This window comes from Wyeomyia smithii, chromosome 3 (genome assembly GCF_029784165.1).
Source record: "Wyeomyia smithii strain HCP4-BCI-WySm-NY-G18 chromosome 3, ASM2978416v1, whole genome shotgun sequence".
In the NCBI taxonomy this organism is placed as follows: Eukaryota; Metazoa; Arthropoda; class Insecta; order Diptera; family Culicidae; genus Wyeomyia; species Wyeomyia smithii.
In genome coordinates, this window is record NC_073696.1 from 133,049,532 (window position 1) to 133,158,664 (window position 109,133).

The window sequence follows — 109,133 nt, forward strand, 5'->3', positions numbered from 1 at the left end:
GAAACTGAATTGGTCTGCACAACTGGATCATGCCGCTAAGAAAGCGATCTCGGCGATCTGGCCCTGCAGAACTCTGTTCGGTAAGACCTGGGGACTGAAACCAGACTTGGCACTCTGGTCTTACAAGACCATTGCCCGACCAAGAATCACCTATGCTGCCCTTGTGTGGTGGCCCAAGGTGAACGAAAAGACTGCGCAAGCCAAACTCAAAAAAGTTCAAAGACTTGCATGTCTTTCGGTTACCAGCGCTATGCAAACAACTCAAACTGCAGCCATGGAAGCAATGCTCTGCCTACTGTCTCTACATCTTCATGTGAAAAAGGAAGCAGAGCTTGGCGCTCTAAGGTTGCAAAGGAGGATGACTAAACTCGAAGGGGACCAAATCACCCACCTTCGCATACTTAGGGAGTTCAAACTAACTCCGCTATTAACTACAGTCTCCGACTGGATGGACGTTAGGACCAACATGGATATTCCGTATAGAGTGATGGAAAAAAACCGCTCTATGTGGAACAATGGAGGGCCTAATCTTCCATCTGGCATCGTCAGTTTTTATACGGATGGCTCGAAAATGGGATCCCTAACGGGATCCGGTATATACGGACCCGGTATCAGGGAAACATTTCCCCTGGGCAAATTGCCCACCGTTTTTCAAGCAGAGGCATATATATATATATATATATATATATATATATATATATATATATATATATATTTATATATATATATATATATATATATATATATATATATATATATATATATATATATATATATATATATATATATATATATATATATATATATATATACCTCTGCTTGAAAAACGGTGGGCAATTTTCCCAGGGGAAATGTTTCCCTGATACCGGATCCCGTTAGGGATCCCATTTTCGAGCCATCCGTATAAAAACTGACGATGCCAGATGGAAGATTAGGCCCTCCATTGTTCCACATAGAGCGATTTTTTTCCATCACTCTATACGGAATATCCATGTTGGTCCTAACGTCCATCCAGTCGGAGACTATATATATATATATATATATATATATATATATATATATATATATATATATATATATATATATATATATATATATATATATATATATATATATATATATATATATATATATATATATATATATATATATATATATATATATATATATATATATATATATGTATATATATATATATATATATATATATATATATATATATATATATATATATATATATATATATATATATATATATATATATATATATATATATATATATATATATATATATATATATACCTCTACTTGAAAAACGGTGGGCAATTTTCCCAGGGGAAATGTTTCCCTGATACCAGATCCGTATATACCGGATCCCGTTAGGGATCCCATTTTCGAGCCATCCGTATAAAAACTGACGATGCCAGATGGAAGATTAGGCCCTCCATCGTTCCACATAGAGCGGTTTTTTTCCATCACTCTATACGGAATATCCATGTTGGTCCTAACGTCCATCCAGTCGGAGACTGTAGTTAATAGCGGAGTTAGTTTGAACTCCCTGAGTATGCGAAGGTGGGTGATTTGGTCCCCTTCAAGTTTAGTCATCGTCCTTTGCAACCTTAGAGCGCCAAGCTCTGCTTCCTTTTTCACATGAAGATGTAGAGACAGTAGGCAGAGCATTGCTTCCATGGCTGCAGTTTGAGTTGTTTGCATAGCGCTGGTAACCGAAAGACATGCAAGTCTTTGAACTTTTTTGAGTTTGGCTTGCGCAGTCTTTTCGTTCACCTTGGGCCACCACACAAGGGCAGCATAGGTGATTCTTGGTCGGGCAATGGTCTTGTAAGACCAGAGTGCCAAGTCTGGTTTCAGTCCCCAGGTCTTACCGAACAGAGTTCTGCAGGGCCAGATCGCCGAGATCGCTTTCTTAGCGGCATGATCCAGTTGTGCAGACCAATTCAGTTTCTTATCCAGAATGATTCCGAGGTATTTTACTTCATTGCTGAAGCTCAGTCTGCCTCCTTTCAGTTTTGGAGGAGTGATGGAGATCTTCCTTCATCTACTGAATGGGATTAGGACTGTTTTTAAGGGGTTTATGTTTAGATCCTCCTGTAGACACCATAACGTGGTGGCATCCAAACCGCTTGCATTCGGCTCGACAGAGTTGCGTCATCTTTACCTCTGACGATGAGGGCGAGGTCATCAGCGTATCCAATGACCTCGTATCCAAGCTGTGAAAACTTATTGAGAAGTGCGTCGACAACTAGTGACCATAACAATGGCGAGAGAACTCCTTGCGTGATCACTCTGCTAGAGAGCATTGCGTGTATCCAGCTCCTTGAAGTGTGGTCGATTCCCTTATTGGAGAGAGCCGTATTAATTAATGCGTGTTCAATATTTGTTTAAAGAATTCGATGAAGTTTTGTTTTGTTTTAAGCAGTGCTCTGCCCATAATTCAAAAACTGGCTAATATGCCATAGGCATCGAATCGAGAAAAACGCATTTTAAGTTTTTTGTCGGTTCAACATATTTTGACTGTTCATGACAACTTTTTTTTTATTGAGTATATCACCCTTCATATATGCTGGAACCTTGCTGTTGAGTTGAAACAGAGAAATCTGCAGGAAAATTCCATCTGTTACGTATTTTCAACGTAGTAGCCATTTTTTCAATTATAAACGAAAGGTCAGTTGACAAATCGGTGTGCAATTTTTCCATACGATGTGAATTATATTGTGCGCGTTGGTGATAAAAATGTCTTAAAATTCGATAAAACAATACAGAAGAACAAGTAAGGACGAGAAGGACGACGAGACAATTGTTACGTGCAACAATATAACAATATAACGAAAATATTATTATTCATAGTAATTTCACAATGAAAATGAAATCTGAATCTTCTCTTTATTAATATTACTTCTAATCAAAGAGCTAAATAGCATTTTTTTAAATGTAAAGATTTATGACAGAAGGAAACATTCTTGTTGCATCAAACATTCTTCGTAAAAAAGTCAAATTTGATGCAAGGGCCTTACGATCGCTCACCTGTCGCCAGTAACCACCAGGCTACAACCATAGACTAAAGAAACATAGATACCCAAGTTGGAATTCGCTGCATATAATCTCAAGGCAACACTATGAACTTGCCATCTGTAGGCCGTTGGGTGAACTAAAGCATATCCACACGGAAAAATATCATGGTACTTCTTATCATGTCAGTGGTGAGCTTGACCAGATTCGCACACCCAGAAAAATATATGTTACTTTCAATCGAATTTGTACGGCGGTTTTCAGTCGACTATCGTATATGGTCTAGATGATATGGTCTGGATGATTTGCAATTTCAGTCACAATACTAAAAAAAATATAGTTGGCTCCGTAATTCGTATTGTGTCGTGTCAAATAAATGTTGTGTGAACAAAACAAAAAACAACTAAAAAGTAAATCTTGCGTAATTTTTTAAATTTGTGTGAGTTACAATATGTAAACATCTCATAGATACTCTAATCAAATTGACGAAGGTGACGAAGAGGAAAAATAGCTTCACATTCTTTTTATTTACTGAACTATAAAAAAGTGCAGAAAATATTTAAGTTTACAGAAGAGGTCAGTAATGTTTTTTGCTGAGCTCGTCTAGTGAATGTAATTAAACTGTATTTCGGCAGAAAAGTAAACCAACGTCAGCATTCTTTCATGAAATTACAGAATGGCCAGTTAAATTTCAAATTTATCGAAAGTGACCGTAATGAAAATTACCGAACAATCAAAACGAAAATAAGTGTGACTAGTCATCTTTGGTTATGCTTAAAACATATTGTTAAAACGACTATAAACGACTAGTCATACTATTATCGGAACAAATATTTCATATCATGGTCATCTCATACATTGACAATTTTATCATTTACTCTTTTAGTCCTGTTGTAATAAATTGTTATTATTATCTAGACCATATAGATTAGTATGTCAAAAACACCGCACAAATCTGACCAAGCCTAAAAAAATAGCAACTACCTTAATATTTTTCTGTGTGTGCGCATGAAATGTAGTTCACCCAACCGCCATCATACTCGGAGTGGCGCCACATTTTTGTTGCCCGTATTGTTGGTTGAGTTGGATATCTATGTTTCAATAATCTAAGCTACAACACACTTTCGAAAATTAGACGAAACACAGTACAGTAATAATACACTGTTCGTGAACATGCCACAGGTAGAAACATATTGGATATTAGCCAACTTCTCAATTATTTTGGATATTAGCCAAAATTGTTTCACATTTGCTGCTATCCGAATGCATCTTTTGACAATCGGCTTCCGTAGGGACCTTGTTCAGGGTGTATACCATCACGAGAAACTGTTTTTTCAAATTTGGTAAAAATGGCATATTGGTCAATTTTTGAATTATGGGCAGTGCTGTATGTGTACATAAACCACACAGACTTTATGCCTTGTTCAGACTACGCCGGATATCACCGGATATCGCCAGATGATATCGGATATCACCTCGAGCGTTTACATTAGAGTGAGCTGATATGATTTGACATTTGCTTTGGTAATTGAAAAGAGAAGAAAACCAAAACTGGTCAAAGCTTAAACAATACAACAAGTGCAATGGGATTAGGATAGAGATGTCAGCGAGTTGGCTCGCACCAATGCGAACTCTCATATGCAATTAGTCAACATGTGCGGGATAAATTTTTTCTCGCATGCAACGCGAATTCGAAATTTATAGGGTTGCGTCAAATGTCTGTTGGCCGTGTTGCCAACTGCTTGAATTGTGGTTGTTGGTTTTCGAACATGATATCCGCGTCAGCATGTAGTCGAGGTGATATCCGTTGACAGCTCGATTGTATGGGATATCAGGTAATATGGATGGTTATATGGCCTCGATAGCACGTATCGCCTGATATCAGGTGATATGCTGTGTAATGTGAACGGGGTATTACCTGCCCTATCTTCATGGACATACATAAAATTTTTTGAAATTCAATTAGAGCGTCGATTCTGGTCTAAAAGCCTTTTTAACTATCAATGTTTACGGACACTTTATCTCATAAATTTACCTACTGGACAATAACAAAAATCTGCAATCTCTTCGTTTGGCAGTGCGATTAACTCTATTACTGAGCGACAGGAAATCGCACAATCTGAGCCTAAAACAGAATTAACCAAATAGGGACAGCAAATTATTCAGCTATCGAAACGAATAGCATCTTTTCCTACGAACTTTGGATCTGGAGACCTCAGTAAGCCACTTATTGGTGTTACCAAAGTGGTAAGTAATGGTAATATTTCGACTGAGATCCTGACCGTTCCGGAGCCCGCTGAGCTGTTTTGGTTGTATCTGTCACGCATTCACCCTAGTGGCCCTAGTGTCAAAGCGGCATCAATTGAAAACTGATTAAAAAAGTGTAAAATGTAATGGCCCGGTTGAAGTTGTACCACTGGTGAAAACCTAAATTAATCCACCTAGCGGTCAGACCCAGCCTTTCTCATTCAAACTTATTGTATGTTAGAATAGATTTACACAATTTAAGAGAAAAAATACTCCTTGAAAATTTCTGCTGATTTCAGCACAACTATACCATTATTAAATACTATACCATTATTAAATTAAAATTAAAAACCTAACATTCACACACATATGAGCATACATTAAAACATACATATGCAAATATAATGAAATAAATATGTTTCGAATACATCACGCAAAAATCCAGAAGACTACTTCTGGTTACCGGAGTACATCCTAAAATGGCTAAATTTTGCCTAATCCGGGTATTTCGATGGCGAAGATGCCGACTTCATCCATTATGAGTATTGCGGAAGCGGTACACCTAAAGGCCAGAAATCAACTTAGGACGCCATTTTAAATTTCTAGATACATAGTAGCTTCCGATTTCTGGAAAACAACCTTAAAGGGACAAACATTACCAATGTTTTTCAGGAACATTATCCCGGGCTCGAAAGCCGGGAGTAATTCCATATTTCACTTTGAAACCCGATTTTGCAGCTTCTGGAAAACATCCACACACGTACACACCCACACACACACACATATACACCAATACATGCACACATGCAGAAGATGCTCGTTTCGTCGAACTGAGTCGAGTAGTATATGACATTCGACCATTTGGATCACTTTTCTACTTTTTAATTAGCCAATGATCGTTAGGAGAAAGTCAATATGTTTACTTTCATTATGTGATTCCACATTTTTATGAATAACGGACAAAGTTACAATCCGAATACAATGAAATTCAATAGCAACCTATGGGGCAACTTGACCTTTCATTTGACACTAATTTTGTTAAAATCGGTTCAGCCATCTCTAAGAAAAATGAGTGAGTTTAAACAACCTCAGGATAACTTTTCTTTACATTACTTTTGAACCATATGTTCAATCATAATTTAAAAGTTAAGGGTTTTGGAGACAACCCGATCATTTGAAACCAGTTTTATTGAAATCGGTTATGTGGTTTCTGAGATATTGATGTTTCGTGATTTTTACATTTTGATACATAACCTCTAAACTAAAAATCCGATTACAATGAAATTCAATAGCAACCTATGGCACAACTAGACCTTTCATTTGCAATTGATTTTATGAAAATCGGTCCAGCCATCTCTGAGAAAAGTGAGTGAGAAAAAAAAGTTGCACATACACACACACACATACATACATACATACAGAAAATGCTCAGTTCGTCGAAAGGGATCGAGTGGTATATGACATTCGGCCATTGGGACCATTTTTATACCTTTGGTTTTTCCAGTGATTGCTATACCTTTCTAGGAGAAAGGCAAAAAGGTGTAGATATCAGGCCCTCTGTTCCCACAGGCAGGTATGCAATTTTTAGCAACACTCCCGTACCTGATAAGCTTCCGTGTTCCAGGTACCTTACGACCATTCATCTGACGCCGCCTCTGAAGCTCCCTCCCCCCCCCCCCGCCGTAGCTGAGCCTTTCCTGCCTGCGTTCACCAGTCGTGCGGCAGCGGGGAACGAGGCTACCAAAATATTTTGTAGGGCAAGTGTAATAGCGTTCCATCACTACCGCTCCGCACTACTTTCCCAGTCCTCGGCAGCCTGACGTTCCGTTGCAAGTATTTACAGATTACTAGTATTCACAGGATTTACTATCAAAATGTTCGTGGACTTCGGACCAAAATTGACGATCTTTTCTTGACGGCTACCGAATGTGACTACGACATTATTGTGTTAACCGAAACCTGGCTCGACGAATATATTGAATCCACCCAACTTTTTGGTAATCTATTCGCTGTCTATCTATACGATCGCAACCATCGTAACAGCCGCGAGGCGCGTGGTGGTGATGTCCTAATAGAACAATTTTGGGTTAAAATCCCGTTATCTCTTGCTTAAACCACGATGACCTCTCGTTACTGTTTGAAGATTATAATCAGCTGGGGGTAGTTTGGAAACGTGGAAGCGATAGTGTACCTTCAATTGATCCGCTTCTACCACGTATATCTGTTGCTTGTTCCGCTCTACTTGACGAGTTTAACTCGCACAACTTGACTCGAGTGTACCACGTTACACACGAACACGATCAACTACTAGACCTAGTACTTGTGAACGATGCCACCTCATGCGAATTTGCAGAAGTGAGTGAGTCCCTACTAGCGCTGGACATTAATCATCCATCATTAGACATAACTTTGATTGAAACTCCACCCACGCATTTCGAAAATATAGGTAAGGTTCCAAGTTCAGAATTTTCGCAGAGCTGACTTTGAGTCCTTAAGCATTGCCTTCTCCAATCCTCTCCACCCGTGAATGGTGCTATAGGTACTTTAACTGTGCTATCAATTCAGCCATCGATCGTATTGTTCCTTCTCGGAGACTTATGAGATAACCCCCTTGGTCTAATCCTCGCCTTCGGAATTCCATCGTGTGTGGGATCATTCATATAATACATAACGCGCTCAGGGGTGGGGGGTATTCACCGAAGCGTTACTTTGCGTGTGTAAAACATGTAAATTGCGTTACGTGGAGGTGGGTGGGTATTGAAAATTGCCAAATTCCGCGTTATGTAGTATTTGAACGGTTCCTGTTCTGAAACTATTTGCCGCTGTTCTAATTGATCCATTATGCTTGCTGTTCAATTTATCTCTTCAGCAACGTGCTTCCTTCCAGTGGGAAGTTTTCCATCATGTTTCCCGTGCCCGAGAAAGGCGATAAACGTGATGTTCAAAACTACAGAGACAACACATCTGTCTGTGCATGCTCCAAGGTAATGGAAATTATCATTAACGACGCTCTTTTCGCCATCTGCAGCAATACATCTCATCGGATCAACATGGTTTCTATCCAAAACGATTAATAACTACTAACTTTGTCGAATTTTCATCGTATTGCCTGCCTAACAATAGTATCGGTGCCCAAATAGATGCAGTATACACTAATCTGAAAACGGCATTTTATCGAGTAGACCATAGAATACTTTTAGCAAAACTCGAAAATTGGGAGTGTCATCTTGCCTCGTGCGATGGTTTGCATCTTATTTGATGAATCGAACACTATGTGTGAAGATAGGGACTCAGTTTTCAGCAGAGTTTAGTAATGTCTCTGGAGTACCGCAAGGTAGTAATCTTGGACCGCTACTCTGTATGGTATTCATCAACGATGTTTCTGCGGATGGTTGCCGTAAATTATACGCTGATGAGTAAAGTGACACCCTTATTACTTTAATTGATTTCCGCATGGGCAATTGCTTTGCATACGCTGCATTGCCCATGGCACACTTCTTGTCTACATGTTGTTGACTATTTGGTAAACAGCGCGTTGGTCGTTTGAGCTTGGGTCCAGATCAGCGGTTCTCAACCTGGGGTACGCGTGCCGCTGGGTACGCGCAAGCCTTTATGGGGTACGCGAAAAAAAATCAGTAATGGCGGGCAAAGCAATTTTTCTTTATAATACTTCATTTGTTGTTTAAACTTGCTCTTAAAACATGATTGTAGCAATCATCTATGAAACCGAATGTTTGTTGATTTTATCTATGAAACCGATAGGCATGGGCGATCTTCGATATAAAATCGATCTTCAGGATCGATTCAGCTTAACGCTTCGAGGATACGAGGTCCATCCTTAGAATCGGAGCTGCAGGATCGATCTTCGCTGAATCGATCTTCCAAAGCATTTTTGCGGCACTGTGAAATTCACCGAACCAAGCGCCTTTTTTTTAATTGAGTTAGGCATGAACACTAGTATACGTGAGAATGACTATTCTATCATTCATGAAGAATCGAAATCATTTAAATAGTTCATAATGATATTACGGTGCCTATTACAGAAGACGAGGCGAGCAACTCGCCTCGCCTCCAGTCAATGACGAGACGAGCAAAATGTAGCATTAGAGAATGTGAGTGAAACTTGGCTGGTGACAGCTTGTCCAAAATCCAGCCGACTCACCATCTACAAGATCAAAATTGGTCAGGCGACCAACTCGTCGCTCGCCTCGTTTTTTGTAATAAGCCCTATAACAATAAATCCCTTAAACATTGAACGCCGATTACTCGAAATCAGGGCTCTACATTTTCGAAACAAAACAATGAAACTGATATACTCGTGCTGTCATTTCGATTCGAACAGATTCATTTTCACTTGATTCCTTTCGGCTACTATCAACGAATCAATTCTTTCTCTCTTTCCCTGTTTCTTCTTTCGGATCATTTCAAATGAAACTAATGACTATTTCAATCGACGGAGAGAGTGACGGAGGGAGAGACTCTTTCCTTCAGTGTCGCAATTGAAATTAGCACCGCATCGCGTCGTTTGAGTAGTTTTCTAATACCGCAAGCCGTAGTTAGAACGGCAATGGCATCCAATAAATACGTTACGCAAGTTCCAATCCGTCAGCGCTCATTGCCATTTTCAATTGAGAATCGTCATGTGAGAGTGATGGTGATTATCTCCGCTTTCAATTGAAAAGCGTTTGTATCAATTGGGTCCTAAAGTTTGAAACGGTTTTCTGATTTTTATATATCAGCTGAAAGAGTGCAATTTTCTGAGCAAAACGTGATTTTAAAAAAATGTTTATCGTTTTCCTTCGATTTTTAAATGAAATATAAAAAACTGCTCGAAATGTCTTAAATGACAGTTCTCTCATATACCGTACATGGGCCAAACGTCAACTTAGACCTTTCGAGCAATTATTTTACTCTTCATTTAAAAATCGAAGGACAACGATAAACATTTTTTTAAAAATCACGTTTTGCTCAGAAAACGCGGCTTTTTCAAATGATATATAAAAACTGGTATAGCTTTAGGACCCACACGGTAAGAGTCGAAAACCCATTAATGGGTATTGTTGTACCCATTTTTTTCTATCATATGCGGCTGTCAAAAAAATGGGTAAATTTAAAAATGTGAAATGGGTAAAATTGTACGCATTAGAAAGACATGTTCTTAGAAAAAAAATGGGTCATTTGTTTACCCATTAACGGGTGAAAAAATACTTCGATACTACTGTCGATTTGTTCGCACGCGTTACTTCTACGATCTATTTTGTTTATTACTTGTCAACAATTGCCATGGAAGGACTTTAAAAGAGATTTGATACTGCGTCGTTTAAGAAGTTGCAAGGTAAAGAGTATGTTATATCAAGTATTAAATTTTACAATGTGAGATTTTTTTATATTAGGTCAAGAATGTTCACTATCCGTACGGTATTGGCTTTGTTGCAGAGAATAGCGATTCTGACAATTGATGATAGCAGGTGAAATACTCCTGTATTCATTAATAAGATTCATTTTTGCAAATAATTAAAAATAATTGATTTCACTTTCACTTCTTTTTATTTTTTTGACAAAAATTTCATAAAATTTCCGTTTGTTTAATAATGGGTAAAATTTCACCCATTTCCTTGAGAAAATTCATTTCTCAAAATGAGTGAAATTGTACCCAGTTTTTGACGTTTAATCGGTATACCCGTTAATGGGTAAATCGAGTTTACCCACTAAATGGGTTGGCTCACTTTTTGGCGAAATGGTTGAAAAAGTACCCATTAATGGGTTTTCGACTCTTACCGTGCAATTCCAAGCCCTTCAGTTGTCAGACTCACAGCAAGAGCTTTCGACTGTGTGTCATGTGACTCACGAAGTGCTCGAAAATGAAACAAAAGCTTTTCAATTGAAAGCGACGGGTCAAAGCGTCACTATAACCTGATAATTGTCAATTGAAAATGACTTTGTCAGGCCCTGCTCGAAATACCATTTTTGGAGCTTGGTTCGATTTGGTTGCACTCTGATCATATCATATCTACTAGTGCAGCGGTTTTTGTCCGCGTACTCCTCGGCGATATTTTCCAAATCAATTGTACCCCCTGGGTTTGATATGTTCTCGCAGAGTGCGAGAGAGTAATGGTAGATCATGTTGTGGTAGTCTAGTTTAGGTTTCGAATTGAAATATGGTTTGTTTGATTGCTACAGCCATGTTTTAAGAGTAAGTTTGAACAACAAATGAAGTATTATAAAGAAAAAATGCTTTGTCCGCTGATTGGAAAATGTCCGCGTGCCTCAGTTCGATGGATCGAATTATCCGCAGTGGAAGTACCGGATGTCGGGGCTTCTGGAGGAACACGAGCTTCAGTGCTGCATCGAGCAGGAAGTGGTGGAAGAATCGGAATTATTGGTGAAAGACGATGATCCAGCCGCGAAAAATAAGTTGGCTGAGAAGCGAATAAAAAAGGATAGGCGTTGCAAGTCGCTGCTGATTTCTCGGATTGGCGACAATATGTTGGAGTATATTCAGGATCAGCAGTCCCCGAGGGCCATTTGGATGGCTCTGGAGAGCGTGTTCCAGCGAAAAAGTATCGCCAGGCGCCTCCATCTGCAGAAGAAACTTCTCACACTTCGACACGAAGGGGAAAGGTTACAAGACCACTTCCTAACCTTCGAACGAATCATTCGGAACTATATGTCGACCGGAGCGAACCTGGAAGAAATCGACATCGTATGCTATTTGCTACTAACGCTGGGGCAAGGCTACGCCACCGTTGTTACCGCATTGGAAACAATGCCGGAAGACAAACTGTCCTTGGAGTTCTGCAAGTGCAGATTGCTTGACGAGGAAATCAAGCGCGGCGGTGAAGGTAAAGGGTGATTTTTTTGCTATTTGGTTTTTCGTGTATTCAGATTTAACAGTTCACGCAGGAATTCTGACAGCTGTCAAAGTCTAATGTACTCAGTTTGGTTTGTCATTTCACCATAAACAGACTTACGCCTGAACAACGCTTACAAATAATCGAATTTTATTACCAAAATTCGTCCTCTGTGAAAAATGTTTTTCGCGCATTACGACCATTTTATGGTCGTCCTAATCGACCTACTGAGCAAGCTATTCAAGCTATTGTGACGAAATTTTAAACCAGTTTTACTCTGTTGGACATAAACCCACCAACACGTATACAAAGAGTGCGTACAGAAGAAAATATTGCTGCCGTATCAGCCAGTGTAGTGGAAGACCGTGAAATGTCAATTCGACGCCGTTCTCAGAAATTGGGGTTGTGTTATTCGACTACATGGAAGATTTTACGAAAGGATCTTGGTGTAAAGCCTTACAAAATACAGCTCGTACAAGAATTGAAGCCGAACGACTTGCCGCAGCGTCGAGTTTTTCTTGAATGGGCCTTTGAACAACTTGCCGAAAATCCACTTTTTTACCGAAAATTGTGTTCAGTGAAGAAGCTCATTTCTGGTTAAATGGGCACTCGCTGTCGCGCGACGATTTCTTATTTTTTTTGCCGGAAATGGAAGAGCTGGGTCTTGTTTACATGTGGTTTCAGCAAGACGGAGCAACGTGCCACACATCGCGCGAATCAATGGACATATTGCGGAATGAGTTCGGTGAGCAATTCATCTCACGAAATGGACCGGTGAATTGGCCGCCTAGATCATGCGATTTAACACCGCTAGATTATTTCTTGTGGGACTACGTTAAGTCTCTCGTTTATGCGAATAAGCCAACAACAATTCCAGCCTTGGACGACAACATTACACGCGTTATTCGCGAGATACCAACCAAAATGCTCGAAAAAGTGACCCAAAATTGGTCTTTTCGTATGGACCATTTAAAACGTAGCCGTGGCCAACATTTGATGAAATTATCTTTAAAAAGTAAATGGCATAAACCAATTTATCGGCTCAAATAAAGATTTCATACAGTTTTGTAAATTGTCTGCGTTATTTTTTTAAAGAAAAACCCGAATTCTTAAAAAATCACCATTTAAAAGCAGGTCGAGTAGCTCCAAAGTGGAAGCTGCTGCATTCAGCGGATGAAGTGAAGCAGCAGAAGAATAAGAAGAAGTATTTCAAGTGGAAGTGTATCGGATGTCAACGGGAAGGGCACAAGATTGCCGATTGTCGAGAAGAAAAGAAGAAAAAGGAATCTGCAAAAACCGGTACACATCTGGGAAAAACCGACAAAGGTGTTTGCTTTCTCAGCGGTGAGCATGATGGACAACCGTGAACGAGCTGGATCATTGTCTCTGGTTCATAGGAGCATCTGACCAACGATCGGAAGCTGTTCGAGAAGCTATTGCCGATGAAGGAACCGATGCGCATCTCGGTGGCGAAAGAAGGGCAGTCCATCGTCATCAAACAGTACGGTGAGATCCATGCGCTTGCCGTAGCGAGTGGTAAACCGATTCGAATTACTCTTAAAGATGTGTTATACATCCCGGAAGCGCGAATGAGCTTATTGTCCGTTCGTAAAATGGAAATGGCTGAACTGAAAGTTGTGTTCGCTGACGGTGTAGTAAATATTAAACGAAACTCGGAGGTGATCGCAATTGCAGTACGCCGCGGGAAGCTCTACGAGATGGATTTCCATCGGAAAGAGCCATCCAAATCAGTGTTATAGTCGTGCGGTCGGGTGCCCAAGGAGCTTGAACTCTGGCATTGTCGGTACGGGCATCTCAGTGCGAACAACTTGAAAGTGTTGATAGCAAACGAAATGGTCGAAGGACTGAGTGGTAAATTGAAGCCATCCGGTGACGAGTTCGTTTGTGAACCGTCTCTCGTAGGCAAGCTATCGCGTAAGCCCTTTTCCGCGCGCGAGGGACGACAGTCGAAGCGAGTGCTTGAACTCATTCATTCGGTGTGTGGCCCGGTGAGCATAGAAGGCAAAAAGTATTTTGTGACATTCGTCGACGACTGGAGCCGGTTCATGGTGGTATGGCTGATGTACTCGAGAGACGAAGTGTTAAATAAGTTCAAAGAGTACGAAGCGTTAGTGAGTTCGGAGCTCGGAACGCGTATTTCACGGTTTCGCTGCGACAACGGTAGGGAATACGTCGGTCACGAGTTTAAGAAATTTTGCAAGCAGCAGGGAATCCAAATTGAATGGACCATCCCCTATACACCCGAGCAAAACGGCATGAGCGAGCAAATGAACCGGACACTTGTGCAGAAGGTTCGGTCTATGCTCGAAGACAGCGGCGTCGGAAAAATGTTCTGGGGTCCTGCTATCCAAACGGCGGCATACTTGGCCAATCGCAATCCTACCAGTGCGATCGATTAGCGGAAAACTCCGTACGAGGTTTGGGAAGGACGGAAGCCAAATATCCGGAGCCTGAGGGCGTTTGGAGCAGTCGTCTTCGTTCACATCCCCAAGGCGAAGAGAAAGATGCTGGACGCGAAATCATGGAGAGGAACTTTTGTGGGCTACTCCGCTGCGGTTATAGAGTATGGGACCCTAAGCGCAAGGAGATCGTTGTAGCTCGAGATGGAAAAGAGTCAAAAGCCTGGCAGCATCTCCGATGTGTTTCCGGTTCGTGCAGTTCGAGACGAATCCGATAGCGGATCCGACAATGATAGCCATGCTGAAGATACCTCCGATGAATATGGTAAAGCACCGGAAGGACCGGGCGATGAACAGGAAAGAACGGACGATGAATCGGACGAGCAAGGTGCAGGTTCGATCCACGAAGATGCGTATGAAACCTTCGGAAGCTGTGCTGAAAAAACAATCCAAGAAGACGTCGCAGAAGAAACGTAAGATGCCTGGGAAACAGTGATAGATCGTTAATCGAGACGAAACCGCAAGCCTCCGGGTTGGCATACGGAGTACGATATGAATGGTTTCGCCATGAACGCAACGAGTTTCGTGGAAAACCTTTTTATGACAAAGCCGGAGGGTTTCGAGCAAGGCAAGGAACTGGTATGCCTCCTCAAACGTTCACTGTACGGGCTTGAGCAGGCATCAAGGGCCTGGAATGCGAGGTTCCATGCATTCATGGAACGACTCGGGTTCACCAGAAGTTTGAGCGAAGGGAGCCGGAAGTAACCAAGTTATCCTTGTGCTGTACGTGGACGATTTACTTGTGGTCGGTCGTCAGTTAAGGGCGATTGAAGCATGAAGCAGTGCCTGGCAAGTGAATTTGAAATGATGAACATTGGGGAGGTGCGAACGTTTTTCGGCATGAAGATTGACCGGGACGTGGAGGCGAGGATTACTCAAATTACCCAGAGAGAATTTCTCAAAAATTTACTTCGTCGTTTCAACATGCTCGAGTGCAACCCAGCATCAACGCCGATTGAGTGTCGCCTGCGCCTGACGAAGGGAGGGGAAGCCGAGCGTACAGAGAAACCATACCGAGAGTTGATCGGGTGTCTCACGTACGTGACACTGACGTCAAGACCGGACCTGTGTGCTGCGGTCTGCTACCTGAGTCAGTTTCAAAGCTGTCCTACGGAAGTGCACTGGATGCACGCCAAGAGGGTGCTGCGGTATATTAGAGGGACGTTGGACTTAGGTCTGGTGTTCCAAGTGAAGAATTCAACACCGACTATGGAAGCATTCGCCGATGCAGATTGGGCGAACGATCCGGTGGACAGGCTTCGCTTAGTGGATACGTCTTCCGAGTGTGTGGCGGTACCGTAAGCTGGATGACTAGGAAGCAGTCTACAATTTCGCTCTCTTCTACGGAAGCTGAGCTCGTGGCCTTGAGCACCGCTGTGTGTCACGGCATCAGGTCGAAGGAGCCGGAGAGCCCAGTGGTCTACTACGAAGACAACCAATCTACGATCAAGGTGGTCGAGGAAGAGCGGGACACTGGCCGCATAAAGCACGTTGATGTTAAGCATCGATTCGTCCGTGAAGAGATTCAGCGGAAGCATATAGCTGTACGATACATCCCAACCGGCGAGCAAGTTGCAGACGTAATAATCAAGGGCCTGCAAGTAGGTTTGTTCCAGAAACATCGAGTCAACCTGGGACTGATCCGTTCCGGATATTGAGCGGGGGTGTTAGGATTGTCAATACCCTGCACCAGATATTTGTTGTTTCGATCTACGGAACCGAATCCCCACAGTAATCGAACTGTCAAAAGCGATCGCATGGTGGTGCGATTTTTCTAACCTTTCTTTCTTTCTATTTGCAAACGCTGCAGATCCTTAATGTTCCAAGTGTTCCAATTTTCCGTATCACTGCACAAAGATCCTATCATTTGGGAGAGTACCTTGTAGGCGGCGTTCAGCAGAGTGATTATAGATTTATATAGATTTTTTTATAGATGGGGCACACAATACCCTCCATCCACTACTCCGGTTCCCAAACCTTGACAATGACCCAGTACACGGCTCTAGCCAGTGCTTCTCCACCGTATTTCAATAGCTTGCTGGGAAGTTGGTCCACTCCAGCAGCTTTAGTGTTTTTCAACCGGCCAATCTCCTCCTCCACTCCCAGGAGATCGGGAGCTGGAATCCTGATGTCTTCTGCTCGTGCACCAAGGCCAGTTGCCATGCCGTCCTCGCGCTCTACTGCATCGCCGTTAAGATGCTCGTCGAAGTGCTGCTTCCACCTTTCGATCACCTCTTACTCGTCTGTAAGGAGTAGAATGTTCAAAAAAACGAGGCGAGCGACGAGTTGGTCGCCTGACCAATTTTGATCTTGCAGATGGTGAGTCGGCTGGATTTTGGACAAGTAGCTCGTCTGTGAAACTTTTCGACTCAGTTGTCACCAGCCAAGTTTCACTCACATTCTCTAATACTACATTTTGCTCGTCTCGTCATTGACTGGAGGCGAGGCGAGTTGCTCGCCTCGTCTTTTGTAATAGGCACCGTAATATCATTATGAACTATTTAAATGATTTCGATTCTTCATGAATGATAGATTAATCATTCTCACGTATACTAGTGTTAATGCCTAACTCAATTTAAAAAAAGGCGCTTGGTTCGGTGAATTTCACAGTGCCGCAGTAAGTGCTTGGAAAGATCGATTCAACAAAGATCGATCCTGCAGCTCCAATTTTTCAAACGGATCAATCCTAAATAGACCTTCCTATCTGCGCTAGTATTAGTGGTTGATTTCACTAATACAAGTTTGATTTTGGTTGCAAATAATCAACACGCTGGTAGTAACAAAAAATTTCCTTCTGCTCCGAGCTTTTATTCAAGTTGTAAGCCGATTTTTAGTTTTATTTCATCTGGTTTTCCACTAAAACAAAGTTTGTTAAAACAGGTAACACTAATGAACTAGGATTCATAAGTGCAATATTTTTCGAAATTGAATATCAGCTGATTTTTTGGTTGAAAACAAATCGATTTTATTAGGATACAGACTGTTGGAGACGACTGTAGCTGTCGGAGTGCCCCCCATTTGTGAGTGCACTCCCCACGACGCTGAGCTCTCGAAAGACATTTTCTGTCACTACGACGATGCTGGTAGGCGCGTATATGAGGAGAAGAACAATGGTCATTGTTAGTTGTTGGCTTCCGTTTTAAGCAGTCGTCGAGTCACGATATTTTAGTAATAAATGTTGATTTTAATTTGTTAAATCCGCGTTTGACATACCGTATTGTGAAGGCCCCAACGGAGGACTCCAAAGTGGCGACGATCGTGTCGGTTTTGTTAACGGTTTTCGCGAGATAACTTGGTTTCTTGAAAGATAACCAACAATTCCGTCACCCACGCGTAAAAGACGGAGAGTGGAGAGTATGGAAGACGACCAACCGCATTACCGCGATGCGGACCACCAACGGACCCAGCAGCAGCAGAGCGGTCCTGCGGGACATTTTATTCAGTCGGCTTCCCATCAACAGCAAGCACCACTTTCGTCAGATAACCTCCTCGCACAGATGATGCACATGATGCAGCAGCAACAGTTGCAGTACCAGCAGCAGTTGAATCAGCTTCTTCTCCGACAACAGCAGAATGAACAGCGGTCAGAAGAACGATTCCTTCAGAGCGAAGAACGACAACAAGCATTATTCCATAATATAGCGTCATCAATCAACGTGCAAGTTCCACCTAACCCCGAACAAATTTTGGATTCTCTTGCGGGAATTATTAAAGAGTTCCACTATGAGGCAGAAAGTAATTTAACATTCGCAGGTTGGTATTCGCGGTATGACGACCTATTTGAAAAGGATGCTTCTCTTTTAGATGACGAGGCCAAGGTACGTCTACTTTTACGGAAAATGGGTGCCATGGAACACGAGAGGTATGTCAGCTTCATACTTCCGAAGCTACCAAAAGATTTTAGTTTAAGCCAAACGGTAGAAAAACTAAAGGGACTTTTTGGCGCCAAAGAATCTGTTATCAGCCGACGGTATAGATGTCTCCAAGTTTCCAAAAACCCAACGGAGGACCACATTGCCTTCGCTTGCCGGGTGAATAAATCCTGTGTCCAATTCGAACTAGGAAAGCTCACCGAAGAAGAGTTTAAGTGCCTGATATATGTGTGTGGGCTTAAATCTGAAAGTGATGCCGAATTACGAATCAGACTTCTTTCCAAAATCGAAGAACGAGACAACGTTACTCTCGAGCAGTTATCGGAGGAAAGTCAAAGATTGGTCAACTTGCGACATGATAATGCAATGATTGAGTGTACTTCTAATTTCGGTCATGTGAATGCAGTGAAGCAATTCAATGGGCGACGTTTTAGGAAATCAGGATATGTAGCAGCCAAAACCGATGCAAGTGAAAACAAAAACAAGCCAAAATCGCAGTGTTGGTTTTGTGGTTCGTTACATTATGCTCGAGATTGTACCTTCAGAAGCCATAAGTGTTCCGATTGTGGTCAAATGGGACACCGAGAGGGGTATTGTTCTAGTGCCAAGAAGTCGCGAGGAGCAGCAAGAAAGCGAGGGAAATATTCGGTGACCAGCAAAGTGGTTACAGTAAATTTATGCAGTGTGGAAAGTCGAAGAAGATTTGTTTCTGTTTCATTCCCTGGAGGTGAAATACAATTGCAGCTTGATACAGCGTCCGACATAACAGTGATCAGCCAGAAGATTTGGCAGAAGATTGGAAGTCCAGTGTTGGTTCCAGCTACAGTGAAAGCAAAGACAGCTCGGAAAGTGTTTTGACACTCATAGGTGAATTTTGTTGTGACATTAGCATTGCGAAGAAAACAAAACAAGCAGTGATTCGAGTAACTGATAAACAATTACAACTCCTCGGATCTGATTTAGTAGACAGTTTTGATTTATGGTCCATACCGATGGACACATTTTGCAGTCAGGTATCTCGTGTGTCCGTGTCTACTGACTCCCTCAAGAAAACATTCCCGGAGGTGTTCAGTGATGAACTTGGCTTGTGTAATAAAACTAAAATAAAATTGGAACTAAAAGACCAGTGCAAACCAGTTTTCTGCCCAAAACGCCCAGTGGCGTATGCGATGCAAGATGCCGTAAATCAGGAACTCGATCGTTTAGAGCGACTGAAAATTATTACGCCGGTGGATTATTCAGAATGGGCCGCACCGATAGTTGTAGTACGTAAAGCGAACGGATCGATTAGAATTGGCGGAGATTATTCGACGGGTTTAAATTGCTCCTTGCAGCCTCATCAGTACCCACTTCCTCTCCCGGAGGATATTTTTGCCAAACTTGCTAACTGTACAGTATTCAGTCAGATTGATCTCTCCGATGCGTTTCTGCAAGTGGAGGTTGATGAAGCAAGCCGTGGGTTATTAACTGCGAATACCCACCGTGGATTGTACCACTACAATCGTCTTCCGCCGGGGGTAAAAATCGCTCCAGGAGCTTCCCAGCAACTCATCGACACAATGCTCGCCGGACTCAAGGGAACATCCGGTTACATGGACGATGTCGTAGTTGGTGGTGCAACCGAACAAGAGCACGACCGTAACCTGGAAGCGGTTTTACGGCGCATCGAAGATTTTGGTTTTACATTAAGAGCGGAAAAATGTTCATTACGCCAACGTCAGATTTCGTATTTGGGCCATGTCATCGACCATCAAGGGTTGCGCCCAGATCCAGCGAAGATCGAAGCGATCGCAAAGCTTTCGCCTCCCACTGACGTCACAGGAGTTCGCGCTTTCCTTGGCGCCATCAATTATTATGGCAAGTTTGTACCGAGAATGCGCATGTTGCGCTTTCCGCTTGATAATCTGCTCAAGTCAAAATCAAAGTTTGAGTGGAACAAAGAGTGTCAGCAAGCATTTGACAGTTTTAAGTGTATACTCTCATCAGACTTGCTGCTTACCCACTACAATCCGAAGTTAGACATCATTGTAGCAGCTGACGCTTCCTCAATTGGTCTCGGAGCAACCATCAGTCATCGATTTCCGGATGGCTCAATAAAAGTGGTCCAGCATGCATCAAGAGCACTCACCAAAGCTGAACAAAACTACAGTCAGCCGGATCGTGAGGGTCTGGCCATAATCTTTGCTGTCACCAAATTTCACAAAATGCTGTTCGGTCGGCGCTTTCGTCTACAAACTGACCACGCTCCACTGCTTCGAATCTTTGGCTCTAAAAAAGGAATTCCCGTTTACACCGCTAACCGACTGCAACGATTCGCTCTGACCCTACTACTGTATGAGTTCGACATTGAGTACGTGGCGACCGTAAAGTTCGGCAATGCTGATATCTTGTCGCGTCTCATCAATCACCATGTAAAACCAGAGGAAGATTATGTGATAGCCAGCATCTGTCTCGAGGACGATATTAGGTTTGTAGCTTCATGTTCAGTTAACGTTCTCCCTCTCAGTTTCAGAGTCGTCGCGCAGGGTACGCAATCCGATCCACTTCTTCGCAAGGTTTTTCGGTATGTTAGAGATGGTTGGCCACAAACGCAACCCATCGAGCCGGAACTCAAGCGATTCCAAGCTAGACAAGACTCGCTCACTTTAGTGGATGGTTGTATCCTGTTCGGAGAACGACTCGTAATCCCAATGCAATACCGGAAACGATGTTTGAAACAGTTACATTATGGTCACCCTGGAATTCAAAGGATGAAAGCACTCTCCAGAAGCTATGTGTACTGGCATTCGCTCGACGAAGAAGTAAGCGCCTTCGTCAAGACTTGTCAGCATTGTGCGTCAGTCGCACGGTCTCCTCCTCACGCAGAACCGGTTCCTTGGCCTAAAGCAACTGGACCATGGCGACGTGTGCATGTTGATTTTGCTGGTCCAGTCGATGGTGAATACTATCTTATCACCGCGACAGTTTCTCTAAATGGCCTGAGGTGGTACAAACTCGGCGTATCACTTCTCACGCAACAATTAGTATTCTGCGAGGAATATTTGCTCGCTTGGGAATGTCCGAAATCTTAGTGTCAGATAACGGAACTCAGTTCTCCAGCGCTGAATTTGCTAACTTTTGCATGGCAAACGGAATCAAACACATAACAACAGCCCCATTTCATCCACAGTCAAATGGGCAAGCTGAGCGTTTTGTGGATACGTTCAAACGCACCGTCAAAAAAATTCAAGAGGGAAGAGGAACCATCGAAGAAGCCTTGGACATTTTCTTGCTTACGTACCGAAGTACGCCTAGCCGCTCCTTGCCAGAAAATAAATCCCCGTCTGAGGTTATGTTTGGTCGGCAAATCAGAACGTGTCTCGAGTTACTCCGTCCGCCAGCTATCCATGAGCCAGATTCAGTTGCAGAGCCGGGCAAACAAACAAGGTTTTTTAGCAAAGACGATCTAGTTTATGCCAAAGTATACACACGAAACAGTTGGAAATGGGCTCCTGGTATTGTATTACAACGCCTGGGTGATGTTATGTACAATGTGTGGGTGGAAGACCGTCGAATGCTGCGTTCACACATTAATCAGTTGCGAAGTCGAACCGCAGCTGATTCAGTCTCAAATCAGTCGGCTAATAATTTGAACAAGAAACTACCGTTGGAGATATTGCTTGAAGCCTGGACTTTGCCTAAACCTAGTCCAACTCCCCAAGGTTCGCTTCCAACTCCGGCAATTCCATCACCATCTGAAACATTGCCATCGTCATCTGAAACATTGCAAGCCTCTACACCAAAACAGTCATCATCCACTCCACGGCGTGAAGAGCCGCACAGTCATGTATTAACACCATTGTCACCTGTTCAGTCCCCAACAATGTCAACGTCTACATCATCCGCTTCAACCGAATTCGAATCAGCAGTTGAGGCAGATCCAGTGGTACCAATTCCTCGGCGATCTTCTAGGGATCGAAGGCCGCCGAAATGGTTTGATCCGTACCACCTTTATTAAGAGGGGAGATGTTGGAGACGACTGTAGCTGTCGGAGTGCCCCCCATTTGTGAGTGCACTCCCCACAACGCTGAGCTCTCGAAAGACAGTTTCTGTCACTACGACGATGCTGGTAGGCGCGTATATGAGGAGAAGAACAATGGTCATTGTTAGTTGTTACCTTCCGTTTTAAGCAGTCGTCGAGTCACGATATTTTAGTAATAAATGTTGATTTTAATTTGTTAAATCCGCGTTTGACATACCGTATTGTGAAGGCCCCAACGGAGGACTCCAAACAGACTAAGCCTGTATTGGTGAGATCTGGCGTAGAAAGCTCTATGCGTTCCCAAGTATGATGACAGTTCTACAAGGTATGCTACATTTTTGTCTATCCACGCACACAAACAAATCTCGTTATGAAAAATTTCGCGTTTTGTATGGAATTCAGAACATTTTTGGAAATTTCTCGTTTCATGTTGTTTTATATCTGATTTTTTTGGTTGGAGAGTGAATCTCCAGTTGAAACACACTAGAAATTGATATTAATTTAGATTTAGTGTGAAAAATTGCGACAATATGTCGAAATAAAATATATAAAAATGCTATATTTCTAATAGTTGGAGCATAACCTTAGTCATTGTCATAGCTCATGACTTTTGTTACTGTATGAAACATAAGCGACTCAATTTAGAAGCGCTATTAGAGTACAAGAAAAAAACGAAAAGTGCAAAAAGGTTACCGGCAAATTGATGAAAAACAGCATACTTTACCGCAGCATGTTTATGTATTCCCCACAAATAAAACATGTTTCAACATCATTTCTATAACTTTTCAGGAAAGCATGTTTTATAAGTTTAGTTTAAAATGCAAAATCATTTCAAATTTCATACAAAATTGGAAAAAGTTCATAACGATCACTAATACTAATGCTTCGACGTGAATAGCATACCTTGTAGAACTGTCATCATACTTGGCTATGCGTTCAGCTGAATCGATCCTGAAGATCGATTTTTCCCTGAAGATCGCCCAATCCTAGTGAGGAGGTTGCCGTCCAAGCTTCTGCACATATCGGCTTGCGGCACGAAGCCTTTGCGGGAGCTGTTCTGCTTCTCGTAGAACTTCCGAGTGTCGTTAGCTTGGTACAGCTCTTCCATCGCTACGCGATCTCGGTCCTCTAGCTGGCGCTTCCTTCTGAGGAAGTTTTGGCTGTTCCGAGCCTGTCGCTTTCGTTCCACGTTCGCTCTCGTACGGTGTTGCAGCATTCTCGCCCGTGCTGCATTCTTAGCAATCAAACAAACCATAGTTCAATTTGAAACCTGAATTAGACTACAACAACATGATCTACCACTACTCTCTCCCACTCAGCGAGAACATTCCAAGCCAGGAGGTACAATTGATTTTGAAAATATCGCCAAGGGGTACGCGGACAAATAAAGGTTGAGAACCGCTGGTCTAGATCGCAAGGTTAGGTAGTAAGCTATTTGTTAAAGAAATATAATTCATTATGTTACCGACCATACCGTGGAGTAGTTCACTCCAAAAACGATCCGAATCACCTCCTGAGTTCGAACGAAACGAATGCAGCGACTAAATGTGCAATTGTGTTCCAGAAACCTTCTTTCTGTAAGCATTCAGAAATATAGTGCCATCTCCTGTCAGACATAAAAGGCCAATCTTATTTGACTATACTATGTCGGGTCTCGAGTTGCACAAATTCGAGATCTTAGAGTTATTCTGGATACTACGCTCTCATTCAAACTGCACTACAACGAAATCATATCTAAACTGCCGTTCTACACATAGTTGTCCCATGTTACTTTTGGTCGATTTTCGTTTTTTATCACCAATGAGTCTATTTTCATGTATATTTTTGAAAAAGTTTTAAAAATAACATTGTTTGTTCCGAAAATCTTGAAAAACCATACCAAGTCTGTTTGTCCCATCGATGATTTTCTACATATATTTGTCCCATTAGACTTTTTCTATTCTAATTCATCCCACTAACCACTAATTCCCATGTTTACAACTTGAGAAGTGCTACAGGGCACTAAAGACTTTCTAACAACGTTTGGTTACATTACGGGTTTCAGAGAGTCGGTACCGAAAATCACTTTGCTTGATTATTCAAATGCGATACGTTCATATCTTTGTTAGGGATACCTAAACCTTGTTTGCTGGTTTGTAATTTGAATGCTTTTCCTTTTAGAGCATATGAGAGGATAAATGGTTGAGATTCATACTAATTGGAAGTTGGAAGAACTGTCTTTTGTGGGCAGCCAAAATGGTAAAAGGCCAATAACTTTCAAATATGATAGGAATGGGCAATCTTAAAAAAAAACAATTTCTTTTTGTAATGGTAAGTCATCTGATACTTATTCAATCAACTAAATTTTCATCTCGAGTATCATCACTTGCGTATAAAGACAAGATTAGCGTGATCATTTTCGTGAAAGATTAAACAGCCTTGTATCTCCAGTACGAAATTTGTATTGAGAAACATCGAATGCACGTGGAAATTACCTATTAGAAGGCATATTTCTCGGCATTTTTGTCCCAGTGGGTATTTTTATGGAAAAGAATGTTAAATCGAAAAACCTTCCACTAGATTTATTGAAAACAGTCTATTGCAAGGTAAAACTGGTTAGAAACCCATAATTGCATTTGTCACATTGCCGCAATGCGTAAAAGTATTGTAAAACTTTAACAACGTTTTTCTCATTTGTATGATTTGGAACATGGGACAAATATGCGTAGAACGGCAGTAAAGCTAGTCGACAATTCGTTCAAGATAGCCAACGAGTTCCGCAATCCGTTTTGCCTTAGATCACTATACTATTCTTTTGTGCGATCGATCGATCCATCAATTTTGCTCTGTTGTATGGTGTCATTCTCCATCTCCTGGATAACTAGAATTGAATCTGTGCAGCGGAAATTTGTACAATACGCTCTGAGATTCATTCCCTGGCGCGACCCCACACATCTACCAGCCTACGCTGAACGCTGTCGGCTTTTAGGAATGCAAACCCTAGAAAAAAGAGGTTTTGAGGCTCAAGCTTTATTCATAGGTAAAGTGCTTCTAGGTGAAATCGATGTCCCGGAAATTCTCGATCACCTGGACATGTATGCCCCCGAAAGATCTCTTAGACCCAGATCTCTGCTGAGCCTGCCCCAACGCAATGTGCAATATGGTCAGTTTGACCCAATACGCTTTATGTTGGCCAGCTTCAATACGGTTACAGATTCGTTTGACTTCAATGTTACTGAAACAGCTTTCAAAAACAGACTTCGTGTACGTAGATACATTTTGTGATCGTTTATTGACTTTATGTTAGTATTAAGTTATTCAATAAGACAAGGTATGTCAGATGAAATCTTAATAAATTATACAAATTATACATTTCAAGCATTTTGAAAATCAGATATTTTCTTCTACTATCTTGATACTTGGTAAGTTCACGCTATTTCCTTAAAATTTAATGTATTTAAAGCAAAGTTATAGCGATGCTACATTACGATTCGGTATTCAACCTTCTGTTTATTATTTACAACTTCGCGGTCAATTATTTATGTCGTTTTCGTTTTTGCGGTGTAGCTACCCCGCGGACTACACTTTGTCCTATTCGCGTGTCAAACATCAGGTTGAATTTTATTTATTTTATTTTGTTATTTTGTCATTTTTCATTAAATTGGCAAATTTTTCGTACAGATAGCACAAATGCGATAAAAGAAAATGGCGATAATGACCAAAACAAAAGTGACAACTACCTCTGGTATTACGCACAGCATTGCAACTGCTCGGAAAGTGTTTTTTCCAGCTGCAAAGCGTAGTCGGATAGTCCTGCCGTAAAAACGAATTCGACATTAGTGTGCATGACACTTGCGGGGCTAGCGCTACAATCCCACTGTAACTTCACAACCGTCGGCAATGAAAACCCTGTAATTAAAACAAAGTTTTGTGTAAAAGTGCGCTGTGTAGTGTCGCTAGTCGAGAAATACGGGTTTCAACTGGGGCGACAATAGCGCGGTAAATCTCCATGCTTACTGCGCTAATTATTTACTGTTAGGAGAAGGCTTTTTTCACGGCTTACAAAACCCGGCTAGTTCTTTAGAGTGTAAACACAAGCAGCGATGACGTCATCCGAATCGTCAAAGAAAACAGTGTAGTAGGCTCATGTGTATGCAACTGACAACACATTATAGATTTCAATTGTGCCGCAGGATAATAAAACTTGACGGTTGAGATTGTATATTTTAGATAACATTTTGTTTAACGGTTCTCTGAAAAGCGTAAGAAATATTATTTTGTTTCATTGATCCTTTCAGGCCATTCCAATTGCACCCAGCAAATGAGTAACTGCAGCAATACAGAAAAAGGAAACGAGCAGATGAATGATTCCCTACTAATTACTACCATGCTGCTACAAGTTGTGAATACACAGACTTCAGAGCGTGTTGAAGAAATAAGTTTCGCATTAGATGGCGGTTCAAAAATTTCGTATTCTCGAACAATGTTCTCATACAAAAGTTCAGCTCAATTGGACTCCGAAAAGTTATGCCTCAAAGCGGTCCAAGTTTCCCTATTTTGACTGATGAAGTTCATGAAATGTTCATTTCAACATCGAACTGAAACAGGGACGGTTGACGGTAACAAATTTTTTAATGTCAAATGTTTTGAAGAGCATAAAAAGTCAAGATCTGGTGTTTTCTAAAAAATTCGAAAAACTCGAATTTCTGGTTATTTTAGGAAATTTTTAGGCTGGAGAACTCATTCATTTGTGCTAGTAGTATTTTTTGCACCACGATTTATTTTTGAATAAAGTTCATGTAAAAATGGTATTGATTATCAATATTGTTAGAGTCAGGACAATTCACTGGTGCATCTGTGCAAAGTTCCAGTTAGATAAAAAATAGTCGATTTAAATGGTTATTTTCATGGAATTGCATAGGTGGTCTTATGAAACCCAGTCAAGAATTCAAGAAGCAACCACTTGTTAGAGCTAAAGCTATAGATAAATGCTTTAAAATGTCCCAAGATACAGATATTGCGGTCAAAGTTGAACAGCTTATTTTATATAGCAAAAACGAATCACTTAACAAAACCAAAGCTGAACAATGAAAAAAGAATAGAAGCAAACTAAATAAAACAATAACAAATTCCATTATTTAGATTTTTAATATATAAAGTACAAATAAAAAACATGAAAACCAATAAAACCAGAATTTTCCCACCGATGAGATCTGATTATATAGATTATGATGACACTAGGTTGTCCAGTTCTATATTTTTCAGCTCCTAATACTTAGAGGTATCGCTTAATGAATTTTGGTTGAATCCTGAAATTGGTAATTTCCTGGACTAAAACTGGAACATGACCGGATGTAGCCAATGTGGTTCTGAAAACTTGGTTTGATTTCCATTGAATTAGGATATTCCCATGAGGCCTTTTATTGAAACAGTGGTACATAGTTAAATTGTTGATTAACGAAATGAACATTCATTCATTACTCAGAAAGTACAATGAACGTTACAGTTTGTAACACTTCAATCATCTGTCAAATATCGCTTAACGATACATAATATGCATAGCATTGAATGTGATCATCATTCAAGCCACGTGGTAATGGCTTTGTACACAAGTCATTTTCACCGCAGTAGCTGATTTGTTTATTTCAACAATTCAGATGACGTCACTAAAAAATAACAGTGCGGGAGTAGCTAGCCTTGTTTTTGTAAGCCGTGGTTTTTCTTCACGTTCAGTATCATAATGACACATCGATAAATTAATTTTGGGAATAGGTCGAAATCTAGTAGCAAATTTCTGAAATTTCTTCCTGTCAAGTGTCAACCTTGTTTTGACTCGGAGCTAACCTAACTGCTATCAAAACGTTTCTTTATTTATTCTTCAGTTTAGCATAGGTTTAAATCCTAGTTATCGGGCATCCAAGTATGATGACAGTTCTACAAGGTATGCTATTCACGTCGATGCATTAGTATTAGTGATCGTTATGAACTTTTTCCAATTTTGTATGAAATTTGAAATGATTTTGCATTTTAAACTAAACTTATAAAACATGCTTTCCTGAAAAGTTATAGAAATGATGTTAAAACATGTTTTATTTGTGGGGAATACATAAACTTGCTGCGGTTTAGGTAAAATATGCTATTTTTCATCAATTTGCCGGTAACCTTTTTGCACTTTTCGTTTTTTTATTGTAGTCTAATAGCGCTTCTAAATTGAGTCGCTTATGTTTCATACAGTGACAAAAGTCATGAGCTATGACAATGACTAAGATTATGCTCCAGCTATTAGAAATATAGCATTTTTATATATTTTATTTCGACATATTGTCGCAATTTTTCACACTAAATCTAAATTAATATCAATTTCTAGTGTGTTTCAACTGGAGATTCACTCTCCAATTAAAAAAATCAAATATAAAACAACATAAAACGAGAAATTTCCGAAAATGTTCCGAATTCCATACAAAAAACGAAAATTTTCATAACGAGATTTGTTTGTGTGCGTGGATAGATAAAAATGTGGCATACCTTGTAGAACTGTCATCATACTTGGATCGAGCATATCTAATAGCGAATTCCTTTATTCCACTGCGTCAGTGCAAATCTACCCAATTACAAAGAACAGACATTGCGATTTACAACGCATGTAAGAAAGAGATGCCAGATAGCTGTTTTCGAAGTCTAAGGGATGGGCTAAAATTGTTAAGACTGACCAATTTTATAGAGCCACTGGGAGGTGCTGCCTGGTTTTAAGAGTAGTTAGGTTTGCTCCAGGTCAAAACTAGCTGAGCTGGGGATATGAAGAAACTCCCTATTACCTGCATCGCAAATCATCGTTTCTTTTATTCAGCGGTAGGTTGCCTTTGACCAAGTGGATAGGGAAATTCGTTTAAATAACACACTCGATTTTCTGCTCCAATTGATAACACCTTGTAAGCAAATTCTCTGAACTGACGAAAAACTCATTACCATCCGCTTTTCAAAACAGACTGCAAACTTGCTGCTACGTAGCTCTCTTCCTTCAAGTTGAAGTACTCCTGATGACTTTGAATTAAAACTGACCACATATGTAAGAGTGTCCTCTTTAGGGAATTGTAATTATAGAGCGATATTGAAAGGAGGAAGAGGTTTCGATAACTCTTTCCTCTTGCGAGAAAGCTCTTATAACAAAACTGACAGAAGGAATTTTGATCCTCTCCAGGGAATTGCTGAGTTTGGCTAAAAAAAACGGGGTTCCTTAATGACATGACAAAAAAATCATCCTTCTTATAATAAAACTGGTCAGAGGAACGTTTGTAAGTCTGCATGGAATTGGTGTAATTGGTGATAATGGCAGCAGGGCAACGTTCCCTCGGCAAGAACTTTTTTTAAATAAGCCAAATATGACCACATGGTTGATTGGTTGCAATATACTACAGCCGCTGGCTGAACCGTCACGTTTTTTTTTTTTGTCGAGTCTTTTGTAATGTGACAAGTCAAAGGAAATCGAATTTTCAATAATTTTGGTTTAAGCCGAATGTATGCAAGAACGTTGAGAAGCAGGAGAGACAGGATTGAGAAACTTCGGAAGTGGAATAACCATCGGTGATGTATTTATTTCCATGACACTCCAGATAGCTAACACACAGGACAAAACTCATCTTATCTCTTTTTTTTATAAATATGCGCCTCGTGTTAAGTGGAGCCATAAACGTTTTTTTGAAGTACACTGCGCAAAAGACCGCACCAGAATTCATAATATTTAAACGGGTCTACTACGAAAGGCTGAAACTCAAAAGGCTGAAACACGGAAGGCTGAAATCCGAAAGGCTATAATCACGAAAGGCTAAAAGCTACATAAGGCTGAAAACACGAAAGGCTGAATCACGAAAAGCTGAAAAATCATAAGGCTGAAATTCACAAAGTTCATTTCTAAAAAAACACTCGCGGCCTACGGCCGACTCGGTTGTCCGAGATGTATGCTGTCCTTACTCGCTATCGCTCGTTCGGACTAAACTAGGGGATCACCCCTATGAGTCAGTAGACCTAGGAAAACGAACGAACCTATACAGAGGTGATTTCTGCGGGGGGGCTGCCCCCCCGCAGTGGCCGGCGCTTCCGACGGCGGGTCGCCGGCGCACACTCGCGGCCTTCGGCCGTCTCGCCCTGAATCATCTAGGAAACGTGTACAAGAGTCAAGTGTGTATAGATTCAAATGTTGCCGAAAATTGATTTTCCATTGCACAAACCAATTGATACTCAAACATTGAACTCTGCCACCTTATAAAGGTTTGTTATCCATGTGTCCGAATTTTTCAACGATTATGATTCAAGTTACAAAAGTTTCAGCCTTCCATGTTTCAGCCTTTCGTTCATTCAGCCTTTTGTGGTTTCAACCTTTTGTGCATTCAGCCTTTCGTTATGAAACATACTTTTCAGCCTTTCGAGTTTCAGCCTTTTGAGTTTCAGCCTTTCGTTACTAACCCTATTTAAACAGCGGTTTACGTAAGTGATTATCACTGGTATAGAAAAGTTAGTAATTGAAATGTACCTAAAGTTGTGAAAATACGAGTCTTTACTTCAATGTTGCATTTAACTTTTCTACCTGACATTTTAACTTATAGATAATAATAGTATAGACATCTAATTCTATTATAATTCATAAGCAGCATTCATATAGGTATCTGGAAACGATAAAAGTGGATTAAATCGTTTGCAAACATCGTGAGAAATCAGAAGAATTCACAGACACGTTTCGCTAATATCCTACGTGGAAGAAGCAAGAGCGCGCATAGACAGGATGTGATAAGAAAGGTACTATTCATTTTATGGGGAGTCTGTATTGTTTCATCTAAAATATTACACCCCGCGAATCTAATGCGGTAGGCACTGCTACCAGCGTTGCGGAATTATCACCTTTACCGACAGTCACTTTTTGTTTACTGTTTTTAATTTGCTGACTAGTTTTCGTAACAGAAGAACCAGTATCATCAAACTGCGAAGCGACAGCTTGCTTGTTTATCTCTAATCCTTCCAAATTACACTTGGTCATACAATCAGTGCCTGGATTACTTTCCTCACTGTCTCCGATGAAACCATCACATAGCCCCTCTTCTTCCTCAGCGTGGCTGTTTTCACTGTCTCCGTCGGTTTGATTCTCCATATCGCTCATTTTATCATCCACTTCGTTGTCTTCGTCTTCGAAGTCATCAAAAGTCTCCCGCGAGTCTTGAGCTTCCTGTTCTAACTGATTAGGATCCATTTTAAAATCAAGATTGGGTTTATATGACTCTTCCAATGTTTCTTTTTTTTCCTCTTGATATTGCTTAATTGCTTTTCGCTTCGCAATCTCTGAACATTTAGCACAATGATAAACAATTTTACTATCTCCAAATTTTTCTTCAATGCTTGTATACCATCCGGATAGACTTAACGCGTTGACCTTACTCTTATCATTCCAACAAAGAATCTGTGTCTTCAGAATCTGCTCATCAAGCTCAGTGATGCATGGATCGTCTTTAATTTTTTTAATTACTTCATCAACGTTGCTCATAGATCTTCTCTTCAATCCACTGTTAGCTGCTGACTCAACACACCCAAAGGATTGTAATGACAATTTGCCATCTTTGTCGGCTCCCATACTTTTGAAGAGTCTTTGTCGTTCGTTTTCCATCGGTAATAATTTTGCCCGATTCGCAATATTTTGTAAAGTATGGAAAAAATTATAATTTTCGTTACGTTCTAACGACTCAATTGCATGAAGCCATTCTTTTGATTTTTGTAGAGCATCACGCAGTTGACTATGTGATGGCAGAAAATCTTCAATCAAATGCGCTCTTTCTAGTAAATTTTCAATTTCACTTATTTTGTGCCGGGTTTCTGTTTTGAAACACTGGCTGGCTGATTGCTCCCAATCCACTATCTGCAACAAAAAAACCAGTTAACTTCGTGTCTGTAAGAAATAAACAAACATAACATAATTTCATACTATACCTGCAGCATAATTCCATGAAGCTCAGCTAGCTCTTTTTCCAAAACAGTATGTGGAAGAATTTTCATTCCCTCGTCCAGCATTCGCTTGATTTCTTCTAATGGCATTCGATCAATGGTGTTCTCTCGTAGTAGACGGACTTGCCTATACCACTTGTATTGTGTTAGTCGATCCTTCAATTGTGTAATCTGCGGCAATTCAATGCACAGTGAGTTACCTTCATCAATCAAATGTGTTAACTGCTGAATATTTGTATCTTTGAAACGAGTCTTTAATGCACTTTCAACTTGTTTAACCCATTCCTTGCCAATTTTTTGAAGTTCACGAACGCTATCACCTTCGCGAATAATACAACGCAGGTTATTTATCTCGTTTACAAACATGTCCAGTTCTTCTAGGGTAAGTTTATACTTGGCACATTCAGCCGTATTTCGTGTTCTAGTACGAATTTTGTTTATGTCAAGCTGCTGTATAACAGTTATGCACTTCTGCGCCTCTAGAATGGAAAAATTCAAACGTTCTAGGATTACACTGTTTGGAAATTTTTGTGTTTCTGCTTCTTGAGCTATTTCCTGAAGTTCATCAAGAGTGATGTTAGTATCTATTGCAGGATCCAGTACATCACGCACTTTGAAAAGCCATTTTTCAAACGATTCAGCCTTAACTTTCAATTTTTGAACCATTAACGGTAATTCGTCGAGTGTGTAACGGTACTTAAGAGTGTGGTTCTCCGAAGGGCATTCACATAATTCTGCAAAGTGTCGAAGACAAGCTAGATTTGTAGTACATTTACAGGTGACCGCAGAAAGAAAACATGTCGTTTTACATATTTCACATTGTCTCGCATCATCCGAGAGAAGTTCAAAAGCCTCACGTTCCGCATTTGTAACACCCTGTCGAGTAAAAATATGTTTCAATTGTCATTTCAGAATAATCAATTTTTAAGACGTAGTAATGGTGGCATGCATTAGTTTCTGGAAAAAAATCTTTGATTTTTGGGACACCGGCACAAAATATCAACATCAATAACAGATAAAGAGATAAGGTAATGTTTCTTGCATAAAAATAACAATGGACCATAAGTTTCATAAAGTCTTTGTTTTTCTTGAGCAAAAACAATTCCAAAATATTTCATATAATCTTTGGATTTTTTTGCGGATCAAATTTCAATAGAGCATTGAATTATTTATTTATTATTATTTTTTATCTTGAAGGAGAATTGTACACATTAAAATTTGCAATAATTTATTACTAGATATTCTTGCATAATGCTAAATTACCTTACAAGCACATAGGCGTAACCAAGACTAGCCAGGATTTAACTGGGGGCGGGGATAGGGCCTTTCAAATTTTTAAATTTTAATTTTCAAAGGTTAATTTAAATTGTTATTTAAAACAACGAGAAATAAAAAATAACGGATAATTTTGCATTAATGTAAGGAAAATGATAGGTCATTGAATCCAATCACCAACATTCTTAATGTCAAGAGCCAGGGGTGCATCGCCCCTCATCCCTGACCCCGCTTCGCTACGCCTATGCTAATGTGAGATAGATTGAATGACCTATTTCGATTAACTTGTGTACCGGTCTTCTGTGTATATTTTCAGGTCTATTTGCTTCCGGTGACCGAATGCTCAGTGAACGTAAAGTACCCATACCTTGGGTAGATTCGTAGATCGGTATCTTTTCAACCGCATAAATATTGCTAATGTAACACAAGCACAGCGTGTGCGAAATCACAGTAATGCTGCCAGTCAGCATTTTGAGTCTCAACTGGTTAGAACTGAATAGCGAATTTCTTTAGTGTTCAGTGGAATAAAGAAATCCGCTATAATTTTCACTATTATAAGCTCGTTCGTATTGAAACTGATATTCGCACTTTACAGCTTCAACTGAGAATCTACCACTGACAGTGAAAATTTGCAAAACTGGTTACAATACTGATCAGTTTTGACGATCCATTGTGTAGATTTTGATCATGCAACACACGACACGGGAAATCAAATTTCTATGCTATGGCTTGTAGGTTTAAGAGTACTTTACGTTCGGAAAAAATAATCACTGGATAAGTTACGGGCCATTTGCAGGATTGGCACCAGCGTCACAGGATTTAAAAATAAAAAAGATCTTATTAAATTCTGTGAGGATGGCGCCAATGACTTTTCCAACCAAGCAATTAAACACACTTTCTATATATACAACGAACTTAACGAAGAAAATGAAAAACCGAACAAAAGCGTCCTGGATTGAAGTTATCAATGATAACTGATTCGAAAAATACTATACAGACCGTACTCTTGCTCTATGGAGATTAAGCACTTGTACAAAATTTTGAGCGATTTCAACGTGTTGAATAAAAAAGTGATGGTATTATCTTATTCAGAGCTAGATATTAGGAAACATATTTATTTGAGCCGGATTTTCGTGATTGATAAAAACGATTGATTAGAGTACAACGATACGTGTTACATTCTTACCCATTCCAGTAAATTCTTCCTCAGTTTTTTTTCTGTGTCCACCATCTCTGCCATGTCTATATAGCAAGCAGTTGCTATGCCAAGATTCAGCCGATCAGGCTCGAGAGCCATCTTGCACACTAGTTCATCATGTGAGAAAACACAATATCTTCTCAATTTGGAGTAATGGTTTACGCATTCCCGACCCATTTTCATCCAATCGGCAGGTGCAAAATTCACAGCTTCTGCGAAATTATATCCTTGATTGAAACCAGCGTGATAAGCACGTGGGAAGGTAACTACAAATTCTCCTGCGTGCTGATCTGTTCTATACACTGGAACTGTAGCATTCATAAGAATATTTGGGTTCATGATTGTAACCAGCTGATGCAGCAAATCAGGCTGAGATTGAAATAATTCTGGGGCAGCTGATTTCATTGCTGCTTCAAAATCTTCCGCACGGCTACCCGGAACACCGTACCATGTTTTTGGTTCTCCCCAATGCAAATAATTAATTGAATAACTCCAATGATCCTCGTTATGCCAACAAAACGTAGCAAAGCACATTCCAACGTACATCCATGGAACCTTCATACCGCTGATGTCTGCATTTATATGACCCAGAATAGATTCGTCCAATACTGGTAAGTTATTTAGATTCCAGCTTGATTCTGCATATTCTTGATCTTCTGGTAACAAATAAAGTGATGATTTTGTTGGAAAACCACTGCCATGATCCATGGTATGTAGGTCAGCTCCATACTCTACTGTGACATCCTCGTCAATAGATGATACGATTCTCCAAAATTCCTTTTCTACAAGTTCACTAGGAACCAGATGAACAGGCATATTAAAATAATTTGATTTGAATTGATCAGCCATTTCACCAAACTGCTGGAGAGTGTATTCACGTTGTGCTTGCTCAAACCCAAAAGCTTCAACAGGCTTAGAGTTCTCCTCAACAATACATTTTGGACAGCGCCAATCACCTTTTGGAATCTCCTGTAAAGGTGGCAATAAGCAAAATGTATGATATGATGCATCACACCCGTCACATAATAACATGGATTCTTCGACGTCCCCGCGGTTACACATGTGACAGATATACTTTGCCATAGGATCATGTGGATTAGGGGCATATGATGCATCTGGCTTGCCACCTTTGACAGATCCATTTGTACTGTTGCTGAAAACATTTTTAAAGCGATACTTGTTTGGTGAAATCCGAGAAATATCATGATCTGATCCAATACTGGCTGATTTATTCATCTGTGCAAAACGTTGAGATCGCCTAGCTGTAGTGGCAGGTGGTGGTTGCACTTGTTGTCGAGCTTCGATTGAATGAGGTTTGTACTCACAATCTTCCTGTTCGGTTTCCAAATTTGCCAAATCAATAATCTTTCCGGAACGATATATGTCAAATGGATATAGAATACGTTCGTAGTGTGCCTTTAAATTAGTACCCACGTTTCTTCCTTGCTGATACCCCATGCGGCAAGCAACTCTTGACCATTTACGCTCTTTCGTAACAATTTCGATACCGCCTTCATCATTTATTACTTTATGCAATGTGTAAAGGTCTAATGGCTTGCGTTCAACCATGGGAATCTTCAAAGAGGAACCTTGTAACTCCCAAAACTTTGCAATTTGATCAAGGAAATTTAGCTTTATACGTGTCTCAGCTTCTAGCTCATTCAATCGTTGAACACGAGGAACAAACGTCAATTTTTCAACATCTACGGTAAATGGTGGTTGCCAGCTCTGAAATTAAAAAAAAAAAATATATGTATACATATGAAAAAATTACGTCTTACATAAATTTCAATGTCAATTTTCTGAATACAATGAACCAATCTCGTATGGGCAGTGCCTTGTTGTTTTTTTTGCGAGTAACTGTAAAGTGTTCAAATCAAAGGCCTATTCTGTTTTGTGATATCAGACGCATTTCTTTTGGAATTCAATTGAAACTTTGTGGGTCTGTAGGCCTTACTAAACCAAGCAAATTTACATACTTTTTTTTGAAAATTTATATGGACTAACCAGGGACATAGTGGAATGCAGAGTCTCAAAGCGGTCAAAGTTTCACTTTTTTGACCAATGAAAGAAATGCACAGTTGTTCGCAGGTAGGAATTTGAAGAGTTGAGACCTTTTTTTTTTTAAAGGGGGGATTTGTTAGTAGCTTAAGTATTTATGATAAATATTAGTAAATAATGAGTATGTGTGTCCAATCACAAATGGTGACTTCTCAACACTGTTAGAAATTTGTAATTTTAATTGTTAGGATTTGTTTGCTTTCGCAATTAGGACTTATCATTCGTAGGGATTTAAACCTACTTGTCAGAAAAGGGGAAGTAAACTCACAACTAACTTAATTGCTAACTTATTGGCTATAAAGAGAGCTTATCGTAGCAATTGAGGATTGCAACGATTTTTGTCGAAAATTGTTAATAATTTTATTTGACATAGCTTCTAATGGTTCAACACCAGTAAGTCTATGTAATTCGAGTGTACCAAACCAAGGAGGACGCTTCAAAATCATTTTCAGAATTTTATTCTGAATCCTTTGGAGCGTTTTCTTCCTTGTTGAACAGCAACTTGACCAGATCGGTACAGCATAAAGCATTGCTGGTCTAAAAATTCGTTTGTAAATCAAAAGTTTGTTCTTTAAACAAAGTTTAGAATTCCTGTTAATGAGAGGATATAAACATCTCGTATATTTGATGCACTTGGCTTGTATACTCTCAATGTGCTCTTTGAAAATAAGTTTGAAGAGTTGAGACCTGAATCCATCTATAAAATTTTGTTTTACACAGTTCGGCTTTCTGGGGCTTCGAAAATTTTCGAGCGGGGTTGAGGTAATGGGAAAGTTGAGTTTTCTCATTTTTTATAAGATAAGAAGATCTCGACGTTTTGATTTTGCATTAGGACTTCTCTCGAGAAGGCGGAACTTTTGGCCCTAATCGCTAAATGAAATTCGAAAAGTTGGTTTTAATTGGTACCCTAGTCAACGATAAAGAAATAAAAAAAAAACAGGTTACCTATAAATACGAAAATTATTGACTGAACAAATGCTAACAAGCGGAAACTATATTATTTTTATCCAGGAACCGACATTCAAAAACGATTGGTAGCTTCGAAAAAAATGTATAAATTTATGATGAAAAAGAATTTGAGATTAACCCTCTAGTGCCCAAGTTATTTTTCAGACGGACTGCGGTAAAATCACTATGAATCTTAATTAACATTTTTGAAGTATTTATTGAAGCTTTTTAGAGGTTCAACTAAAGCGTTTCTAAAGGCGGCATTGGGCGGTAGAGAGTTAAGAAGGGAGTCAAAATATAATGAAAATTATCAAAGCGCTAACCAATTTTTAGTAGGTATCCAAATTCTTAAGAAATTGCAAAAACACTTAAAACAAAAAAGTAGCTTACGAAGACTTATAAAGACTGGAACGCGCAAAAATTGGTCGACAAAAAAATCGTTTCTTTCAGTCAAAATTCGTAATACAAAAATCTTCCTATTCTTATTTTGGTAGTTCAACTCACATATTTAAAGGAAAAAATGTTCGTTTATTATTTTGGTTTACCAAATCCAAACTGCCGTGCCTTCCGCTTAAACCCTTTCATTAAATTTTGTACAGTGGTCTTATCGACCTTATTCGTCGCCAAACGCCAGATAGAATCATTCTGCTGCTCGTTTTCGATGGATTAATTAGTTTTTTTTTATATTCCGTTTGACCAAGTCTCAATACTGCTCGATAGGGCGGAAATCTGGGCTGTTAGGAGGGTTGTGGTCCTAAGGTACCACAACCACGTTGTTCGCATCGTACCACTCAATCGCCTTTTTTTCCCATAGTGGCAGCTTGCCAAGTCCGATCAGAACAGCATATGCCTGTTATGTTGCTCTAGGAATGGTAGCAGCCGATTTTCCAGGCACTCCTGGACGTAGATCTCTTGATTGACGATTTTGTAGTGATGGAAATGCCGCTTTTTAGACCACACGTGCATATGGCCTGCCAGACGAGGAATTTTTTCGAGAACTTCGATAGGTTGATGGTTTCGAAAATGTAGGCCATCTTCCCTTTTCCTGGTACGGTATAAAATTCCTGTCCCGGAAGCTGCTGGAAATCAACCTTCACATAAGTTTCGTCAACCACGGTCGAACTTTGCAAGCAGATAACAGTTTTCCGGACCACCACTTTGCCGAGGTGTTTTGTTCGAAATCTGGGTTCGCCACCTTCACCGTCTGTCACCTTGCGTCAACGTCGACAACCCGGCTCGTTTCTTAGCCTGCTGCACATAAGTATGGGGGACAATGAGCTTGCCAGTGAAGTAGCTGATGGAAAGGTTAGGATTCCGAATATAATTCGCTGCCACCTTCTTCATCGTCGCTGCTACGTCTGAATTACGATTGCCGCCGCTTCCAGGCTTCCTGGCGGTCGACAGACGCTCCCCGAACACTTTTAAAATATATGTTACGGTTGATTTGGTCACATCCAGCAATTTTGCCAATTTGAGGTGCGAGAACGTCGGATTCTCTTGCTGCGCGAGCAAAATTTTGACACGCTGTTCCTGTTGCTTGGACGCCATTTTGAAAACTAGAAAGCAACCGGTGAAAACTCATTTTAGCAACCATTGTATACACACTCAACTTTAGAATGCAACATTTCATGGTTTTTTAATGCATTTTCAACAGAAATACACCAATTTGAAGTCGACCAATTTTTGCGCGTTCCAGTCTTTACATACAAACTGTTGTTGTTTTTTAATCCTGATGGAGAGATAATATAGATGCAAAATCCTTTATTTTCATGAGCTTCAATGTGCTTTTAAACGTCACCGCAGCCTTAAAATAAACTTGCAATTAAATTTCTATTTTTTGGGATACATTCTGTGAAAACAGAAATGAGCATGTAACGTTTAAGTTTGACGGAATGGAAGATTTCAAATGCGAATAGCTGTCACACAACTGCACCGAACTCAATATTTAATATGTCGTTGGATAGCTAAAACATGCAAGATTTTTATAAAACGATAATTATTCCCACCATTTTTTTATTACATGGTGAAAAACACAAAAAGTTTCAAGGTCGAATTTTCGAATTTCCCCTACCAGTGGCATCGGGACCCAACGATAATAAATTGACAGGTTAGGAGAAACAACGAGTTTGATTGTCTTGGTAACGAAAACATAGTAAACAAACCTGATGCTAAAGCTTCTACGTCACAACGTCGAAGGTTTCATCACAACGCACTGGTAGATATTGATAAAACAGAATTTAAAACAATAAAAACAACTTTTGAAAGATTTTTTCCTGTTATTTCAAAAATCAATGTATGAACATACGATGAAGAGGAACTGTTATAGGCGAAAATAGTTCCGGTAGAACCCGGGTTACCCACAACATCAAGAGATTTAAATTTAAATTTCCATCCGAAATTTAACATAGGTTTTAACCAGATAAGGCTTGAAAGCCTTATTATAACATCATGAAAATAATTAAATAACTCAAGAAACAAAATCAGTGTTTATTGTACAAAGTGCTTTATTTTCTTGCTATTTTTTCCTGTAGTAGTACAACGGTTTCGCGAGTTACCATGTGGTCTAATCTTGACTATTTTATATTTATGAATCTTCCCCTCTAGAATTTTTTTTTTCATTTGTTTTAATCTGATGTTAATGCGTGTAGTGACATATTTTTCAATCACTTCTTGAGACACTTCGGGAAATTGTTTTTTAAATTTCAGAACAGACTTTTTTTTCACAAATGACGTCTCTAAACACGGGTATCTCTCCATTTTCCCCATCATTGTGAATCCAGTCGAAATACGTGTTCATTCGGTTCGATAAATCGAACCATTCCTGCGATGGTTTCACCAGCCCACCTCTTGAGAGATCCTCCGTATAGTTGTCTTCTGATTTCTCAATCAACTGATGAGTGTATTGTCCAAGCTCAGGGTGATTTTTATTCAAGCATCGTGCCAAATACCCAGATACATATTCCACACCATCCTTTTCTTCCAAGGTCTGTTCCCCTGTTCGGTATTCCCATCGATCGTCCTCATTGCTAGCATCAGCTGAAGCAATTTCGCTCTGCACGTTTACGGTAACCTTCGATCGCATTTGGTCAATATCGCTTCTTCTTCTGAACAATCTGGTCATAATGTAGTTTTCGTCAACTAATATGTTCTGAGTGTTTTGGTTGACTTGAAGCTGCTGATTCAAATTTTTGCCAAGAATTATTAAACGTAATCGTTCCAGCGCTTGCATCGGGGATGGATGGTCTTGTGATCCACTGTTCAAACGAAGTGTAGCGAAAAGATTTTCCTGATTCAACTTGTAACTCATCAAAAACGAAATATCGTAATCATGTTTCATTTGAATTAGGAGATGTTTGAGCGATACTATCGAAACCAAAACTGCTTTTTGAAACACCTGCAGATGGAATTGCATATGAAGTTCAGTATAAGATTTTTCCATTTGAATAGATTCAATGTTAGAGGTTATTCCACTATTCACTTATCACATTTTAGCAATTTTCTAGTGAAGTGAGTATCGGAATGAACCCTATATTTTACCTGTAAATGTGTGGTAGCTGGCAACTTATGGTTACTTAATGTTCTGATATTTTTCATTAAATCAGCCATGTCGTCGAGAATCTAATCTTGGTGTTCAATATTCATTCCATAGCATTTTTTAGATGAGATGGACTGATTGATTTGATGAGAATTAAGAACATCGAACCATGAGTTAACCTTGTCGATAATTTCTGCCAATAGTTGCGCTTCTTCATATTCACCGAAGTGACTCCGTAGATTCACAGCAGTTGTATGACTAAGCAACTCAGCTGCTAGTCTTACATTTTGTCTTTCTGCCCCGCTCACCGTTACGTGCATAATGCTCAGTTTGAACAAGGAATTATGGTCTTGATTTTTGAATTCTGGGCTCGTGTTGGAATAAGGAGATTTTAGTGTAGAGGCCTTTTCAACTAACTGTAGCAAAAACTTTTTCGTAACCAATCGATCTGTAAACCGAATAAATTACGTTAAAATGTAACCGTATTACGTTAAAATGTTAGCTTCATGAAGAATGAATTTACCTTTATAAAAAAATCCATTATCTAATATCCAATTCCTTATTAGTTTAAGCAAATGAGGGGCGTCTGGGAAAAAATAAATATTTTTTGATGTGACGGGATGTTTCATCGTCGTTCGTTCCTCCGAATAGCTAATGCCGATTTTCTTCCACAGTGATAGATTGCTTCCACCAGTCGTGGACACAAGCTACTACTGAGAATCCAATATCGTGAAAACGGGTGATTAACTCATTAAGTACAAGGGTACTCATCGGCTGATCAAAATCAGCATAGACAGGTTGCTTCCATTTACCGAATAGTCCACGTGCTGACACTACTTGCATCTCCTTATGCAGTCCAATTACTTTGTCATGTCGCTTGTCGTACTCCACAGTGCTTTTCACAGATACTTCGTCGTATGCCAAAACTACCACCCTTTCTCTGGAAGTCATGTGTTTTCCGACGATACCCAAGAATGAAAATACATCAGCAATAATTCCTTGATTCATTCTGATGCATGAGGCCCATTCACGGAGACTTCTTAGACTCGGCAGCGGTATCTTCATTTCGTTACGAACTATTTGGTAAGCCGGTTGACTATGATATCTATATTCAGAGTAAAACACGAGGTGTCATGTTGAAAGTACAATCGCTTATTTTAACAATACCATTGGGGAAAAAAAGCTTTATTTTTGTATCAATTGTGTCGACAGTTCATGGTGTAAGGCGTGGAAATATAAAGATATAACGATAGGCTTTTAAAGCTGAAAAAATAGCTAAATGAGAATATTTTTGCTGTTGTTTCAAATCTATTTACTACAGTATGCAAAATGGCACCAAGGCACCATGCAATTTGGCACCAAGAGACTACTTCAACTTATCTAAATTCATTTTTACAGCTAAAAGACCTTATTGAGAACGCCAAAGCTATTTCTTCCGCCGTCCATACAACTTTTTTCTTTTCTCCCAAAATTAAGTCGGTTTGATTTACAGAGAAAAGTGTTTGGAAGGCAGAACGAAGTTTATTATTTACGTGACTTTGCGCAACTGAACGGACGTCTTCTATTGAATTTCGAAGGGTTTCTATTCTGCTAGTCAGATCGGAAATCTGACTATCTTTATCCATGTTTGAACATTGCAATTTTTGTATTTCTGAGTCTCTTTCGCTGAGCTAAAGTAAACATACATAAAAGTAATTGATATGAAAAATTCAAAAATATTCCAAACCTTCAATTGTAAATTTCGGATGGTATTTCTCAGATCAAAAATGGTTTCCTGAAGTACTGTACGTTGTTGTGAAGCGATGTCCAAAACTTGACTCACACGCTGGGCGCAGTGAACGATTTTATCCATTGGTACTACAGCATCTTCTACAATGTTAACTACCAATTTGTTGGTTTTTTTATCGCTGCGGTTGTCCAATACTGGTGAATGTGAAGTCAGTGTTTCGTGACTTTTTGAAGATTCTGAGTATAATAACTCGACTATCAGTTCCGCCTGTGCCTTACGTTTACCTCGCAGACTTCTATCAGACGGATCTCCATCAGCTGACGTACGGATAGTTGGAACGGCTGAATATTTTATTTTGACTGTGAGACCAGAGTACGTATTTAAGTGATTATTACTTTACCGTTTTTAACTAGACACGGTCGTTGACCGACAAGATACCGGCATTCGAAGTCTTCTGGTTTGAAGTGCTGCGAACACACAAACTTCGCATCAGTTGACAACGGCAACCCACAAAACTGAGCCCACTTCTTTCGGATTGGCTCATGCCGCGGAAAACTATGTATACTCCCTGTCAGTTTTTCTTTCCGTATCTTGTATGATGAAATATCACACGATTTAACTGAACAAAACGGCATTTCAAAACTTATGCACTCAACTTCACAGAAATAAACGAATTTCAATTTGCAACTTAAAAGAAATGAAGGCACTTTAACTTTCAAAACAAACTTTGTGACGTAAAATCCCCGAGCGCTTTGATCGAAATTTATGCTGGGCGTGTACATATAGGAAGCATGCAACATTTTCACCAATACGGTGGTAGGCATCTGTCTAACCACCTGTGCAACATGTGCACTGTACAGGTACTCTGTTCCCTAATATCCAAACATATGCAATTTTCTAAATATAATAAAATGTAGAAAAACAAGTAAGTGTGCTAGCGAGACTCTTCAATTCAAAACTTGAAATACTTTGGTTTGATTTTCTTCTCTAATTCAAGGAAAAAGAACCTAAGTGAATGACAGTGAACATGTAACGAAATGAGCTACGCGACGCCTCTGTCCATACACATTCCATACAATTAGCACATTTCCCTAGCGCAGATATCAAAATGGAAGATGCAAGGATTCCAAGCGTTGCTTCAATAAATATATATAAATAGGTACTTTGCTTCCAGCAACTTTGTAAGAATGTTTGTTATTTTATTTCACCCATTCTGTATCCGAAAGGTACGCATTACCTTTATTCCTAGAGCAGCAGAAAGCGGGTGGTTGCAAATTTCAGTCGCTTATAAAAGCGCACACCATCGAACCGAATTGCTCATTCGTGTATCGAACGGTAAAACGGGCGGTTCCTCCTGGAGAAGCAGAAAGTGGGTGGTGGCAAATATTAGTTGCTTACAAAAGTGTACACCTTTGAACCGAATTGTGTATTCGTTTGTTGACCAGCAAAGCAGACGGTTCTTCCTGGAGTAGCAAAAAGCGGCTGGGCGAAACGGCTCTTTTGCAAGAGCGGCTCTGAACCGCTCACTCACCGTTCGGAACCGAACCATATCAATGGCTCATGGTTCACAATAATTCACGAGCTCTGGCGCGTTCAAAAAACCGTGGTTCTTTTCCACGAGCCATTCGTTCTTTTTTAAGAACCGGTTCATATGAACAGCTCGTGAGCCGTTCGCCAACCCCTAATTCATGCATCGAACATCAAAGCGGACGGTTCTTTCTGGTGCAGCAGAAAGCGGGTGGTGCAAATACTAATGCAAAATACCGTGAGGATAAAAAGTTTGCTCCTAGTGTATAAGACACTTTATAAACACCAGTGATAACCGGCTCTGTTGAACATTATTTTTGTATTGTGCCGTGTCAAATAAATATATGAGCAAAAAAGGCTTTCGAATCTTAAGCCTACCCTACAAACAAAGTTGCTGATTATCACAATCATTCATGATTCATCATCGTCGCTGCTCACTAGTGACTTGGTACTAAAGCTGCAGCCTATCGTATCATTGAGTGCGAATAACAGTGCTTACTGAACTGTTTGGGTGTATTCTATCCAGGCTTGCCAGATCTACGGATTTATCCGTAGATCTACGGATTTGTTCACTTCTACGGATTTACAAATATATGGGAAATCCGTAGAAAAGAAGAAGAAAACACGGAAAATCCGTAGAAATCCATAAAAATCCGTAGAATCTACGGATTTACATGAAAAGGTTCTGGCATCTCTGATTCTATCCTTCACTTCTTCTCCAGCTATTGTATCTCACTGAGTTACCACATTCGGCCACCCGAAAAAAAGTTACTCACCATCAATTCGACTAACAGCTGAAGCGAACGAATCTAACGAAGCGAACGAAGCGTCGGGAAAGACCAATGACGTTTACAAAGGAAAAAAAAACACCGTTGGTTTTGGTAAGAATAGATTCGTACAAGACCCAAACAAACGTCGCCGCCTAAGGTGGGCAAGCGAATTGTCTGTTTATCGAATAGGGTGTTCGATACATCTGAGAAGGGATGTATTCTTGACAGAATAAATTTTGCGGAATATAGTTTAAGGAATTAGTTTAGATGTTCACACGTATTGTTCGAGATGTTTGAAAAGGAAAAAATGACATTCTTTCAATGTATGTTTTTATTTTTATGTTTCTTGAAATCAACTGATTATTGGTTTCTGAAATTTAAAATGAATTTAACAAAACTGAAAGCATCGATAAGGCACCTATATTCTATTGCCCCTGTAGCAGCAGCTTTGTCCTCCACAACATCCTTCATCTTTGTTTTTAACGCGCGGCAGTTCATCACTGCTAGACTTTTCCTATTTTCACAACTACAACTACGCAGCAATGTTGGCTGAAGAAATCTAATCGCTTCGGTTCACCCAAAAAAAAGACCCGAAGAATATGACTGATGCAAATCGTACGAACGGTGCGAACGATGCATATGAAGCGAATGATGCGAATCATCTGAATATTCTGAGTGATGAGAATACCACGGAAAAAAACCTCTGATCTGATCGGGTCCGAAGCGAAGATGGTGCGAAGAGAAAAAAAAAAAATTTCTCATACGTGAGTCACTCACCATGGCACGGGACAATCAACGCGTTCGTTTCATTTATGAGTGCATGCTTTGTTGCCACTGAACTGAGTGCTTCTGGTTGCAGACAACATATTTGAGTGTAATGAAGTGATAATCAGCAACACTGCCTACAAATATACGTATTAGCGTTAGGCTTAGAGCGAGAAAATAAGTCAAACAGTTTATGTTCGTAAAAAACCCAATTTGAAATGTCTACTTTTGTCATGCTTAAATTTCGATGGATGTGATCGTAGCACAGGTTAAATCTGTACTCGGTATTTCTACAAACCACCAGGAAAATTAACAGGAATAAAAAAACAGCATTCACAATCATTAAAATTGTTATATATCGGCGTGCAAAAGATCATTAAGCACTAGTACACTGAAGTCGGTTTTTATGCATTGGATGTTGGAAATGGCGTGTTTTTTCTTTTGCGCGGAATTTAGCATTTACGCGGTTTTTTTTTTTCATGCCATTTATAATGTTTGATATTGACTGATTTTAGCATTTACGCGGTTTTTTTTATGCCATTTATAATGTTTGATATTGACAAGTTTCACTTTTGGCTTGATTCAATTTTGGCACGTTTCGATTTTAGGATACATGTCCGTTTCTACTTGTTTGGAAATAAAATATATCATATAAAGCCTTTTTTTCTGGCCACCCTATTTCGGATGTGGTCACCCAAAGTTCTTCAATCGTGTTCAACATTTAAGAGCAACACAGTTTTATTCGATATATTTTATTTTTAAAAATTCATAACTTTTGAACCGGGTAATCGGCTTTCGATGTTTTGCGTTAGATTTAAGGTAATTATGTTAAGGTCGTTTTTACGCGGATTCCGGAATTCACGCCTTTTTTTTTACTCGGCGACTTTGGTGTATTTCTATTTCTAATAAAATAATACCGAAGAATTAAATATCTGTATTTTTAAAATCAAAAATTATATATTATAATTTTTATCATGTTTTCAAACTGATTCTACTCAAATAAGAAAATTTACATATTTTCAGAATTTTTACCATATGTAAAATCGAATGTACTCTTCAAAACGAATCTCAGAAATAATTTTTATGTTGGCCCCGAAAAGAACAACAAATAAATAAAGAATGCATTTCTTTTTTTATGGAAAACAACAATAACATTGAATAAGGTTTAAATATTTACGATTTCAGTATTGCAAAATGTTTGTTTTAAAAAGCTCAAAAATCGTCCAAAACAAAACAGTGTCATACGAACAGGTTGTCTCTTATAATCACAAAGTAATTCATTTTATATTAATTGAAAAATTTAAATTCAAAAGTCATGGAATAAAACGTAACCCAAAGACTTTGGTTTGGAATACCCTGTGGGACTGCCCTCTTTGTTATACCCTGTGGGACCCCCCTCTTTGTTGGTTTTTAAAGAAAATAAAACAAGGAATCCACGAAACATAGGATTTTTAACCGGAAGTGTTGCCAGATAGATTATTTTTGTCTTTTAAAACTAAATTTATAAGCAACACTAACACATCGATCTTGCAAACCGAATTCACAGACCACACGCGTAACTGGGGGGAGAAACGAATTGGTTCTCTGTTTCTCATCAGATCACAATATGCTTGAATAGTTTTTGAAATGGACGTAACTAACACACGGAATTATATTATTTTATTATGAAATTTTGTAAAGATTTACATTTGTTGATACAATTCTGGTTGGCAACATTTAAATTGGATAAAAGGTTTAGTAAAGGCGAGTGTGCTTTTTCGAGTGGTTCAGTATAAATGGAGAAAAAAGCCATTTTGGGTAATCACAAAGTAAGTACTGGAGTGGGGTTAGCAAATTTTTTGTGAGGTGCCTAATGAAACCCTTCGTTATAAGTTTTACGGTTTACAATTCTAATGAAAAGGTATGGTTAAATGTTTTATATTATCTATTCAAAGTGTAGCAAATAATCTTTTCTTAATCTCCACGGAGAAGAATCAATTTTGTCAGGTGCTTACGAAGTGAAACTCTAATTCTCGCAAAATTATTTCGATGGTTGTTGGAAAACAATCCAAAACTACTTGGAAACTATTTTACATCAAAATTTTCATATAAAATATATGAGCTCGCATAAAAATGAAGTAATTCGCGAATATCAAAAACTCTTTAGCAATCTGCACACAGATTCCATCTGGTATCCCTGACTCAATGGCTTGTGAGTGTACACATACATACAAGAAAAGCATACCTATAGTAACGATATTCAATTTAAAATATGTCAAGGTGCATCTAGGTATATGGCATCGTGTTTGCCAATGTTCATCACAGGCACACCATACATACAGTGCTGGTAAAAATATCAGATGTGAGCATTGCTTATAAAGTCATCTGCTTTTTAACCTATTATGTATAAGGCAAATTTGCACGCAATTTCTGTGGTGGCAAATATTAGTTGCTTACAAAAGTGTACACCTTTGAACCGAATTGTGTATTCGTTTGTTGACCAGCCAAGCAGACGGTTCTTCCTGGAGTAGCAAAAAGCGGCTGGGCGAAACGGCTCTTTTGCAAAAGCGGCTCTGAACCGCTCACTCACCGTTCGGAACCGAACCATATCAACGGCTCATGGTTCACAATAATTCACGAGCTCTGGCGCGTTCAAAAAACCGGGTTCGCCACAGAAGGCAGAATCATGAAAGGCAGAACTCTATGACAGTACACACAAGGCAGAATATTTCAAAAGGCAGAATTTCGAAAGGCACGAAAGGCAGAATCACTGGTAGCAAAACCTTACTCACGATAGCCAAGTGCGTGATGACAAATTGGTGCGAATCCTAGTCACGGTATCAAAGCTGCTACTCTACCTTTATTATTTAATATAATTTGGTAACCAGACATAACAACTGGTCACAAGCAATGACCAGTTTTGATGGAAGGTGCAAATCAAGCCTAATTATTAGATCAGAAACGCGCAAACTGGTTTGGCTCAGGTCCTAAAGAGTCTCACGGCAGCGCGGAGAGTAATTTTTCGATGGTAGGTACAACTTACACTAGTCTCAACGGCTGGTTGATTATAATTAACATAAAACAATTCATGCGGCGAAGACGCATAATCGAGGGCAAGGAACCGAGGCGGCACAAAGCCGCCGTGGTTTCCGCGGTCCGAGCCGGCCGCCGACCCGCCGTCGGAAGCGGCGGCCTCTCGCATACAAATAACTGATCTACTGGTTTTCTAGGATTATTCAAACAGGGTTTCTTTCGCTTAGTTAAGTCCGAACGAGCGGTAGCGAGTAAGGGGCCGTTCAATAATTACGTAAGCAAATTTTTCCACTTTTTCAAAACCCCCCTTCCCCCCTTGTAAGACATCGTAAGATTTTTTGAAACCCCCCCTCCCCCTAGTAAGATCTTACTATATATATTATATATAGATTTTTACTATAGTTTTATCATCCTGAAGCTGCGCCAGCAAGGCAACCGCCGGAAAAGCTGAAGTGTTCATCCTGAAGCAGCACAATACTTAGTTTTAATTCAGGTTAATCGTCCTTCCGTAATTTTCTTTTTATGAATTTTACCGTCCACACTTTCGTGAACATGGTTATATGAACAGCTGCATTAACAATGTTTTTCTTACGTAAGATAATCAATTCACCACCCCCCTCCCCTGTAAGACAGCGTAAGAAAATTACACAACCCCCCTCCCCCCCTATTTGCTTACGTAATTATTGAACGGCCCCTAAGGACAGCATACACTTGGACAATAGAGTCGGCCAAAGGCCGCGATTGTGTATTGTTAAAAAGAAAAAAGACCATTTTTTTTTATTCTGCCATTTGTGCTTTTTTTGATTCTGCCATTCGTTATTTTGCCTCATGAAATATTCTGCCTTTCGTAATTCTGCTTTTCGTGATTCTGCCTTTCGTGATTCTGCCTTTCGTAGTAGACCCAAAAAACCGTGGTTCTTTTCCACGAGCCATTCGTTCTTTTTTAAGAACCGGTTCATATGAACAGCTCGTGAGCCGTTCGCCAACCCCTAATTCGTGCATCGAACATCAAAGCGGACGGTTTTTTCTGATGCAGCAGAAAGCGGGTGCAAATACTAATACAAAATACCGTAAGGATAAAAAGTTTGCTTTTAGTGTATAAGACACTTTATAAACACCAGTGATAACCGGCTCTGTTGAACATTATTTTTGTATTGTGCCGTGTCAAATAAATATATGAGCAAAAAAGGCTTCCGAATCTTAAGCCTACCCTACAAATATACGTATTAGCGTTAGGAATAGAGCGAGAAAATAAGTCAAACAGTTTATGTGCGTAAAAAAACCAATTTGAAATGTCTACTTTTGCCATGCTTAAATTTCGATGGATGTGATCGTAGCACAGGTTAAATCTGTACTCGGTATTTTTACAAACCACCAGGAAAATTAACAGGAATAAAAAAACAGCATTCACAATCATTAAAATTGTTATATATCGGCGTGCAAAAGATCATTAAGCACTAGTACACTGAAGTCGGTTTTTATGCATTGGATGTTGGAAATGGCGAGTTTTTTCTTTTGCGCTGATTTTAGCATTTACGCGGTTTTTTTTATGCCATTTATAATGTTTGATATTGACAAGTTTCACTTTTGGCTTGATTCAATTTTGGCACGTTTCGATTTTGGGATACATGTCCGTTTCTACTTGTTTGGAAATAAAATATATCAAATAAAGCCGTTTTTTCTGGCCACCCTATTTCGGATGTGGTCACCCAAAGTTCTTCAATCGTGCTCAAAATTTAAGAGCAACACAGTTTTATTCGATATATTTTATTTTTAAAAATTCATAACTTTTGAACCGGGTAATCGGCTTTTGATGTTTTGCGTTAAATTTAAGGTAATTATATAAAGGTCGTTTTTACGCGGATTCCGGAATTCACGCGTTTTTTTTTACTCGGCGACTTTGATGTATTTCTATTTTTAATAAAATAATACCGAAGAATTAAATAGCTGTATTTTTAAAATCAAAAATTATATATTATAATGTTTATCATGTTTTCAAACTGATTCTACTCAAATAAGAAAATTTACATATTTTCAGAATTTTTACCATATGTAAAATCAAATGTACTCTTCAAAACGAATCTCAGAAATAACTTTTATGTTGGCCCCGAAAAGAAGAACAAATAAATAAAGAATGCATTTCTTTTTTATGGAAAACAACAATAACATTGAATAAGGTTTAAATATTTAGGATTTCAGTATTGCAAAATGTTTGTTTTAAAAAGCTCAAAAATCGTCCAGAACAAAACAGTATCATACGAACAGGTTGTCTCTTATAATCACAAAGTAATTCATTTTATATTATTTAAAAAATTTAAATTCAAAAGTCATGGAATAAAACGTAACCCAAAGACTTTGGTTTGGAATACTCTATGGGACTGCCCTCTTTGTTATACCCTGTGGGACCCCCCTCTTTGTTGGTTTTTAAAGAAAATAAAACAAGGAATCCACAAAACATAGGATTTTTAACCGGGAGTGTTGCCAGATAGATTATTTTTGTCTTTTAAAACTGAATTTATAAGCAACACTAACACATCGATCTTGCAAACCGAATTCACAGACCACACGCGTAACTGGGGGGGAGAAACGAATTGGTTCTCTGTTTCTCATCAGATCACAATATGCTTGAATAGTTTTTGAAATGGACGTAACTAACACACTGAATTATATTATTTTATTATGAAATTTTGTAAAGAATTACATTTGTTGATACAATTCTGGATGGCAACATTTAAATTGGATAAAAGGTTTAGTAAAGGCGAGTGTGCTTTTTCGAGTTGTTCAGTATAAATGGATAAAAATGCCATTTTGGGTAATCGAAAAGTAAGTACTGGAGTGGGGTTAGCAAATTTTTTGTGAGGTGCCTAATGAAACCCTTCATTATAAGTTTTACGGTTTACAATTCTAATGAAAAGGTATGGTTAAATGTTTTATATTATCTATTCAAAGTGTAGCAAATAATCTTTTCTTAATCTCCACGGAGAAGAATCAATTTTGTCAGGTGCTTACGAAGTGAAACTCTAATTCTCGCAAAATTATTTCGATGGTTGTTGGAAAACAATCCAAAACTACTTGGAAGCTATTTTACATCAAAATTTTCATATAAAATATATGAGCTCGCATAAAAATGAAATAAATCGCGAATATCAAAAACTCTTTAGCAATCTGCGCACAGATTCCATCTGGTATCCCTGACTCAATGGCTTGTGATTGTACACATACATACAAGAAAAGCATACCTATAGTAACGATATTTAATTTAAAATATGTCAAGGTACATCTAGGTATATGGCATCGTGTTTGCCAATGTTCATCACAGGCACACCATACATACAGTGCTGGAAAAAATATCAGATGTGAGCATTGCTTATAAAGTCATCTGCTTTTTAACCTATTATGTATAAGGCAAATTTGCACGCAATTTCTGTGTGTGATTGCTTATATTATGAACAGTGAATAAAACAATGCTGTCCGTCTAAATTCGTGCTATTTTGTCCGTGTGCGAAAAAAAAACTTTCAATATTTTAAGTGGAAAAAATAACAGGTGTAAATTACACTATACATCGTGACGTGACTGTCCTTTCGCATGGGAATGATTTTGCAAAAAAAAATGCTGGTGTTTGTAAATATCATCTGGAGAATCTAAAACTATTTCTCGCTATTTCTGGGACGTTTAACGTAAGGTCGGCTATCTGATTACTTTTTTTTCGTCACTTCATAGCATATTATTGAAATCGCTGGCTTCATTGTGGTTAAGTTGGTTCAGGTGAAGTTTAGCAAATACCAGATTTTTTTTTTGTAAATTCTTTCCCATGCGAAGGGTTTTTCTGGTAGTACGAGCACGGAATTTTCAATAATTCAGACGATTGCGGATGGTTTTAGACGTCACCTTATATTCAAGTTTCTTTTTCATGGCTTTAGATGTGAGGAATGCATCTATTCTACCAATTTCAGTACTTGGCGGTCATTCCTAGAACTAGTTTTCACCCTCGTGTTTTTGATTTCATCCGGTATTTCACAGATTTTATAACCATATTCTGTGAGCAGCCGATGCGAAGGTTTCTGCTTTTTTTAAGTTTTACTTTCATATTGCAGTTATTGATCAGCCACTTTGTATTGGGGCTGAAATGTTTACTACGACCTTTTACCGGTAAACAAAAGATAAAATTATGAAGCCAACTTATGAAATATTAGTTTATCAGTACAGACTTATTGTTTCCACTCACAGACAACCGTAAATCAATATTTTTCAATAAACAATATGTATTAACAGTCACGTCACGATGCATAGTTTACTTCTCAGCTATTATTTTTTCCACTTAAAATATTGGTCAATGAAAGTATCATTCGCACACGAACAAAATACCATGAATTTTTATAGATAGCATGTTATATTCACTGCCCATAATTTAAGCAAAGCTTTATGAAGAATTCATGCTTCACAGGAGATACATTTTTTCCGTGTTGGATATTTGCGTCACTGTGACCAATTTTTTGATATTTTTTGACACTTTTACTTTTTTTATTCTTGCTAAGTCAGGATAACGTATCACTATTAGAAGTGGTTGTTACAACCTGACCAATAGTATTAGTCCATTACGGTATTGTACTTCGTAAAAAGCGTACAACCGTACTGGGATTTGTTCTCCAGATTTCAGAGGGTTCCAGTAACCCTCTCTCGAAGAACTTATATACATCGGCATAACAGATGTTCCGAGTCTTCTTTTTCCATGCCACATACTCGACATGTATCATATTGAAGTTTTTTCATAACCTTTAAATGATAACGGATCGGACAATGCCCTGTTATTAAACCAGTATACGTGCTTAGATCTTTTTTCGAAGGATCCAGTATTTTACGAATCATAGAAACGTTCGGTGTTTGTCCAGTTGGATTCCATTTTCAGAATTTCCCATGCTTTTAGTTCCATTCTAAGGGAACAAGCGGATAGACCACAGAAAGGTTCTGGTCCTATGAACTGTCGAGACGATCCAAGTCTTGTCAGTTCATCGGCTCTTTCGTTTTCATCTCTCCCACCGGTACCAGGAACCCAACATAAGTCTACCTGATTATTACATTCCAGTGTTTGAAGTGATTGAGTACACTCCCAAACTAGTTGTGATATGCATGTCGCAGACTTCAAAACCTTTAACGCTGCTAATACATGGTTCAACAGATGTTAAAAATCTGCAGTGCCACTCTGCACGCAGCAATCAATCATCAAGGTGAGCACAGAAAACCGAATGCTCTCCTAACTTTTTCCTTAAATCTAGTTCTTTATTTACACACTTAACATTTTTTTTCTAATTCTAAAATTTGAGAAAAAATGAAAAAAGTACTACTAAACAGCACCAAACTTTAATGCCTAGTGTACCATTGCATCTTGAGCTTCTAAAATAATTGTCATTTACGATATTTCTGCTCGCTCCGGTGCATGATTCAGATTAAAAATCTAAGAAGACTTAAGTTCTTCTTTTGAAAACAAGAGTCAATTCGAGGAGATTCGTAGTCGAAAGGTTACAGAGTCTGCTCGCGGATGGTCATGGGATGTTACGGATGTGATTTTTAGACATCTGCGGATATGTGATTACGGATGCAGATGTAGATGCGGATGTCAATTTTCATGCGGATGTTCCGCATTCGCGGAAGCGGATATCCGTAGCATCCCTTGTGTTTTATTTTGCTTATTTCACAAGACCATGTCCCTCCCCAGTGCAAATATTATTTAAGCAAGCAGTAAATACATCAAGGAAAATTTTTCTACAAAATTTTATGAGGCGATATTTTTTTTCAATATCCGCATGGTATGATGCGGATGCGGATGCGAATGCGGATGTTCCGCATTCGCGGATGAGAATGCGAATATTCGTAACATCTCTAGTTATGAGTTTGAATCATAGTCGAATCACACCATTCGATGTCAAAGCACTTAAGCATGAGTGTTTTTCTCAGACGTCTACACAACTTCTCTCTAGGCTGACAAACTCTGGTCTGTGTAAACCTTCAGAAATTTCATCGACCTTTAATAGTGTCATACGCTGCAGAAACTTGCTTTTGAGGCTTTGATGAGGTCGATAGAAATATAAGAAAATAAACTTTTTAATAAGTGACACTGCAAAACAAAAAAAAAAGGGACAGGGGATTGTTCTATCGGCTATCGGCGTGTGCGGTTGATTGTTATTATACCTCCGCTAGCATACAGTGTATCGGGAGAATATTGCAATTGATGTTTACGGATCTTCCGCGGTCATTTTTGTACCAGTGTTCGATCAAGTGGGTGGAGAAAAAGGCCTTGTGTAGTTTTGGTGGCTTCACATGGTCGGTTAAAGTTTCGCCACAGTGCTTTTTCGGGCTGAAAAAATTGCCCGTATAGCGTGCCTTGGCTCTTTTGTTTTAATGCGACGAGCCTATCGTCTTCGGTCAGTGCGACTGGGATCAACGCGTGTGCAATCTTGAAGCTCATAGTGTTGAAAATAAAAAATTACTCGTACAATAATTTGTAGTCAACGCGTCCAATTCTTATTTATCGAGTAAATCATAAACTTTGATTCGAGTGTCTTTTCGACCATATATGTCATATGCGGTTGTGTCGAAAGACTTTCGATTAGTTAAACGGCAATCTGCGCGTGTACAACTATAGTCTTGTTTTATTTTCCTAGCAAATTAATAAACTTTTTATTCGATTGCTCATATCTCATATGAAATGAGCAGTCAGATCGTGAAGATGGTGAAACAGACTATAGAAATAATTCTCAAGATGACGGCTTCTCCTGTTCCTCATCGCTCCTGAACACTACTAATCACGATAGGGAGAATAATGACTTTGAGAACGGAATCGACTATAGTATGGGTGATAGTGCAAACGCTACTGTGCTAAATATTCCTCTTATTTTTGCATCGGTTGAGGGACACGTAAAAACCCCACCGAAGGGGAAAAATCAGATTAAGTGGAGCGGGCGTGAAGCGATTCAAACAACTGCCTTTTGCTGAAGGTAGTTTAGCAAAAAAAAACAAAAATTTATACCTAAATTGGGCACCTGTCAATTTAGACCAGGCTTTCTTGTGGTTCTCTGCAACCAGGATACAATTGACTGGCTGAAAAAAAAATCTACCAACATGCTTATCAAAAGGGAAAATCTACAACTACTCTTTTACACCGTGTTATCCATGATATAGAAAAGGCCTTTTCATGGAAGCAATTCTGTTTAGGAGTTTTCCTAGATATTGAGGAGCTAATGATTATCTTGTTTTGATCACTGGAATGTGTATAAGCACAATTTTCAACCTTATGCAACAGGCTCTAAAGCAAACTGAAAAGTGGTGTCGTGAAATTGGGCTATCTGTAAATCCCAATAAAACACCACTTGTTTTATTCACTAAAAAGAGGAGAATCACCGAAGCTCGTCCACTTCGTTTCTTTAACTCTGAGGTCTGTGTTACTGATCAAGTTAAACATCTTGGAGTAACACTAGACTCTAAACTTAACTGATCTGCTCACATTGATCTTTGAATCAAAAAGGCAGGCATGGCCTTTGGACAATGTAGACGAACAATTGGTAAAAACTGGGGTCTTAAGGGGTTACATACCTTTTTTAGTTTTCAAAAAATCGAAAATTTTTGTATTACATTATCTTAAACTACAACATATTGAGAACATTTTCACAAATTTTCATAAAAATCTGAGCAAAAGAGCGAAAGTTAGAGCGTTTTGCAACACGCCTCGCTACGGCCGCATAAGCTTAACTTGAAACTTTAAAAGCGATTATCTCGGAATAGTGTTTTTCGAAAAATGACTTTGCCGTGATCCTGATTGCGGGAAAACTACTGAACCGATTTCCTTCATCTTTTTTTTAAATTTTACGTTATTAAATTCGCCGGTCCTTGAACGATCGCTTTTTGAAACATACAGTTACATTTTGTCACAAAAAAAAATTTTAATGCAATGTTTAGCGCTCAAAACGTGCATTTTTTGGATAAACGTTCCCGTTTGCACTGAGAACAACATACTCACTAAAAACAAAAGGACACGGCACACTTCTAAACTAATGAAACAATATGAGTTTTTTGAATTCAGTTGACCCGCTGAGTCTCTATCAAGATCACCGCAAGCCTCTGCGAAAAAAAAAGCGTTTCGGGGAAACGGCCATTACTCCAGTAATAATTGGTATATCTCAAAATCAAACGTATTTTTTGTTGTGGATAAACTGTACTTTCAGAAAAATACCACTTTGATGCAATAAAAATGGTGCTATGCACTTAAAAATAAATTCAAACTTCCCTCATTTTTCTCGACCAAAAAGGTATATACCCCCTTAAGCCTGAGTACATTTACTGGATTTATACTGCAATAATAAGACCAATTTTAGCGTACGGATGTCTCATATGGTGGCAAAAGGGAGAGCTGAGCAGCATTCAGACACAGTTAAATCATCTACAGCGGATGTGTCTAATGTTGTCTGGTTGTCTGGTGTTATAAAGCCGTTGCAAGTTTTCTTGAAACAGGAAGCCTACTCATGTGTTACAAGCAAATGGCACCAGCTCTCTACAATAAGCCACGAAAATTTGAAATTGATCGGAGTTTATTTAATGGACCCACAAAGCGCTTATATTTTAGGAATCGATTTGCATGAAAACTATACTAGGGGTGTTCACATCGAGCTCGTATACGAATACCCAGCCGTAAACTGTGTATCTTCCATTACTAGTCAATGAAGGTGAGTATTTTTACAGCTGGGTATTTGTTTACAAGCTCGACATGAATACCCATACTGATTTTTTCCTTGTTTTAACATATATGTATCTCTCGAAAAACGTATTTAAATACACTTGAATTTTTGCCTTTCTCCTAGAAAGGTAAAACAATGACTTGCAAAACCGAAAGTATAAAAGTGCTCAGAAACTACAAAATCGATTTGATAAATATTATTATCAGATGAGCAGGCCAGTTAAGGGTTAACTGATGAATTATGATTGAACACGTGGTTTCAAATTTTGGCTGCCCTATACGTTCCCATTTTATTTGATTATAATCGAACTTAAGCAACCTTTATGTATAAAATTGTAAATAAAACAACAAAATTATCTCTATATCTATTCTATTCTATTATCTCAAAGATTACATGACTTATTTGAACATAACTAGTGTCATACGAACGAGTCATCTCTCAAACTTACAAATAACGAACTTCATAACAATTTGATATGTGGTTCAAAAGTTATGAAAAGAAAATAAATTCAAAGACTATTTAAAACTATACCTGCTTTGATCGATATATGTGGCCTCAACATAATTTAAATGTGGTATCGTACTATTTGAACTTTTGAAATTCATTGATTCCTTGCGATGTGTTTAAAATCTGCAAATGCACGATGAATCGGCCATAAGGTATGATCGAAGTCAAATAACAAATCGTTTGAAATGATTGGTTTTATCGAAATGACAACATTCTCGACTTTTGGCTACTGTACATCGCCTTAATTCTGAATATATTCATATTGGGTGGTATTCGGTCATTCTCAGCAGATTCTCTAGCATCAGTCTGACACCAGAAATACCCATATTGGGAGGTATTTAGTTATTTTGGTTGTTGTACAGAAACTAAAAGTGGTCTTCTTAAAATTCAAAATGGTGTCCAAGGTCAATGTTTGGTTTCTATGCATCATCTCGATTAAGGAAATATCCATATTGAGCATTATTCGGTCATTTTCGACTATTTCCTAGAAGTTGCAATTTAGCAATTTAAAATGGTGCCTGAGGTCAATTGTTAGCTACATGCATCATTCTGGTTCCAGAGATACTCATATTGGATAGTATTTGTTTATTTAAGGCTGTTTTTCCCAAACCGGTAGTCGCCATTTTGGATTTCAAAATGGTATTTAAGATAATTTCTGGCATCTGAGCGTCATTCTGGTTGAAGAAAAACCCATTTTGGGTGTTATTCGATCATTTTCGACTGTTTCCCAGAAACCGAAGTCGCCAACCTAGAATCCAAAATGAAGTCTGTGGTCGATTTCAGCTGCTGTGTATCATTCTATCCGGAGATACTTTAGACGGAAATCAGCCAATTTTCATCTTCTGTTCATCTTTCTGGTTCCGGAGATACTCATATTTAATGGGAATCGTCCATTTCAAACCGTTTTCCAGAAACCGGAAGTTGCATCTTTCAATTCAAAATGTTGTCTGAAGTCGATTTGTGGCTCCAGTGCATCATTACGTTTCCGGAAATACCCATATTGGGTGGTATTTGCTCGTTTGCCGCTGTTTTTCCGAAACCGGAAGTCGCCATTTTGGATTTCATAATGACATTTGAAGACAATTCCGATCGATTTTAACTCCTGAGTATCATTCTAGATCCGAATATTATTATATTGGGTGGAAATCGGCCGTTTTGGTTGTTTTCCAGAAACCCGAAGTTGCCATCTTACAATCCAAAATGTTGCCTGAGGTCGATTACAAATTTGTTACCACTAAAAACATTCACCTGCCAAATATGGTTCCATTTAGTTGGTTAGCTCTCGAGATGTGCAAAAATTTGGGTTTCTTTGTATGGAACCCCTCCCTTCTAGAAAAGGGAGTGGTGTCGAACCATTATAGACATATTTGTTACCTCTTAAAACATCCACATGCCAAATTCGGTTTCAATTGCTTGGTTTGTTCTTGAGCTGTGCAGAAATTTATGTTTCATTTGTATGGGACCCCTCCCTTCCAGAAGAAGGAGGGGTTTCAACCTTTATCGGCACAAAAAACCCCTACATACAAATTTTCACGTCGATCGGTTTGGTAGTTTTCGAGCCTATATGGATCAGACAGACAGACAGACCGAACTGCATTTTTATATGTATAGATTACAACATCAATATTTTAGAACCTTAAAAGTGAATATACATTTATTGCATTGAAGCGTTCATGTAAATTTATTGAAACAAATAAAAGTTTGAATGAGAAAGGCTGGGTCTGACCGCTAGGTGGATTAATTTAGGTTTTTTTTTATTTTTATTCAAGTTTAAAACAACCTATAACTTTTGGTGTTTGTTAAAAAGTTCGGATTTTGACTGAGGTGGGTATTTTTTCGGTATGAATCAACAACGTGCATCATAAACTGCAGTTCGTCTTCATTATGTGTTGAAACACGGTTAGAATTTTCGTAAATTTAACACCATGTTCTGTGGCGTCGAATAATTTTTGACAGGAGTTTGCTATTCCTCATTATTTTTTTATTCGGCTGAGTGACAGTCAAAAAAATCAATATCAATATTAATATGGTGAAACAGACTATAGAAATAATTCTCAAGATGACGGCCTCTCCTGTTCCTCATCGCTCCTGAACACCCCTAATCACGATAGGGAGAATAATGACTTTGAGAACGGAATCGACTATAGTATGGGTGATAGTGCAAACGCTACTGTGCTAAATATTCCTCTTATTTTTGCATCGGTTGAGGGATACGTAAAAACCCCACCGAAGGGGAAAAATCAGATTAAGTGGAGCGGGCGTGAAGCGATTCAAACAACTGCCTTTTGCTGAAGGTAGTTTAGCAAAAAAAAAACAAAAATTTATACCTAAATTGGGCACCTGTGAATTTAGACCAGGCTTTCTTGTGGTTCTCTGCAACCAGGATACAATTGACTGGCTGAAAAAAAAATCTACCAACATGCTTATCAAAAGGGAAAATCTACAACTACTCTTTTACACCGTGTTATCCATGATATAGAAAAGGCCTTTTCATGGAAGCAATTCTGTTTAGGAGTTTTCCTAGATATTGAGGAGCTAATGATTATCTTGTTTTGATCACTGGAATGTGTATAAGCACAATTTTCAACCTTAGTCAACAGGCTCTAAAGCAAACTGAAAAGTGGTGTCGTGAAATTGGGCTATCTGTAAATCCCAATAAAACACCACTTGTTTTATTCACTAAAAAGAGGAGAATCACCGAAGCTCGTCCACTTCGTTTCTTTAACTCTGAGGTCTGTGTTACAGATCAAGTTAAACATCTTGGAGTAACACTAGACTCTAAACTTAACTGGTCTGCTCACATTGATCTTTGAATCAAAAAGGCAGGCATGGCCTTTGGACAATGTAGACGAACAATTGGTAAGAACTGGGGTCTTAAGGGGTTACATACCTTTTTTAGTTTTCAAAAAATCGAAAATTTTTGTATTACATTATCTTGAACTACACACTACAGATCAAGTTTGCTATTCTCATTATTTTTTTATTCTATTCCTCATTATTTTTTTATTCGGCTGAGTGACGGTCAAAAAAATCAATATCAAGTTCAAAACAAAAGCATTGGTTTTTTGTAAAACGAGATAGGATAAATTACGGGGGCGGGACACGAGACATATGGACGCTAGGCATATGGATGTTAGGCATAGTATGCTAGGCATACGGACGCGAGGCATAATGGATGTGAGGCATAATGGATGTGAGGCATAATGGATGTGAGGCATAATTGATACGAGGCATACTGCCTCAAGGCATAACGGACGCGAGGCCGAATGGACGCGAGCCGAAAGAACGCGAGGCCGAATGGACGCGAGGCCGAATGGACGCAAGGCCGAATGGACGCAAGGCCGAATGGACGCGAGGCCGAATGGACGCAAGGCCGAATGGACGCGAGCCCGAATACGATATTGCACGATCGCATGGGATCCAATTATCGTGACTATGTGTCCCGGATTTGCAACATCCATATCAGAATGTCCATTGAAAAATATACATCAGAATGGCTATTGAAAAATATGTTGCACGTTTGATGATTGACAAGAAGCGTCATCCAATTAATTGTATATTAAACTCAGATATGTTTTTCTCTACGTATGTAGTTCAAGTGTAACTACATTCCTAAAGAGTTTAGGTTGGGCATAGTATTATTTTTTAAATCATGCGGCGAAGACGCATAATCGAGGGCAAGGAAAGGAGGCGGCACTAAGCCGCCGTGGTTTCCGCAGTCCGAGCCAGCCGCCGACCCGCCGTCGGAAGCGGCGGCCTCTCGCACACAAACGACTGATCTACTGGTTTGCTAGGTCTACTCAAACAGAGTTTTTTTCCCTTAGTTAAGTCCGAACGAGCGGTAGCGAGTAAGGACAGCATTCGCTCGAACAGCGAGCCGTCCGAAGGCCATGAGTGTAATTGCTTTTCAAATGTCACTCTGAAGCGAAATACATGTTATTAAAAGGGGGCTGTGATGAGGATGAGACGATAATACCATATTCCGGCTCACTCCCCCTCGGCCTTGTGTACATTCGGCCTTGCGTCCATTCGGCCTCGCGTCCATTCGGCCTCGCGTCCATTCGGCCTCGCGTCCAGGGGCAACTCGTCCATAGGTGCAACCTGTGCAATGCACATGGGGACGTCAGGCAAAAATGAGTCTAAAATCCAAATTCATGCTCTTATTTTCTTATTTTTCAGTTTAATTTTTTAATAGTAACAAAGGGAATTACTTGCTTTTGTTCGCGGTTAAAATTGTAATTACTTCCCCAAATTCAGACTTCAGAATTTCTAGTTGAACAGGTAGGTTCAACAGCCACGAGTCGCCCCTGGAACGAACGAACGGTCTATCTGCTCCAGATGACGTTTACCTCTATAGCCGGCATCGGTAACGACAATTAACAACAGCAGAAGTTATGTGCAGCTATGTGGTTTCACTTGCTGCCTTATTCAAAACAAGAATGAAATTGAATTGTTTTGAGGTTGTCTTTTGTATTAAGTTGCACTAAGATATCTTAATTGGCAGTGGCTACGAAGAGGTGTTGGTGTCCGCTGCTGCTGCCTGCTGCTAGTAAACTGATTTGCTTGAGGAGAAACAATCTCTTATATAGCCAAAGAGTGCATTCCCGGCTAACTAGGTACTCCATTCTGTCGTCCTTTTTAGGGAAAGGCAGCGAGAAACCAATCAAAAGTCAACATTAGCGTTTCGGCAATGTTCAATAATTGTCAATAGTACAATAGTTCTAACAATCAGATTACATTTTTTTTTTTGCATTTGGACGAGTGCTTAAATGATTTTCCATTTGATTGCTGCAAGAATGACAGAAATCGGTTGGAAACTGACCAGAGTTCGGAAAAAGTGACAGAACTGTGTGGAGGCAAAAAATAAGAGCATTCAGAATACAATATTTCCAGCTATTTCATTCTATTTTATCCCTCATACAGCATGCTCTGACAAAAAAAATTTACCGTGCCGGTAGCAGTGTGAATCTCTCGTTCGTTCAAATATCAACTACTTTGCGCTTGCTTGACTAAAGTCTCTGTTCAAAATTCTGCCAATTCGCTGGATTGATAGTTATTTTCCAATTCCTGGTGCTGAAACAACTATTAGCCATTGGTTTCTCGTAAAATGGTTTTATAATAACACTAATTGAAAGCACAGCACCCAATGCTTGCTGCAGCCTGACGAAACTGAATAGGCGCTATAAGTTTCATATCATTCATTACTTTCTTGAACGAATGAATGGCAAAGCATGACAAAAAGTAACACCAGCCGTTAAACAAACGTAAAACGTTAAATTTGTGGTAAGGGTAACTAAATTCAATTCACTATCACTGCAGAGGGTGAGAGTGAGTGCACAGTTGGCTTCATTTCAGATGTATTCCAAGCATTGAATATGACATTTCGGAGCTCTGGAACTGACTGAGTTTGAAACGTTTGAAATTGGACAATTTTCGTGACGCTCTCGATGTTTTTGGTTTTGAAATTGGATCCCTGTATTGAAGTTGGGTCCCTGTATATGTTGCCGTAAGACGTATTCTACGTCAAAACAAACTCTCAATCGATTACGTTTATTCTTAAAGACATTACCTACGATCGTGTGCAGGTATGCATACAAATGGTTTCAGTACGACACTATACTACCGGCTGATTATAAAAAATAATCTTTTTGTGCGATTTATTTAACATAGCTCTCATATCAACTATTATACCTAGTAAAAACTTTTTCGTGATAATCGACTCAAGTTTGAAAATTTTAGACTAAATTGATAGACAACCATCATCTTAGATATACTAAAATAAATTAATTTCTAACTGTTGAAGCTCGATTAAGAAATTTATATTTCCTTCGTGTATTCTGTTTGATTAGTATAGAAAAGTTTTTTTTTTAATTACACTGAAAACTGTTTGTTCAATCGTTAAAAAAATTCTTGATTGTTTTCAATATGGGATGATATTCGAATCAACAATTCAACAACTTTGAAAGTAAGAAATCTTATATCATTTTACTAAGGCGCTCAGCATTTGGGAGTGTGTTCAATCACTCCAAACACTGGGTTGTAATAATCAAGTAGACTTATATTGGTTTCCAGGTCACTGAATAGATGGGAACGAAAGAGCCGATGAACTGGCAAGACTTGGATCGTCTCATCAGTTCATAGGACCAGAACCCTTCTGTGGTCTATCCGCTTGTTCCCTTAGAATGGAATTGAAAGCATGGGAAACTCTGAAAGTGGAATCCAACTGGACAAACACCTTCATCAGTAGGCAGTCGAAGCGTTTCATCACACCGAACGTTTCTATAACTCGTAAAATACTGGATCTTTCGATAAAAGGTCTAAGCACGTATACTGGTTTAATAACAGGGCTATGTCCGAGCCGTTATCATTTGAAGGTTATGAAAAAACTTTAAGATGGATGATACATGTCGAGTATGTGGCACGAAAAAAGAAGACTCGGAATATCTGTTATGCCGATGTCCAGCAGTTTTTATCAAAAGATATAAGTTCTTCGAGAAGGGTCTACTGGAACCCTCTGAAATCTGGAGAACAAATCCCAGTACGGTTGTGCGCTTCATACGAAGTATAATACCGGACTGGACTAATGCTATTGGCCAGACTGTAACGACTGTATGTGTCTAAGCATCGTTTGCCGAAGTCTGTTCAACTAAACCGACCGGCAAACGTACCAGAGGCTCTCCGGGGGAATCGGCCCACAGGAAGCAACGAAGGCGGTTGTTCGGAGACAGCCAGGAGACCCGTCAGTCCAGCCGAGCAAGGAACCGACAAACGGTGAAGCCACGGGTGCAGGTGGATGGACCACCGTGGTGGACAAAAAGCGGCTAAAGCGGGAACGACGCGCGAAGCGCGGCGACCGCAATAGGAAGCCGCAAGGGTCGAACAGGCGGAGAAAGAGCGACGCGCTCATTTTCAAGACGGATGCGTCTAAATACGCTGAAATTTTGAAGGCCATGAGAGGCGAGTCCAAGCTCAGAGACCTCAACGCGGATGTCAGGTCAATTCGTCAGTCGCGCACCGGCGAGATAATCCTCGAACTCCGCAAGGAGGCGAAGGGCAAGGGCTGTGCCTATAAAAAGGCGGCCCAGGAAGTGCTAGGCGAGGAGGTTCAAATCCGAGCCCTCACCCCTGAAGTGACTCTCCAGCTTAAAAACCTGGACGAGATCACCGAAGGGTGCGACATAGCACAAACCTTCGAGCGAGAGTGTGGAGTGGTAGTGACCGCCGAGGCAGTTCGTCCCCGCAGGGGCCCGGCCGGCACCCAGGTTGCTATCATAAAGCTTCCACTAGCAGAAAGTAATAAGGCCCGTCGGTCTGTCCTCTGGGCACCTTCCAACAGCCTGACGTTTGCTTCAGATGCTTTGAGCGGGGGCATAAATCCTGGTCGTGCAAAGGGCCCGACAAATCCAATTTATGCCGCCGCTGCGGTGGCGCAGGCCATAAAGCACGGGACTGCGGTGCACCTCCCAAGTGTCTGGTATGCACCGGTAAACGGGACGCCAAACACGCCATGGGAGGCCCCAAGTGTCCAGCTGCACGGCCGGCTACTAAACCGCAGACTTGAGGGTGATACAATTAAGCCTGAACCTCTGCTATGCGGCGCAGCAGTTGCTACACCAAGCAGCTGCTGAGTCGTTGTCGGACGTCGCCATCGTCTCGGACCCCTACCGCATCCCAACCGGAAACGGTAACTGGGTATCGGATAGGTCTGGGAAGACGGCCATTTGCACGACAGGCAGGTCTCCGGTTCAGGAGATTGTGTCGACCTCCAGAGAGGGGTACGTGATGATAGCCAAAGTGGATGGAGTATTCTACTGCAGTTGCTATGCTCCGCCAAGTTGGTCTACCGAAACGTTCGCACAGATGATCGATCAAGCGACCGGGAAACTGACGGGCCTATGGCCGTTGGTGGTTGCGGGTGACTTCAACGCTTGGGCTGTCGAGTGGGGAAGTCGCTGTACAAACCAGAGGGGCCAGATTTTGTTGGAAGCTCCGGCAAAGCTCAACTTAGACTCGGCTAACGTGGGCACGAAATGCACCTAGAGCAGGAACGGTGCAAAATCGAATATCGATGTGACGTTCTGCAGCCCGGGACTGATCACGAACTGGAGGGTAGACGACAGCTACACGAATAGCGATCACCAATCGGTCCGCTATGAGGTAGGCGTGCGGAAACAAGCAGCGAGTAAGGCCAATATTCCATCCTTCTACGGCTGGAAAACATTGCATCTCGATGCAATGTTTTTGGGCAGGCCATTAGATGGAAGCACGAAGGGGGTGAACCACACCCGGGTGCGGACCATCTAATTTCGATATTGTCATGGGCGTGCGGCGCCACGATGCCTAGGTCTCGTCCGCCTACCGACATACTGGTGAAGCGAAACGATAGCAGGCCTACTTGGTGCATGCCTACGTGCAAGACGGAGGATGCAACGCGCGCGTTCCGACGAGCAAAGAACGGAACGCGGTGCCGCATTCAGATCCGCTAAGGCAACGCTTAAGAGCGCAATCAAAGCCAGTACGAGTCTGTTTCGAACGACTTTGTGCCAGTGCCAATTCGAACCCGTGGGGTGATGCCTACAGGATCGTTATGACTAAGACTAGAGGTGCGCTAGCCCCGGCTGAACAATCACCAGCGATGCTAGAAACGATTATTCAGGGCCTCTTCCCAAGACACGAACCAAGTCCCTGGCCTCCGGCTGACGAGTCATCACCAACCGTGAGTGACGGCAGTCGTGCAGAGGCAGACGATGCGGTAAGGGTGACAGAAGATGAATTGATCGAGGTCGCAAACTCCCTAAAGATAGGCAAGGCACCGGGACCAGATGGAATCCCGAACTTAGCCATCAAGACGGCCATCAAAGAAGCCCCCGGGTTGTTCAAGGCGGTCATGCAGAAATGCCTTGATGACTGCCTCTTCCCGGACGCGTGGAAGCGCCAGAGGCTGGTGCTGTTGCCGAAGGTCGGGAAGTCACCAGGTGATCCATCGGCATACAGACCAATCTGCCTGCTGGACACGGCGGGCAAGGTGCTTGAGAGGGTAATCCTCAATAGACTGGTGAAATATACCGGGGGCGACTCGTGGCTGTTGAACCTACCTGTTCAACTAGAAATTCTGAGAATCAGAGTTTGGGGAAGTAATTACAATTTTAACCGCGAATAAAAGCAAGTAATCCCCTTTGTTACTATTTAAAAATAAAACTAAAAAATAAGAAAATAAGAGCATGAATTTGGATTTTAGATTCATTTTTTGCCTGACGTCCCCATGTGCATTGCACAGGTTGCACCTATGGACGAGTCGCCCCTGAAATATACAGAAAGTGAGAACGGTCTATCAAGCAACCAGTTCGGTTTTCGAAAAGGTAGGTCCACGGTGGATGCAATTCTCTCCGACACATGACGGCTGAGGTTGCAATCCAACGGAAAAGGAGGGGCATCCGTTATTGCGCGATCGTCACGTTCGACGTGAAGAACGCGTTCAACAGTGCCAGCTGGGACTCCATAGCCTTAGCGCTACAGAGCTTCAGAGTGCTGACGCCGCTTTACAAGATTATGGGTAACTCCTTTCAGAATCGAGTGCTAGTGTACAACACAAACGAGGGTCAGCAAAGCGTCCCAGTTACCACAGGTGTACCGCAAGGTTCCATCCTGGGTCCGGTACTGTGGAATGCCATGTATGACGAGGTGTTAAAACTAACACATCCTCCAGGGGTGGCGATTGTGGGCTTCGCCCATGATGTAGCTCTTGAGGTCTATGGCGAGTCAATTAGAGAGGTGGAGTTAAAGGCCGCGCTATCCATACGCGTAGTGAAAGACTGCATGCACTCCAGGAAACTGGAGCTGGCGCACCACAAGACAGAGGTTATTGTTGTAAATAACAGAAAATCGGAGCAGGAGGCATCGATCAGTGCTGGTGCATGCACTATCGCCTCAAAACGCTCGTTGAAGCTTCTGGGGGTTATGATCGACGACAAGGTCACGTTCGGGAGCCACGTCGATTATACCTGCAGGAAAGCTTCCATGGCTGTGGCGGCGCTATCTCGCATGATGACAAACAGCTCGGCGGTCCGTAGCAGCAGGCGCAAAGTCCTTGCTAGCGTGACTACGTCCATACTCAGGTATGGAGGGCCAGTGTGGTCCACGGTATTGAATACCTCGTGCCATCGCGGCGAACTTGAGAGTACGCACAGGCTAATGTGCCTAAGGGTCGCGTGCGCATACCGAACAGTGTCGTACGAGGCGGTTTGTGTCTTGGCTGGCATGATGCCCATCAGCATCATCGTCAAAGAAGATGTAGAGTGCTTCGACCAACGCGACACGAGGGGTATGCGCAACACGGTCATCTTCAATGGCTAGGTGGCAGCGGGAATGGTCCAACACTGCAAAAGGTAGATGGACACACCGACTCATTCGAGAGTTAGCATGCTCGATTAATAGGCGCCATGGGGAAGTAACCTTCCATCTGACACAGATCCTGTCAGGCCATGGCTGCTTTAGGAAGTACCTGCAAAGTCCCCTATGTGCCACGCATGTACGGGTGTAGAAGAAAACGCGGAGCATGTGTTCTTCACATGTCCGCGTTTCGAGCGGATAAGGTACGAAATGCTGGCAATAAGTGGGACAGACACCACGCTAGAGAATATTGTGCGTAGGATGTGCGAGAATAAGGCCGCATCACAGATCGTTAATATATTGCAGGGCACCAATCGCCGGGAAACCATCGATGTGCCCCAGTTAGTTAGCAGTTAACTAACTGGCCTGTATAGGCTGCTCTGCTACCCGTAGAGGTAAGTGCGAAAAGCACGACTGGCCCTCTCCCTGAAGTAATGCCTAACGGCGGTCCCGGGGAGACCAAGGGCTTCAGCTGTCCAGCTTAAGGTTGCTCAGCATGGGTAAAAGCAGACTGTAACGACCACTTCCAATAGTGATACGTTATCCTGACTTAGCAAGATCAAAAAAGGAGGAATATGCCACAAAATATCAAAAAATTGGTCGCAGTGACGAAAATACACGGAACATGGGAAAAAAGACGCTCAGCAAAATATTTTCAAATTAATTTTAAAAGTTGTATTTAAAGATCCTAAATTATACAAGTTAAAAAAATTAATGCAAAAATCTTAACAATAAATAGGTATTACCAAATTTTATTATTCACTTCAGAAATTCGGAAAAAGAAATAAAATTGAAATATACTACACATCCATGCATGTGAGCCATTGAGAGCAAAAGTGGTACATGTGCCATTAAGTAAATTTTTCAGGAGACGCGGTAAACGAAAATACTCAAATAGTAAATTATTTACAACAACTTTATTCAACACAACTGCACTAAATCATTGCTGGAAAGGTTTCAAAAGACGGTACATGAAAGCATAACGAGTTCTGGTTGAGAAACTTACACAAACTTCAATGGAAAAACATGTACCACTTTTGTTCTATGGGAAAAATAATGACAACCAGAAACGTTGAAAGCAAAAGTGGTACATGTCCAGTGTGAGCATGAAGGATGCATTATAGCTCTCTGATCTTAGGACATAGAACATTCATGTCTTCAGCAGAGTTGTCCAAGTGATTGAGTACTATAGAATGATGATCTGTTTGTTGAGGAATTCTGTCTCTTCGTGGCGCTGGTGTATATGTATTTCATAACAGCATATGAGTTAATACTGAAATAGGTAAAATGCTTTCTGTTACGAAATAGTCATGGGTACACTAGCACCACGTAGTGAGAAAATTCCAAAGCAGACAGATCTTCATCTGAAAGTACTCAATCACTTGACCAACTTTGCTGAAGACATGATTGTTTTATATCCTAAGATCCTCGACTTACAATTCATCTAACATGCACAGACTGGACATGTACCACTTTTGCTCTCAACGAAGTGGTGATTATGTTAATTACCAAAAATTGTGTTGGCTATAATTTTGGTTTAGGTTATCAGATCTCGGTTTTTCTTGGATATTCTAGTACATTATTGCGTTCTGCATCAATTTATGCAAAAACCCAAAAAGTGTAAAAATGGCACATGTACCACTTTTGCTCATGTATGAAAATTGCTCATATTATAGAACTGAGTTTACTGGTAAATATTATTTGGCATAACTTGTCGATGCTTCGAAGTAAAATTAGTGAAATACGCTTTCAAGAATGTGCCTTTGAAGCATAATAACATACTCAATATAGAGTTTACTTTCGATCATGCCATAAAAATTATTGCTAAAAAAGCAAACTTACAAATTTTCCGGCTGTGATGAAAATGCATCAATTTACATCTAGACAAACATTCACTAAAATAAATACATGTTACTTGCGGGTGTTATGATTATGAAGTCATTAGAATTAAAAAGGAGTTATTATTCATTTTTCTACAACCGAATTAACCAATTCGTTCGCCATATCTGGGATTTTATCTAGTCAGAACTAAATCTATCTGGCATAGGATATATATTCATCTTTTTTTTAGGATGACGCAAATTAATCATTAAAATTCATTGCGACTTGTATTTTCATTAAATATATTTCAAAGCTTAAAATGTCGTTTTTTTTCTAGAAAACTACATCCATTAAATAGTGCTTTTATTCAATGAAAACAAAGATGGAGAATGCCTCCTCTTACTATTCATATTTCATCATCATGGACAGCAAGCATTACAGAAAATAACCTCGCTTGATCTCATAGTTGTATATTAGATAAATAGTTTTTGTATACACATAGCTAGGAACTTACCGCTGGTGGTCTTATTTTACAGATGCCATATTTTTCAGCAATCGGCCTTATTTTATTGATATAGATCAGAGGATTTTTAAAATCTTCTTCGGAAGGCTCGAACACCGGTGCTTCCGGAGGCACTTTGAACTGGAACTCGTCATATTTGTCGAGTGAAATGTGAGGCTTAGATGGTTGTGCAACTTGCAAGGAAAGTGTGTCCCCGCTGCCAGTACCAAGTAAAAGGTTGGATCCGTTCGATGCAGATTTGAAGTTGGAACATAAAGCATTGTTGCTACCAGTCACTTCAGTGGCTGCTACTCCTGGTGAACTCGGCAACTTATTTTTGCTTTTCATAATGTGCCACTGATTTGATCACTGCAATCCTTTGTTCAAATTTAAGCTGGGTCATTAATCACCAAAATTGATATCCTGCATGGACTTTTTCAATGCTTTGAACAGCAGTACACTTGTTTCAGGTAATTTCATGCTTTTCACTTATTGTTACACTAAAATCAAACAACGCTTCTGATAATTGTACGCACGGTAATTCACACGACTGGATTTTACATTACTCACGTAGTTCACACATTATTTTTTTATTTCAACCACAAATTTAAAGTTATTCTATCTTCATGGTATACTTTTCAAGCTCTAAACAGTTGAATTTGTAGATCTTACGCTTTTCTCACTTACAGAAAAACATATTGGTTTCTCAGCTACAGCCTCAATCGGATATGTATGGCTTAGTGAATAAAATACCAACATTTGAATAGGTCCCTCTAATCTTTTTTATAGCACAAACGCATTATAACAATATATACATATATCTTTAAACCAACGTCAATCAAAAATTATACTACAAATATTATTTGTTGAAAGGATCAATTATAAACGTTAAATAATGATTTTATATTATATTAAATGTAAAAAAGTGCAAGTCGTGACGTGCGTTTCTAACTTCAGTAACACCCTGTATATGTTTCATAAGTTTCAGTATTTGTGTGCGTCAGGCAAGTTTAATACAGCTTACAGTGTTGCCACTATTTTTTTTTTTTTTGAAAATAAAACATAAAACAGGTAAAGTGCCTTTATATAACAGTGGCGGCACTGTCAAAATTGTATTAAAAATTAAAAAAGAGCAAACTGCGTATTAAACTCGTGTGGAGGAAAGAGAGAGTATTTTCAGTGTTACAAGCTCATTGCCTAAACCCAGGATGACCTGTCGCCACTCTTATATACAGGCACTTTAACATCAGGGTACATACGTGAATAATATAATTCTATATAGTATTGTCGCCCCAGTAGGAAACCGAATTTCTCAACTAACGACAACCGATTTTTCTTCCATGCCGTGGATGGCAAAGCACTCAAATCCATTTGTACCCGCTGACAGATTATAGGAATGGGAAATATCGACTAAAGTGGCTATCGATAAATTTCCTGATACTATCGATAATTATCGATAGTTTCACAGCTAGAATCAGATAAAAAAACAACAATGTGTTTCTTCCGTTGTGAACAGAAACAATATTTAAAAGTTTATTCGCACACATAATTCGCACTTATGCAAAATCTCGTCGTTGTCCGTACAAGTTAGAGTGAGCGAAAATGATTATCTCTCAGTTTTCTAACAATTTTAAAGCGGATTTCGTGTGAGAGCGAACAAGCATCGAAGTCTCTTTCAACAATGGCAAGGCCAAATTTTTTCAGTTCCGGCATCATTGATGGAGTATAAATGCCAATAGACTATCTCACCGAATCTCTTCAACCTCTCTTTTTTTGACAGTTAGTGGTAACTTTGTTTACCTTTTGGACTTTGTGCTTTTTTCTGATGGAGCAATCGTGTGCATAGTGGAAATTCTGCTCAATTTATAATTGTTCTCAGTGTACTGGCACCTGCCGCACAACATTTAAAGGACATTAAGATCACAATTAAAATGATCTGCTGAGTACGAAACAGCATTACCCGAAGGTAAACAAAGTTACCAGTAGCCAGAGCCGGATTTATGGGGGGGCCCAGGGGGCCCGGGCCCCGGGCCCCCACAAATCGACAAAAAGATTTTTCTTTTTAAAAATGAGATTTAATCAAAAGTTCGATTTACAGTAAGAAAATTTGAACAGACCATTTCAATCTGACACTTTCCTTCAGTGTTATTTTTTCGCGAGCGCCAATATCACAACTACATCCATAAGAGTTCACCTTGGATTCTCTTGGAATGACACACATTAACACACCATTTGAATCGAACCAGCGCGCATTAAACGCTTAGAGTTAAAGTTTAGCCGACTGTCACTAAAAGCGCCAATCGAACTGTCAAAACTCGTTCCAATCGAACATCAGCAATGTTAAAACTATGATGAAAAAACTGTTGACTGTTTGATTGGAACTTTTCAGTGACAGTCGGCCAAACTTTAACTCTAGAGCTTTAGCGCGCATGGGAGGTAAAGCAAAGAAAGAAAATAATCCACAAGTTTTTTTAATGCATTGCTTTTGCTTACTTGTCCGAATCAGGGATACCAGATGTGCTTTTCAAAATGCAGATTTTCTGAGCTCGTGTGCAGATTTTATTGACCTGCAGATGTGTGTAGTTTTTTCCTAGTTTCTATTATTGTCAGAGTCGTCTTATATTTGCGCCGTCTTTCTCAAATTGTGTGCAAATTTTTGCCTGTGTTTCGCATTTTTTTTTCAAATTGCGGTAGTTTTTTTTTTTCAGGTATCAAGAAAAAAACTTGAAGACGAAACTTATTAAAAATAGGTTGCGTGCGACTGTGAAGAATGAAAGGCAGTCAAACTTAGCATTATTAAGTTTCGAGTACGAGTATACTGAAGAAGATGAATGTTGATTATTTAATTAATAAGTTTTCTGCAAAAAAACTCGTAAAGCATAGTTTACAGTTCCAAGCGAAGTGAAAAATTTGACAAGTGAAATAGCGTAAATTTTCGCTTGCGAAATCTGTCGTGAAAACCCGTTTGTGGAACACGCAGGTATTTCACCACCCTGCAGTTTACAGTTTAAGTGGAGTGAAACTCACGAGTTTACACTCCGAGCGAAGTGAAAATTGGCTGCAACTGACAGAATAGAAACGCACGCAAGTTTTCGCTTGCTGCTCCTTTTTTCACTAGCGCTTGCATGCGTGAAAGAAATAAACCCAAGTGAAAAAGATGAGATCCACAACCATCGATTTCGTTGGATCGAATTTGTTTACAGTTCCAAGCGAAGTGAAATTTTTTGCAGGTTGCATTTTTCACGAGCGTGAAAAAATGAACATGTTGTATGAGATTTTCACTTCGCTTGGAACTCTAAATAGAGCTTAAGAAAAAATTCTAATAAATTTTTGCTGATTTTTCAATAGCAAATAAATGCTTTTAACTCGTACGATGAAAAACAGTTTTGTTTTAATTTGGGCCCCCCACTATAACTGGGCCCTGGGCCCCCACAATCGTAAATCCGGCCCTGCCAGTAGCTGTCAAACTCAGGTGCGTGACGTCATCGTGCATCGTCTATAGTAGCAATACTCAGAGGGAGAGATATGCGAAGAGAGTGTTGTGAGCCAAACGAACATGTCAAAATTCGAGCCAAATGAACAAGAAAGGTAACACATTGAAAGGTATTGCAATAAGGTTCTATAAAGAATATATTTAGTTTTACACGTTTTTCATGTTCTATTGCTAAAACATGAATTGAGAATGCTCCAAAGTTGCTTCACCACAGTGATTTTTAACTGGTGGTTCACAAACCCTTTGTATGGTCTACAGAATAATGATGAAAGCACGGGAATGGCATCGCTGTCAGCTACCATACATTTGACGCGTTACCAACATCACTGGCACTGGCACCCGAAAAATGGGCAGTTTACCCTTGTCTAATGTTGATTCGGGCAAACCGGCTAAATGTTGACTTCAATTATTAATAGCATATCAGACAGTTTTGAGCAATTTCTTAAGGTTTTCACATGGTAAGTGATATTCTAAGTGATATTTAGTACATTAATTGTGTCCCAAAGCAAAGTGAAGCAAACTGTGACAGCAGAAAACGAAGTTTTGGGACAAACGGTACAGAAATAGATGTTCGTAACGCTTGAAGGCTACCATACCATTCCCTTGGATGAAAGTATAAAAAATTAAACATAAACATAAAATTTAACACCTTTACGGTTTTTGTGATGCACTTTATTATTCCCCAGGACTTCCACCGTCACCATCAGCTATACGAGCCGAATTAAAAAGTTAGTCAACATTGCGCTTTGAGAAGAGATCTGGCACCTCTGATATGTGAAACCTAGTTGCCAAATCGGCGGTTTTTTTTCATCGCTTATCTCTCCCTCTGAGGATCTCTAGTCTATAGACCTTCCTATCTGCGCCAGTATTAGTGGTCGATTTTACTAATACAAGTTTTATTTTTGGTTGTAAATAATCAACACGCTTGGTTACACAAAAATCCTGTTTTTTTTAAACAGGTAACACTAATGAACTAGGATTCATAAGTGAAATATTTTTCGAAATTGAATATTAGCTGATTTTTTGGTTGAAAACAAATCGATTTTATAAGGATACACGACTAAGCCTGTATTGATGAGATCTGACGTAGAAAGCTCTATAGAGTTGTTTAAGTGAAAAAACAATTGAATAAAAACTAAAAATCGGTTTACAACTTAAATAAAAGTTCAGGACAAAAGGAAATTTTTGATTTGATTATTTACAACTAAAAATAAAACTTGTACTAGTAAAATCGACTACTAATACTAGCGCAGATAGGAAGGTCTATGTGAGGAAAACATCAATAGCTATCGATAACGCTGAAAGCCTAGCGATTCTATCGATAGCCGGCAACTATCGATAATTATCGATAGGCATCCCTATTTTCCAGTACAAAGTTGACGAGCTTATCTATTCTTACGAAATTAAAAAACTATACCTATATACATTAGCTACCATTTTTTCTCAGAAACTCAGTAACACCCGAGGTGGACCTTTACACAACCTCCAACAATGCTAAATTCTGTCTTACAGCACCCAACACCTACGCAAAAGCAACTTCTAGGGTAGGGTAGGTTAAAGCCCTATAAAGTTTGGACGACTGTCACTGAGAAGTTCCAATCGAACTGTCAAAACTTGTTTCAATCGAACATAAGAATGTTTGGCATGTCAAGTTTGTCTTAGTAAATGGGAAGTATTATGATTTAGCAATAGCAAAATGCGAAAAAAGAAATGAAACTAGAATATAACAAAAAACAAAACATTGAATTCCAAAAATCTTCACGATATTTTATTTTTTAAATGGTTACGAAAATCATAACGCCATAGACCTCCTTTCTAGTGTCTCTGATCTTTTGCTTCTGATTAATTTTTAATTTTGTTTTTCCTCACTGTTGACAACTGGATGAGATCACATACATAAGATTATATGTGATGAGATTCTGAGTTACTACGGCTGTTGGTGATTCATGGGATTTTGAACGGACATTATGTAGCTTGTTTGGAGTGAGCGTAATCAATCGACATATTATCCGGTGCAGAGCTCCAAGCAACATGCTGACTATGATGAGAGAGAAAATATCATCGCACTCGTTTCTTTCTCTCATGAATAGCCAGCAACCATCACAGTAAGCGTTGAGATCCGACAAGTGATTCAATATCTTGTCTCTTTTGTTGCCATTTTCGGCTTCTCATTGTCAATCGTCGTGAATATACAGAGTTCACTCGGAAATATCACTGCAATGCAAATCAAGGTGATTTTTGGAATATCAAAAATCGTTTCAGTAGCGTGATTATGTCAGTGCCAGCTTGAAGTTTGTTGCTATCAGGATTTAAATTTAAATTTGATCTGCTTTGCGGTCCGTGACGATCCCAACTTAAGATATGGCCACCAATGAACTAGGTTAATAATTTCAAACCAGTGGTTATAGGTGTCGCTTGATGGGCTGGCACAACAACCCCGAGTATTCGGAACACAACCGAAACAGGTCCGCATTTTTACATTTTTCAATGAGAGGCATGGTAGGATTTTAAGCACTTCTAAGCACTGCTTTGATCATCGTTACCATGTTACTGAAACATATTCCGGCTATATATCCGAAACCAGTCGATTAACTCCGGCCATCCTCTTCGTTTAAAGAAAATATGAATGAAAACTAGGAGAAAAGCAAAACCGTTCCGAACCGAAATTGAACAGTTTCAAAGTTGAACCGTGCCAAAATTTAACAGGATCTGTTTATAAATATACATACCCATACATATTTAAAAGTTTTATGTTTTACCACCCGCGATTCATTTTTTGCCGCGAACTAACACTGTTTTTAGTTTAACCTACAACAAGCACAATATTCAAGAATCAATTTAATAAACTCATGCTGTCAAAAAACAAATAAAAATGCAATATTAATATATATGAGATCATTTGAAAAATATTAATAGAACTCTTTTTATTACAATTGGTGTTATGAAGAAGCATATTCTCTACTGAGAATAAAAATGAATGATCATACAGATTCAAAATGTACCAACCTAAAATACGCTCAGTTACAAAACGTAGTAATAGTTGTTTACTGACAATGCTTTTAGTCGGCGTGTTATCAAATGCTCGAACGATTTCGTTATTTCATAATAGATAGATTATTACTTCTCATATCCACTGGGTGTCAATAACTCAATCTGAGAAAACGGCGCTTAGTTCGGTCTGATCGCACGCTGACCATATATCAATATCATACATATCAATTGAAGAAAAATCATTGATTTTATGTTCGGTATCCTCATAACATCATGCTGTCAAAATGAACTTGATATTTCTGCTGGTTCAATCTCAGTACAGCCATACCCGAATGATCGAGAAAGATAGCAAGAAAAAAATGAGAGTGAGAGTTGACGCTAAGAGAATCATTGTAACATCGCAAAATCTTTTGTAATGAACCATGCATCGTAGTTAGCTGATTCTGATGTTGCATCATTTCGGCGTAATGTCAGTAGAATGATATTGACTTTCCGTAGCTCTGATCCGGTGTCTCACTGAGCCACAAACTTATACACAGGTCCCGGTAACTTTAAGTGCTTATTCTCCTACGCGAAGCATAAATCATCGTGATTAAAGTGGAACTGCAAAACATTTTTTTTATTCGGATTGATATTTTCAAAACGCCAAACTTACAAAGACGTATCGTTTCTGTTATTAAAAAATCCTCCGGTATCCATTTTTTAACTGCTATATGTAGCAAAACAAACTGAAACAAAAAACTATGAAACTGAGAATACGAGTAGTCATGTAATGACTTTTATTTTTTGCAATGTTGCTAGTTCTTTGAAATTTAAGAATGGCTGCCAGATCGACGGAAATTCAGTCAGCCAAACTCTAACTCTAGGCCTTTAGGACGGGGGGTTTGTCAAAAGACCACGCACGGGGGTGGGGGGGTTAACGAAATGACCACGTGGTCTTTTTTCCTGACTTATAATTCATTGTTGCCACCATGTCAAGAATGAAGCTTTCGCATTTCAGAAATATATAATGTACCTACTGAAAATTTAATAATAAAAATGTAAAAAATTTAAGCGAATTTTGGGCACTTGACAAATGAAAAGACCACGTGGTTAAAGTCGCAAGAGGGTGGGGTGGGGTGGTTTGACCAAAAGACCACGGAAGACCACGGGGGGGTACGGGGGGTATAAAAAGTGATCAAAATATGACCACGTGGTTTAGGAACGGCCCCTTATCTGTGATTGAATATTACCCAAATGGGTACACTACAAAAAATGCACATATTATTGTGAATTTTATAATGAGAATGAAGTTCGCTTATGTATGAGGCAGTTTATGGGTGACGTTTCACGGTTGGTACGTTTGTTGTTGTTATTGTTTTTGCAACCTCAAACCCAAAACAGAACCGAACACGAAATCTAAATGTCTGCAAAAAAATCAAGAGTGATATTTTATTGTTGTGTTAAGGATGGCTACAAAAGCATGCAGAAATATTGTTCGCATAACGAACTCAAAGTTCATTATTAAGGTTAATAAAGTTCTAGAATTTTATTTTAAAACATTAGGTTTAGAAGATTCCTTCATTACGAGTGTTTTGAGTATTTCACATTTAATATTTAACCAAGCACAAACTAGTCGTATATTTTATACTAATTGGTACAGAGCGGAAGATTGCGGGCTCGAATCTCAATATAACCAGGTCATTCGTTGTTAAATACAAGCATATTATGAAGATTCAACTAGAGACATTGTTGATGTAACCCTACACTAGCGCGTTGTCGTAGGTTTCTCCTTTTATCTTTTCTAGTCCGGAATTACGTATGAAATCTGCAATAAGTAATTTTTTTACATGATTTGTCATTTTTTCTGTGAAAGTATGAAATTGAGTCAACTAAGTCTAAAATTGAGTTGGGTGGGAGAGTTCGACTGTAGATGGTATCAATAATTGGGATTTCGGCTAAGCCATAATCACAATGACTGCTAAGCCGGAATCCCAATTCTAAAATTGAGTATTTTCAGTTTCGTGTGTAAGAATATCGGTCACACGCTCACAGAAATGCAACAACAATGCATAGTGATACAGTAAGGCAATTTAGGCGGACATGAGGTTTTCGATGCGATTTTTTGGTTTTAGATTCATAGTTTTTTCTAAGAAGTTGTTTCTTATAGCTAGTCCTTTATTTATGTGCAAATAAAAATTAGGGTGGTCCTAAAATCGGCAAAATAAGAAAATAACTTTTTTATTTGCAGAAGTAACTGTATGCATTTTTCGGCACAGTTAACTTATTTTAAGCAACAAAAAAAACTCTTTTGCAACTATCAAATTGACTGACATAGAGCAGTTTTACGTGAGCAGCTTTGAGTGGGTTTTGAAAAAACAGTTTTTTGGTTCTATTTTTTTCAGTTGAAATTTAATAACAGAGTTTTCTTCGGATGACCTCAAGAGCTTAAAAATTTGTTTTATTGAACATTTTATTGAAAAATAGATTCTCTTCACCTATATAACATATCGACAATGTTTTTCCGTCAAAAGTCACGTATTTTTGTGTTCTACCGAAAAAGTAGGAGGTTGTATCCAAGACACGACCGCATAAATGACGTAGAAATACGTACACTATTAACGAATGCAATGAGTGTTTCATTACCCTAGTAACACAACTGTTTTTATCAAAGTTTTATAGCGCTTTTTTGGCTGTATTGAGCGCTATAAAACTTTGATAAAACCAATATTTTTACTTGGGTAATGAGTTATAATGTCTACTAATGAAGGGTTGTGAATTTCGTGAACCGGATTCAGCAGTTAGCAGATCGTGCCGAGTTAAAAACCATACACAGCACACACACACAAATCATACCATATCATAGACACACACATCATACCATATCATTATACCATACACACATCATACCATATCATACACACATACACACATGATACCATATCATACACACAAAGCAAGCAAGCGACCAATCAGAGGACGTTATTTTTATTTCAACTAGGCTTGACAATTTTCAATAGTGCAATAGTTCGTAGATTCAAACAACATTTTTCTGCATTTGGGCAGATGCGTGTATAATTTTCCAATCGATTGCTGCAAGAAGGAAGAAAATCGGTTGAAAACCAACCGACCTATAAGCATTTGAAAAGGGACAAATTTCGTCCCAGTTTTTCAGTTTGCATCCCTGTGTGGTATGCTAAAGTAAAACGTAGTTCTACGTCAAAGTTATTACATTTTGAACTGAAAAAAAAAGCAAAAAATCTGATTTTTTTTGGAACCCTAGGTCAGTTACGTCAAGTTGCTCTAAATCGGTAGATTTAATAGCAAATAAATCAAATAAATAATAGAAATAAATCAATTAAAAGATCAAGAATTGCTCGAAAATCAATTTTTGTAAAAACCATTTAACCGATATGAACTAACCAAAATGGTTTTCTCATTTTTTCACTACTTTCAATAATTTAGACACAAAAATATCCTTTTGGAAGACCTCATGTCACCAGTGGGACGGTTTCAGCGAGAATTGCTCACATATACATGCAAATAACATTAATTTCTTTCAAATATATGATGCGATTTTGTTTTTGATCGTGGTATAATCGATTTGTACTCATATACTGCGTATAAATATTTAAATTGTTAATGTCAACTTTAGTCAATAGATTTCAAATAATTTATAGGTAAATGTTATTCCTTATACATTAATTTGTATGATCTTATCAGTGAGAATGAAATTCTTTAACACAGTTGATATTACTGATCGTTTCTGAGGGGCATCCAATGAATGGGCAAATACCAATCAATATGGGTTCTTGAAACCTGGATTATACCCAGTGGCCAGAATCCGACCTCAAACCCCATTTTTAATCCAGATGACCATTTCTGGTTGCCTGATAGTCATAAAATCCATCATAAAATTGCCGAACTGCCTAATCTGGGTATTTCAATGGCAAAGATGGCGACAGTTTCCGATCAACAACCTAAAGTGACAAATATCATCCAATACGATTTGGGGTAGCGATATGATACCCGGAGGACAGAAATCATCTTTAGACGCCATTTTAAATTACTAGACAGTAGCTTCCGGTTTCTGGAAACCAATCTAAGAGGGACAAACATTACGCAATGTGAGTTTTTCAGTACCTGGGATGATGCTCAGAGGCCAGGAATCAATTCCATACTTTATTTTGAAATCCGAATTTGCGACTTCCGGTTTCTGGAAAACTCCCTTCAATAGACAAATATAATCCAATAAATATAAATCCACTTTTTTCGAACTAAATTTCTATTTTTAACAACGGCTTTCACCCGTTAACATTCAAGTTCATTAAGCAGACAATGTGTGCAGTAGGGAAAGCGAAAATTAAGCGAACTGGAAATATGATACAGATTTGGAAAAATATACCGCATCTCGACGGGACTTGAACCCGCAATCTTCCTGTTTTCGGCATGGTGTTTTGACCAATTAAACTACGGGGGACGGTGGTACTGTTCCACAATCTATATGCGTATCACATTCCACTGCCAACTTTCTCTATTGCTCATCCCTAACTACACACACTGCTGTGCAAGCGTTATTTATAGACTGAAAGGAATGTCTCATCACACACAGAAGAGTCAGCTGATGCTGATAACTCTTATAGACCTGTGTGATCGAGACCAAATTCAGTCTGAGTCGTGCTTAGCATTGGCCAAAATCTGCAAAAGTATCGATGCTCGAGTATCGATAATTTTCTCTTGGTCGTATCGATACCAGGTTGACATGGAACGCGGATCATCGATATCAGCTGTATCGATATTCTACCTGCTACTTAAAACAGGTCTATGGAAAGCGGCAATTTTTTTTATCTTCATTACGGTCAGTCAGAGATGGCAGATGTTTTTGAAAAGTTTGCAACTGCTCGGAAAACTGACAAAATTTGCTTGAAATTTGAAAAAAAAAAATCTGGCCGTGATTTGAAGAAAAAAAATGCGTTTGCGTGGGCAAAAGTCTGCAGAAATCTGCAAAGATTTTGAAAAAGTCTGCGCAAGTATAAAGAAACTTTGACAAAAATCTACAGAAATCTGAGTTTTGCAGGCAAATCTGCACATTTGGTATCCCTGCGGTCAATAGACCTAATGGGACCACGGTGGGAATTATATGTCACATACAAATCAGTGCAATAGCATAAGCGCGTCTGCGGCCTGATTTGAAATTTCGGGCAGCACAAAAGCTCTGGCGTTTTATTCTCTGACGAGTTATCCGTTTTACAAACAAATGTTGCATTTTTGTCTTTAAACTGATCACTCTCATATTCAAACATAGCAAAAAGATTTTAGAACGGTTTTCTTAGTAATCTTTTCAACTGAATTTAGTCATATTTTACGCGTTTTCATGAAAAATTTGAGACGAAACCCCTGCATAAAAAGACTGCTGTATAATTATTGGAATATTAAGCCATTCCCCACAAAATGCTTGTCAGGTGAGTGACGCGGCAATTCCGGTTTTGCTCTGCGTAGACAGTATTGTCAGTTGCGAAACAATTTTTCTCGCAAGAGGCACGAAAACCATCTTAAAAGTGCGCGGGTATATGCAATCTGTTGGTGACTTTTACAAAAAGAGTTAAATTTCCGCGCAGCTTGTTTAAGACATTCAGGCAATTGGTCGTATCCGTAAACTCTCCGATTTTATAGTTTCCCTTCAGTATCGAAAAAATATCGGGGCGAAAGTATCGATCCAGCTTAATATCAACGTCAGTTGACTCGATAAAAAATACCGATATTCAGGCCCCATGGTATCGATACCAAAGGTATCGATACGGTATCGGCCAATGCTAGTCGTGCTTGCAAGTGCGACACAACAACAGAAGGTGCTCCGTAGGGCTAAATTTCGCTTATTTTTCGCTTTCCTCACTGCACACATTGTCTGTTTAATTAACTTAAATGTTAACGATAAAAGTCGTTGTTAAAGCACCTTCCGTTGTTGTGTCGCACTTGTGGAACAATACCACCGTCCCCCGTAGTTTAATTGGTCAAAACACCATGCCGGAGACATGGAGATTGCAGTTATATATATATATATATATATATATATATATATATATATATATATATATATATATATATATATATATATATATATATATATATATATATATATATATATATATATATATATATATATATATATATATATATATATATATATATATATATATATATATATATATATATATATATATATATATATATATATATATATAATTAGGGTGAGGAAAAGTGATCGATTTCAGGTTGTTCCTCAAACTTACAAAGAATCAAAACCCAAAGACTGTTTAAAACTAGCTGCTTTGATCAAAGTTCGAAATTAGGAGTCATTATGATAGAGAAACTATTTATTTAGTACAAATATTACGTCAAATTTCAAATACTATGCTCCAATTCCTTCAAATACAACATCAATATTCTGAAATCCAAAGAATGGATTTACCAAAAAATAAGCGAAGTGGAAATATGATACAGATTTAAAAAATAAAAACCCCATCCCGACGGGACTTGAACCCGCAATCTCCCTGTCTCCGGCATGGTGTTTTGACCAATTAAACTACGGGGGACGGTGGTATTGTTCCACAAGTGCGACACAACAACGGAAGGTGCTCCGTAGGGCTAAATTTTTCGAACCAAATTTCTATTTTTAACAACGACTTTTATCGTTAACATTTAAGTTAATTAAGCAGACAATGTGTGCAGTGAGGAAAGCGAAAAATAAGCGAAATTTAGCCCTACGGAGCACCTTCTGTTGTTGTGTCGCACTTGCAAGCACGACTAGCATTGGCCAATACCGTATCGATACGGTGTTTTGACCTATTAAACTACGGGGGACGGTGGTATTGTTCCACAAGTGCGACACAACAACGGAATGTGCTCCGTAGGGCTAAATTTTTCGAACCAAATTTCTATTTTTAACAACGACTTTTATCGTTAACATTTAAGTTAATTAAGCAGACAATGTGTGCAGTGAGGAAAGCGAAAAATAAGCGAAATTTAGCCCTACGGAGCACCTTCTGTTGTTGTGTCGCACTTGCAAGCACGACTAGCATTGGCCGATACCGTATCGATACCTTTGGTATCGATACCATGGGGCCTGAATATCGGTATTTTTTATCGAGTCAACTGACGTTGATATTAAGCTGGATCGATACTTTCGCCCCGATATTTTTTCGATACTGAAGGGAAACTATAAAATCGGAGAGTTTACGGATACAACCAATTGCCTGAATGTCTTAAACAAGCTGCGCGGAAATTTAACTCTTTTTGTAAAAGTCACCAACAGATTGCATATACCCGCGCACTTTTAAGATGGTTTTCGTGCCTCTTGCGAGAAAAATTGTTTCGCAACTGACAATACTGTCTACGCAGAGCAAAACCGGAATTGCCGCGTCACTCACCTGACAAGCATTTTGTGGGGAATGGCTTAATATTCCAATAATTATACAGCAGTCTTTTTATGCAGGGGTTTCGTCTCAAATTTTTCATGAAAACGCGTAAAATATGACTAAATTCAGTTGAAAAGATTACTAAGAAAACCGTTCTAAAATCTTTTTGCTATGTTTGAATATGAGAGTGATCAGTTTAAAGACAAAAATGCAACATTTGTTTGTAAAACGGATAACTCGTCAGAGAATAAAACGCCAGAGCTTTTGTGCTGCCCGAAATTTCAAATCAGGCCGCAGACGCGCTTATGCTATTGCACTGATTTGTATGCGACATATAATTCCCACCGTGGTCCCTTTAGGTCTATTGACCGCAGGGATACCAAATGTGCAGATTTGCCTGCAAAACTCAGATTTCTGTAGATTTTTGTCAAAGTTTCTTTATACTTGCGCAGACTTTTTCAAAATCTTTGCAGATTTCTGCAGACTTTTGCCCACGCAAACGCATTTTTTTCTTCAAATCACGGCCAGATTTTTTTTTTTCAAATTTCAAGCAAATTTTGTCAGTTTTCCGAGCAGTTGCAAACTTTTCAAAAACATCTGCCATCTCTGACTGACCGTAATGAAGATAAAAAAAATTGCCGCTTTCCATAGACCTGTTTTAAGTAGCAGGTAGAATATCGATACAGCTGATATCGATGATCCGCGTTCCATGTCAACCTGGTATCGATACGACCAAAAGAAAATTATCGATACTCGAGCATCGATACTTTTGCAGATTTTGGCCAATGCTAAGCACGACTCAGACTGAATTTGGTCTCGATCACACAGGTCTATAAGAGTTATCAGGATCAGCTGACTCTTCTGTGTGTGATGAGACATTCCTTTCAGTCTATAAATAACGCTTGCACAGCAGTGTGTGTAGTTAGGGATGAGCAATAGAGAAAGTTGGCAGTGGAATGTGATACGCATATAGATTGTGGAACAGTACCACCGTCCCCCGTAGTTTAATTGGTCAAAACACCATGCCGAAAACAGGAAGATTGCGGGTTCAAGTCCCGTCGAGATGCGGTATATTTTTCTAAATCTGTATCATATTTCCAGTTCGCTTAATTTTCGCTTTCCCTACTGCACACATTGTCTGCTTAATGAACTTGAATGTTAACGGGTGAAAGCCGTTGTTAAAAATAGAAATTTAGTTCGAAAAAAGTGGATTTATATTTATTGGATTATATTTGTCTATTGAAGGGAGTTTTCCAGAAACCGGAAGTCGCAAATTCGGATTTCAAAATAAAGTATGGAATTGATTCCTGGCCTCTGAGCATCATCCCAGGTACTGAAAAACTCACATTGCGTAATGTTTGTCCCTCTTAGATTGGTTTCCAGAAACCGGAAGCTACTGTCTAGTAATTTAAAATGGCGTCTAAAGATGATTTCTGTCCTCCGGGTATCATATCGCTACCCCAAATCATATTGGATGATATTTGTCACTTTAGGTTGTTGATCGGAAACTGTCGCCATCTTTGCCATCGAAATACCCAGATTAGGCAGTTCGGCAATTTTATGATGGATTTTATGACTATCAGGCAACCAGAAATGGTCATCTGGATTAAAAATGGGGTTTGAGGTCGGATTCTGGCCACTGGGTATAATCCAGGTTTCAAGAACCCATATTGATTGGTATTTGCCCATTCATTGGATGCCCCTTAGAAAAGATCAGTAATATCAACTGTGTTAAAGAATTTCATTCTCACTGATAAGATCATACAAATTAATGTATAAGGAATAACATTTAACTATAAATTATTAGAAATCTATTGACTAAAGTTGACATTAACAATTTAAATATTTATACGCAGTATATGAGTACAAATCGATTATACCACGATCAAAAACAAAATCGCATCATATATTTGAAAGAAATTAATGTTATTTGCATGTATATGTGAGCAATTCTCGCTGAAACCGTCCCACTGGTGACATGAGGTCTTCCAAAAGGATATTTTTGTGTCTAAATTATTGAAAGTAGTGAAAAAATGAGAAAACCATTTTGGTTAGTTCATATCGGTTAAATGGTTTTTACAAAAATTGATTTTCGAGCAATTCTTGATCTTTTAATTGATTTATTTCTCTTAAATTTGTCATTGAACCCCTTGAAGTTGTAAATCAAATAATTATAAGCAACTTCGTTATTTATTAAATTAAATTAAATTATTCACGCATCTGCCCAAATGCAGAAAAATGTTGTTTGAATCTACAAACTATTGCACTATTGAAAATTGTCAAGCCTAGTTGAAATAAAAATAACGTCCTCTGATTGGTCGCTTGCTTGCTTTGTGTGTATGATATGGTATCATGTGTGTATGTGTGTATGATATGGTATGATGTGTGTATGGTATAATGATATGGTATGATGTGTGTGTCTATGATATGGTATGATTTGTGTGTGTGTGCTGTGTATGGTTTTTAACTCGGCACGATCTGCTAACTGCTGAATCCGGTTCACGAAATTCACAACCCTTCATTAGTAGACATTATAACTCATTACCCAAGTAAAAATATTGGTTTTATCAAAGTTTTATAGCGCTCAATACAGCCAAAAAAGCGCTATAAAACTTTGATAAAAACAGTTGTGTTACTAGGGTAATGAAACACTCATTGCATTTGTTAATAGTGTACGTAGTTCTACGTCATTCATGCGGTCGTGTCTTGGATACAACCTCCTACTTTTTCGGTAGAACACAAAAATACGCGACTTTTGACGGAAAAACATTGTCGATATGTTATATAGGTGAAGAGAATCTATTTTTCAATAAAATGTTCAATAAAACAAATTTTTAAGCTCTTGAGGTCATCCGAAGAAAACTCTGTTATTAAATTTCAACTGAAAAAAATAGAACCAAAAAACTGTTTTTTCAAAACCCACTCAAAGCTGCTCACGTAAAACTGCTCTATGTCAGTCAATTTGATAGTTACAAAAGAGTTTTTTTTGTTGCTTAAAATAAGTTAACTGTGCCGAAAAATGCATACAGTTACTTCTGCAAATAAAAAAGTTATTTTCTTATTTCGCCGATTTTAGGACCACCCTAATTTTTATTTGCACATAAATAAAGGACTAGCTATAAGAAACAACTTCTTAGAAAAAACTATGAATCTAAAACCAAAAAATCGCATCGAAAACCTCATGTCCGCCTAAATTGCCTTACTGTACCACTGTGCATTGTTGTTGCATTTCCTTGAGCGTGTGACCGATATTCTTACACACGAAACTGAAAATACTCAATTTTAGAATTGGGATTCCGCTTAGCAGTCATTGTGATTATGGCTAAGCCGAAATCCCAATTATTGATACCATCTACAGTCGAACTCTCCCACCCAACTCAATTTAGACTTAGTTGACTCAATTTCATACTTTCACAGAAAAAATGACAAATCATGTAAAAAAATTACTTATTGCAGATTTCATACGTAATTCCGGACTAGAAAAGATAAAAGGAGAAACCTATGACAACGCGCTAGTGTCAAAACACCATGCCGGAGACAGGGAGATTGCGGGTTCAAGTCCCGTCGGGATGCGGTATATTTTTTAAAATCTGTATCATATTTCCAGTTCGCTTATTTTTTGGTAAATCCATTCTTTGGATTTCAGAATATTGATGTTGTATTTGAAGGAATTGGAGCATAGTGTTTGAAATTTGACGTAATATTTGTACTAAATAAATAGTTTCTCTATCATAATGACTCCTAATTTCGAACTTTGATCAAAGCAGCTAGTTTTAAACAGTCTTTGGGTTTTGATTCTTTGTAAGTTTTAAGGAACAACCTGAAATCGATCACTTTTCCTCACCCTTATTATATATATATATATATATATATATATAATATATATATATATATATATATATATATATATATATATATATATACTAAATATATATATATATATATATATATATATATATATATATATATATATATATATATATATATATATATATATATATATATATATATATATATATATACATATATATATATAATATATATATATATATATATATATATATATATATATATATATATATATATATATATATATATATATATATATATATATTATATATATATATATATATATTTATATAGGTCCGTGGGCATTTTTCCGATAATCCCTAGGGTGTACTGAATTGCAGCTTATACTGCGACGTAAACAGAAGCAGATTATCGAGCTTATGGGAGACCGTCAGTGTAGAACATATTGTCGCGAGGTTGATGTTACGATATTTATTGGGAAATTCGGCATTCCACGAGTTCTTCTATCATGGAGTGTATCGAAAAACACAGTAGAATCAGAAGTATTTAATAAGCTGACACGATTTGGAATATTCGAAGAAGGGTTAATATTTTGGGACATGTTATTGAAATACAATGTCATAAAACTCCAGCTAAGACCTCCAGACTCATCGTATGGGTCGACTGCATGCAACCTAAGGCGATACGCAAACAACGATATTGTATTCGCTCTAGTTTGATCTAATGTGTGTTGGCTGCGGAGCGGAAGCAGAAACACCCGTACTCAATCACAGACAATATCGTTGTTTGGTAAAGCCTTATAAGGTCTCCTGGGTGGGCTACCCACTAGAGATGGTCGGGTATGGGAAATTTGTTACCCGTACCCGACCCGTACCCGACTAATCGAAAATTTTCAAACCCGTACCCGACCCGAACCCGTAGTCTGGTTTGTTTAAAATACCCGTACCCGACCCGAACCCGAAAAATATCTATTCCAACTACCCGTACCCGACCCGTACTCGAAAGAAAAACAACGCCGAAATTGCTTGAACCCGACTCGTACCCGACCCGTCTTGGATTTTTTTTTTTTTCAAAATACCTGGGTACCTCGCACGTTATATGCACTTATTGTCATATGTGGTTTCTCGAGATGATGGCCGGAGTTAGACAAAAACCGAGTGTGAATGTGAACGCATGTTAATGAACCCAGAGTTCCAGGCGGATGGTCCACTATTAAGAAAGAGGTCCACTATGAAAAGTGCATGTCTGGTAAAGTTAAAGAAAGACGAGTTTTATGTGAACATCGCAGCAATCTGAAATCTTAATATTATAATAAAGTCAAAGTTAATATTGTTTATAACTTGAGAAAAAAATAATAATTCATTTGCATTTGCCAAAAACCTGTAATTTTTTAGTACAGATCCGGTGTCATCGATTCAATCTAAAAATCGGTATAACACAGATATTTCTGTACATCCCTGGTCACAGTGCAAACAAAGACTATGCTATCGCTATCAAATCTCATATACATATTTGCTTCGTACCAAACATCTAATGCACAATCCGCCTGAGATTTTTTTACGTCAGCTGTTTCATAATATTTTTCCTTTATTTCTATAACATTCAAATGCCTAAATCCAAAACGTGGGTGCAATATCATGAGATCTGTTTTTTTATGACTTTTCGAAGTTTGGCATACTGACGTTTTTTGACACATGTTTTAAAAAAAATTCATTACTTTGAAACAGCTTCAATGATAGCTTGGTTTTTTTTGGTGTCAAAGTAAAGTTGATTCGTAGTTAGTTTGTACAGGTCGACTCGATTATCCGAACAGCCAGAAAATTTTCATTCCGGATAATCGAGTTTTCCGGATAATCGAATCACACGAAAAATGCTGAAATTTTGCGATTAACGAACATAAAATAAATATTTCTTTTCTTTTTTACTTGTATGATGAAGTGGCGTAACCAGAAGTTATTTCTGAGGCAAAAGGGGTAAAATCTTGAGAATCAAAATAAATAAATTGGACATTGATTATGATTGACATGTCCCAAACATGGAAGTGACTTAAATGGTAACAAATATGCCAGAAGGAGTGGTAAATACAAAATTTCGGAATAAAAATTGTCAACGAACACCAAAAAATAAAATTCCGGATAATCGAGTCTAAAATTTCGGATAATCGAGTTTCCGGATAATCGAGTCCTAAGGGGAAAAATGCCAAAATCATTAATAATAAGGTCACGTGCTTTATAGACGGCCTCAAATAAAAAATGGAATGAAGATTGGTGTTCAGCACCCCAAAATTAAGTAAATACCATATTTTTGTCGCATTTATCCACACGTTTTTATTTAACCAGCCTTTGTATTTAGTTGCCTTACTGTGCAATGCTCCGCGGTTTTCCTCACAGATATGAAAAAAGCCTGGCAAGAATTCCATTTAACCCTCTAGTGCCCAATACCGCCATTTGGCGGGCTTCAGTCGATGTTTTGAAAAGCTTCAATATGTACTTAAAAAGTGTTTATAATGATTCATAGTGATTTTACCGAAGCCCGTTTAGAAATTAACTTGGGTACTAGAGGGTTAACTCAAAACGGTTGCAGGAAGAACTATTGACTTTCACATTAGAAAGAGATAGCATGATGTCATTCCCTTGGTGCAAACACTGCCGACAACTGTTAGAATAGGTATTGGCCAATCTCTCGTTGAGTGAGAATGGGCAATTTCTTGTTCGATCTTTCCAATCTACACTAAGAAAACACCTAGGTTTGAGATGTTAAAAATTAAATTCTCATAATGCACGAAAATCAAATTACCCGTACCCCGGACCCGCACCCGACCAATTGAGAATTTTTCAAACCTGTACCCGACCCGAACCCGAAGCCATGGTTTTTAAATTACCCGTACTCGACCCGAACCCGTGAAATATTTTTTTACGTTACACGGGTAAAAATACCCGTACCCGACCATCTCTACTACCCACCATGATCCGGTTATGGTACGAAAAAATCTCACTCTTTGTTGACATTTTTTCATCAGATACCTAATGTGACAACCCCAAGTGCCTTTAGAGTCGAACCAGACACCAAGATACTTGTGTACCAAAACCTGAGAAATCGTTTTACCCATTAATTGTGGCTGGAGCTGAGCAGGTTCATGCTTCCTAAAAAAAAACTACTATCTCAGTCTTCTCCGGAGAGAATTCGATACCTAGCTGTAAAGCCCAAGCAGACAAATTGTCCAAGGTATCTTGCAATGGTCCTTGAAAATCGGCAGCTTTGGCTCCTGTAACAGAGACCACGCTGTCGTCTGCAAGTTGTCTAATCGTGCATGAATTTGCAGCTCTAAAACTATTTGAAAGGCGGCTGATACATATATATATATATATATATATATATATAATATATATATATATATATATATATATTATATATATATATATATATATATATATATATATATATATATGTATATATCAGCCACCTCTCAAATAGTTTTAGAGCTGCAAATTCATGCACGATTAGACAACTTGCAGACGACAGCGTGGTCTGTTACAGGAGATTATCGGAAAAATGCCCACGGACCTATATAAATATATATATATATATATATATATATATATATATATATATATATATATATATATATATATATAAATATATATATATATATATATATATATATATATATATATATATATATATTTATATATATATATATATATATATATATATATATATATATATATATATATATATAATTAGGGTGAGGAAAAGTGATCGATTTTCCAGAACCAAGTTTTTTGGTTCCTTTTGGGGCCCCACACAACCCTAAACTTACCGGAAGTCGATTGGTTTTGTCTCCGCTTGGCGCATTGCATTCAAAATTTGTATGAAAATTTATATGGGAACACCTACTTTTTTGCATTTATTTTTCTAGAGAGCTCAATAATGCTCTAATAATGAACTACATTTTGTTAAAGTATAGTATTTTAGATGCCTAACAACTTAGCAGAAGACACTGAAGAGCTAGGATGTCCCAAAAAGAGCTATAGCTGTTCAAAGTTGAGTATGTCGATTTAAATGCAGAAAATCTTGTTTTCTGCAACATTACCAATTGTACCGGCGTCAGTAGGATTCCCATCAGTAATAACCTGTCGTTACAAGTTGGTACACTCAGCTGGATCAAGCAAACAAATTTAGTGTCAATATTCTAGGCGTAGAAAGAATCTACAACGTATTTCAGAGGTTACTTTTGATGGAAATCTGACTGACGCCGGTACACTGGCAGTGTTGGCAGAAAAAATGATTTGCAACATAAATTTCGACATACTCAACTTTGAACAGCTCTAGTATTTTTTGGGACACCCTAGCTCTTTAGTGTCTTCGGCCAAGTTGTTGGGCATCGAAAAACCTACCATTTGAAGTTATGAAACCTTTGGTTTGAGCCATTTTGAGCTCTTTAGAATGGAAAATGCATAAAAGTTGGTTTTTCCATACAAAACTCCATATAAATTTGAAATGCAATGCGCCAAGCGGAGACAAAGCCAATCGACTTCCGATAAATTAAGGATTGTTTGGGGCCCCAAATAGAACAAAAAAAACTTGGTTCTGGTTTTCTGCTATCAAGTTTCATTTTCCATATAACGATTCCCCACCCTAATATATATTATATATATATATATATATATATATATATATATATATATATATATATATATATATATATATATATATATATATATATATATATATATATATATATATATATATATATATATATATATATATATATATATATATATATATATATATATATATATATATATATATATACATATATATATATATATATATACATATATATATATATATATATATATATATATATATATATATATATATATATATATATATATATATATATATATATGTGTTCCGTCTCCCCACCAAAACTAACCACGACCAATCAGCATCAAGCAGCATCTATGCGAGCCACCGCAGCTGCTATAAAAGAACCCTCTGAAAGGGAAAGCCAAACCAAAAGAGAATTGAAAACGCAGTCGCTCTGTGCTATCAACTCGCCCGTAGGTAGAAGAACCTGCTACAGCAACTGCGATTGTGGCTAAAGCGTAAAAGCAAAAGTAAACGTGTTTGAACGTGTTCGCGCGCGTTTGAAGTAAACGATGATAGTGACGGATCTGCGTCGTTTCATGGATTCGAAGAAGGAATTACTATGAATCCCGACAACGAGAATAAATATCGTGTTGTGTGCCGTCAGCGCTCACAAGTGAAACAAAAGTTGGTGCGGATTCAACGTACACTTATCACTAATTCTAATATTGGATTGGCACAATTAAATGTGCTGTCGAAAAATCTGTCTGCTGTATATTCGGAGTACAGTGGATTCCACAGTAAGGTACTTTCCTTTGTATCGGACGATGCTTTGGATCAGCAAGAAGAGGAATATGCTGGGTTCGAGAGCATATATAATGACGTGTGCAATGCCGTAGAGGAGTTACTTTTGGCAGCAAAGAATACAGCGGTGCCAGAATCTCCAATAAACCAACCAGCTCAACCAGTTATTATTCAACAGCAACCATTAAAGATGCCAATTCCAACATTTGACGGAAGTTATGCCGCATGGCCGAAGTTTAAGGCTATTTTTAATGATCTGATGGCAAACTCCGGGGATACAGATGCAATTAAGCTATATCATCTTGATAAAGCGCTTATTGGAAATGCCGCCGGAGCTCTGGATGCTAAAATTCTGAGTGAAGGTAATTACAAACAAGCCTGGGATGTACTTATGGATCGCTACGACAACAAGCGTGCGATTATCGAGACTCATTACCGCGGATTGTTATCCTTGAAGACAATGTCATCACCATCGTATAAAGAACTACGTGCCCTCGTGAATGAAGCGACCAATCATATCGAAAGACTTCGTTATCTCGATCAAGAAATCAACGGTACTGCAGAGCATTTTTTTGTATTCCTCATCGTTTCGGCATTAGATAGTACCACACGTCAATCTTGGGAATCTACAATGAAAAAGGGAGAACTCCCGAAGTACAAGCAAACCATAGAGTATCTGAAAACTAGGTGCCAAATCCTAGACAATTGCGAAACTGCTTTCCAGGCAGCTGCTGCTCCAATCAAATCGAAGCAAGTTCCTTTCCAATCAAAGATTCAGCCACAGAAAAGCTATGCCGTTTCGACTAGGTCATCACAATCTACGCTTGTTTGTGACATTTGCGGCGGTTCACATCGAAATGTCCAGTGCTCAGCCCTATCCAACCTTACACTTGCCTGTGTTTGTGACATTTGCGGCGGTTCACATCGAAATGTCCAGTGCTCAGCCCTATCCAACCTTACACTTGCCCAGAAGAACGAGAAGATTCGAGCTGCTGGAGTATGTTATAACTGTCTTCGCAAAGGACATAGAGCCAAGAATTGTCCTTCCGATAAAGCGTGTCACAAATGCCAACGCCGTCATCACACATTACTTCACCACGATGGAGTCATCAACAAAGAATCCAGATCCAATGTTTCTGCTCCTGTTGAAATGGCAAATCAGCCATCGGTTATTGCCGTTCCAAACCAAGCTACTGCACAGCAAACACCTGCTCTGGTTGAGCCACCTATTTCAACCACTTGCTCCTCGTTTTTTACGAAATCCGCCAAAAAAGTGTTACTACAAACTGCGCTAGTAGAGGTCTTCGACATAAACAGTCAACCGCACCTGTGTCGTGTTCTGTTGGACAGTGGTTCTCAGGTGAATTTCGTAACCGAAGAAATGGCCAACCGCCTAGGCCTCCTGAGAAACCAGCCAACGTTCCTATCGTGGGTATCAATGCTTTACGTACCCACGCCCGTGATAAGGTGAAAGTACAGTTCCGTTCCCGCGTGTCTGCTTACCACGCCGAGCTAGAATGTCTAGTTACCCCGAGAGTAACGGGCATAATCCCAACCTCCAAAATTGACATCTCGCAATGGATGATCCCTGACGGAATAATGCTTGTCGATCCTGAGTTCCATACACCCGAAAAAGTTGATTTGCTTATTGGTGGAGAACTATTTTTCGACATCCTCAAACCGAGTTCGATTCATCTTGCCGATGGATTACCACAGCTACGAGACACTCACTTCGGATGGGTCGTAGCTGGTGTCATCATTGATCCACACGTAGTCAACGTGTCCCTCCAGTATTCGCACACAACCGTCGAAGACATCGAGCGAAAAATGCAACAGTTCTGGCAAACAGAAGAAGTGCCTAACGTTCCAAAACTGTCAACAGCCGAAATAGCATGTGAGGCACATTTTCTTTCCACTTACCAACGTAATGAAACAGGAAGGTTTATTGTCAAGCTACCATTCAAAGAATCTTTCCCAGCTGGGTAATTGTCGTTGTCTGGCCTTGAAGCGATTTCTCATGCTGGAGAAACGATTGATTCGAAACCCTGAGCTGCAAACCCAGTACGTAAACTTCATCCGGGAATATGAGTCTTTAGGTCATTGTCGTGAGGTAGCCGAGTCGGAGGACGTACCAAACCAACAAGTGTATTACCTCCCGCACCATGCAGTACTGCGGCCGTCCAGCTCGAGCACGAAATACCGTGTCGTGTTCGACGCAAGCGCAAAATCTTCACCATTGGAAGTTTCCCTTAATGATGTGCTTCAGATCGGCCCAGTAGTACAAAACGACTTATACCATATTGTGCTACGATTCCGTACGTTTAGAGTGGCCTTCACCGCAGACATTTCTAAAATGTACCGCCAGATACTCGCAGCTCCATCGGACCGTCGATTTTTGAGAATTTTCTGGAGAGAAAAGCCGTCGTTACCTTTGCGCGTGTTGGAATTATGCACTGTCACGTACGGCACTGCCTCGGCACCGTACCAAGCAACAAGATGTTTACTGCAACTTGCCGAAGAGGACGGTAGAGAATTTCCTATTGCTACGCGCATAGTAAAGGAAGAGACGTACATGGATGATGTACTCTCGGGTGCAGACTCAGTGGAACAGGCCCTTGAGGCGCAGAACCAGCTGAAGCAGCTTCTTCACCAGGGAGGCTTCCCTATACATAAGTGGTGTTCCAACTCGCAAGAGTTCCTCGAGCACATACCGGTCGATGAGCAGGAGAAAATGGATGCTTCCGAAAACCGTGGTGTGAATTCAGCTATTAAAGTGCTCGGATTGCGTTGGAATCCTACCACAGATTCACTTTCCATCGCAAATCATACGAATCCATCGGTCCCAAAATTGTTGACGAAACGAATACTGTATTCAGAAATCGCTAAGTTCTTTGATCCCCTAGGCCTGGTGTCACCGGTAATAGTGAAGGCGAAACTTCTAGCGCAGCAACAGTGGCAAGCTAAGATTGGATGGGATGATCCTGTGGACGACAACATAAAGGAACAGTGGCAAGAGTTACAAAGTCATTGATTCATTTAAATGATATCGAGATTCCAAGATGCGTGCTCTCCGACAGTGCGGTAACCTATGACGTACATGGTTTTTCAGATGCTTCTACAGTAGCATATGGAGCATGCATTTACCTCCGAAGTCTATTTGCCGATGGGCCGGCCTCGCTTTGTCTTCTAACCAGTAAATCAAAACTGGCCCCCTTGGAAGAACTCTCCATTCCGCGGAAGGAACTGTGTGCCGCTTTATTGCTATCCAGACTAATGCAGAAGGTGTTGCCAGCATTAACGATGAAAATCCAGGAAACAGTACTGTGGTCTGACAGTACGATTGTTTTAGCATGGATTAAAAAACCACTGAATCAACTTCAACAGTACGTGCGCAATAGAATCGCTCTGATTCAAGAGCAGACTAGTGAGCATCGATGGAAGCATGTCAGATCGCAGCAAAACCCAGCCGATATCATCTCCCGAGGCCAACTTCCTGAGTATCTTCAGAACAATCCGCTCTGGTGGAGCGGTCCCGAATTCCTGAATAGGGAAAAGTATGAAGTAGACGTGCCCGAAACTATACCTGATGAAGAGCTACCAGAACTTAAATCCATGGTGACAGTGTCAAACGATGATGGTTTGCTGGCCCATTTCTACAAGCAAAGTAGTTTCCATAAAATTCAACGAGTCGTGGGATACATTTTGCGCTTCGCTAAGAATTGTGAGAAGAAGCGTGCCGAACGTGAGCTTGGGACACATTTAACCGTCAGTGAGCTACGCCAATCCACGGAAACCATTGCATATGTCGTACAGCAGTTCCATTTTGCCGATGAAATCAAGCGCGTTGTTACCAATCAACCGTGCCGAAAACTTGGTAATTTACGCCCGGTTTACGTCAATAAGCTTCTCCGCGTGGGTGGTCGGTTGGATCGCTCGCAACAACCTTTCGAGAATCGTCATCCTATAATATTGCCGGATAAGGATCCGGTGGTGCGGCTGCTAGTACAACAGATGCACATCGAGTTACTCCACGTAGGACAAACTGGACTTTTGTATTTGTATTTGTATTTGAATAATCCATCTGACAATAAATAGTCTTAATGAATAAATTACTAACTAATCACAGTTTTGAGTCTACTTATAAAATATCGGGTTGGTTCGTCAAACTGGAAGTGGTCTTCAACAGCGGTAAAGCCACGAACACACGCTGTGAATGGTTCATTTTTTCTGAACAAAGTGCGGTGAAAGACAGGTTGCAGTAATGTTGCGTTTCGGAGATTTCTGTTCGGGACACGAAAATTTACCATTTGGAGCAGTGCCGGGGCATCTAATTCTCCATTTAGTAGCTTAGCGATGAACAAACATTGTTGTATTTTTCTTCGGCGTTCCAGAGTGTCTAAGCCCAGTAGTCGGCATCTATCAGGGTATGGTGACAAGTTGTCGGGGTTTCTCCATGGTAAGTTCCGCAGTGCCAAACGAATAAACCGTTTTTGAACCCGTTCTATCCTAAGATTCCACGTGATCTGGTAGGGGTTCCATACAATACTAGCATTTTCTAAAATCGGTCGTACAATTGCACAGTACAATGCCTTCCAACAATGCGGCTTAGTCCTTAGCCACCTTGGATACAAATCCCAACTGTCTTGTTGCTTTAGAAATCAACCCTGAGCGGTGCAAATCAAATGTCATTTTCGAGTCCAACAGGATACCCAAATCAGTCACTTCGGTTACTCTGGTGAGCGTAATGCCGTCAATATGATAATCATGGATAATTGGTTGTGATTCACGATGGAACGAGATGACTTGACATTTCTCCATGCTAACAATCAATTTGTTTCTGTGGCACCAATCAACAAACAAACTTAGACAGGTTTGTAAACGGCGACAGTCCTCCTGCGTTTGTATAACAGCATATAACTTCAAATCGTCAGCATACACCAATTTAAAACAACCTCTATTCAAAATCAAAGCAGCATCATTGAAGAATAGAATGAATAGTAGCGGACCAAGATTACTACCTTGGGAGACACCGGAATCGTTTGTAAATGCCCTCGATACGCAACCATTAATCCGTACCCGAAGTTCACGATTCGTTAAGTATGATTCTAGCCAGGACACCAATTGAGTAGAAAACCCAAGCCGAGACAACTTGTTCAGCAGTATTTGATGGTCAACTTTGTCAAAAGCTGCCTTTAAATCTGTATATATAGCATCGACTTGCGTTTTTTTCTCCATATTAATTATACATTCTGACGTAAATTTCATTAAATTCGTTGTAACCGATCTACCAGGCATAAAGCCGTGTTGGTCAATTGAGATATAGCTTTTCGTGACATCGAGCATAGTTTCACGCACTATAATTTCCAAAAGTTTTGAGGCTGCGGATAGGCTCGTGATCCCTCGATAATTAATCACATTGTAACGATCACCACGTTTCAAAACAGGAGTCATAAAAGACTGCTTCCAGATGCGAGGGAATTTCATCTGCTGGAACGAACGGTTGAAAATAATACTCAATGGTAGCGCTAAAGAGGCAATACACCGGCATATCACAACAGCTGGCAGACCATCAGGACCAGGAGCGAACGATCGTTTTAATTTTTTCGCTGCAGTCAAAACCGTTGCTACATCCACAGCAAATGCGTTGAGATCGATTAAGTCAACGGGAACATCGCGGATGGCGTCACTTATCTCCGTTCTTGAAGCAGGATTCTTTGAGAAGACTGATGCAAAATGCTCAGCAAACAACTGGCAAGAATGCGTAACATCAGCTGATGTGGTCTCATTGAAATAGACATTCTTTGGTATCACAGGACATTTTCGCTTGGAATCAATAAAACGGCAAAAATCACGTGGATTTCTCGTTAAGCTTATCTGTACTCTTAGTACGTATGATTTATAGAGACAGGAATTCATAAGTCGATATGCTTTACTAGCCAATTGAAACTTCTTATGATTGCCAGGATTTCTGAAACGCCGTAAATTCCGTTGACAAGTATTGCGCGCACGTTTTAATTCACTTAAACGGTGAGTGCCCCAGGCGGGTGACCTCGGGGGACGGATTCGCGGAACATTCGCAGTCAGCCAATTGTTCAATATAGAGCAGAACGATTCTGCCATTTCATCAACATCATTCGGTAAAATCGCATTCCAGTCAATGGTGGGCAAATATTGTGAAAGAGCCGCAAAAATCTATTTTACGGAAGTTCAACGGCCGCTCATTTCGAGTTTCAACTGATTCTTCACATACTGCTGGTATTGGAAGAATTATCTCGAGCGGGGGATGATGTGAGTCAACGGGTAGAAGCGGAACGGAGCAGTTATGAACAACGGCTTCACAATTGGGCGTACAAAAAACTAAATCAAGAGTGCGATTGAGCGAGTTGCAGATTAGGTTTCTTTGGTGGAGGCACAAATAATCCATTCCATCCAAAAGAGTGCTGCTAGCCGCCGGTAGTCGAAGAGAATCGCATTGAACACAATCCTCAATAAGGCTCCAACGCATTCGTGGTTGATTAAAATCTCCACACACCAAAACAGCGTCATTAGGAAGACATTTTTCGCAAAGCTCATGCATTGAGGAAATATACTTATTGATTACACTCACGTCTTGGCTTTTGTCCGGTGGAATGTAGATTGCGCACAAATAAAACTTCTTTCCCTTAATTGTCGCAGAGACACAAACTTGTTCCAAACTTTGTCCGCATGATAGTGGTACTTCACGGCTGGCATATTGTTGCGCAATAGCGATCAAAAGGCCACCGAAGCGAACTTTGTTGCTGTTGGCTGGGCTCCGATCACAACGAAAAACATTGAAGCCTGCACCAAAAAGTAGCTGCGAGGTGATGCTATTGTCTAATCCAGTCTCGGTCATGATGATCACGTCATAGTTGCAGTTGGTCGCTGCTAGAAGCAGGTCGTTAATCTTAGTTCTCAAGCCGCGTACATTTTGGTAGAAGGTCCAGATGTGCCCGTCCACACAATCGCTGCTGCGCTGCAAGGTACAGTCATTGAGTGCGGGGGGAAGTTCAAAAATCATTAAATACTCGCCTTTGGCAGGAACCAGTTGGTTCCTGACATCCACGTTACATCGCAATTTATTTGAATTGTCGTTACAGAGGTTTACGCAAGGTGTTTCGGCAAATGTTATTGCCGGGTCGCAATGTTCATCGGCCGTATCGGGTTTTTTGGCTGGTCCATAAACTCCCTAAACATCAAACCAGCTGGCCAAATTTCAGCGTTGAGGGCCTGTTGTTTTATCGACGGATCAAGACCAATTTTAAAAGACAGGAAAGTCATTTGTGAAACATCCTTTCCTTTCGGCACAAGACGAGTTACATTTATTGGGTCATTTATGTCCAAACAGCGAGAAACGATTTTTTTGACATCATCATCGGATATCAATGGTTGAAATCCAGACAAATAAATCCAGAACACTGGTTTCGGAGCAGCAGGCATGATAAAAGGCACCGAAAGATTTTCAAAATCAATTGCTTTTGTGCCTTTATTGGAAGCTGGACGAGTGGATTGGTCATAATCACCGCGACGACGTTTTGCACTCAATCTCGGCCAAACTGGTGTTCCACTCTCACTTGGTAAACCGAGCAAAGGCGAAGCAGCAGAATATTTGTTTTGTGTCGAGGCAGAAGAAATGTTGTCCACTTTTTTGCTTAACGCTTCAACCAGGCCAGATAGTTGTTGTAATTGCGTGGCAAAGCCGTTTGTGCTGTTCGATTGGGAAGAATCTAAATCGGCCATGTAGGCACGGATGCTTCTTCCGTTTAGCAAACTCCTGCATTCGGGGCAGATAAACAAAACTTTGCCTTGCGCAAATATATCTCTGCACGGTCGAAGATTAATGCCACAGCACTGCTGGCTGATGTGAAACAATGTTTCGCAGAACCCGCAGCGTAAAGGCTCTAGATCGTTGATCACCAATTCACAAGCGCCGCACTGTTTTTTATTTTCCATTGCTGGTGTTTGCAAACTTTTTCGCAGCGTTGGATGTGATCACAGCTTCAGCCTATTGTAGGCGGTCACAATGTAGTATGGCTGATTTTTAGATGCGAGGAATCAATAAGTGAAATATGCGACACGGACACCGATAATCTTCAGTACTCCACTTTACAGATCAAACGTAGTTGATAAACAAGCCAATTAACGAAAGACCGAAACGATCAGCAGAATATAACACAGTTTAAAAGCGAAAAAACTAATCATCAATTCACAACAAACGTACTATAAGCAGCAGCGTTGCCAGAAATTTTTGAATGCCATGAGACAGCGATATTGGCTTCTAAACGCAAGATCTACCATTCGTTTCATCACCCGTCGTTGCGTCAGATGTTTCCGTACCAGCCCTACTACTACCAGTCAGCTAATGGGAAACCTACCAGAGTCTAGAGTAGAACCTTCCGTTCGCCGTAACAGGTGTCGACTATGCCGGGCCCTTTTGGACGAAACAAGGATCACGTCGACCTGCAATAGTGAAATCGTACGTAGCAGTGTACGTTTGTATGACGACTAAGGCTGTTCACCTGAAGGCCGTGTCCGATTTGAGCACCGATGCTTTCCTGGCTTCTCTTCGACGACTGATTGCTCGACGGGGCATGATTCGTGAGTTGCACTCGGATAATGCTTCTAACTTCCGAGGCGCCAACCATGAATTAAGAACATTGTACCAACAATTCCATAATCAACAATTCGTTGAGTCGATTCAGCCTTTCTGTAGCAGCCGTGAAATCGAGTGGCACTTCATCCCATCAGATGCCCCTGAATTTGGCGGCTTGTGGGAAGCGGCGGTGAAATCCTGCAAAACTCATCTTAAACGTATTGTCGGTAACGTGAAGTTAACTTTTGAGGAACTGGCTACAGTCTTAGCACAGATTGAGGCTGTCATGAACTCCAGACCGCTGTTTACCATCTCCAATGATCCAGCAGATCCACTTGTGATCACGCCAGGTCACAACCTCATCGGTCGACCACTTACAGCTCCCGCTGAACCATCGTTAGAAGATGTCAAGGTTTCTCGTTTGAGCCGCTGGCAGCATCTCCAACTTCTCCGTGAACAATTTTGGCGTGCTTGGAGCCGAGACTATTTAAACACCCTATAACCCAGGAAAACGTACCTACGAGAGATGCCCAACGTTCGTGTCGGCATGATTGTGCTACTGCATGATCGAAATCAACCTCCTCTCAATTGGAAACTAGGTCGCATCGAAGAAGTCTACCCTGGCGATGATGGGCTTGTACGAGCAGTAGATGTCTTCTCCAACGGTCAACATTTTCGACGTCCAATCAACAAGGTATCAATTCTACCGAATGAGGACAACCGATTAGTTGGAAACTTCGACGATCGCCGAGTTCCGCAACCGGGGGAGGATGTTCCGTCTCCCCACCAAAACTAACCACGACCAATCAGCATCAAGCAGCATCTATGCGAGCCACCGCAGCTGCTATAAAAGAACCCTCTGAAAGGGAAAGCTTTCATTCAGTTTTTTTGTCGCGCAACCATTCACATCGTAGCAGCAGTAGCAGAAGACCAAAGAAGAGAATAAATAGTTGGTAGCATAGCAGCAAAGTTGTTTTTCCTGCATTCTTCTTCCTTTGGAGCTGAACAAAAAGCAATTCCCCCAGTTCTTTTCAGGACTAATTAGAGTTCATTTTGAGCCAATTGCAAACTCCGTTCCCCTCTGGTGTTTACAGTCCACCACAAGACGTTCCAGTGCGAACAATATATATATATATATATATATATATATATATATATATATATATATATATATATATATATATATATATATATATATATATATATATATATATATATATATATATATATATATATATATATAATGGTCCGTGGGCATTTTTTCGATAATCCCTAGGGTGTACTGAATTGCAGCTAATACTGCGACGTAAACAGAAGCAGGATTATCGAGCTTATGGGAGACCGTCAGTGTAGAACATATTGTCGCAGTTGATGTTACGATATTTATTGGAAAATTCGGCATTCCACGAGTTTCTTCTATCATGGATGTATCGAAAAACACAGTAGAATCAGAAGTATTTAATAAGCTGACACGATTTGGAATACTCGAAGAAGGGTTAATATTTTGGGACATGTTATTGAAATACAATGTCATAAAACTCCAGCTTAGACCTCCAGACTCATCGTATGGGTCGACTGCATGCAACCTAAGGCGATACGCAAACAACGATATTGTATTCGCTCTAGTTTGATCTAATGTGTGTTGGCTGCGGAGCGGAAGCAGAAACACCCGTACTCAATCACAGACAATATCGTTGTTTGGTAAAGCCTTATAAGGTCTCCTGGGTGGGCTACCCACTAGAGATGGTCGGGTATGGGAAATTTGTTACCCGACCCGTACCCGACTAATCGAAAATTTTCAAACCCGTACCCGACCCGAACCCGTAGTCTGGTTTGTTTAAAATACCCGTACCCGACCCGAACCCGAAAAATATCTATTCCAACTATCCGTACCCGACCCGTACTCGAAAGAAAACAACGCCGAAATTGCTTGAACCCGACTCGTACCCGACCCGTCCTGGATTTTTTTTTTTCAAAATACCTGGGTACCTCGCACGTTATATGCACTTATTTTTTTTTCTTCACATAACATTTATTTGACACGGCACAAATACAATTTAATGTTTAACGGCGCCAATTATATCTGATGACTTAAAAACTAAAGCAAATTTTTTATCCTCGCTGCCGACTACGAGCTGAAATTAAGTCTAACTTAAAACTAGCATGGGATTTCCAATCAGTGTTTTGTTGTTCAATGGTCGTCTGATAATCGTCGAATGGCATGTATGGATTCGTTCTGCTGAGCCACGATGTCGTGAGTTGGGACAGAGGCTCGTAGTCCTTGGGTCCTGGTTCTATTGTGCGGGGTCTGGTTGCTGGTTTTGTGCTTAAGGTTCAAACGTGTTCTTGTCGTTTTGTTGGGTGTAGACGGAGGGGAACGGGACTAGACTGGGGCGTGGATGGATTTCAGGAAAACGTATATAAGGGACATGTAGGATAGGTCACGGCTCGCCAAGACATCACAAACAGGAACAGCCGGCTGTCTACCCTCGGCCTGCAGGGAAGCTATTAATTTAGACCTGGCGTCACGGTGTATAGGGCATGACCAAACCACATGCTCTATGTCGTGATAACCTTCACCACAGGCACAGATACCACTTTCCCCGAGCCCAACACGACGGAGGAGCGCGTCAAATCTATAGTGATTGGACATAAGCCGGGACATCACGCAAATGAAATCCCGACCTACATCCAACCCCTTGAACCACGGGTTCGTCGATACTTTGGGGATTATGGAATGTAACCACCTTCCCAATTCCCCTCTGGTCCAAGCATTTTGCCAACTGATGATCGTATTCTGACGTACAAGTGCGAAAAATTCATTAAAGGCAATTGGTCTTTCATAAATATCACCGTTTGTTGCGCCCACCTTAGCCAAAGAGTCCGCTTTCTCATTACCCGGTATCGAGCAGTGCGAAGGGACCCACGCTAAGGTAATCTGAGTAGATTTTTCGGATAAAGCACTCAGATGTTCCCGTATTTTCCCCAGGAAATACGGAGAGTGCTTAACATCTTTCATCGATCGGAGAGCCTCAATGGAACTGAGACTGTCCGTAAAGATGAAATAATGGTCCGTGGGCATTTTTTCGATAATCCCTAGGGTGTACTGAATTGCAGCTAATTCTGCGACGTAAACAGAAGCAGGATTATCGAGCTTATGGGAGACGGTTAAATTGTTATTTAAGATACCGAAGCCAGTGGACCCATCAAGAAGTGATCCGTCAGTGTAGTACATATTGTCGCAGTTGATGTTTCGATATTTATTGGAAAAAATTTTAGGGATCTGCTGCACGCGTAAATGATCCGGGATTCCACGAGTTTCTTCTATCATGGATGTATCGAAAAACACAGTAGAATCAGAAGTATTTGATAAGTCGACACGATTTGGAATATTCGAAGAAGGGTTAATATTTTGGGACATGTGATTGAAATACAATGTCATAAAACGGGTTTGAGAATTAAGTTCGATTAACCTTTCAAAATTTTCAATCACAATATGCACTTATTGTCATATGTGGTTTCTCGAGATGATGGCCGGAGTTAGACAAAAACCGAGTGTGAATGTGAACGCATGTTAATGAACCCAGAGTTCCAGGCGGATGGTCCACTATAAGAAAGAGGTCCACTATGAAAAGTGCATGTCTGGTAAAGTTAAAAGAAAGACGAGTTTTATGTGAACATCGCAGCAATCTGAAATCTTAATATTATAATAAAGTCAAAGTTAATATTGTTTATAACTTGAGAAAAAAATAATAATTCATTTGCATTTGCCAAAAACCTGTAATTTTTTAGTACAGATCCGGTGTCATCGATTCAATCTAAAAATCGGTATAACACAGATATTTCTGTACATCCCTGGTCACAGTGCAAACAAAGACTATGCTATCGCTATCAAATCTCATATACATATTTGCTTCGTACCAAACATCTTAATGCACAATCCGCCTGAGATTTTTTTACGTCAGCTGTTTCATAATATTTTTCCTTTATTGCTATAACATTCAAGTGCCTAAATCCAAAACGTGGGTGCAATATCATGAGATCTGTTTTTTTATGACTTTTCGAAGTTTGGCATACTGACGTTTTTTGACATATGTTTTTAAAAAAAATCATTACTTTGAAACAGCTTCAATGATAGCTTGGTTTTTTTGGTGTCAAAGTAAAAGTTGATTCGTAGTTAGTTTGTACAGGTCGGACTCGATTATCCGGAACAGCAAAAAAATTTTCATTCCGGATAATCGAATCACACAAAAAATACTGATATTTTGCGATTAACGAACATAAAATAAATATTTCTTTTCTTTTTTACTTGTATGATGCAGTGGCGTAACCAGAAGTTATTTCTGAGGCAAAAGGGGTAAAATCTTGAGAATCAAAATAAATAAATTGGACATTGATTATGATTGACATGTCCCAAACATGGAAGTGACTTAAATGGTAACAAATATGCCAGAAGGAGTGGTAAATACAAAATTTCGGAATAAAAATTGACAACGAACACCAAAAAAATAAAATTCCGGATAATCGAGTCTAAAATTCCGGATAATCGAGTTTCCGGATAATCGAGTCCGACCTTTATTAACTATTTTGTTTTAATTTAAAAAAAAGTTTTTTTTCGCAAAATTTGGTTGATTTGAGGGGTTATGCAAAAGCTACGTTATTTGTTTATGTGAGGAGAACGCCCTGTTGCTAAGGAGAAAAATGCCAAAATCATTAATAATTAGGTCACGTGCTTTATGGACGGCCCCAAATAAAAAATGGAATGGAGATTGGTGTTCAGCACCCCAAAATTAAGTAAATACCATATTTTTGTCGCATTTATCCACACGTTTTTATTTAACCAGCCTTTGTATTTAGTTGCCTTACTGTGCAATGCTCCGCGGTTTTCCTCACAGATATGAAAAAAGCCTGGCAAGAATTCCATTTAAACCTCTAGTGCCCAATACCGCCATTTCGCGGGCTTCAGTCGAAGTTTTTAAAATCTTCAATATGTACTTAAAAAGCGTTTATAATGATTCATAGTGATTTTACCGAAGCCCGTTTAGAAATTAACTTGGGCACTAGAGGGTTAACTCAAAACGGTTGCAGGAAGAACTATTGACTTTCACATTAGAAAGAGATAGCATGATGTCATTCCCTTGGTGCAAACACTGCCGACAACTGTTAGAATAGGTATTGGCCAATCTCTCGTTGAGTGAGAATGGGCAATTTCTTGTTCGATCTTTCCGATTATCGACACTAAGAAAACACCTAGGTTTGAAATGTTAAAAATTAAATTCTCATAATGCACGAAAATCAAATTACCCGTACCCGACCAATTGAGAATTTTTCAAACCCGTACCCGACCCGAACCCGAAGCCTTGGTTTTTAAATTACCCGTACTCGACCCGAACCCGTAAAATATTTTTTTACGTTACCCGGGTGAAAATACCCGTACCCGACCATCTCTACTACCCACCATGATCCGGTTATGGTACGAAAAATCTCACTCTTTGTTGACATTTTTTCATCAGATACCTAATGTGACAACCCCAAGTGCCTTTAGAGTCGAACCAGACACCAAGATACTTGTGTACCAAAACCTGAGAAATAGTTTTACCATTAATTGTGGCTGGAGCTGAGCAGGTTCATATATATATATATATATATATATATATATATATATATATATATATATATATATATATATATATATATATATATATATATATATATATATATATATATATATATATATATATATATATATATATATATATATATATATATATATATATATATATATATATATATATATATATATATATATATATATATATATATATATATATATATATATATATATATATATATATATATATATATATATATATATATATATATATATTTTAGAAATTAACTTGGGCACTAGAGGGTTAACTCAAAACGGTTGCAGGAAGAACTATTGACTTTCACATTAGAAAGAGATAGCATGATGTCATTTCCTTGGTGCAAACACTGCCGACAACTGTTAGAATAGGTATTGGCCAATCTCTCGTTGAGTGAGAATGGGCAATTTCTTGTTCGATCTTTCCGATTATCGACACTAAGAAAACACCTAGGTTTGAAATGTTAAAAATTAAATTCTCATAATGCACGAAAATCAAATTACCCGTACCCGACCAATTGAGAATTTTTCAAACCCGTACCCGACCCGAACCCGAAGCCTTG

The 109,133-nt window shown here is 39.2% G+C and overlaps 6 protein-coding genes across 7 annotated transcripts; 3 read left to right on the plus strand and 3 right to left on the minus strand.

Annotated features, from left to right (window-relative positions):
• Window positions 1-17,961: 17,961 nt before the first annotated feature.
• LOC129728567 (uncharacterized protein K02A2.6-like) lies at window positions 17,962-19,335 on the plus strand. Its single transcript, XM_055687015.1, has one exon. The coding sequence runs from the start codon at window positions 17,962-17,964 to the stop codon at window positions 19,333-19,335; it is 1,374 nt and encodes a 457-aa protein (XP_055542990.1).
• Window positions 19,336-30,993: 11,658 nt separating this feature from the next.
• LOC129732822 (lysine-specific demethylase lid) lies at window positions 30,994-78,516 on the minus strand. Of its 2 annotated transcripts, XM_055694102.1 has the most exons (5): window positions 78,367-78,516; window positions 77,727-78,314; window positions 34,923-36,662; window positions 32,447-33,337; window positions 30,994-32,375 (listed from the first exon to the last, which is right to left on the minus strand). In XM_055694102.1, exons 3-5 carry the CDS (start codon window positions 36,501-36,503, stop codon window positions 31,305-31,307), a joined length of 3,543 nt encoding a protein of 1,180 aa, XP_055550077.1. In that variant the 5' UTR covers window positions 36,504-36,662; window positions 77,727-78,314; window positions 78,367-78,516; the 3' UTR covers window positions 30,994-31,304. The 2 variants fall into 2 exon arrangements, with proteins under 2 accessions (XP_055550077.1, XP_055550076.1); XM_055694101.1 differs by lacking the exons at window positions 77,727-78,314; window positions 78,367-78,516 and adding an exon at window positions 71,240-72,182.
• Window positions 42,610-43,933, minus strand: LOC129732823 (uncharacterized). Its single transcript, XM_055694103.1, has 3 exons — window positions 43,608-43,933; window positions 43,205-43,548; window positions 42,610-43,148 (listed from the first exon to the last, which is right to left on the minus strand). Exons 1-3 carry the CDS (start codon window positions 43,840-43,842, stop codon window positions 42,855-42,857), a joined length of 873 nt encoding a protein of 290 aa, XP_055550078.1. The 5' UTR covers window positions 43,843-43,933; the 3' UTR covers window positions 42,610-42,854.
• Window positions 78,517-95,911: 17,395 nt separating the features above from the next.
• Window positions 95,912-101,147, plus strand: LOC129728568 (uncharacterized). Its single transcript, XM_055687016.1, has 4 exons — window positions 95,912-96,202; window positions 96,279-97,321; window positions 97,390-98,344; window positions 101,025-101,147. The coding sequence occupies exons 1-4, from the start codon at window positions 95,912-95,914 to the stop codon at window positions 101,145-101,147; spliced, it is 2,412 nt and encodes an 803-aa protein (XP_055542991.1).
• A 311-nt stretch (window positions 101,148-101,458) lies between these two features.
• Window positions 101,459-102,283, minus strand: LOC129728569 (uncharacterized). Its single transcript, XM_055687017.1, has one exon. The coding sequence runs from the start codon at window positions 102,281-102,283 to the stop codon at window positions 101,459-101,461; it is 825 nt and encodes a 274-aa protein (XP_055542992.1).
• A 545-nt stretch (window positions 102,284-102,828) lies between these two features.
• On the plus strand, window positions 102,829-103,425 carry LOC129728571 (uncharacterized). Its single transcript, XM_055687018.1, has one exon. The coding sequence runs from the start codon at window positions 102,829-102,831 to the stop codon at window positions 103,423-103,425; it is 597 nt and encodes a 198-aa protein (XP_055542993.1).
• Window positions 103,426-109,133: the final 5,708 nt, after the last annotated feature.

Bases quoted from the DNA above. Each gene is read 5' to 3' on its own strand.
- LOC129728571 (XM_055687018.1), top strand. From the start codon at position 102,829: ATGACGACTAAGGCTGTTCACCTGAAGGCCGTGTCCGATTTGAGCACC.
- LOC129728569 (XM_055687017.1), bottom strand. From the start codon at position 102,283: ATGGAAAATAAAAAACAGTGCGGCGCTTGTGAATTGGTGATCAACGAT.
- LOC129732822 (XM_055694101.1), bottom strand. From the start codon at position 71,575: ATGAAAAGCAAAAATAAGTTGCCGAGTTCACCAGGAGTAGCAGCCACT. The intron at 36,663-71,239 runs GTAAGTTCCTAG...TTTTAATTTCAG, and splicing joins GTAAAATAAGACCACCAGCG to AGCTGGCAACCACCATTTAC. The intron at 33,338-34,922 runs GTAAGAATGTAA...TTTACTCGACAG, and splicing joins GGAAGAATTTACTGGAATGG to GGTGTTACAAATGCGGAACG.
- LOC129732823 (XM_055694103.1), bottom strand. From the start codon at position 43,842: ATGCCGTTTTGTTCAGTTAAATCGTGTGATATTTCATCATACAAGATA. The intron at 43,549-43,607 runs GTAAAGTAATAA...TAAAATATTCAG, and splicing joins ACCGTGTCTAGTTAAAAACG to CCGTTCCAACTATCCGTACG. The intron at 43,149-43,204 runs GTTTGGAATATT...TGTTTACTTTAG, and splicing joins TCCGAAATTTACAATTGAAG to CTCAGCGAAAGAGACTCAGA.
- LOC129728567 (XM_055687015.1), top strand. From the start codon at position 17,962: ATGGAAGACGACCAACCGCATTACCGCGATGCGGACCACCAACGGACC.
- LOC129728568 (XM_055687016.1), top strand. From the start codon at position 95,912: ATGCTTGTCGATCCTGAGTTCCATACACCCGAAAAAGTTGATTTGCTT. The intron at 96,203-96,278 runs GCATGTGAGGCA...TACCATTCAAAG, and splicing joins AACTGTCAACAGCCGAAATA to AATCTTTCCCAGCTGGGTAA. The intron at 98,345-101,024 runs GTAGGACAAACT...TCCGCATGATAG, and splicing joins TGCACATCGAGTTACTCCAC to TGGTACTTCACGGCTGGCAT.